We start from the raw sequence: 117,778 nt of genomic DNA, 5'->3' as shown, positions 1-117,778 counted from the left end.
TGTTGTTCATGGTTTTGTTTTTCTTTCATTGTGAAAGTTTAGAAAAGAAACACCTTTTTGTAAAGGGAATAATTCGGCCATGAGGGGTACTTTATGTACCTTGATTGTTTTCTCATTTTTCTCCATGATTTTGTTTCAAAAATGCATGAATGGTTGTAAGCATGTCTCGGTCATATGAATAAAAATCAATGTTATTAAATTTGTTCATTTGATCTTGATAATTTTGTGTCTTTGCTTGTATGAATTGTTCATGAGCATAGCATGAAATTTTTGTGACAAAATTTATCATATATGTGCATATATAGTTCGGCCATACAGGGAATGATGGTTGTATGTGTGGTTTAATTTTGTCTTATTTGAGAAAGAGTCAACAAAATTTAAATTATATTAATTGATGTATAATTCGGCCATTTAGAGAAAATTAAGAAAATTTGAATCATGATTCTTGTTATGATATTTTAATTATTAAAATGTTAAGACGTGTGTATGAACATGTTTTGTGATATTCGATATTTTGTGCTTGCAAGTTGTTTAACTTTTCAGGTGCAAAGTGGAAGGGGATGGTCATGGTGCCCGAATTTAAATTTCAAATTTTTTATTTAATTTTAAATTAGAGGTGTAAGTTTGCTCTACTTAAATTAAAGGTTTATTTTTGAATTTTAAATTTTGTACATTCTTTTGTTCCTCCAAAGATGTATTGGAGTTTCTTTAATTATTTTGTAATTAGAGAATTCGGCTAGTGGCCTTTAGACGAGAAGGAGCCGTGGCCTAAGGAGGAAGATGGAAGAATGCGCGAGCACCATAACCGTCTCAAATAAAACTGTTTTATTTATATATGCTTGTATGTTTTAAAACGACTAGTATGCATGAGATAGTGTATCGCGGATGTATGCTCTTATGGCTTAAAATGACTAGTATGCATGTATTGGACAAATCGTGTTTGTATGCTTTATTGTGCACGTCCAATTATGACTAGTGTAATCCGATAGATGTCTGACCACATAGGTTATGACTAGCATGATAATAATACATATGCATTTGATGAGACTTAGTAAACCCTAAATAAAAGGAACCCTTAAAGGAATCAATTATTAAGCGCATGATTACCTCCCACCACCAATATTACTCAAACCTCTTCTAAATAGTGGTGCTCCACAACTCAGTTGGGACCCACTGTTTTGTTGAATAAGAGAAGTATTAGAAGTGTAAGACACTTAGGTGCTGGTTAGTGCTTAACTGAGTGCATGAGTTGCAGGCTCACTTGGGCTTATGTGCTTAGGGTAATAGTGCTAGGTTGGTTGCATGAGATGCACCACTAAGTGACAAAGAGTTGTCAACCTAATCTTAAGAGAAGGTATGAGATACTGTTGATAAGGATCAACCCATTATTTAATTTAATCTTGCGGTCTCATACGAGGGTTAAAATAAATAATCGTACTCTTAAAATCCCACTAAGGTAAAATCTAAAAGTAGAATAACCCTAAGTCAGATTTTAAGGGTCATTGACTTAGATAAAATAGTGGGAGGGGCATATTATTTAAAGTCTTTAATAATTTGTTCTTATTACATGACAATATATATTAATTAATTTATCTTTACATTTTTTTTAGTTTTAGTATGACTAATACACTGTCACTGCGCTCTATACTCGATACGAACATACTGACCGGTTCAAACTTTATGGACTGGTATCGGAACCTAAGAATTGTTCTTACGGCCGAAAAGACAGCTTATGTTCTAGATGCTGATTTACCCGTAGCTCCTAAGGAAGGGGAAGCTGGTTATGAAGATTTCGATTTCGAAGCTCATAAACAACACATGGATGACAATGTGAAGGCAATTTGCATTATGTTGGCATCCATGTCGCCTGAACTGCAAAAGCAGCATGAGTATATGGATGCTCCCTCTATTATCTTGCATCTCAAGGAGTTGTATGATATTAAAGGCAGGCATGAGAGGTATGAGGCCTCTAGAGAATTGTTCTCATGCAGGATGTCTGAGAGCATGTCTGTGAGCAGTCATGTTCTTAAGATGATCGGGCTCATTGAGAGGCTAGGAAATCTAGGCTTCATGATGGATGCCGAGCTAAGTAATGACTTAGTCCTCACCTCACTTCCACCTTCCTTCAATCAATTCATTATGAATTACAACATGCATGGGATGCTTGTGAGCTTGCCTGAGTTGTTAAGTATGTTGACAACTGCTGAAGTGTCTATCAAGAAAGATAAGTCACAAGCTCTTCTGATTGGTGGGCCTTCTAAGGCCAAGGGTAAGGGCAAAGAGCCTGCAAAAGGCAACTCCCTTAAGCCCAAAGGAAAGCCCAAGAAGAAGAAAGGAAAAAAGAAGGGTAAGAGTGCATCCAAGGACAAAAGCGATGCTGAGTGCTTCCATTGTGGCAAGAAAGGCCATTGGAAGTGGAATTGTCCAGACTGCCTGAAGAGTGTGAAGGACAAGAAGCATGGTGATGCTTCTACCTCAGGTATTTACATGATTGAGATAAATTATTCTTGTGCTAATCTGACTTCATGGGTATTGGATACCGGTTGTGGTTCTCATGTCTGCGATGTGTTGCAGGTGCTTAGGAGCCCCAGGAGATTGGAGAAGAACGAGGTGGACCTCCGCGTTGGTAATGGAGCAAGAGTTGCTGCTCAAGCTGTTAGAAATACCAACCTCATTTTGCCTACAGGCCTTTTATTGCATTTGAATAATTGTCTTTATGTTCCTAGCATTTCTAGAAACATTATTTCTATTTCTTGTTTAGAACAAGATGGTTTTGCTTTCACTATTTGGGATGGTACATTTTCTATCATTTCAAATGATATTATTTTTGGTACTGCTTCTTTAATAAATGGCTTATATGTTTTGGAAATGAGAACTGAAGTGCTCAATGTAAATGTGAAACGACCTAAGACAGATAATCAATCTTATCTTTGGCACGGTAGACTAGGGCACATAAACGAAACAAGATTGTCTAGGATGCATGCAAATGGATACCTAGATTCCCTGGATTTGGAATCCTATGGACAATGTGAGTCTTGTCTAGCTGGGAAAATGACTCGTCGCAAGCACAAAGGGCTTGAGAGTCATAGGGCTAGTGAGTTATTAGAACTCATTCACTCTGATGTTGGTGGTCCAATGTCTATAGAGGCTAGAGGAGGATACTCCTATTTCATTACCTTTACTGATGATAAATCAAGATTTGGGTATGTGTACCTGATGAGATATAAATCTGAAGCCTTTGAAAAATTCAAAGAGTATAGGAATGAAGTAGAGAAAAAACATGGCAAGATGATTAAGACATTGCGATCAGATCGTGGTGGCGAATATCTAAGCCATGCGTTTCAGGATTATTTGAGAGAAAATGGAATTCTCTCGCATTTTACTGCACCTTACACACCACACCAAAATGGTGTCTCCGAAAGGAGAAACGGGACCTTGTTAGACATGGTCAGGTCTATGATGAGTGAAACTCAACTTCCAAAATTATTTTGGGGACATGCCTTAGACACGGCGGCATACCTTCTAAATAGGGTACCGTCTAAATCTGTTCAGACCACACCATATGAGATATGGAATGGTAAGAGACCCAACCTGAGTTACCTCGGGGTATGAGGATCGCCAGCATATGTCAAAACGTTGGCATCAGACAAACTTAGTGCTAAGAGTACTAAATGTCTATTTGTGGGGTATCCCAAAGGTACTAAGGGATACTACTTTTACTCCTTGGAAGAACACAAAGTGTTTGTGTCCAAGAATGCTGAGTTCCTTGAGAAAGATTTGATCTCTCAAGGAGCCAGTGGAAGCAAAATTGATCTTGAAGAAGTTCAAGGACCACATGAACAGATTGAGGAACCCGAGTCTGCTCCGCAGGCGACGTTCTCCAATGGAGAAGTGAACACATAACTCTGTAGGTCTAGTAGGGTCATCCATCCACTTGAGAGGTATGGGTTTGTGATTGAGAATCAACAAACCGTCGAGGATGATGAACCTAGTAACTATGAGGAGGCAGTCAAGGATGTTGACTCCTCTAAATGGCTTGAAGCCATGGAATCTGAAAATAGATTCGATGCATCAAAACAAAGTATGGACCTTAGTTCCAAAACCGCAAGGAATAGTTCCTATCGGTAATAAATGGGTCTTTAAAAGAAAGACTGGTGCAAATGGCAACGTTCAAACCTACAAAGCTAGGTTAGTTGCGAAAGGATATCGTCAAAGACAAGGAGTTGACTATGATGAGATTTTCTCACCAGTTGCCATGATCAAATCTATTAGGATCATGCTTGCCATAGCAGCATATCACGACTATGAAATTTGGCAAATGGATGTCAAGACCGCCTTCTTAAATGGATTCTTGAATGAGGAAGTGTACATGACACAACCTGAAGGTTTTGAAGCCGAAGGCCAACAGCATATGGTATGCAAACTGCAAAGGTCGATATATGGGCTAAAGCAGGCATCACGGAGTTGGAATATTCGTTTTGATGAAATCGTTAGAAGTAACGGTTTCATCAAGAACGAGGATGAACCTTGTGTTTACAAGAAGGTTAGTGGGAGTAATGTTGTTTTCCTGGTACTTTATGTAGATGACATATTACTAGTAGAAAATGACATCCCCATATTTCAAACAACAAAAGACTGGCACTATAATAGCTCAACAACATTTCCAAAACATCAAAAGCATGTAACACAGCATGTAACCATACCCCCATGGGACATGGTGGAACCACAATATGGCTAAACCGAGGACACGAAAGCTTACCTTGCAAGCTCACTATCCAATGCCAAGAGTCCACACAGCTCAAGTCCAACACACAGCAGATCACAATCTGATTAGGACCAGCAAGCATATCACCATTCATAGCTCATAAGCATAAACATAAAGACTACGTTTTCCTCTTACGATTTAAGTCTTAAGGCTTCACACAAAGCCATAAGCCCTTAACCACTTGATTCTGACTTAGTTCAATTAAAACAAAAGTTCAACTTCATCAATCTAGGGTCCATAAACCCTCAATAGCCTACTGTATGAACAGTGCAGCTACTGTTCTTCGAAATCCCAAAATATCCAGATATTCGTCGGGGGCATATCTGGATATCAATATCCGGATATCTCTCTTCCAATATCCGAATATTAAGATCCCCATATCCGGATATCAATATCCGGATCTTCACAACAAAATATCTGGATATTTCGCGACAGAACCCAGATTCTGCATTTCGCGAAAATCCAAACCAAAGGTCCAACTTTTACCGGTTACAAAAGCTTAAACATGCATTTCTAAGTGTGTTAAGCATTACCCAACATTAGGTTAACATCTTAGCTCATTACATGCATCAAGGTTTCATTTTTAAGCATAAAAACTCAAGTTCAAGTGTGATGATCATACCACAAGCTCAAAACAGAGGATGAAGGTGCTCTTGGAGCTCTCCCTACAGCTCCAAAGGTGCAGGCACCAAGGTGAATGAAAATGATGCACAAGGTAGCTCTTTTACTCAACAAGAAAGCTCCTTGGAGCTTCAAAACACCAAATAAAGGCTCCCTCCTCACCAAAACCAGAAAACAGCACACCCAACCTCACAAGACAATAGCCATACTCAGAAAAGAAGCCACTTTCTCACTCACAAGGATTGTTCACACACACCTAAGGTGTTTAAGTGAGAAAAATGGAAGAAAATGGCCTTTGGCTCTTGAAATGAGAAAGAAACAGTGCATGAAGGAGCTGGTCAGCCGCAAGCCTTACGTAGAGTTAAGGTTTCTAGGGTTTTGTGCCCAACACAAGAGTATTTGTAACACCCTCTCTTGTAGGCCTCCAAGAGAGTTGTTTGCTAAGCGGAATTAGAGTTCTTTAATAGTATTTTAGAGACTGAAAAAAATTTTGCTTTTACATTGCCAATTAAAACTAAAGAGGGGATCTGGTTAATTACAAAAATCAGAGTACGCAAAATTTCTTAAACTTACTAAAAATATAAATTTCTTGATAGACCTTGTTGTCTTTAAAAATTCGTATAAAATCCAGTTCAATGATTCAAAAAGTTATTCTTTGTAATCTGGAAACTAGACATCTGGGGCTTTACGTTCATATAAAATAATAGTGATTTGGAGTTCGATTGCCCCTCGAAACATAACTCGCAAACTAAGAGATAAAACAGTGAAAATATCACAAACGTCCTGGCTGGTAAAATTCATAATAAATCGATCTTTCAAAATTTCTTTGCAAGGTTTATATATAATGAAACTAGACACCTGGGGCTACGCTTGCATATAAATTATAAGAAAATCGGAGGTCCGTAGCCCCAGTACGACAACTTACAAAGTGCTCGCAAAGACTTTTCAAAACTCAGCATTTAGATAACATGTCAAAATCCTTTTCGCAAACGTTTCAACATCTGTTTCCAAAATACTTGCTGGTCATAAAATCGTAATGCAATAATAAAATCATAGTTCACAGAAAAAAAAAACTTCTCAATTTCATACAGTCATCCATAAAATATCACATCAATAGCAGCATGCCAAAAACAGTAGAAGCCAACAGCAAATATCCAAGTCCTCAAAAGCTTTTACGTCCTCCTGCCATTTTGTAAAAATAGCAGCCCCAAAGGGGTGAGAAAAATCCCAGTAGTGTGGCAACAAAACCAATAATGCAACAGTATTAAACTAGGCACAAAATTATAAACAGTCACTACAAACATGAAATCTTTTTCAACAGTATATAACGCCAAAGTACTAAACAGAGCGCGTATATAACGCCAAAGTACTAAACAGAGCGCGTATATAACGCCAGAACGCATGTCCATAGCACTAAGGTGCACATGCTAACAGAACTCCAAGTGATATACTTTTTGGCTCACAGAACTGAATATCCAAGGAACCTATGCGCACGGAGCCAGGGTGCTCTTGCCGGGTACCTTCGGCATGCCTAGATGATGCGTGCTCAGTCACATGAATTCGGAGTATGCATGCCATGCTATGCTGTCACACCCAAACAGAAAACAAATGTGGTATGATGCGCAGTGCATGCATATATCATCATTTCATAACATATACTTCATGTACATTGGATGCCATACTGCCAAGCCATTCTTTCTTTTCATAAGAGAATTTCCATAATCATAACATTTCCATAGGCAGAATAATTTCATCATTTATGGCAGAATAATCATAAGGCACATGTGAGCAACAATTCACAATTCATACACTAGTCAATAGTCACATCAGGTAATACCGCCTAACACATACCTTGTATGCCCAACTATAAATCAAACAGCAGCAAACTCAGCCCACACAATAAGGTTCACGTGCACCTAAGCAAGCAAGGTCAAACATAATTTCAAACTCTGATTCCTATAATTTACAATTAATATCAAAGCTCCTTAATTCATGTACATAATTGGTTTCATGTTTCTCATAACGGATCATTTTCTGACTTCATGCCAATTCTTCTAAATTGTAACAGTACAAAATTATAGGTTCTTCCTGTATACCAATTCGGTTTTTAACCAAGTTTTTTACCCTAAACTGTTTTCTGATTTCACACTAAATTACCAAAGAGTAACAGTGTATAATCACAACATATGCAGAATCGGGTTTTAACATTCAAGGGATGTTTGTAATATTTATTTACATGCCCACTCTCTTAGTCCAAGGGGTGCGCTAAAGGAACTCTCTAAGCATGCTGCACGCTTTAGATTTACTCATGTAAGCTACTAAGTTATTTCTAATGCGGTGGACAGCCTAACACTTTAGTGAAGGTCACTTTTCCAAGCTCACAATCCAACCTTTTTATGCTAGAATATGCTATGTTTAAGGCTGTTTAAAACGAGCAGAAACAGAAGAATGGGATAAAATGCAAACCGAATGCTTCAAGTACAATGCTGTTGACATAGGCAGAAATAAGAGGAGTGGATAATTTTATTACCAGCAGAATGTCTTAAGCACAAGGCTGTTCATATAGGCAGAGGCAAGAGAAAGTAACAGAATTTAAAAGGGAAAAGATAACAGCCCAAAAATATAAAACGTCCTCCTACATGCATATGGGAGACCGAATCAAGGAAGTAAGGGACAGGATTGGCAAGACATTAATTCCCATACTAACCGTGAAGAAATTCAAAGGGCCCCATCAAATTCAGTTTCGGTTTTTAGCCCAATTAATACATTTATTGTCTTCACCGATTTTAACACATGTTAAAGAAATAAATTGTGTTTTATCTAGAATTTATACAAAGCCGTAACAATGAAATAACAATGTAATTATCCTCCTAGGCATGCTCGAAAACCGAGACAGTAAAAGAATAGAAAGGGTTTGGAGCTCATTTTATTCACTTACAAACATTCATTATCATTGCTGTGTGGCCGACCAGAATTTGGGAAAGATGGCAAATAGAAATCACTTCCTAGGTACATATGTCAAACCGACACAGAAGGAATAAAAGAAATTCGATTCATGCCTTATTACCTCTTTGCACATAGCCTTGGTTCCACTATCGGCCAAGTAGTTGTCCCCAAAATTGGTGTTATAATCCTTACTCTTCTACTCTCCTAAGAGCGCGGTTTTGGTTGCAAGCAAAGGTGGGTATTTACTCATCAAAGACTAAGTTCACAGCTGCATGCAAAGAGAACTACTCCATCAAAACACTTCATGAGATGAAGAACAAGGAGATCACAAAGCATCTCACCTCCTTGATGATGGTGGTTTCGGCTGAACAAAAGAAAAGGATGGCTGTGAATTCATTTCTGACTCTGCATGTTGGAGATATCCTCATCAACCGAATATGGTAGAAAGGAACAAGGAACCAACAGAAACACTTCATCTCCACAATGATGTCTTCAGCCGAACGAGGAAGAAGAACGATGGGCTAATTGATGGTCCTTTTGATGGTACGGTCACGGTTGAACAAAAGTCTAGGAAGAGAGTTTGATCTTGCTACTTTCTACTGCACACAAAAGGAGCTAAGGAGGCCAGATTTCTTGGCTTTTTGACCCTTATACCCTTAATTAATAATTAATTACCAAATTGCCCTTCATTCAAAACTATTTCGAAAATTTACCCTCCCCAACAAACATAACACCAATCTGCCCATGTTTGACCGTTGACCACGAAACCTACCCGGGTACACCATTACCTACCCGGGTAATATTTGAAAATTTTTATCTACCCGAGTATGTAGGGGTGTACCCGGATAGAGTTCTTGAATCTGGGAAAATGGTTGAATTATTTACCCGGGTATGGAGCAGTGTACCCGGGTAAATCGCGTCCAGAAACCCCAATATGTATGGGTTTCGGCCATTGTTGCGAGGTATAGGGTTTTTGAAACCCCAAATCTCTCTCTCTTACCCTCTCTAATCCGAAACATCACACATATTTCATCTCATCATTTCAGAAAGCTGAATCTTGGTGGGACATTGAGATTACATCTCCACACTCCCATTTTGTGCTCAAAAATCCGAACCAACCTCCAAACCCAAAACCTAGATCTAATTTTTGTGTGAAAGATGAGTTCAAGTCCAAATATGGTTCCTATAGTTATTTACTACAATGGGAGGCATTTTGAAGGTCCGAACGGTGTCCGATTTGAAGGAAAAACAAAAACGATGAAAATCAAAGTGGGCACTACATGCAATGAACTGAAGGAGAGAATTCTTCAAAAAATGGGGTCAGAAGGCATACATTCCATCCACCGCATGATAGCCAGGTTAGAGACTGTAGTGGATATGGATACAATATACTACATTGGAAACGATATAAATGATGATGAAGATGTGGAGTTCGTAACAGATGCGTTTGTTGAATGGAAAGTATTAAAATATATTGAGATATATGTTGAAGTTGATGTTGGTCAATCTTCATCTTTACCGGTGCATACAACCACTACTGCACACTGTACCGGTCAAGAAGATACAGTTATACAATCTTCTGCACCTCCTCAGGTAGCATTGGATGAGGATGAAGAGGATGAAGACGAGGACTATATGGACAGCAAAGATGAGGGAGAACCTGAAAGTGCTATTCCAGAAGGTGATTCGTCAGACACTGACGTGGACGGTAATTTTGAGGCTGACATGAGCGCCGTAAGTCTGGGTACCCCAGCCTTGTCACCACTTCATGTCGACCCAGTCAGTAGTGGTAAGTTATTAAATTTGAACATTTGCTTTAGACAATTTATTATTTGTGGTGGTATTCATTCAGACAAATGAGAGTTGATCTTTAGATGCAGGGACTGAGGTGGAGCCATTCTGGAATGAAAGCCAACATTATTCATTCATTAACTGGGCGCACCCTAATGACGAGTTGGAGATCCTATATGGCGATGATGACTTGCACGGAGGTTGGAAGTTAGGAGATCCGTTATTTGTGCAACAAGAATTTGGGTCCAAACCAGAATTGCAACATGTTGTGAAGATACATTGTATGAAGGGGCGCAGGACAGCCATAGTTGAAAAAAGCGACGAGTCAAGATTTGTTATGAAGTGTAAAAACCATGCTGACGGTTGTCCCTGGTATATGAGGGCAATTAAGCCGAAGAAGGGAGCTAATTGGGTGGTCCATAAATGGGGTCAAGGTCACACATGCCTAAATCAAGGCCTATCACAGGATCATAGACAGTTGGATTCAAATGTCATTTGTGCGGCTATAATGAGTATGTATTCTACTGTGTATTTAATGATTCAGATTAATTGAGAATATGGTAAAGTTTTTTTTTTTTCCAGATATGCTAAAGATCACGGAGGGTGGCAGCCTCCATATGCTTATCATGTATTTTGTCTACGTCACATCGGAAGCAACTTCAATACCCGTTTTAGGAATGTGGAATTGAAGAAAACGTTGATGAAATTAGGTAATGTACGGTATAATTACTCACATTTTCAACCATTTGAAGAAAACGTTGATGAAATTCACTAACCAATTGCATATGTCATGGTTTTTTGCAGGGTACACATGTTCAAAGATAAATTTCGAAATTAGATACAAGGAATTTATCGAGAACAATCCTGAAGTTGCTTCATGGTTGGATGCGATTCCGAAAGAGCAATGGTGCAGGTCGTATGATGAGACAGGACGTAGGTTTGGTCATATGACAACTAACCTATCTGAGTGTGTGAATAAGGTGCTTCGTGGAGCACGAAATCTGCCTATAACTGCATTGGTCAAGATGACATTCAGTAGACTCGTTGAGTATTTCGTCAAGAGACGTGAAGGGATTGAAAAAGATATCTCACAAGGTTGGATAATTTCAAAGAAGGTTGAGGCAGCTTTGCAAAAAAATGATGAATTGGCCGGCACTTATCGTGTGAGGATATATGATAGTGAGCTGTTATTGTTTGAGGTTGAGGATGCCTACAATCAATCTACACACGAGGTCGGTGACACCATGAGAGTGGACTTAATCAATCGTACATGTCAGTGTGGTAGGTTTACAGCAAGGAGGTATCCCTGCAGTCATGTATTAGCAATTTGCAAGGTAGCCAAGTTAAACCATTATGATTATGTGGATCATGTTTTCAAAATTCCAACCATTGCTAAAGTATATGTTGCACACTGGTTTCCTATTGGCAATGAATTGTTGATTCCATCCGTTGTTGGGCCTACTGTAATTCCGGATGCTCAGTTGGTACGTGCAAAAGGAAGACCAAAGTCTTCAAGGATTCAGAATGAGATGGATTGGGTTGAGTCTCAACCCTCTAGCAGTCAGAGCAGATGTAAGCATTGCAAGCAAGTTGGACATAACATTCGTACATGTCCATTGAGACTAAGACAAGCATGATTACGTATTGTTTTTGTGTAGTACTTTGTTTTGTAATGACAATCACTTTACGTATTGTTTTGTTTCCTTGTACCCTAAACTTTATCTTGTATTAGTTATGTATTGTGTTGTTGAAATGTATTGTTGAACTGTATTCTTGTGTTGTTGAAATGTATTGTTGAAATGTATCCGTTAAGTTTAGCGAGTCACTCGTTCCGTATTGTGCAATCCGAATGTCTACCATACCCATTTACCCCTTCCCCGAGTCAGTTAAGGTTATTGTATTACACATCAATTACCAAGATGCAAAAAAAATGGATTGAACAGCACCTGCTGCTGCATCTGCAACTGGTCTACCCGGGTAACTCGTAATGATATACCCGAGTACATCCTACCCGGGTAGACCAGTTTGTGGTACCCGGGTAGACCAGTTGCAGATGCTGTTGCAGATGCTGTTTTGGCCATTTTTTTTGCATTTTGGTAATTGTTGTGTAATACCTACATACAGTATGACTTGGGGGTGGATTGATTTCGTAGAAATAGGATGCAGTAATCAAGATGTGCGCCAATCAATGTTGAACATGAATATTAAAGTACTTTGGGTTGAATTGTTTTCCAAATTAATTATGACAATATTAATGCAAGGTCCCATACTAATGCATAGAACCAACAAGTCTGAACGTGCGCAAAACGAAAATTTCATTCATTCAAATTTTGAACATCCAGTACAAAAAGATCCATGCAATGTAGGTAAAGTTCCTAAATTGACCAAAATGACTACATTACATCAAACTAAATCAATGATATGAAACCCTATGGACACACTAATCCGATGGCGTGTCCTCCCCATTCTCTTCATCCGATTGTGTGTCATCCCCATTGTCATCATCCTCCTCCTCCTCCTGAGTATGGGCACCCTCGCTAATTAAACCCTCCAAGCGTGAAACCCTTGTGTCCAACCGTGCAACCCTTGTGTCCATCTGGTTCCGCCACTTGCTCGTGCTCTGTCTATATCCTCTAAAGTCAGTAGTCAGATCATCTATGGATGCCATGACATGATCAAGTGTGCATCCACCCTCAGGAGGAGCTGGTGGTCGCCGACTGCGGGTGGGACGTGTCGGTCTGACATCAACCTCAGCAACGCCATCATCATCGTCATCATCATCAAGGCCTACATCATAAACCATGAAAAGCACATCTTATAAATACCACATTAAAAAATAAACAACACAAAATTGCATAAACTCATAAAGACCGACAAATCACCTGCAGGTGCATCCTCCATCTCAGCATCGTGGTGGAATGGGATCTCAGGTGGTTCTGGTGCCTTCTTCCACGTCCAGATACCCGCTCTGTTCGGTAGGATCCCACACTGCTTCAGGAGCCTCTCACCAAATATAGCATTCCAGCCTCTGGCGGTCTTCAAGGTCTCTGTTGCCATAGGCACTCCAAATCTATGCAGAATCTTCTGCACCAGAAATGCAAAAGGCAATTCAGCCTTCTTTGACTTGGTTGCCTTCCACATCAGTATGCATATGTAATGCCTCCAGTTCACCTACTGACTGTGAAGAAGGGCCCACAGGATGACAAAGTCCCCTTCCAGCACCTTTGAGTGATTATGCGGGTGCTGGAAAATAATATGTGTCACCACATAATGAAGAATGCGAGCAGAAACTGACAAGTTGCTCACAGGATAATGAGCAAAATGACCGGGCTCAACGTCTGCCCTCCTAGTCTCTGTAACAATGGTCTCCCGGTTATAATCACCAAATATATGATGGTTGTCTCCATCATATAGTGCTGCTCCTGTGACACCATCAAAATCAAACCCCAGTAGCTCCGTCCAGATAGGAGCAGTCATGATGATATCAATCCCGCAGACACGGGAAGTCAGCTCGCCTTGCGAGTAGCCAAGGTTCTGGTAGAAGGCTCTTACCATAACCTCCGAGTATGGGCACCGCATCTCCGCCAGGTGAAGTAAATGTGTCTGCTCAAGAAGCGGTACAATGTCAAAACGCTCTAGGTTGAAGAATGCCGAATCCAGTGATTTCGGTTCGCAGATCTTCCGGGTCATGAAAAACTTCACGAACTTCTCGTGTGAAAGTATGTCATCCTCAAACAAATATCCGAACATCAAGTCCGGAGCCTGACTCGAAGCAGCCTGGGCTGAGAGGATGACGACCCATCGTGACGACTCTTGGTTCTTCTCTCGGAATGGGTCACTGGCAGCTTTGAAACGCGTCGAGAGGTCATTGTGTCACACTATTAAACTGAAAAAATAACCAAAATCAGAAATTAGATACATGTTAGGGTTAAGGTTAGGGTAAGCGTATGACATACAAATTGATAAAATAATTCGGACAGAATCAAATGATATAAACGAAAATACAATGAATCAGAACAGAAATCAGAACATAATTGAAAAAACTGAAGAAAAAAAATGCACCTTTGATCGATTTCAATAGGTAGAAGGCAGAGAGGTTGCAAGGTCCGCGAATGATGATCAGAAACAAGACGAATTGGTGCAAGATTATGCCTGAAATCGCTCAAGAAGACACACCTCCAGCAGCTCTACTCGGGTACCCCTTTTGTGGGTTTTCGAAATGGGGCTGCTGGGGTATTTTAAAACCCTACCGTCGATGTTTACCCGGGTACACTGCTCCATACCCGGGTAAATAATTCAACCATTTTCCCAGATTCAAGAACTCTACCCGGGTACACCCCTACATACTCGGGTAGATAAAAATTTTCAAATATTACCTGGGTAGGTAATGGTGTACCCGGGTAGGCTTCGTGGTCAACGGTCAAACAGGGGCAGATTGGTGTTATGTTTGTTGGGGAGGGTAAATTTTCGAAATAGTTTTGAATGAAGGGCAATTTGGTAATTAGTTATTAATTAAGGGTCATAAGGGTCAAAAAGCCAGATTTTTTCTTTTTCTTTTGTGTTAACGGAAGGAAAATTCTTGGCGAACAAGGGAGCTTGGCCGAACATGAAGGGAATTTCAAGATATCTTCATGGCCTACGTGTCGCATATGCAAAGAGGGTTTCAGATTTTTGGTTGACACTTGGTTTAGGATAAGATAACAAATAAATCGAAATTCCCCTCTTATCCTAGGCGTACATGTGGAGAAGAATTGAGAAGGTAGATATTGCCATGTGGTTGATTCTAGACCAATAGTAGGCGGACCTATAGGTTTAGTTTGGGATGAGATAAGTAATCATGTGGAGAAAGTTCCTTGGGCCGATTTATGCCTTACATTTAAGGCTTGGGCCGTGGCCCTAAGTAGAAAATGGGTTCAAAATATATAAGTCCCATTGCTCTCCTATTTTGGGAATTACCCTTGACTTATTATTTTATGTACCTCCAATCATTAACTAAGGATTTATTCTTTGTAATAAAATTACTCACATACTTTTAATGAGTACTCATATAATTCTAAGTAGTATCATACTTTCTATGTGTTATAATTAATTTATTCCCATACTTATAACTATAATCTCACATGCATAAAATAGGTTCTCACTTTCCATTGTAATATCAATAATTCCCTAATTTAATTTAACTCTAGCCTAAAGTAAACATTCATATAATCCGAAGGCAAGTACTCTACCACATTCCTAATTGCAATTTAAATAGGTTCCTAATTAGACGGGATGTTACAGTATTTATAGCCAATTAACCATTGAACACACAGTATTAACTTTAATTGCTACGCTTAGCATTTTAATCCCAAACTCAGGATCCTTAACCTACTCGATTTTACAAGAATTATCATATTTTTATTATATTTTTCGGAGCACCTTTTCGGTACGCGCTTTTCATAGCCAGTCTTAGTTTCTGGTACCAGTTCTCATTATTTTAACTTGAAACTTGAAATCGCAGTCCTACATATTATTCTAGGAATATTCATGCACTTCTTATAATTTTCCGGGATACTTTATCGGTACGCATTTATACCGACTAGCAGAACCAGTATTTGCGCTTTTCGTCAAAAAACGACTTTCAACATTATTACTCACTTACTATAATTATTAAAGCCTCATAATAATTATTAGGGTCAATTATGAAATTATTTCCTAATTCTCATATTTAATCAATTAATTTTCTTAATTAACGGTGCGGGTTCTTACACCTTCCTTTTAAACCTAGAGTGAGGAAATGTATCAACCCTTGCGGTTTAGGGTAAGCTTTAATTCGAAATAGGAAATCTTCAATTTGCTAACTCTAAAGGCAAATTGTGACACCCTCCCCTGTATGCATCCAAGAGAGTTGTCTGCTAAGCGGATTAGAGTCGTAATGTTACGAATAAATTTTGCAATTTCGTTTTGAAGTCTCGTTAAAATTTTGTATTCAAATCTGGTCAAAAGAAATTAAAACAGTGTGAAAACTTGGTGAAATACATGGCTTGCTGAAATAATCGTTTTCCTGAAAAACCTGTCTTCGTGCAAAAATCATAATAAATCGTGCTTTCATAATTTCATTGTAAAATTTATATAATCAGAAACTAGACACGTGGGGCTTCGCGCGCATGTAAATTATAAGCAATTCGGAGTGCTGTAGCCCCACTAAATATAACTCGCTAAGTGCTCGCAAAACAGTTTATGAAACAACATTTAAAACGTTTAGAAATTATTTTTCGCAAAACGCATTCAGAATCTTCCAACGTTCAAACTGACCATAAAACCTTAAAAATGACAATTAAAATATGTTCTAACAGTAGTCCAAGTTCCCAAAATATTACATCAAAATATCATCAGCCAACATTCATGAATAACGCAAACAACAGCCAAAATCCCAAACAGCAGCAGTAAACAGCAAATAAAACGTCATCATATGCTTTTTCGTCCTCCTGCAATTTTATAAAAATTGAGCCCCAAAAGGGGTGAGAAAAATCCCAGTAGTATGATAGCAAAACCAATAATGCAACAGTATTAAACTAGGCACAGAATTCCAAAACAGTCGCATCAACATTTTAACCCCAAACAAAATGACTATTATTAACTCGTTATCAGTGAGCAGTCCATGGTTTCTCAACCCCAAACAAAATCGATTTTAAACAACAAAAGTTATAAGGGATTTTATTCAATTTTTCAATCAAGCTACCTATGGTGTGCTAAGAGGGAATATACAACATGCTGTCCTTTTAATTTACCAAAGAATAACAGTGAAATTTCAACATACAGAATCGGTTTTCTATCATTTACTAATGCCCAAAAAAATTCATTCATTTACATGACATTTTCCATATGACAAAAGGGAATGATAAAGCTTCAATATGCTGTCAAAAAAACTTAAGCACATACCAATTTTACTAACACTAAGGTGCGCTAAAGAGGGCCTAAAACATGCTGTAAATCCATTTTAATTCAAGTAGAGCTTGAAGCATAAAAGAGGTCCAACCCAAAACAGTCCCACACTTTTATTTAAAGGCCATTTCCAAGTTCACATTCAAATTTCTTTTATGTTTTCAATCAAGGGTCCAAGAGGTTCAATAGGCAGAAACGAGGAAGATGGATTATGTTCCCACTGATGATAACCTAGCCGATTCTCTAACGAAGGTTGTTTCTAAGAGAAAACATGATAGTCATTATGAGGCTTTGGGTATACGTCTTAGGTCTGATTGGCTCTAGGCCAAGTAGGAGCTTGTTAGTATATGGATGTCCTAGAGAGGTTACCTCAATATGTTCCTCCATTTAGCTCCATAGCAGCTTATTTTCCAAACTTGTTATTCAACAGAATGCCTACACAGAGGACATTCCCAATTACTCAAAAACTCATACAACACATGCCAATTTACAATTATACATGCATTGATCCAACCATTTACCTCAATCCACTTGGTCCTGGACCAAGGGCAATCCACCGACTCACAGTTCGGGCTTTAAATCGACGTACGGCAACCTACATATCCATGTGCAAATCGTCAGTACACGACAATTCTATCAAAACGCGAAAAACGTCAAATTCCTACACCCACACTAGGTAGGTTCGGCCAAACAAGGCTAAATTCCAAATTTATTTTTCTAAATTTTCTTTCTCATTTTATTATACCAAAAGGCTAAATCAAGTGCCGTTTTTCCATTTTACGTCTTTTAAGCATCGTTTTGCTTAATAATTCACTCTAGGATCCTTTATGACCCTAAACACCATTTATCATTTTTCATTGATTCTTCCACTTTCCAACCACCACACAACCCATTTAAACATCATTCAACACTTGAAACATCATCCAATCAATACAAACAACCTCAAATTCCTAAAACTCTCTAAATGGCCGAATTGTGACCTATGTAATACCAATTGAATTCCTTCAATTTTCAACCCTTCCACCCTTCACACAATACCATTATATCCACATATAATCATCCAACAACTCACCACTAAAATCCTAACACATTTTCCAAGTTCAAAGTCATGACACCTCAAAATATTCTAAGTTACAAAATCATATTATTCACCTAAAATTTTCATTGCATTTATGTCTAATATACATTATTCTAAGACACATTCATGTAAAACTTTTTCCAATTGAGCTCTCTAACATCACACATCAACAATTCAAGGTTTAGGGTTCATAAACATAATCTACAATTAAACCATGTAAATGGGGTGGAAACATACTCACAACCAAGGCTTGATACTCCTCCAAGACTTATCCAAGCAATGGAAGGCCAAATGACTCCATGAACATCAATTTTTCTCCAAATATTCGCAGCTGACTTTGGCCAATAACTCACCAAGGAGAGGGTTTCAAGGTTAATGGATACCACCAATGTGTTTGGAAGGTTGTTTCCAATAAATTTCAACACAAACTTTGCTAGATTTGGTAGAGAAATGAGTGATTTAAGTGAGAAGAAAGTTTGAAGAAAAATTTGGGGGAAAGAGGGGGAGGGCGCGGGTTTTGCAAGGGGAAAGGGAAAAAAGATGATGATGAATAGTGAGGGATGATGTGGTTTAAGTGAAATTTGAGTGGGATGGGTCCCACGCCACCTCACGCGATTTGAAACTCATCCGAATTTCCCTAAACGTCCGTGAATTCACAACTTAGTTAGAAACTCTAATTTTTAACATTAACTATTGTCCTTTAATTATATTTGATCAGATGAATCCGGAGTTTTTCGGTCATTTGGAGAAAACACTGTTTTAAGCTGTTACGCACGCTATTTTAAGAGTAAATACTCTTTTTGGTCCTCAGAAAATTTCACGAGGCTCGTTTTAGTCCCTAGAAAATAAAAAGGCTCATCGTGGTCCCTCAAAAATTCAAAAAGATCCATTTAGTTGAAATCGTGGTCTCGTAAATTCAAAAAAGACCCATATTAGCCCTCAAAAGGACTAAAATGGGTCCAATTTAAATTTTTTAGGGACCACGATGGGCCTTTTTATTTGCTAGGGACTAAAATGGGCCTCGTGAAATTTTCTGAATACCAAAAATGGTATTTGCTCTATTTTTAATTTAAAATACTAAATAAAACTGTATTTTCATAGAGTTAACAAGTAGGGATGTGTTTGCGGATAAAAAAGAGAGTAGGGATGTGAAAGCCATTTTATTGAACTCAAATAAAATAAGATTTAATATTTTATTTTTATTGCAGAAATTATTTATTTACTACATTCATGTAAAAATAAACGAGTCTCATCAATTTTTTTTCGAACGACTCATTTCTTTACGTAGCAGATAAATATTTTCTCTTCGGAAATAATTTTCCCAATAAATAAAGTGAGAATACAAGAGCAATAGCTGGCAACAAGTGGGGAAGCAAGGTATTTTCCTATTCCAAATTCGATTAGAGTTGGGGTAGACTCGTTCTCACTCCGCGCAACGCAATAGCTGTAGTGACCCATATTCAACACTCGCAGTTGCAGATGCTGAACCAACGACAACTAGAAGAGTACCTCGATGTTCTGACCAATTCCGGTCACAAAACCGGGATTTTCAAGCCCAGGTAAATTCATCACAACACATCTCAAAACAATAGCATTACCATTACTCGTCCTATATATAAATAAGAGTAACTGTGTGTGCTTGTGTGTTTAGAGGAGAAGTTCATCGAGAGGGGGATTACCATCGTGCTGTACACGTTTGGATTTTCGCTGAGAGCACGCAACAATTGCTCCTCCAACGGCGTGCTCGCTGTAAGGATTCTTGGCCTGACCTTTGGGATATCTCCAGCGCTGGTCACATATCTGCTGGTGATTCCTCCCTCGTCACTGCTCGGTATGCTAATTTATACAATACCATTTCTGTCCCCTCCAATAAACAAACTTCATTTCCTAATGCTATACACTTACCTCAAATTACACCTCCTCCTCCCTTAGTTTGCTGTTCGCAACAGAAAATAGTGTATGGTGTCAGGGGTAAAAAAGGAATGCTAGTGTGATTTTATAAACTCGAGGGAGGAGGAGAACTCCCTTTAGTTTTGTTAGAGATGGAATATAAAATCATATCCTATAGAGATTGCATTTCTGATCAAGTGTGTAGTGTTGTTGTGTGGTTGATTTTGCAGGAGGGAGCTCGAAGAAGAGTTAGGTGTAACCCTTCCCAAGGATGCATTCGAATTGATATTTATTTTCCTCCAAGAGTGGTAAGTAGTTTTTGGTGTATTTCTGTCTACAATATTGAGGGAGTGGTGAAAGTCAAAATTGGCTGCACAAAGGTCCCACCTTGATGCGCCTACATGAGGGTAAAAACAAAAAAATGGTCTTTGATGCGGAAGCATAGACAATCTATGCGCCTCATGTTTTAGGATCTGCCCGTTAAACATGTAGGGTTTAAAATTCATACCTTTTTCACTTGAAGGTGTCAAAGTGGATGACTCCCTCTAACAGTAATCCACACGACTACCTCTTGGTTGCTTCTGAGAAACGCTTTCTCCCTGAACCCTCCCTTTCCTTGGAAGCTCGCTAGGCTGCGGCAAGGTGGAGGCTTTCAAGTGTTTTTGTTTATTTTTCTCAAGAGTGTAATGTTGTCTTGAGGTTAGGTGAGAGGACCAATAATGGAGGAAGAGAGATGAAGAGAAAGAGGGGCGGCCAAAAATTAGGATTTTTAGTCCAGAGAGGCGGCCAAAAATTAGGATTTTTAGTCCAGCAAAAGACGTTACTTTAACGTGGTTCAGCAAATCCCTTAATCAGCATTAAGAGATGGACGTTACATTAACGTTTCCTCATCAAATCCCTTAATCAGCATTAAGAGATGGACGTTACATTAACGTTTCCTCATCAAATCCCTTAATCAGCATTAAGAGACAAACGTTACATTAATATAATTTTATTTAAATTCATAATTCAAATAAAATAGAAATAATAAATCTCTATCTAATCATATTAGATACAGATAAGGATAACTCAAAACTATCCTTAATTACCTAACCTCTTGAATTTAAATAAAATTAAATTCGATTTTATCCTAGCCCGCAATTTCAATTTGAATTCAAATTCGAAATTCGAAAATTCAAAATTCGAATTGCGCCAAAAACTTATTTTGGCCAAGTCAACTATTTGACTTGCTAGGATTCATGGCCCAATACCGTATTGGGCCTACTAACACATTTGGGCTTATTAATAGAAAAATTAATCTTTCACTAATAGTCCAAAGGCGCATGATGATATTGGACTTGGAGTTCAACTCCAACCCAATTACACCTATAGTCTTGAAAAACCCAATAACACCTATTGGTCCAAACTTGCTAAATGTAAGCAATCAAGAATAACCTTAGTGTGTGACCCATTAGGCTCAATTAGTCACTGACATAAATAAACTTGAACCAATTAAACTCTTTTAACAGGCCCAATTTATCTAATGACCACATAAGACACTAGCAATGCTCTACAGCCCCAGAACTAATTGAGTTGATCAAGTGATCTACCTTTTTAATTTGGATACCGTGCCGGTATCATCCCTCTCAACGTCATTCACATTTAGTCGAGAGCAAGGATAGAGTATCATCTCTCTTTATTGACTAAATATAATATTTCACAGGAACTAGGAATCTTCTTCCATTGACTCTAAGATAGATCATGACTCTTCATGATCTCTTACTATGCATAGATTCCCGAGTCAACTAGAAGTCATCCAAGCCCTACCGGTCTTGTGAACGACGAATCCCTTATAGGGGATTGTGAAGTCCTTTCGGCATGTTCATCTATACTCATTTATTCGAGTCATACCCAAGAGTACACTGTTCTCCCCATTTTTCAGGCGGATAAAGTTGTACAATCAAAGTATAACTCTAGGAAATAGTATTCGATGACATCCTTAAGTCTAGGACGATCTGCACTACCAAACGATGAGAGACTTTACAAATCCAATGATACTCTCTATAATGAATCCTTGTGGAGTCTCTCGGTGGGTCAGTTCAGTGCTATCTGTTCTCTAACAGATCCACCCACGACATCACCTAAAGCATCACCATGCCTGCATTCCATGAGGTTCCTACCTCGTATCTTTATACAAGTAAATGACGTCGTACTAGTCTTATTGAGATCACCAATACCCTTTCTTGGTGATTCAAGACCAGGAACAAATTTTAGATAATAGACATACAGTGTCCTCGAGTTCTCATGATCATGATCCCTATCATACCCGAGTGAACACCTGTTCTATTCATAGGGTCTTTATCTTTGTTCACATATTAACAATAAAATATTGGCGAGACATAAATATGATAAAGATAAAGTTTGCTCAAATTTATAAATCATGAAATACCACTTCGAAAAAGGTGTTCATCTGATAAAACAGATTGTCTCTTGGACACCTATATACTAACAAGTGGTTGGTTTGAGTTTTTATTTTCAATTTTACGTTTTCATTGTAATTAGAAAACTGCTTCCTTGCTTTCATTTTATTTTTTCAAAATTTCCTTGTTGTCACCATTTACTTCTGGAAAATTTGTAATAGAAAACCGAATGTAAACAAGATGGTGTTACGAGAAGGGTATTCATAAGAGAAGTACAGCTGTACAGAGCAGCATTAGTTTAGTGAAGGTTACATGCTAATTGTAAAGTAGTTATAGGTGTTATGTGAAATAAGGTGAGCTGTGAGGTTAGTTACAAATTAGTTACAGAGCCTCACTATTGTAGATAGCAGTATAAATAGAGATTGGTGTACAGATTTGGCTCATTCTGGAATAATAATCATTGTTTGTTTTTCTTTTTCTCTTTTCTAGCTCTCTCTGTTAGGTTGAACCCTAACAAATGGTGCTTTCATTCTTGAACACCAGACAAGATTCCAAGATGCGAGTTCAAGATCTCGCTGAGCAATTCACTGTTTTTCAGCACAGAGTGGTTGCTCGCCTTGATGATCATCAATCGCAGCTGGCTCGCATTGAAACACATTTTGATGATACTCAGAACCAAATGGCAATGATTGTGGCGCAACTACAACAACTCAATAGCACTGTTCTTGCTATTGCTGCTCGCACTCTCGAACCTCAACTTCGCACTCAATCGATTCATTCGCAAATTGGTGCAACTTCTTCGCTTGCTTTGACGAGAGGATACGCAGCGATCAGGAACTTGTCCAATGGCGGATTTGGCGGCACCAACACCACCACTGCCACCTGTCAAATGCAGTCCATCGGTGGCGTTTTCGAATCCTTATACTCTGCGCTGCTCAATGACAATCTGTCTCCGTCAACAACCATCGGCAACAATGGCGATGGCGTCTCACTTCACCAGTATGAAGTCTTGAAGTACACCATCGATTCATCAGAAAGAAGAGTAAAAGAGCCATCTTCTGCAAAAAAGAGCACATTGGAAATAGTGCACCACCACAACATGTGTCTCAGCCGCCTCGTTGCACCTTCGAACTTGCAACTTCGCGATCTGACCTCGGTGCGGCAGAGGCAGTTGAGCCTCTTGATGCTCACGAATCATTTCGGCAATACGTCGCCGTTTGATCTGACACATTGGTTTGGTGTTGACGTGGACAGACTCTCATTGCCAAGGAGCATATCTGTGAGGTCGACGGGCTACTTGAAGATGGCTCAGTGTGCGGTCGTTGCTAGCCATAATCCTTGTCGCATTAAGGGTATTCTTCTCACAGCACGGGATATTGTCCACCATGATTGTAGGTCCCTTCAGTGGGCAAAATGCCTTATGCATCCGTTGGCCTTCACAATTCTTCCAATGGGATCCAGGAGACGGGTATTTGTGACTGAACCTCCTAGACCTTGAGGACAAGGTCATTTTTGAAGAGGTAGGGAATGTTACGAGAAGGGTATTCATAAGAGAAGTACAGAGCAACATTAGTTTGTAGTGAAGGTTACATGCTAATTGTAAAGTAGTTATAGGTGTTATGTGAAATAAGGTGAGCTGAGATTAGTTACAAATTAGTTACAGAGCCTCACTATTGTAGATAGCAGTGTAAATAGAGATTGGTGTACAGATTTGGCTCATTCTGGAATAATACTCATTGTTTGTTTTTCTTTTTCTCTGTTCTAGCTCTCTCTGTTAGGTTGAACCCTAACAAATGTGCCTCTTTTGTAATTATAAAGCATATCAACTGAAAATGAAAATTCAAAAAATAACATATCAACTGAAAATGAAAATACAAAAAAATAAACTAAGCACCCTCTAAGTTTTCCTTCAAGCTAAGCTAAGGGTTTGTTTAGAGGGGTCTATTTCATATATGAAGAGATACTGCTAAGTTGATTTTTCATTCTTTTTCAATTTATTGCATGCTCATAGGATTTTTTATCTTTAACTAATGCAGTTTTATCCTTTTGTTATCCATGGACTAGCTGATGCTAACTTTAAATATGGAATGCAGTGTCATAAATGATGGAAAATACATCAATAACGAATATAATGATGTGTATCTGGTAACAACTCTTGATCCTATACCTCTGGAGGCCTTTACACTTCAGGTAGGCCTTTACAGTTCAGGTGGGGATGTGAAATGTGTTTTCAAATTGGACTTTCTGTCAATTTTCCTTTGCATTTTTGTGTTTTTCTCTAAATATGTCGACCAGCTGACATATTGCTATTATTATTGCGTTACGTCTATGCCTGATTTTTGGTCTCTTATTAGAAACATGATACACCATGATCTGTTCACTTGTGGAGCTTGTCTTCATGGTTTTTCATTATTTGACAAATATAGCTTGTTTTGGAAGTACTAGATTTGAGTATGCAGGTATGACATTTGTGGTTATTATATATTTGTTTGATTTAAAAATAATTTGGGGTTTATGCTTTGTAATTTTGGATTTGGGATTTTAATTATTAATAATTTGAGAATTTAAAATTAAGTTTGTGGGATATCTTACCCTTAAATCTTAACTTTAATTCTCTACTAGGATTTTAGATTCTTGAGTCTTAAGTTTGGGTTTCGTGTTCTAGTATAATAATAGAATCAGTGTTGTTTGCTTCTGTATTTAAGCCAAATGATATGTTTTGGGGATTTGAGCCTTATTGATGAATTTAAATATTGAGTATTCTTGTTTATTACTTGTTGGTCCCCATTCTTGTTGTACATCAATTTATGTTTTTCTCAGTAAGTGTATTTAGAGTGTAAGTCCTTGATCAAAGTTTTGTATTCAAAAAAAAAAAAAAAAAAAAAATCACTCTTCATTAAACCCCGACTATTGAGGGTAGGGGTGAGGACAATCTTTGTACGTAGTCTTACCCTTGCATATCTGCAAAAAGGCTGTTTTCGGGATTTAAACCCATGCTTTTCAGTCACAAAAGAACTCATATTTGCAAAATTTTGTTGAGTATTTCTTTGTAATTAATTCTTCCAGTACCTCGGAATTACTTTTAATTATGTGATGGTAGGAAGGAATGCTAGGAGAGACAAATTCCATAAAATTGTAGTCCATTTTTTTTTCTTTTGAAAATCAATAACATAAAGGTCTAATATCATTTGTTGAAGCCAGAATTATGCAACAGTTCACTCAGAGTCATGTTATTTCATTGAATATGTTACATGTCAATTCTATTTATGTTTTTTTTTCCCTACTGTAATCATTGAATTCCTCTAGATACAGTAGTATCATTATAATTCTCGGGGTAGTATTCTATAAGACAATAACCGGTTGACAGTTACATAATTTTTCCTCTCTCTCTCTCTCTCCCTGTTTCTATTCCCTTGAGTGATTGTAGACAAATGATTGTTTTTTGACATGCTAATCTAATTCCATACCTCTCCTTCATGTCTTTCGTATGCACATGCATGATTTGTGTAATTAAGTTTCTTGATCTTTGTGAGGAAATCTTTTTTCGTTGGCAGGAAACAGAAGTTTCTGCTGTTAAATACATCTCTTATAAAGAGTATAGAAGTTTACTGGCTAAACAAGATTCAGACTATGTCCCTTATGATGTTAATGGACAATATGGTCAGCTCTTTGATATAATTGAAAAGAGGTATGTTATTATTTGAGATATGCATGATGCAAAATTTCTTATTTGTAAAGCAAACCTCTTTCATTCTATGATTACGCTAGTAAGAAATTATCATTTTTCTGATTTGATTCCTTGTACTAGTATATAACTTCACTCAGCTCAGATGGTCATGCTGTTTTCTCTCTTTTTATAAACTTAATTTTATTGGATAGACAAGGAGTGAAATACAGCTGGGCATAGTTATCAATCCTGGATAGCACATGGAGCGCCTGGCTTTAGAATGCTTTAGCGGGTTAGCGGGGGTGACCGGTTGATGGCACCCAGATATTCAATAATGGAATATGCTAGAAATATATTGTAATTAGTATTTTTCTTATTTCATTAGGGATTTGTATTAGGTCTGATTGTATTAGATTTGGGCTTAGTCCATTAGTATGTCTATACATTGTACATTCCTATTCATATCAATGCACACAGTTTATTTCAATGTTCCTCTCTTTTCTTTTTATTTAACATGGTATCAAGAGCCTAAGGAACTTTGAATTTTTTTTTTTTCCCGGTGAACCCACTGTTCATCGTCTTTTAATTTTTTTTCCGGAACTGTCTCGCTGTCAGTTTCCGGTACGTTTTCTTCCGCTTTTAGGCTTCTGTCTACGTCAACCACCACCATCCGGTGGAGTTTTTCGGTGAACCGCATACCGGCGTGCTCGTCTTGGAAGCACCCTCGTCAACCACTAACCAACGGCGCCGGCCGCACCTCCAACGGACGTCTCACGCGCCCTCACGCGCGCGTGAAAGTTCCGGTTCTCTCCTCCACCAAGGCGGCGCGTGGAGGTTCCTTTCCGGCCGTGGCTGGTTGTGTTCTCCTCGTCTCCCTGTGACGGTTCTGGATCTGGTCCTGGTTTTGCGTTTGGACTTCGTTTTGTGTTGACGCACAGATCCCTCTTCTACCGGTTAGTTGTGTGATCTGTCTTTTTGATTATTTTTCTACTCTTGATTATGGACTCTCCTATCTCCACTGTTTCAGGGTCTCCAGCTGGACAAAAGTCGGAGTATACTATTTTTTCAAATTATATTCTTACTCCGTTGAGTGTGGATAAATTGGATGGATCCAACTATGATACTTGGTCATCCGATTTGCGCCTTTGGTTGGAAGGACAAAATTATACATCCCATCTCACCACTAAGGCTGAATCTGTGGCGGCCACTGAGCGCACACGATGGAAGATGATTGATGCTCAGTTGTGTAGTCTCATTAAGGCCACTCTTCATCCGTCAATTAAGCAGATTTTTCGACCTGCTAATACCTGTGAAGCTATTTGGAGTCAGGTAAAAACACTGTACACCAATGATACACAAAGACTCTATGGTGTGTCAGAAATTGATGACTACCTTTGCTCCTCGGGACTTCAATTGTCCTATGACTGAATATTTGGGGAAAGCTCAAAGTTTACTTCATGACCTTAACGAACTTTTGCCTCTCACTGGTGATGTTACTAAGGAACACGAACAATGTAATACACTGTTTATGTTGTTCATTTTATATGGTTTGTCTGACTATTTGTCTGCCAATCGGGATCAAACTTTGGGATCTGCTACAGTTCCTACACTGGATTCCGTGATGTCTACCTTGCTTAGGATTCCTTCTAAGCCCACTACGTCACCAGCACCTCCTATGATGCATATACCTCCAGTGGATTCTGTTGACTCTTCCGCTATTGCTGCTCAAGGGTATGGTCGTGGACGTAAATTCTCTAAAGGCAAGCTATTATGCACTCATTGTCATCAGACCAATCATACTGTTGACCGCTGTTGGAAGCTTCATGGAAGGCCACCTCTACCTCCTCGGAATGCTCATGTTGTTCAGTCTTTCTCTAGTACCTCTGCTCCAGGGTTACCTTCCGGTGCACAACCTCCAGCAGCACTTCTTAACGAATTTGTGACTTGGTGGTCTGAGAAGCAAACATCAGGTCCTACTGCATCTATTGCTCCCACTGGTAATTCTTTTGCTGGAATCTCTCAGTTGCACTCTATAGGCCCTTGGACTCTTGATTCTGGGGCTTCTGATCACATTTCTGGTAATAAGTCCTTATTCACTTCCCTTTTTACTATTGGTTCTTTTCCCACTATTACTATGGCCAATGGGTCTCTGGTCCAATCACGGGGGATTGACACGGTTTTTCTTTTACCTATTTATCTCTGGATCATGTTCTCTATGTTCTCGATTCTCTTTTTAACTTACTTTCTGTTAGTCATTTGACAAAATCCATTGACTGTGTTGTTTCTTTTACTAAAACCTCTGTCATCTTTCAGGATCGGAGTTCGGGGAAGGAGATTACCAAAGGATGTGAGTCTCAGGGCCTCTATCAACTATTTCCCTCTTCTTCAGCCTGCTCCACTGTGGATTCTCCTCTTACTATACATGCTCGTCTTGGCCATCCTAGTCTTGCAAAGCTTCAGAAGATGGTTCCACATTTATCTTCTCTTTCCAATTTAAATTGAGTCTTGTCAGTTTGGGAAACATACTCGTAGTACGTTCCCGAGTCGTCTTAGTCGTCAAGCTGTTTCTCCTTTTTCTGTGGTCCGCTCTGATATTTGGGGACCAAGTCATCATTCTTCTACTTTAGGATTTAAGTATTTTGTTACTTTTATTGATGATTATTCTAGATGTACTTGGTTATTTTTAATGAAAAATCGGTCTGAGTTGTTTTCTATTTTTCAGTTATTCTACAATGAAATAAAAACTCAATTTGGTATTCCTATTCGTACTTTTCGTAGTGATAATGCATGTGAGTACTTATCTCATCAATTTCAACAATTCTTTTCATCTCATGGAACTCTTCATCAAACATCTTGCCCTCATACACCCCAACAAAATGGTATAGCCGAGCGCAAGAATCGCCATGTGGTTGAAACCACTCGTGCTTTGTTAATTGATGGCAATGTTCCATACATATTCTGGGGTGATGCTATACTTACTGCATGCTATCTCATTAATCGCATGCCATCATCTGTTCTCAATCATAAGGTACCTCACTCTATTTTATTTCCCCATCAAGTTTTATATCCTTTGACTCCACATGTGTTTGGTTCTACGTGTTTTGTTCATTACCTTGGTCCAGGTTTGGATAAATTAGCTCCCAAGTCTCATAAATGTGTCTTTCTGGGTTATCCTCGGTCTCCAAAGGGTTACCGTTGCTACTCTCCAACTTTACGTCGATACTTTATCTCGGCAGATGTTTCCTTTTTTGAATCAGTTCCCTTTTTTGGATCCTCTACTACTCTTGTGGACACTGATTCTGTACAGTCATCTTTCCCAGTCGACTCTTTTGAATACCTTCCGTCTTTACCAGTCCATGTTTCTGACTCTCCTTCTATCACCTCCTCTCCTGATGAGATCGAACATAGTTCGTCAGATGTATCTGTGGACTCACATTCAACTGCATCTCCTCCCTCGGTTTCGGTCCCACCTTCGGATAGTGACCTCCCCATTGCTCTTCGTAAGGGTACTCGTGATACTCACCCTCCGGCCAGGTATACAGTCAATATTAGTTACCATCACCTTTCTCCATCATATTTTGCATGCCTTTCCTCTTTGTCCTCTGTATCTGTTCCTAAGACTACAAGTGATGCACTTTCACATTCGAGATGGAGACAAGCCATGATTGATGAAATGAGTGCTCTTCATCATAATGACACATGGGATCTGGTTCCTCTTCCTTCTGGAAAATCTGTGGTTGGTTGCAGATGGATTTATGCTGTTAAGGTTGGACCTGATGGTCAAGTGGATCGTCTTAAAGCTCGCTTGGTGGTAAAGGGTTTCACTCAAGTGTTTGGATTGGATTTTATTGATACTTTTTCTCCTGTGGCGAAAATGTCTACTGTTCACCTCTTTATTGCCATGGCTGCTATTCGCCATTGGCATCTCTACCAACTTGATATCAAGAATGCTTTTCTCCATGGTGATCTTGAGGAGGAAATTTATATGGAGCAACCTCCTGGATTTGTTGCTCAGGGGGAGTCAGGTCTTGTTTGTCGTCTTCGTAAGTCTCTCTATTGCCTCAAACAATCTCCAAGAGCTTGGTTTGGTAAATTGAGCAGTGTTGTTTAACAATTTGGCATGACTCAGAGTGAAGCTAATCATACTCTCTTTTATCGTCATTCCGCTTCTGGATCTATTTACCTGGTGGTATATGTGGATGATATTGTCATAACAGGTAGTGATCGACATGGGATCACTCAATTGAAACAACATTTATGTCATTATTTTCAGACTAAGGATCTTGGGAAAACTTGATGAGAGCAAGGAGGGCGTTAATAGAAAACTTGAATTGTGGAGAAGCACATTGGAATCCAGAGGATTCACATTAAGTCGAAGCAAGACTGAGTATCTGAAGTGTGAGTTTTCTCTGGTACGAGATGAGGACCAAGAACCTGTGCATCTAAATGGTCAAGAGGTACCCAAAAAAGATGCTTTTAAATACTTGGGCTCCATTTTACAAAACGGTGGAGAGATTGATGAGGATGTAAATCACAGAATCAGAGCAGGGTGGATGAAATGGCGCAGTGCATCTACATTTTTGTGTGACCGCAAAATCCCCCTGAAGTTAAAAGGAAAATTCTATAAAACGGCAGTAAGACCGGCAATGCTATATGGAGCGGAATGCTGGCCAGCACATAGGCAACATGAGCATAAGATGGGAGTAGCAGAGATGAGGATGTTAAGGTGGATGTGTGGTTACACAAGGATGGATAAGATAAGAAATGAAGATATTCGACGAAAGGTCGGAGTAGTACCGGTAGCCGAGAAGATGAGAGAACATAGATTGAGGTGGTTTGGGCACGTGATGAGAAGACCCATGGATGCTCCTGTATGAAGTTTGTTACCAAGAGCTCAACACAAAAAGAGGCAGAGGTAGGCCGAAGCTTACTTGGGGGAAAGTAGTAAAACAAGATTTAATGGAGTGGGATATAGATTGGCGGACAGTATGTCTTAGAACGGAATGGAGAAAAGCTATAAGTATGGTGGAGGGTTAGACCCGCTGTTATTCCTATGTTCCAGATGGTCCCTTTTTAGTCCTTTTCCCCTTCATTTCCCCCACTTCTTCTTGTCCCTTTCTTTTTTACTTTTATTTATTTATATATACATATATTGTTATTTTATTTTATCTTATTTTATATTTTTATTTTATTTGTTTATTTTTGTTTATTTATTTATTTATTTTTTGCTTTTTTACTTTTTTACTTTTTACTTTTTTTACTTTTTTTTTATTTTTTTTAACTTTTTTTTTCAACCGTTTTGTATCTTTCATGTGGGTTCATCTACCACCGACCCCAATTAATTTGGGATAAAGGTGTTGTTGATGTAAGGATCTTGGGAAACTTCGATACTTCTTGGGAATTGAGGTTGCCCAATCCAAAGCTGGTGTTGTGATATCTCAGAGGAAATATGCTCTGGATATTCTTGAAGAAACTGCTATGTTAAATTTGTTAAGAACCCTTGGATACACCACTCCAAAAGTTAGCTCAAAGGGTGGGAGTGCCCAAGGCCTTATAAACCTCACATTAGTTGCCTATACAACCAATGTGGGATTATATTTTTCAACACGCCCCCTCACACGAAAGCCCACTGGGCTTGAAGGGTGGACAACATACAAGCCCACCAACATGTGGAAATTCCACTACAAAGAAAGTGGGAGGCGGTGAGATTTCGAACGCTCTGATACTTTACATACTCAAAGGTCACTCTTTTCACATCAAACACAAGAGGGTTGTTTGATTTATATACCTTTGGGCTTTGAAAACAGAGGAAAGAGAGCACTTTCAAAGCTTAGACTCTACTCCTTACTACTACCAAGTGATGTGCACGAATTTGGACCATAAAAAGCTTGCTTCTTTCACTTCAAGACACCTCACTACTCAATGATGTCTCAAGCTCTCAACATGAAGAGGAACCCACTCCTTGCTCAAAGGCAACAAACAAAATGTCCCAAGATGAGGCCTTTCCCCTTCCCAATGCTTGCTCTCTAGTGTTTACAAAGGTTTAATGGTGGAAAGGTGAGTAAAGGTGGTTCCTTGGGCTTGGTTTCATGGAGGAAGGCAATGGAGGCTATGGGGAAAGCATAGGGCAGCCTTGAAGAAGTGAAGATGAGGGTGTCTACGTGAAAATAGAAAAAAAATGAGAGTGAGTGACTAATCTAGGTCATTTAGGTAGACTGACTTAACTCAACCGATATAGACTCACGTGTCACATTCACTTAACCCTCACTTAATTTTGGACTACAGTGTCTTATAAATTTTATGAAATATTACCAACTAATTTATTTTAAGTTCCGGGTATTTTTCTATACACACTGTTTCTACCATGAAACACGCAGTATTATGATTTTTCACTGAAAAGCGATTTAATTTTAAATGATTAGAATTTCCTACAATATTAACATAAATATTTTGTTGTCATTTTAACTCCATAACATTTATGGATTAATAATCACTAATTATCTTTTAGAGTTTCCGGGTAATTTTGCTTACCTCACTTTTACCGCGAAACACTCATTATTCACACTTTTACATTAACAATGATTTAATTTAGATTAATCAGATTTTTCATCTAATAATCCTCTTTTAATTATTATTTAATTTCTAAAATCTCCATTTAACAGTGCGGGTTCTTATACTGCTACTGTTAACATCTGTCATTGTGCACATATCCGGAGAGTCTCAACAACAAACGAAGGGTTAGATATGAGCAAAGGAGATCCAAAAGAGCCAAAAAGTTTGAACTTTTAGGCAAAAACACAACAACATACAACCAAACAATGTCCGATTTGCAAAACAAGTACATATCTGGAAAGAGCAAGAAGAAGCGAAGCGAACGGCGATGGTTTGAGATGGAGAAACCCAGCTCCAATGGAGACCGAAAACAAGGGTTCCACACTAAAGGCTGTTGTCGCGGAAGCAAGGCTATCAGAGTCGAGTGCTTGATACTAACTTGGGAAAAGGAATTGTATATTGAATTGTATTAAACATGTAAGGTTCTCTATTTAAAGAGATTAAGTGACCTAATAGGCTAAGTCCAAAGAAGCTTCTAGAATAACCAAAAAGAATAAAAATAATTATTTACAACAATGTCCAATCGATACGGAGGCTAATGTACATGGCAGCCATAGATAAAAAAAGTCGAACAAATGCCATTTTTACAACAAGGAAAAATGTTTCACCATAATCAAATTTGGTTAAAGGCTTTGGTAACAAGATGAGCATTTGAAATTCAACAAAGAAGGTTATAGAGCAGTTAAGAGTGTGAGTAAATTGAATGATAGAAATAAAATTAAAGGGACAATGGGAATAAAAAGAACAAAATTCAAGTTTAAAGATGGGGGAGGAGTAGCTTGTCCAATGCTAGTGGTCTGAGCCTTAGAGCCATTTGCAAGAGCGATGTGTTGAGGAGGTTTGATGGTTGATGATTTTTAAATAGCTCCACAACATTCGAAAGAGTCAATGATTCGTATATAAATATAAGCCCTTTTATTTAGAACTATTAAGAGATATAAAATCATTAATGTAGCTTTACCCAACAATTTAAGCTTTTAGGTTGAATTGGTTCTTTACATTAGAGCCTCGTGTCCCAGGTTCGATCCTCGCCCCCCCCCCTCCCATTTTTTTTGTGAAATTTCTTAGCATAGGTAGGCTGGGCATGATGCATCATCCACCTTTCAAGCTCAATGAGCTCTCTTGTGAGGAGGCGTGTTAAAGATATAAAACCATTAATGTAGCCTTATCCAAGAGCTTAAGCTTTTGGGTTGAATTGGTTCTTTACAGAACCCTTGTAATTTTTTTTTTAAGCCAATGATAACTAGATCCCCAGGCAGAAAATGTATGGGGTTTCCCATCTTGGCTTTGAACAATCTCACTAGGATCAATTGATATAATTTCTTTGTTATCTTGAGATTCATATCTATCAGCCTTTGAATTTGCATCTGACGACCCGTCAAATGGCGATTGAACTTTCTAGGTGGAGGCATCTAGGTTAGCCTTCTTCTTGCAGCGAAGAATATCATATCTCTTAGATGCTTTTGTTGTTAAAGTCATCACAAGCTTTTCTTCTTAGACACGTCATTTGAATTTCAATATCAGGATTGAAATTATTCTAAACCCCTTTATTCAACTGGGATTGTATTAACCGCCTACAATAATTTTGACTTACCGATAAGAGACACACTACCTTTGGGTTGATCTAGGAATGACTTGACATTAACTTGGGCCAGGTCTACAACTTGATCAAATTCCACCTCTGACCTAGCTCCCTTTTTCTCTTTTGTATAAGTTCCTTGCAATTGCCATCTGACATCAGCTGTGAAGTGCCTCTTCCTTGTGGTCATGGGTTTGAGAAATTGCCTCCCCTGCAAATCTGCAATGGCTTCGTTGTCACTCAGATCATCACGAGGTCCTATTCGATCACAGAAATAGTGTGTCCTGCTGTGGGGCCTTTCTCCCTTTCTTGGCACCGAAGTTGCCACCACTGGATCCTCTTCTTGGATGGCATAACTGCCATATGGAACTTTGTCCATATCGTCGATAACTTCATTCCGGTACTAGTGAGCTTGATGCAAACTCACATAGTTTTCGTTGTATCTGTGCTATCTTACTTGTAGGTTCTATTAGATACCAACTTGAAAAGATTGTATAACAGAGAAAGATTTCTATGAATTTGCTGGAGTGAAAATACACTCAACATGCTGCAAGGCACAAGCTTGGATGCTAGTGTCTTACAAGGTGGGGTGATACAGATGGGGATGTTTTACAGGTTTATGTCAGTACACAGCCCCTTAAGCTCTAAAGCTCAAATGAATGCAAGAGCTTTGAAATGTGGGTGATGCTCTGCTGAGTAGGATGGGTCTTGGAACCCTATCCCAAAGTATATCTAGGGGCAAACAGTGACCTTTACCAATGTGAGGATTTTGCTTCCACGAAACTTGCCAAAGAACAGCAAAAGTCATACATTTGCACAAAATTCTTCAATTTTTTCTTTGAAACCATTTTAAATGAAACCAGAAAACTGGCTCCAAAGTGAAGAGGGGCAAAGTTAAGATTCATCTAGCATTCCAACCTTCGTATTGCAAACAAAAGTTTCCGTCCAAATATGTAGGAATAAATGGGCCATTGTTTCCAAAGCAAACTCAAGCTGCATAGATTTCTTTTAAATGTAGATTCCCTACAATCATATGGCCATGTCTTAAAACTCAGCTTTCTTGAAATTTTGATATATTTTATGACTATGTACTCAATGAATGACAACTACATGATATTGAAAATCATTACAAACATTTATCGAATACTTATTTTGGTATTCCTTACATATTTTTTAAAGGTACAAAGAGAATACTGTAGCACGCAGTTTGACTCTTCAAAAGCAGCTAAGTCGTTATGCTCCTATTTCCCTTAATGCTGAGGTTGTTGTAATATTTGTTTTAGATTGTTTTTGGTTATTATATAATATTGATTTCTATCCATCAGCCGTTGAGCTTTTAATTTTTTTTTTTCTCCCCTTCCCTTTGCCAATTTGGACTGCCTTCAGTTAAACTAGGCATTTCTGTCATTTCACAACTCTCTTTGAATGCATCTAATTTTATGTGTAAACTGAATTGCTTTTGTTTCACTTAAACACTGTCTTTGGAATATTATTGAAAAAGTAGTAGCTGTAATGTTTTTATATGAATGGTATTTGAGTGTGTTGGCATGTCTGTGTGTATCTGATGGGATCCAACCAATACCAGAACAGATTAAAGGCCAGAAAATAGGAATAGATCTTTCCAAATCTTCTCTAACACAATTCAATTATCCATGTCAGCATGATGGGGAAACCAATACACTATGCCCCTTCCTAGGATAAACTTTTAACGGTTTATTCCCAATCAGTATCACAAAAATAATTTTGTTAAAGGGAAAAACTCGATGAAAAATGCTCCTAGACTTTCTGAGTGTAGATTGTACGCAGCTTTATCCTTATATTTTTACAAAGAGGTTGTTTCTTAGACTCGAATGCATGAGTTTTTGGTCACAAGGAAGCAACTTTACCGTTGTTTCAAAGCTCACCTTCATCACAAAGTAATCTTGGTGACCAGTGTTTATCTGTCGTTTCTGATTTTTCTCCATGGAATTCAATCCTGTCAGTAAAAGTAAGTATATATTGAATTTGATCTCACCAAGAAGAAGGTTGAAATCTTAGAATTAACCTAATGGATAATCAAATCGAACCTGGTACTTAATATTTGAGCTGAATAAATTTATAATGTCACTATATTGAAATTATTTGGTATATGTAGTTAGGTTTGGATTGTATACATATATTGTTGGGCATTGCACCATTCCATTGTTTCTCTAACTTTTTTTCTTACGATCGGGAAATAGCTTATTTGCAAATATATAAGGGTAAGACTGCGTATATGGATTGCTTTCACTTGTACCCTTGCTATTTGGGGTTTAATGGGGAGTGGTTTTTTGGTATAGAGAAGAGTGCAACTGTTTGAGACTTTATCTTTCTTAAACTATCAACAAAACATATAATTTGGGTGGATTCTCTATTTCCATGGCATCATGATCTTGATCCTGAACGACAAAGAGAATTCTGCATTATGTCTTCCACTGAAAACCCCATATCAAAGCATTAATGGGCAATGTGTATGGTATAAATATGTTACTGATTTATGGGCAAAAGGAATAATAGAATGTGTTAATGTTACACTTGAATGCAGGAGATGTGTTATAATAGCAATTAATTCTATGGATATAAGCTACATCAGTGTGATTAACTACAAAGATTTTGGATGAATTTTTGTTGGTCATAAATTAATTAAAAATACAACACAAGTTTCTTTAATGAATTTTGATGGTTATGATATTATTATTTGTCTCGAGTGAAGTAATCGTTGGTTTATTAATATCATATTTATCCTAAAATTTGTGGTCTCCCAATGTTTCATTTTGGCAGTTGACAGGGCTTACGGACTCAGACAAAGAGGCGCTTGTTTTCGTTGTCAAGGCTGCAAAAGTTATGGATGAAATTTTTTATCTGCAGGTTGTGTTTACAATACATTTATAGCAGTGTTTGCTTGATTTTTTTTTATATGTTTAACCTGCATCTTCATATTAAGTATATAAAATTTATTGGTAACTTTTACTTCTAAACTTTTTTCAATGCAACCAATTTCTCATATGCATGTATTGATGTGCCATGTGGCATATTTATTTCTTGATCCAAAAAATCATTCTAAATTTTTAACTGTGATTAGTAGAATATACCCAGGAAGAAGGATCTGTTCAAATGATAATGTGCACTACTAAAGTTTGTTTGTTTATTTCCCTATCAGTCATGGTACAGTAATCCAGCTCTTAGAGATTGGTTGAAGGAGCATGCTGATGCATCAGAGTTAAATAAGTTGAAATGGTTGTATTATCTGATTAACAAGAGCCCATGGTAAGTCCTTGACAGCTTACTCTACCATCTGAATGGTATATATTTATACACTCAAAGATAGATAGATGAATTTGGTGATTTTGTATGCCAGAAAATTATGCTATACTTAAGATCAAACCCCAGGGTTGTGCTGCCTGTGCTTGAGCACTCATTTGAGAGAGAATCCCAAACACCCTAGAATTTGATTCATATGCTGCTTTTGAATTAAGATTCCATCCAGAATCTTTTCACCTTAAACCAAGGGACCTTTTCACAATCCAATATCTGTATCGTGGTTCTGTGATTGCCAACAAGACAGTTTCAAAAGTGCATCACTTGGCTCATTCTGTTTAGCACTTCCTTTCTCATAACCTGATAGATGTATAAACCTGGGCTTGAACCCAAGCTGCACCTCGAGTGCCCAACAAGATAAGATTCAGAACTTAAAAGGATACTACCAACATCAAATAGGTTAATATGTTGTGGTAGCATTGTCATCTATATGCTCAACATGACCTCTGCCCAGTAAAGACCGCACAGTATAGATGTTCCACTGAACCAATGATGATCCTAGCATCATCAAGACACTAGCTGCTTCTTTTGTTCACGTGGCCCATGAATAGTAGCTTACGTGATCAAGTATTACTAGAGTTGGGGATTGGTGGAAAACACCTTGAAGTCCGGCTTCTTTCTAAAGATCTTGACACTATTCAGTTGTTAGGATGAAACACTATTTTAGCCCAGTTAAATTAACTGTCAAGACTCTCTGTTTTTGGACATGATCCCTGTTGGATCTCTCTCACACACACTTCAAGTATGTACCTTTTATGACTATCAACATCAATATTAAAATGTTCAGATTATATTTTGGTTGGGGACCTTGGGGTTGGTAAAAGGAAAAGGTAATTGGGAAAGAGTCAGAGATGATCTGAACTAAAATGGCTATTGACTTTTGAAATTGCCAAAACCAAATGGAACAAAAATATAAACATCCTTCTTCCTTGATTACTGCATATTCTTTGTTTTAATAATATACAGGGTATAACCTATTTTTTTAAAAATATCTCTTTTATGTCCGTATATGTTGTATAATTAGAATCTATTCACTGTTGGCAGGTCTTGCCTTGACGAAGATGAGGCATTTTTGACAACTGCAGATTCAGCAATAAGGTTGCTTTCCAAAGCAACTAGGACATTTAAAGAATGGAAGGGTCTAGAATACAGAGCAGCATTTCCCAAACTGAAACCTGCTGGTGCTAATTTCTACCCCCCAGACATGGACAAAATGGTACCATTAAACTAAGCGTATGCTGTCAAAAACATTTGCTTTGCAAATATAAAAACAATAAAGCTTCTGTCTTGCAGGAGTTTGAAATATGGAAGGAAAGTTTAGAAAAGGATCAACAGAATGAGGCAACAGGCTTTTTCAATGTTATTAAAAGGCACAGCGAATTTATTTTAGATTCTGATCTGTCCGATAACAAAGTAGGTTCTGCACATGATCTATATATAGTTCCTTACTCTCAAGAGTATAAATCTATTCTTGCAAAAGCTGCTGATTTATTGCATAAAGCTGGGGACATTAGCAACACACCAAGGTATATTGTTCTTCATTCATATTATTATTTTTAAGTAGTAATTGGTCAGCTTCATGCTAAATATTACTTACAAATGTTGGTCAACTAATTTTTTCCATGTCTAGTTTGAAGAGGTTGCTACATAGCAAGGCTGAGGCTTTCCTTTCAAATGATTATTATGACTCAGATATAGCTTGGATGGAATTGGTTAGTCATATTCTTTAGTCTGCATTTGCGCTACAATCATTACAAAATAGTTGGCAAGTGATGGAACCAGAAAAATAACACTGAAATTTATATAAAGAAGAATCCAGATACAGATTAGCAGACAATCACAGTAGAAAGAACAAGAGGAAAAACTCCACTCCAAAGCAACAATCTAGCCTTGAGAGCTTCCTTATTTCCTCTCCTAATTCCCCATCCCAATTCCCAAATTACAAATAACACTCAACATAAAGAAACCCCACCCTAAACATCTATATATAACTAATTCCTACTAATGGGCTTGGATACTTTATTAAAGGCCCATCAATACTCCCACTCCAAAATTCACCTTGTCCTCTAGGTGAAGAGAAAGTATAGATAACATGAAAGAACTTCCACCCGGGTCCCATTGTTTGAAACATACAGAACAAGTAATGCTTGAAGTCAGAAAATTGCAACTGTTTGATCCCATTTCCCATTGCTTTCATATTGCACTTGCGCCTAGTTCCTATAACCTCTCTGACCAAGTAACAAGGGGTATCTCCACTCCCTGTAAGCTCAGTTTTCTGCCCTTTTTGTGGGCCTCCTACAAAAAAAAGTTTTTGGGTCACTAGCATTTCTTTTGGAGACCAAAGATGTCTGGTCCAATAGCCCTATGGTTAGACCCATTGGGCTTAACCGTCTCTTCCCAGAATCAGCACATGCCCAGGAAAAAAAAAGTCACACTTGAAATATAGGTTTCTTCTCCTCTTATTATCGAGTTCTTCTTGCGGAAGTTCGATTGAGCAATTGGAAATATGACCAACCATGCTTGCAAACCAAGTTTAAAGGACTTCTCTTCAGCCGCCGTACCACCATTCTTCAAAGCGACTACGTCCTCTGCCATTTCCTTTGGAGAAAGTCGCCGGATCTGTGAGCTCTCGTTGCCGCCGCTTGTTCTACTGGTGCTCCTTCCATTCGCGTGCATCTCCATTTCGTCTTCGTCAATCTTGCCTTTACTTCCAACAACTAGTAACTTCTTGTGGAGTGTGGGTTGCCATACACATGATCCGCTGAAAACGGAGCACCACATCGAAAATAGAGATGGCGTCGCCGGCGATCAACCATTTCTTCCGCAGTTAATCGCCGGTACCTCGCGCCGCGTCTGTCCCTATTGCCATTGTTGGTCATCGAAATTCCTTGTGTGGATGTTGAACCTTGCCCTTCTTCGTTTTCGATGATGGTATGCCGTAGATCAGAATTAGAATTATTAGACTCTATTTGAAACCACTTGAGATTGAATAATAGAATAATGGTATATTGAATAATTGTATGTTACAATGTACAAGAGCTCTTTATTTAAAGAGACTCAAAGACCTAATGGGCTAAGCCCACAAGATGTGAGACTATTCTATTATATACACTGAACTATTCTAATAACTACTCTAACACTTCCCCTCAAATGTATGCTACCCGAGGACCTCTAAGAGCTTTAGTGAAGACATCCACGAGTTGATCATTGGAGTTGACAAATACCGTTTTGATTTCTCCTGACTGAATCTTTTCTCGAATAAAATGACAATCGATTTTTATATGTTTGGTTCTCTCATGAAATATAGGATTAGATGATACATGTAACGCAACTTGATTATCACAAATGAGTGTCATTGGTTGTTTCTGTTCACAAAGATGGAGCTCTTGAGTCAACTGCTTTAACCAGACTAGCTCGCAGGTAGCAACTCCCATTGCACGATACTCGGCCTCTGCACTAGAGCGGACAACAACAGTTTGTTTCTTACTTTTCCCAGAAATCAGGTTTCCTCCAAAGAAGACACAATAGCCTGAAGTAGAGCGCCTATCCGAGGGTGATCCTGCCCAATCGGCATCTAAATAACCACAAATTTATGTATTTCCCTGATTTGAATATAATAAGCTTTTTCCTGGTGCTCCTTTGATGTACTGGAGGATCCTCACAGCAACATCTCAATGAGAATCACAAGGAGAGTCAAGGAACTGACTAGCCACACTAACAACAAAAGAAATGTCCGACATAGTCATAGTGAGATAATTAAGCTTCCCAATCAACTTCTGATAACGTCCAGGATCAGATAATGGCTCTCCTTGTCCAGGTAGTAATTTGATAGTAGGATCTATGGGTGTATCTACCGGCTTATACCCCAACATATCAGTCTTCTCTAGGATATCCAAGGCATATTTCCTTTGACTGATAGAAATTTCCTATTTAGACTGTGCCACTTCAATCCCTAAGAAGTAACGAAGCTTACCAAGATTCTCCGTTTGAAATTGACTGAACAAATATTGTTTTAACTGGTGAATCCCAGCTTGATCACTTTCAGTGAGAATAATGTCATCAACGTAGACTAACAAATATATGCACTTGTCAGGAGATGTAAACCTATAAAACACAGAATCATCAACCTTACTGCGGATTAAGCCAAAAGCTTGAACGGCAGAACTGAAACGGCTGAACCATGCCCGAGGAGACTGCTTGAGGCCATATAAGGACTTACGAAGTCTGCATACCTTCCCAGACTCCCCCTGAGCAACAAACCCATGTGGTTATTCCATGTAAACCTCTTGTAAATCTCCATGAAGAAAAGCATTTTTAATGTCTAGTTGAAAGAGTGGCCAGTGACGAACAGCAGCGAGGGCAGGAAACATGCAGACAGACGCTATCTTAGCAACAGAGGAGAACGTGTCACTATAGTCAAGATCAAAAATCTGAGTAAAACCCTTGGCAACTAAGCGCGCATTGAGATGATCAACATGGTTATCAGGCCCAACCTTGACATTAAAGACCCACCGACAACCAACAATAGAATTCCCTAGAGGAGCAGGAACAAGATTCCAAGTGCCATTGGAATGAAGAGCAATCATCTCATCAAGCATCGCTTGGCGCCACCCTGGATGGAAAAGTGCTTCACCTGTGGTCTTAGGAATAGAAACAGAAGAAAGACTAGAAAAAAAAGTGAAATGAGGAATAGCAAGACGGCCATAGCTTACAAAGGTATAAAGAGGATAAGGGTTACGAGTAGTATGTTTACCTTTTCTTTGGGCAATGGGAAGAGCCTCTGATGCAGGAGCCGGAGGGGAAGAGGTGGCAGGAGAAGGCGATGAGTCATCCAGGGTCAAGTTCACAGGAGGCACTTTCTAACGACGCTGGTAGGTGAGAAAAGGACGATCCTCAGGGATGGAGGCACCTTTCTCTAGAAGAGAGTCACCTGTAGCTGGTAAAGACAAGTTAAAAAAGGGAACATGAAGAACCTGATCAACCTGTGACAACTGAGATGGGTTAGAATGAAAGGGTTGTTGACAAAGAAAATTGATATCAGCGGAAACAATATAACGCTTAAGATCAGGAGAATAACAACGATAACCTTTTTGAAGACGAGCATAACCAAGAAAAATACACTTAAAGGCTTTAGATATTAATTTGTCCTTATCAGGAGTGAGATCATGAACAAAACAGATTAAACCAAAGACATGTGTAGATAGAGGATAAAGAGGAGTATTTGGAAACAATAGGTTATAGGGAATGCCATTGTTAAGCACAAAAAAATTCTAAGAGAACATAGGGATTAAGATTCCCTGGTCTCCGTTTTCGCTAACCTCTAGAAGAAAAAAATAATTTGGGGCAGAGAACCGGTCGGTAACCAGAAAAATATAAAAATAAAATAAAATAAGATTTTTTTTGAAGTAAGAAGAGATAGAGTAGCACCACTAGGGTTAGCCTAGTGGTGTGGGGTGTGTGTGTTAGGAGTGTGTGTAGTGTAGGGTATTGTGTTCAATTCCTTGTAACCTCCAAAAAAAAAAAAAAAGAAGAGATAGAGTAGTAGAGGAGAAGAAGAGTAGGGGAGAAATGTTGAAAAGTGAATTGGTTTGGTTAGGCTAGGCCTCTATTAATAGTTGAAGTTTCAGACTCGTATATGAGTTTCGTGCAATTATTTCCTTATTCTTCATTGATGTATCTGGCTCAGATATTGGCTTCATACACTATTTTTTTTTATTCTAAATTTCTTATGGCTCAGAATATCGCTAACTCATTATTGACTCATTATATCTAATCAAATAAAGTTTGCTGACTCATCCTAATCCAATCAAACATTACCAATTAATGCATAAATGAACAATCAATTAACAATTACAATATATATATATATATATATATATATATATATATATATATATATATATATATATATATTATTTTATTATTAATAATCTGGAGTATTACAAAGTATCAAAATCAATTTCCAATAGCACTCGTATCGGACATATATCGCACAAAATCATTTTATCAAAGGTAAAATTTATATTATAATTTGTTATCTATCACCATCAAATATATATATATATATATATATATATATATATATATATATATATACTACTAATTTATAATTTATTATTATTGTAAGTTACTATTATTTTTCTGAGATGTTACAAATGACTTAGCAATGAGTCATCAGCCTTATCCTATAAAAGCAAATTCAAAATTCAAATTCCTATTAGAGGAAAAAATCAATCACTTATAAAAGTGGAAAGATCCCAATCCTGATTTTCTACAGTAAATAACTATACAAGAGCTCTCTATTTAAAGATACTAAGGGAGGTGTATTGGATTGGGATTTCAAAGGATTTTAATGGTTTGTTTTCGGACAAAAAAATCCGTTGGTATTCGATTAGGATTTTAATGGATTATTTTAAAGGATTATTTTAAAATCCGTCCAAATCCGTTGGTATTCAATCAGGATTTTAAACAATGGAATCACAATCTCGTGGTATTCAAAAATCCGACGATTTTAATGGATTTTCTATTGGTGTGGATTTCGTGAGACTTTTTAGAGAAAAATATAAATAGGATGTCTCTCTCACAATCTCACCCTAACACCCCTAGGATTTCTTGAGATTCTTCTATTGCAGTGTTTTCTTCTTCCTTTGACAGGTTGACTGCTCGAAATTGGGTTCTGCCATGAGAGCTTCTTCAAAACTAAAAAAAAAGCATATTTTTGAGCGATTTTCATCACAAAACAGCAAAGAAACAACAAACCAACGAGATTTTAATATAATCTATCTCAAAAATAACATATTTTTGAGCCATTTTTGAGAAATTTTGGAAGTTTAAAAAGTTATTTTTCAAGCTACGGGTCGCGGTTTTTCTTGGAACAAAAACGTTTGATTTTTGTATTAAAAACAACATAAACCATGAAAAAATAACAGGAGAACTAAAACCCTCAAACCAATTTTTCGTCAATGAAACAATATCAATTTAAAGAAAGATTGAAACTTTCATAATATGAAGAACCCTATATTTCGTAACAATACATTCAAGAACGAAATTCCTTCACTATAGGAAATATTTTCAAACAATTTTTGTGTTAATACATAACTAAAAACTTGTTTCTTATCGATTGAAAAAAATTTGAGAAATTTTCTAAACTTTCATGTAATTAAACCTAAAATTTCAGTTTCAGAATTTTCTTAGAATATTCAATGAAATTATGCATATGTTATATGGTTAGAAAACTCTCATCACGTAAAACCAAAACCCCAAGGTTTTCAAGATTAATTGCAAAAAATTTCAAATGAAATTTTATCATGAACTTTAGGTTCTATATGCAAATTTAGAATTATTTTTATAATTAATAAAAAATTGGGTCTTATAATCATATATGCATAACTTTGATAACAAATGAAGAAGATAATTTTCAACCCATTAGATATGTGAAAAGCTGTTGTTTAGTAATTTTGAATATTTGTTAAAGATTATATTATGTTTTACTGATTGAGAAAATTATATTAGGTTTTACTTTTTTTTATTAATTTCATTGCATTTTTTTGTTAATTTTTTATGGGGATTATACTTACAATCTATTTTTGTTTACAACCTTTTACAACCATATCTTAACCGTTGATTTCCGTCAATCAATGGTTATTATTTTCACTAATCAAACTCATTAATTAATATTTAATTTGGAAGTTAACCGTTGATATATGGTTATTATTTTCGCAAATTAAACTCAAACTCATTGAGTTAATTATATTAGATTTTATTGATATGTGGAGAGTTGTTGCTTAGTAATTTTTGAGATAATTTTCAACCCGTTGTTAAGTTTACTTTTTTTATTATTAATATCATTGCATTTCTTTGTTATTTGTTTTTATTGACTCTTGTAATTTTGAATATTCGTTAAAAATTCATATAGTTTTTTAAAATCTTATAAAATCCATACACTCTTTTCAAATCTTATGAATCTATTAAAATCCAATCCTATGAAATCTTGATTGTAAAAAAAGTCTTTTAAAAAAGTCTATAAAGTCTCTCAAATTCTAAAATGTCTTTTAAAATCTGTAGGATTTTTTATCTCAAAAAAGTCTTTTAAAATCCTAATCCAATACACCCCCCTAAATGACCTGATTGGCTAAGCCCAAAGAAGCTTCCAGAGTAATCTAAATAATAAAATACTAATCTAAATAATAATACAATATTATTTACAACACTTCCCCTACAAAATTCACCTTGTCCTCAAGGTGAAAAAAGAGGACGGGTAATGATAGAGATATTCCAGTTAGGTCCCATTCCTTGAAGCAAACTCCACCTTGTTATATTGTCGTTATGCTCTGATACCAAATTGATGGAACTAGAAAAATAACACTGAAATTGATATAAAGAAGAAACCAGATACAGATTAACAGACAATTACAGTAGAAAGAACATGAGGAAAAACTCCACACCAAGACAACAACCTAGCCTTGAGAGCTTCCCTATTTCCTCTCCTAATTCCCCAAATTACAAATAACAATCAACATAAAGAAACCCCACCCTAAACATCTATTATATATAACTAATTCCTACTAGTGGGCTTTGATAGTTTATTAAAGGCCCATCAGCAAGCTAGTAAGATGTATTGTGAATAGTGTGTAAGTACTCTATTGTATTAAAAGACCTTTATTATGTAAATATTATATATCAAAATGTTGATGTAATTGTATTGTTACTTTCTTTAATGTAAATGAGAAAGTTTGTTCAAAGAATGCTAGTTTTTAAATGTTCCAGTTCATGTGTCCCTATTCTCCGAGTCATACAGATGGACACATTGCACTATTTACATTTTCTTACATATTTGGTTCCTTCATCTCCTTTATGAAGATTAGTTTATATCTGTTTCTTAGTAAAATAAAATAGAACAAATCATGATTGTTGCTCTTGCTCCTAACTGCTGCTAACTCACAATGCAAAGATTTATACAAGGTCGAGGTTATAATTTTCATTTTTAATGTGATCGAGTATTACCATTGTTATATTTTGTAATTTATTGCCGAATTATTTTTGTCTTGAATCAACTATCCTAAAAGCTTAAATTGTCATGAGAAGACACATGAATGATTTTATGTTATATCTCTTAACAATTTTCAATAAATGTAAGGACATGGTTCTTTATATTCTTTTTCTTTTTTCTCTTACAAATCAGCAAGTAATAGAAATTAAATCCTTGTGAATTTTCTGCGCAGAGAGAAAATGTGACTTTTGGGATCATTTTGAATGTAATTATGATGAACAAATGAAGTAATCTTGTTTAATCGGGTAAAAATGCATGAATAAAACTGTGTATAAGGATTTCCTCATCCCAACTCTCTCAAGTCAGGGTTTCATGTGGATTTTTTTATTTTATTTTATTTTGTTTTATTTATTTATTTATTTATTTATTTTGAGAAGAAAGAGCAGTAGTGAGAATGATCTAGGAACGTAGGCATGTACTTATTAAATGTTATTTGCCCAGACTCAGGATGAATTCCTTGCTTTATAGATATGTTTGCATTTTCACCCATCCACCCTCACACCAAAATAAGTGCTTTTATACAATCTTCTTGCTTGCCATCGGTGCTTGATGGAACTAAGAATCTGGTCATACAAAGCAAAATATGCAATTCCTGCAAAATAGACTTTCTCCAAATTTTGTACATTAGTATCCATACCGTAATACAGATACTTTTAATGGCTAATTGCCGATCATATAATTATTTTTACGTTAATATTTTCTATGCAGGACTCTAAGTTGGATGTCACAATTGGGCCATATGAAACTTATGAGGATAAATTTTTTGGATATAAGGTAATTTTCTCAACGATGAGGCTTTGTGCAGCATAAACAATGAAAGTCCCCAAAGCATGATTATATTTAACTTAAATGATATTTTCATTTGGAGAATATGCTTCACAAAGTTATGGGATATTGCTATTGAATGAAGCTTTGTGTCATTACTAGCCGACTGCCAGCTAATATTTTAAAATTTTGGCAATGGACATTAAAAATACAAGTTTCATTTATTCATTTATGTAATGTCAAATATAGATCTGGAGATCAATGTCATGGCATGGTTTGTTGTAGGAAAAAATTAATGCATTGCCAAGAATGTAAGTATTTACAGTCAGATTTTATCTGTATACACTTTGATAATTCTTATGGCTTTCTCCCCTGTATTCTCAGAGGTTCTTGATATTTCAAAGTATCCTAAACATAATTTGGGATTGACTGGATGTACAAAATCAGGATTAGAATCTTTCAAAGTATCCTAAACATAATTTCGGATTGCCAGATAATGGAGATCCTCCTTGTAAATGGGAAAAGTTTTATAGCGGCGAGAATCATCTTAGGGAGATGGAATTTGGCGCTCCCGGCACACAAGATATTGGGTGGGGCGGAGGACAGAGAATGAAAAAGAGATTGAGGAGAGAGGGGAGAGGAGAGAGGAGAGAGAAGGGAGAAAAAAAAATTCATGTGTCACTCCCTTAATGGGAGGACCACCATGGCCCAGGAGCATGTTAAAAATTTCCCACCTCAGGAGCCTCTAGACTGCCAGGATTCTGACTCGAGCCTTAGTTCCAACAACACTAATACAACTGACCTAGATGTGCCTATTGCTCTCCGAAAAGGTACTAGATCTTGTACTGCTCATCCTATTTCTCATCATATCACGTATAAAAAGTCGTCACCAGGTTTTCGTGCTTTCAACATTATGTTAAACAGTACAAAAATGCCAAAAGTCATCCAAGAAGCACTTGATGATCCAAAACGGAGGAATGCAATCTTTGAAGAAATTGTTGCACTCAACAAAAATAGAACTTGGGAGTCCGTAGCATTACCCAAAGGAAAGAAAACAGTAGGTTGCAAGTGAGTGTTCACAATAAAGTTAAATGCAGATAACAACTTCAACAAGTATAAGGCCAGATTGGTTGCTAAGGGATTCACTCAGACTCATGGGATAGACTATCAGGAGACATTTTTCCCTGATGCCAAGCTTAACACTATCCGAGTTCTTCTATCATTTACTGCCAATCTTGATTGGCCCTTGCAAAAATGTAAAAAATGCTTTCTTGAACGGTGATCTACATGAAGAAGTTTATATGAATCCCCCACCTAATTTTGAAAAGGGAGACGGTTAAGTATGCAAGTTGAAGAAGTCTCTCTATGGTCTTAAACAATCCTCTAGTGAGTGGTTTGAGAAGTTTACTCAAGCTGTTAAGGGAAGAGGATTCCTCCAAGCTCAGACTGATCACTTTATTTTTAAAACACTCTAATGGTGGAAAAAATTGCTATTCTCATTGTTTATGCTGATGACATAATTGTCATAGATAATGATTTTGAGGAGATAAGCTCTTTGAAGAAGTGTTTAGCTGATCAGTTTGAACTGAAGGATCTTAGATCTCTCAAATATTTTCTGGGCATAGAGGTTGCTTGAAGTAAGGCAGGGATTTCTTTAAGTCAGAAGAAATATATTTTAGACCTATTACAAGAAACAAGAATGCATGGGTGCAGGCCAACAGAGACTCCAGTTGAACCCAATATTAATTTGGGAATTGAAGATGGGAAAGAAGTTGGCAAAGAGAAGTACCTCACATAAGAGAGCCCATTGGACTTGGAAGGTGTATGATGCATCAGGCCCAACCTACTTGTGCTAAGAAATTCCACAAAGAAAACGGGAGGCGGCGAGGATCGAATCCGGGACACCGAGGCTCTGATACCATGTAAAGAACCATTTCAATCCAAAAGCTTAAGCTATTAGGTGTGAGCCTTTTCAATGGTTTATATTATACTCTAATACGCCCTCTCATAAGAGAGCCCATGGGCTTGAAAGGATGATGCATCAAGCCTAGCTTACATGTGCTAAGAAGCTCTACAAAAAAAAGGGGACAGTGAGGATCGAACCCAGGACACCGAGGCCCTATGTTGTAAATAATTGTATTTGTTTCTTTCTTTATTTATTTATTTTTCCATTCTAGAATCTTCTTTGGGCTTAACCCATTAGGTTATTTAGTCTCGATCCTGAGCGCTCTGCTTCTGCAACTGCCGCCTTTAGAGCAGAATCCTATTTGTTTGCCTCTCGCAACCACTAGCCACTACTGAAATTTTTTCCGGGACCTTTTGGACCAAGAGGATTACTGTTTGAGTCTGTTTTTCCAGATCTATCAATTCACAGGAAATTTCAAAAAAAAAAAAAAGTACTGTGCACGCGTACTGTTCATCGGCACTGTTCACCGGGTACTATTTACGGGCACTGTTCACGAGGTATTGTTCACGCCAAAAAAAAAAGTTCCAGGTCACTGTCTCCTCTGTCTAGGTCTGTGTTTTTTTTTTCTTCAGTCAGACATCATTTGGATTTGCGTTTATGTGATTTTCACCTCAATATTATGGTGGGTTCAAGTGGTACATCTTCGGAATTTATTTCTATTCGCAGAGATGAGTTGGAGCGGATTCGGACTATGCTTGATTCTCTGAGTAAGCCATATAGTATTAGTACTTTGGCTATGACTGGTATGAGCTCCACTACTCATTCTTTTCTTACTTCTTGTACTGATATTAAACATTCTTGGATTATTGATTCTGGTGTTACTGATCATATGGCTTGTTGTGCTGACTCCTTTCTTTCTTATAACCCTACTATTGGCACCCATACAATAGCCGTAGCTGATGGCTCACATACATCAGTTGTGGTTTCTGGCAACATATATTTACAGCCTTCCTTACATTTCCAAAATGTTCTTTATGTTCCCAAACTCTCCACTAATCTTCTTTCTATCCATAAAATTACCAAAGATTCGAATTGCATTGTAACTTTCTTCTCTACTTACTGTGTTTTTTCAGGATTTCGCCACGGGGAAGACAATTGGGGGTGCTAAGGAGCAAGGTGGGCTGTACTATCTGTTGCTAGAATCTTCTGCAAAGTATGCTAAGGATCACACCTTATTGACTCAGTCTCAATCTACTACCGACTCTTTGATTTGGCTCCATCATAAACGCTTGGGGCATCCTCCATTTCGTTTGTTTAAGTCTTTATTTCAATCACTATTTTTGTCTAAGTTTGTTGAGTGTTTTCATTGTGATGTTTGTGAGTTTGCTAAACACCATCATGTCTTTTTTTCTTCTAGTACCATTAAATGTGTTGAGCCTTTTGATCTTATTCATTCTAATGTTTGGGGTCCTTCTAAAGTTCCTCATGCTTCTGGTAATAAATGGTTTGTTTCTTTCATTGATGATTGCACTCGTGTAACCTGAGCTTATTTAATGCATGAAAAATCTTAGGTACCACAGTTATTCTTTCGATTTTATAAAATGATTCAGACCCAATTTGATAAAAGAATTAAAAGATTAAGGTCCGACAATGGTACCGAATATGTCAATCAGCGTCTTTCCAAATTCATCCAAGATCAGGGCATGATTCATGAACTTACTTGTGTGAACACCCCTCAACAAAATGGAGTTGCTGAGAGGAAGGATCGTCATGTGCTTGAAGTTGCTCGTGCATTACTTTTTCAGAATCATGTACCCAAGTGCTATTGGGGAGATGCCATTCTTACTACAGCTTTCTTAATCAACCACTTGCCTTATCGGGTCCTTGACAATGTAAGTCCTATTCACTCAATGACTTCATTCTTTCCCTCTGTTCCCTCTATGCACAGTCTTCAGCCACGAGTTTTTGGGTGTGTTGTCTTTGTTCATGTTCATAAACATCTTCGCAGTAAGTTGGATCCTAGGGCTCTCAAATGTATCTTCCTTGGTTATGCCCCTAATGAAAAAGGCTACAAGTGTTATCATCCTGCTAGTCGGAAATTCTGTCTCAATGGATGTCACATTTCATGAATCTGAGTCTTTTTTCCTAAGTTCTCATTTTCAGGGGGAGAGCAGTTCTTCAGTAGATTCATCACCTTCTATCTTTGAGTCTGAACTTTCCATGTCTTCTCCTACACCTCTTCCTCTTGTTTCTGATTCTTCTGTGTCTGACCCATCTGATACTCCGGAAATACAGAGGATTGTGACACCTGAGTTGGTATATCACAGGAGAAAGCAGCCCACACTTCTTCACCAGCAACCTCAATCGTCTGAACCACTGGTAAGTCCTGAATCTCTTGTTTCTGATCCTAATATTATTACTTCTTCTGTTTCTGAACCTAATATTGTTGCCTTTAATGATTTTCCTGTTGCTTCTGATAGCTTACCCAGTACCTCTGATGACTTACCTATTCCCTTAAGAAAAGGAAAAAGATCTTGTACCCAACATCCTATCTCTCATTTTGTCTCTTCTACTATCCTTTCTGTGCAGCGAAAAAGATTTATTTCAGCATTAGATTCTATCTTAATCCCAAAATCAATACATGAAGCATTAAAAGATGAGAATTGGGCTCGAGCCATGCAAGATGAGATAAATGCCTTGGAGAAAAATAAAAAATGGGATGTTGTTGATAGACCTGATGGAAAGAAAGCAGTAGGGTGCAGATGAGTTTATGCCTTGAAATATAATTCTGATGGTACTCTTGAAAGATATAAGGCTCGGTTAGTTGCCAAGGGTTACACTCAGACCTATGGCATTGAGTATGAAGAAACTTTTGCCCCAGTTGCAAAGATGAATAATGTGAGAGCTTTATTGTCCCTTTCTGCCCATTACAACTGGGATATGAATCAATTTGATATGAATAATGCTTTCCTTAATGGTGAGTTAGAAGAAGTCTATATGGAAATCCCACCTGGCTTTAGCTCTATGGGTTGAGGAAATAAAGTTTGCAGGTTAAAAAAAGCTTTATATGGATTGAAACAATCTCCTCGTGCCTGGTTTGAGAGATTTACTAAGGTTATGCTGGCCTTAAGATATAAACAGAGTCAAGGAGATCACACACTATTCTTCAAGCACTCCCAATTGGGAAGCTAATTGTGCTCCTTGTATATGTTGATGATATTATTATAACAGGTGATGATATTACGGAGAAACATTTTCTACAAGCACGACTAGCCTCTGAGTTTGAAATTAAAGATCTTGGGAGATTGAAATATTTCCTAGGGATAGAGGTAGCTCATTCAAAGGAAGGAATTTTTATCAGCTAGAGAAAATATGTCCTTGATCTTCTTAAAGAAGCGGAAAAACTTGGGTGTAAACTCTCTAGTACTCCTATTGAGCAGAATCACAAGATGGGTTATGAAGAGGAGAGTCCTCCAGTTGATAAAGGACAATATCAACGGTTAGTTGGGATATTGATATATTTGGTTCATACTAGACCAAATCTTGCTTATGTTGTCAGTATTGTAAGTCAGTTCATGCATAATCCAAAAGAAAAACACATGCAGGCAGTGGAGAGAATTCTTCAGTATCTTAAAGCCACTCCTGGTAAAAGATTGTTGTTCCAGCATAATGGCAATCTCTCTTTAGAAGTTTATACCGATGCTGATTATGCTGGATCCGTAACTGATCGTCGATCTACCACTGGTTATTGTATGTTTCTTTGTGGTAACCTAGTGACATGGAGGAGTAAGAAGCAGGACCTGGTTGCCAGATTGAGTGCTGAGGCTGAATTTCGAGCTATGACTCAAGGCATTTGTGAATTATTGTGGTTGAGAATATACTTGGGGATCTTAAAATAAGATGTGAAGGACCTACGAAGTTGTTTTGTGATAATAAGTCCGCCATTTGTATAGCTCATAATCCAGTTCAACATGATCGGACTAAGCACATTGAGGTCGACCGCTATTTTAACAAAGAGAAGCTTGATAGCAGGTTGATCACCACTCCATATATCCCTTCTGGAAGTCAATTAGCTGATATTCTGACAAATGAACTTCCCTCATAAAGGTTTGAAGAGTTTACTAACAAGCTGAGAATGATAAATATCTTTTCCTCAGCTTGAGGGGGAGTGTTGTAAATAATTGTATTTGTTTATTTATTTATTTTTTCATTCTAGAATCTTCTTTGGGCTTAGCCCATTAGGTTATTTAGTCTTTTTAAATAGAGAACAATTGTACAGATGTAATATACAATTTTATCAATAAAATGATCTCTTTATCAACTCCCTAGGACAATTATCCAATATATTATTTAAAACAATAGTAACATTTGCCTGGATTATGTAAGCATAATAAAATTGGGTACGTAAAGTTGCTTAGTTGGAAGAATAAAGTAACTTTGTCTTGCCATAGAGCTTAATGGACCGAGTTCTGGTGCATTTAAGCTTGAGGTAGGTATATCTGCGAAATCACCTATGTTTATGGATGCCATGTTCTGGGATGAATCTCTAAATTCTTTGACACACTTGAATATAAAATAATATCTTGTGTATTGATCTAATTCAGAGAGTTACAATATATAGAGACCCTAATGGGCTTAAGTGAAAGACCCAGACCTAATCCAAACAGAATATTTACACATAGGAAGTAATCCAATCATATCTAATCATATCTAATATATTCTAACACTCCCCCTCAAGTTGGTGCGTATATATTGTGAGCACCAAGCTTGCTACAAATGTATTCAACCCGAGGACCTCTTAGAGCTTTAGTGAAGACATCTGCTAGTTGATCAGAAGAGTTGACAAAAGATGTCATGATTTCTTCTGACTGAATCTTTTCTCGAATGAAGTGACAATCAATCTCTATATGTTTGGTTCTCTCATGAAATACAGGATTAAAGGATATATGTAGCGCAACTTGATTATCACAAATGAGTGTCATGGATTGTTTCTGTTCACAAAGATGAAGCTCTTGAATCAACTGCTTCAACCAGATTAACTCACAGGTAGTATTTGCTATTGCACGATACTCAACTTCTGCACTGGATCGAGCAACAACAGGTTGTTTCTTGCTTTTCCAAGAAATTAAGTTTCTTCCAAAGAAGACACAATAGCCGGAAGTAGAGCGCCTGTCCGAGGGTGATCCTGCCTAATCAGCATCTGAATAACCACAAATTTCTGTATTTCCCTGATCCGAATACAACAAACCTTTTCCTGGTGCTCCTTTGATGTATCGAAGGATCCTTACAGCAGCATCCCAGTGAGAGCCACAAGGGGAATCAAGGAACTGACTAGCCGTACTAACAACGAAAGAAATGTCTGGCCTAGTCACAGTAAGATAATTAAGCTTCCCAATTAGCCTCCGATAACGTCTAGGATCAGATAATGGCTGCTCTTGTCCGGGCAATAACTTGACATTGGGAATGACTCGTTCGGGAATGACTCAGAAGGGGTTTACAGCCCTTGATGGCTTGCCGGAAGCACGCACGGCAAAGAAAAGAGGACTCCTAAGCAGTGGGCTTAGGTTTTAAAGCGAAAACAAGGTTTTAAGCGGAAGCGAGGGTCCCCAGAACAAAAGAGCTCTGGTACCAACTTGAATATAAAATAATATGTTGTGTATTGATCTTATTCAGAGAGTTACAATATATAGAGACTCTAATGGGCCTAAGTGAAAAACCCAGACCTAATCCAAATAGAATATTTACAGATAGGAAGTAATCCGATCATATCTAATCATATTTAATTATATCTAATATCTTCTAACAGACACTATAATGAATAATCAAATATAAATTATGATCACCAAACTCCTTTGGCACAGGTGGTAAGGAGCCTGGGTCCCTTAACCAGAGGTCTCAAGTTCGAGCCCTGGGAATGGAAAAAAAAGATTTGGAAGAGCTGCCCCCGAAAGGGTCCGACAGTGCTCAATTGGGGATTAGTCTTCGGTTACGGCCAGAGGATACCATTCAGATTACCGAAAAAAAATAAATATAAATTATGATCTGATAGACTGATTAAGTGATTATTCTCTGAAAAACTTCTCTCACTTGAAAAGTCTTAGTAATTGCATTGCAATTCTTTTAGGCTACCTTTGAAGCATATATTGGAGTCAAGGACGATGAAGCAACGGCTCAATTAAAACTTTTTGGTGATAATCTGCAGGTACTACGTTCCAAGCATTTCAATGTGAATGAGTTTTGTAGTTTTATTTTATTTTTCTTTTTTCTATGACTGCCATCTTAAATACTTCTGCTACTGAAGCTGCTGGAGGAAAATCTCCCAATGGACAGTGCGTACAAATCAAAAGATGTAAATGCAGCACCTATCCGTGTTATCCAGCTTTTATATAATGCAGGGGTGAGTGTTAGGAATGTTTGAATATTGAGTGTCTTTCTCTCTCAATATATATATATATATATATATATATATATATATATATATATATATATATATGCGTGTGTGCTTGAACTAATCTACAGTCCAAAATACTAGTATAAGACATGATTTACTTGGAATGCTTTTGAAAAGTAAATAAAAACCAAATTCCTTAAGAATGATAATGGTACATCATGACAACAGAGCGGATAAACATTACAATCCATGTCATCTGCCTTAAGCAGTTATTGTGGTAGACAAAAATATCCCTGTATCCTTTCCAATGAAATTCACGAGGGGTTCTCAGTTGTAATGCAGTACTTTATGCTTAAAGTTACCAAACTGGAAAATTTACATTAATGAATTATTTCAGGATGTCAAGGGACCACAGACGCTTGCTTTCAACCTACCAAATGATGAGCGTATTGTGAAAGACCGAGGCACATCAATGGTTATGCTTAAGAATGTATCTGAGGCAAAGTAAAATTTGTGGCCCTGAAAATTTTAGTTTGTTGGAGTTAAAACTTATTATTGTGAATGGGTCTCTTCTGTTGTATTATTATTATTATTATTTTATTTTATTTTATTATTATTATTTTTTCTAAATCAATAGTTTATGTTGAGGAAACCTGGCAATTCTTAACAGGTTCAAGCATATTCTTCTCCCTATAGCTGATGCCTGTGTAGCAAAGGAACAAAAAGAACTTGTAGATTTTGAATCTTTTTTTACTCATACAATTTGCCATGAATGCTGCCATGGAATTGGACCTCATACCATAACACTTCCGAATGGTCAGAAGTCTACTGTGAGATTGGTCAGTTAGATAATATGCCTCATTTCAGCAATTTCTTTCAATGCTGAAACTTCTGCAGTAAACCTACCTTGTGATGGTGTTAGTATGGGCCACTAAATTCATTGTCGTATTATTATTAAAATGTTGCTTAACAATGAGGTCCTGCCATGGACATGATGCAACGTTACATTTTAAGCAGGTTTTCGTTTCTGGTATTAACTTAAATTTTTTTCAAGGATTAAACTTAGTGATTTAGGACCATTAGGCAAGCTAGAGAAAACACAAGATAACAGATGGAGAAGAGAAAGTGGGTGAGTGAGAGAGAGAATAGTACAGACTACAGATTGTCACTAAATATATTAATTCTGCAAAAGCTGGAAACAGGGGTGCATAATCATAGGGATGAATCATCTGATTTTAGGTTTTGATAGGATTTCACCTATTTACTATCTATAAAGAGAGAGATAGACACAATTTTCACATGAGCTTATCTAGTGAAAATCTCATGAGATAATTTACTTCCAATAATCATTCTGAAATAGGCAAATCTAGATAATGCTTATTGAACATGGATTGGGAAAAAGAAAAAAGAAAAAGCAATATCCTTAATACAGTAGAGAACAAAGGTGGTGGTAAATGGTGATTCAATTAATATGTCCCGAGTAACTCTGCTACTTTGTTTCTATATTGTCTGGCTTAAAAGATATTTTCCATCCTCAGTTGACAGAACTATCAGTCCTGTCTGCCATTTATGTCATGCTAAATCTTGTGTATTCAGTAACACCTTGGACTCCATCGACCAAGAAATGAGAAGCATCTTAAGTTCAGAAAATTACAACTGTGTGTATCACATCATTTTATTTCTATATAACATTAATATCAATAACTTACCTTTTGATATAGGAATTACAAGAGTTTCACTCAGCTATGGAAGAAGCAAAAGCTGATATAGTTGGCCTCTGGGCATTGAGGTTCTTAGTCTCCCAGGTTATTTACTTTTTTTTCTTCGAGATGAAATGAGAATTACAAAAGTTTCAATTGAAAGTAAAGGTTGTATACTATTGAATCGTAGTAATGCTGTACAAGATTTCTCTATTTAAAGTATTCTATCTAATACAAATAATAAACAAATAATTCTAATATTTATGTTAGAATAGATATGATTAGATATGATTAAGATATGATTAGATATGATTAGATATGATTAGATTACTTCCTATCTGTAAATATTCTTTTAGATTAGTTCTGGGCTTCTTACTTAAGCCCATTAGGGTCTCTATATATTGTAACTCTTTTTATCAGATTAATACACAATATATTATTTTCATATTCAAGTTGGTATCAGAGCTTTTTTGTTCTGGGGACCCTCGCTTCCGCTTAAAACCTTGTTTTCGCTTTAAAACCTAAGCCTACTGCTTAGGAGTCATCTTTTCTTTGTCATGCGTCCTTCCGGCAAGCCATCAAGGGCTGTAAGCCCCTTTTGAGTAATTTATGAACGCGTCAGCACCTCCGACGGCACCAGAACCACCGTCCGTCACTGTTCAGGCCGCCTGAGAAGTTTTCCGGCGAGTTTTCAGTCCAGACCACACGCGATCAGAACCGTCTCCTCCCGGCGACCAAGTCTGTGGAAGTCCGACCACCATCGCAGCCGTCACGCGCCGCCCATCTCCTCTGCGCGTGGGCCTCACGCGCCATTTTCTGCCGGCGCATGTGCTCTGTTCCGGCAGCTTTTTCCGGTCGGTCTTGGACAGAAAGGCTCGCCTTCTTCTCCTTTTTCCAGATCTGTGGTTGGTTCTCTGTGGGTCTGACTTTTTATGTGCACCTCTTCTTGATCGGTGTTCAGGTTCGTTCTTTTTTACTCGGTTTATACCTTTGTGATTTAGTATAATGGCAACAACTTCTCCTGTTCATTCGGAGGTCAGTTCTCCCTCTCCTCCTGTCAAACGTTCTCCTAATATCATCTCCACCAATGTTGGGCCCATTACCTCTTCAAAGTTGAAGGATTTTGTTAATTACAAGAACTGGGCCACCTCTCTTCGAGTTTGGTTCTTTGGACAGGGACATGGGAACCATCTCACGACTAAATCTACTGATGTTCCTAAGGAGGAAAAATCTGATTGGGAAAAGATTGACAACCAGCGTCTGAGTATCCTTTGGCAGTCTATTGATCCAGTAGTCTTGGACATCTTCTACTCTTTTAAACTTGCACTGAAGTGTGGGAGGAAGCAAAACACCTCTACACTAATGATGTTCAGCAGCTCTATTTTATCATGTCTCAGTTTATGGATCTGTGCAAATCATCTGACATTCAGATGGAGACATATGTTGGCAAAAGTCGATCTTTGATGCAGGCATATTTGGATATGTTGCCCTACCCTACTGATGCTTCTGCATATCGGAATCAGGTAGAACGTCTCTTTATGGTTGCCACACTTTCTGGTCTCCCTGCGGAATATGATAATGTCCGCGTCCTCCCTGGCCTCTACCACGACCACGTCCACCTCCAATGTTCCCGCGAAAGTTAGTGCGGGAAACTAGAGCAGTAGGATCAACAACAGCAGGCGATGCAGGAGCAGAATTCTTATTAAGATTCAGAAGACGCTGATACGTCATCGATAGATCAGGAGAACGTGGTCAGCGACCTCGTTGTCACTATTGTGAGCAACTTGGTCATTATGAGGAACATTGCGACATAAAGTATCCTCACCTGCGACCTTCTCATGCTGCTAATATAGATCAATCGGGTACTGCTTCAAATGGTACAATCTCTCTCTCCTTTGAAGACTATGCAGCTCTCTAGACCTTTCTCAGGAAGGTCTCTCCTCAGTCTCAGGCCTTTGCTTCAGAAACTGGTAATCCCGTTTTTTGTGTTTTCTTATTCTGCATCACTTGGTCCTTGGATATTTGACTCAGGTGCTACTGATCATCCATGTGGTAATAAGGAACTCTTTTCATCCCTTACATATTCTGATAATTTACCCTCTTTTACTCTTGCGATGGCACTAAGGCCCCTGTTCATGGGATTGGACAAATCTGTCCAACCTCCTCATTGACCTTGACATCTGTCTATTACATTCCTAACATCCCTTATAATTTAATATCTGTTAGTAAATTGATCAAGGAAAGCACATACGCTCCTCCTTTGCTATTCGAGTCAATAAACGAGCTGATGCTCCTTTTTCAATTATTCATTCAGATATTTGGGGTCCTAGTCGTAGTGTGTCTGTTTTAGGTTTTTGGTATTTTGTTACCTTTATTGATGATTTTTCACGTTGTACTTGGATTTATTTAATGAAAAACCGTTCTGAGTTATTTTCTATTTATCAAAAATTTTCTGCTGAAATTCATACTCAATTTGGTGTTTCTATTCGTATTTTACGTAGTGACAATGCTAAGGAATATGTTTCTGTTGACTTTTCTAATTTCTTAGCCACTAAGAGTACTTTACACCAAACTACTTATCCTTACACTCCACAACAAAATGGAGTAGCTGAACATAAGAATAGACATCTCATTGAGACTGCACGGACTCTTCTTATTCACATGCATGTTCCTCTTCTCTTCTGGGCCGATGCAGTCCTTGCCTCTTGTTTTCTCATCAACTGTATGCCTTCATCTGTGATTAATAATGACATTCCTTATAACTTATTGCTTCCAGATGTTCCTCTCTATCCTCTATCCCCACATGTCTTTGGTTGTACCTGTTTTGTTCATGATCTCACTCCTGGTAAGGATAAGTTAACATCCAAAGCCTTTAAATGTATTTTTCTTGGTTATTCTTGTCTTCAAAAGGGTTATCGTTGTTATTCTCCCGATCTTAAGCGTTACTTTGTTTCCGCTGATGTTAGTTTTCTTGATCAACAACCCTTTAATTCTATCACATCTCAATTGTCACAGGTTGATCATGTTCTTCCTGTTTCTTTTCTTGACATGTCTTTGCCAGCTGCAGGTGCTTCTATTCCAGATGAGCTACCTATTGCTTCTATACCTGAGGACCGTCCACTTCTCACCTATCAGCGTCGCAAAACTATGCCTCCTGTCGACTCGACTCTTGCTGACTCATCACCCACTGCTATTGATTCTTCCCCTCCGACTCCTTCACCAGAGGCTCTTCCCATTGCTCAAAGAAAAGGACACGTACTACTCGTAACCCTTATCCTCTTTATACCTTTTTGAGCTATGACCGTTTTTCTTCACCTCATTTCACCTTTGTTTCTAGTCTTTCTTCTGTTTCTATTCCTAAGACCACAGGTGAAGCACTTTCTCATCCAGGGTGGCGCCAAGCGATGCTTGATGAGATGACTGCACTTCATTCCAATGGCACTTGGGACCTTGTTTCTGCTCCTCCAGAGAAGTCTATAGTTGGTTGTCGCTTGGTTTTTAATGTGAAAGTTGGACCTGATGGTCATGTTGATCGACTCAAGGCACGCCTAGTTGCAAAGGGTTTTACTCAAATCTTCGGCCTTGATTATAGCGATACATTCTCTCCGGTCGCTAAGATGGCGTCAGTTCGCCTATTTCTTGCTCTTGCTGCTGTTCGTCACTGGCCACTCCTTCAACTTGACATCAAAAATGTCTTTCTTCATGGTGATTTACAAGAAGTATAAATGGAGCAACCACCTGGTTTTGTTGCTCAGGGGTAGTCTGGAAAGGTGTGTCGTCTTCGCAAATCCTTATATGGTCTCAAGCAGTCTCCTCGGGCATGGTTTAGTCGCTTCAGTTCTGCTGTTCAGGCGTTTGGTTTAATTCGCAGTAAAGTTGACCATTCTGTATTTTATAGGATCACATCTCCTGATAAGTGCATCTATTTGTTAGTCTATGTTGATGACATCATTCTCACCGGGAGTGATCAAGCTGGAATTCGTCAGTTAAAACAGTATTTATTCAGTCAATTTCAAACAAAGGACCTCGGGAAGCTGCGTTACTTCTTGGGTATTGAGAAACACAATCTAGCCAGGGCATTTCTATCTGTCAAAGGAAGTATGCCTTGGATATCCTAGAAGAGAATGTTGGGGTGTAAACCAACTTGATACACCCATGGATCCCAATGTCAAGTTATTGCTCGGACAGGGGGAGCCGTTATCTGATCTAGGTCGTTGTCGGAGGCTAATTGGGAAGCTCAATTATCTTACTGTGACTAGGCCAGACATTTCATTCGCTGTTAGTACGGCTAGTCAGTTCCTTGATTCCCCTTGTGATTCTCATTGGGATGCTGCTGTGAGGATCCTCCGATACATCAAAGAAGCACCAGGAAAAGGTTTGTTGTATTCGTATCAGGGAAATACAGAAATTTGTGGTTATTCAGATGCTGATTGGGCAGGATCACCCTCAGACAGCGCTCTACTTCTGGCTATTGTGTCTTCTTTAGAGGAAACTTAATTTCTTGGAAGAGCAAGAATGAACTTCTTGTTGCTCGATCTAGTGCAGAAGCTGAGTATCGTTCAATGGCAATTACTACATTTGAATTAATCTGGTTAAAGCAGTTGATTCAGGAGCTTCATCTTTGTGAACAGAAACAACCCATGACACTCATTTGTGATAATCAAGCTGAGCTACATATATTCTCTAATCCTGTATTTCATGAGAGAACCAAACATATAGAGATTGATTGTCACTTCATTCGAGAAAGGATTCAGTCAGGAGAAATGAAGACAACTTTTGTCAACTCTAATGATCAACTAGCAGATGTCTTCACTAAAGCTCTTAGAGGTCCTCGGGTTGAATATATTTGTAGCAAGCTTGATGCTCACAATATATACGCACCAGCTTGAGGGGGAGTGTTAGAATATATTAAATATGATTAGATATGATTAGTCTGTAATTATGCTGATTAGTCTGTAATTATGCTGATTGTATTAGGTCTGAGCCTTTCACTTAAGCCCATTAGAGTCTCTACATATTGTAACTCTCTGAATTAATGTGGGGGAGTGTTGATATATATATAGGCTCTTGTGTGTAGGGGCGTGTTGAGATATATAGTCCCACATTGGTTGTATGTGCAACTAATGTGGAGTTTATAAGGCTTTGGGCTCTCCCACCCTTAGAGCTAGCTTTTGGGGTGGTGTATCCCAAGGTTCTTTACAACCTATATCATCCTCTGTAATAATAATGTCATCAACATAAAATAGAAGGATAGTGAGCTTGTCTTCTTAAGAATGTTTAAAGAAAAGTGTGTGATCTCCTTGACCTTGCTTATATCCCAATGAAACCATAACCTTGGTAAATCTTCCAAACCAAGCACGTGGGGATTGCTTCGAGCCATACAACGCCTTCTTTAATTTGTAAATTTTATTATCTCTATTTGTAGAGTCAAATCCTTGTGAGATCTCCATGTAAACCTCCTCTTCTAATTTTCCGTTGAGGAAGACATTTTTCACATTAAATTGTTTCAAATCCCAATTTAAGTGAGCAGCAAGCGATAATAGAATTCTTACAAAGCTCGTTTTGGCCACTGAAGCAAATGTTTCTTTGTAATATTGGCTACTATTCAAACCTTATACCTCTCAAGAGTCCCGTCAGAATTATACTTCAGAGTATACACCCATCTGCACTCTACTGCCTTTTTTTTTCGTTTGGCCTGTCAATGACTTTCCATGTATTATTCTTCTCCAAAGCATTCATCTTGTCGCATATGGCTTGAACCCATTTATTATCCTTTAATGCTTCATGCACTAATGTCAGAGTTGAAATGGAGTCAAGTGCTATAATAAAACTTCTATGCTGCATAAAAAGATTCTTAAAGGAGACAAAATGAGAGATATGGTGTTGGGTACAAGACCTTTTCCTTTCCTTATCGCAATGGGTAAGTCATCAGAATTAATATCAGGCTCAGGAACAGAATAGGTAGTGCATTTAGTACATACCAGTGGTTCAGGAGATTGCAGTTGCTGGTGGAGCAGTGTGAGTTGTTTCTTCCTTTGGTACCGTAGTTTCAGTGTCCCAGCTTTGCGTACTTTCTGTCGATTAATAGGAAGCATGTCACATGAAGTATCAGAAGAACTCTCAACCTCATCAACCAAGTCTTCTTTCTTGTTATCAACTTTTGGAGCATGTGGGGAAGTAAAGACTGACTGAAGAGGTATGAGTAATGGTAAAGAAGGCTCATACTCAAAGGAGAAAATGCACGAAGCTTCTAACTTATTCTCCCCGTGAGGATGAGGGAAATATGACTCAGATTCATGAAATGTGACATCCATCGAGACAAAAAACTTATGGCTTGGAGGATGATAGCATTTGTACCCCTTCTTGTCTGGAGCATAACCAAGGAAGATACTTTTAAGAGCTCGAGGGTCCAATTTGCTCCGATGTTATTTATGAATATGGATGAAGGCAATACGCCCAAAGCTCAAGATTGAAGGCTCTGCATAATTGGAACCGAAAGAAAGAAGGATATCATGGAATGAACAAGACTGACATGACCAAGCACTCGGGAGGGTAAACGGTAGATCAAATAAGCTGTTGTTAACATAGCTTCTCCCCAATAAGAGCCGGGAACAGATGTCTCAAAAGTAATGCTCTGGTTACTTCAAGCAAGTAACGATTTTTTCTTTCAGCAACCCCGTTTTGTTGAGGGGTGTCTACACATGTGAGCTCATGAATACCCGTATCTGAAATGAATTGTGACAGTTGTTGGTTGACATATTATGTACCATTGTCAGATCTTAATCGCTTAATGCTTTTACCAAACTGTGTCTCGATCATGTGATAAATGTGATAAAACCGAATAAATAATTATAGTACTTCTGACCTGTCTTTCGTCAAGAATATCCACATCACCCAAGGGCAATCAACAATAAAAGAGACAAACCACTTAGCACCTAAAATGCTATGCACTTTAGAAAGGCCCTAAACATCGGAATGGATAAGAGTAAAGGGCTCAATGCTTTTTATTGAACTTGAAGGAAAAGGCACAATGTGGTGTTTTGCAAGTTCATAAACATCACAATGGAAGGAGTCAATTGACTGATTCAGAAACAAAGAAGGAAACATTGACTTCAACAGGCTAAATGACAGGTGCCCCAGGCACTTGTGATGAAGCCAAATTTGTGAGAATGAAGTAGACAAGTGATGAGTCATCAATAATTGATTCATGGTATCACTTGTAACATGCTCTGGAATGAGAAAGTACAACCCACCCTGCTCTTTAGCAACTCCAACCATCCTCCCTGTGGTGAGATCCTGAATAACACAATGGGTAGAAAAAAAGGTGACAACACAATTCATGTCAGTTGTAAGCTTATGACTCGAGATAAGATTAGTGGAAAGCTGAGGAACATGAAGAATATAGATTAGTGGAGAGCTGAGGAACATGAAGAATATTTGTTTTTTTGATATTACCTCAGCTCTCCACTAATCTTATCTCCACTTATAAGCTAGAACATGAAGAACATTCTTTAAAAGCAAGGAAGGTTGAATTTGAATGTTACCATAACCCATAATTGATTTGTGGGATCCATCAGCTACAGGTATAGTATGAATACCACTAGTAGGATGATATGAAAGAAACGGATCAGTTAGACAAGTCATGATCAGGTGAACCAGAATCCATAATCTCCATAACTTTTGAAATCAGTGCAAGAAGCAAGAAGAGGCGTAGGGTGTGTGATCTTATCAAACATAGCAAAGGAACAAATCTCCATGGATGAAAAGAGAATAAGGCAGCACAAAAAAGAATGAAAATAATTACCAATAAGCCTTTGAACGTCCCAAGTAGTAACAAATAAGCCAGATCTGATCAAAGGAGTCTTGAGAGACCGAAAAAATCCGATTTTTATGGCGAGACCAAAGACCCACTTATGGAAAGGTGTCTGATCAAGCAGGAAAGGACAGATCTGGAACCGAGAAGGCGAGGAGAACCATGGTGGTCTAAGGCAAAACGGCTGCGGCACGCGATGTCACACGCCGAGAAAGTGGTGGTGCGCGAGTCCCACACGCAGAGAATGCAGGTGGCGTGTGAGGGCGCGTCTGGTTTCCGGCGGGGGTGGGCTTTTCACGGCAGGGTCGCCCGAACGTTGCGATGCTGTCTGTGACTGATCAGAGCTCCAAAGGTCACCGGAACAGTTATTTCCGATGAGATCAGGTGCGGTTTGGGTATTTTGGGGTTGTTTGGTTCGTTTTGTGACTGGAAAATGTCCGTAAATGGATAGATCTGGGAAAAAAGAGTCCAGCGGTCCTCTCGGTCCAAAAGGTTCGCTGAAAAAAATTTCAGTGGCGGCGAGAAGTAAATAAATAGGGTTCCGCTCTAAAGATAGCAGTCGCAGAAGCAGAGTCCTCGGAATCGAGACCTCTGATACCAAATTGAAAGTAAAGGATTGTATATTATTGAATTGTAGTAATAGTTGTACAAGAGTTCTCTATTTAAAGAGACTAAAAGATCTAATGGGCTAAGCCGAAAGACACTTCTAGAGTATTCTAACTAATACAAATAATACACAAATAATTCTAATATTTACAACAGTTTCTGTACTTTATTTTGTATAAGGAAATAAATAGCTAGAGGATCAGGAATCTTCCTTAAATGGAAAAAAGTCAGTTAAAGGAACATGAATAGGAAAAGAAAAACATAAGCTCAAGAAGGTTCTCATTTCCTTTGAATATTTGGAAAAGAAATCCCCTGAAAAATTGATGAGCACACATGAATTTTTACTCAAAATTCTTTTGTATTCAAGCCAAATGAACCATAAACCAGCTTAGAGATCACAAGTCCATAACATTTTACCATAGTTGTTAGAAATTTAATTTAAAACCATTCGTTTGTCTCCATCTAACAGCACAAGCTTTTGGATTAGTTGGTTCATGACATAGTATCAGATTCTATGGCCAAATGGTCTAGAATTCGATCCTTGTCATCCACATTATTCAAATAAAAAGTGAAATTTCAGCAAAAGGTAGGTCAATTTGTGTATTGTTTACGCTTCAAATCCAAAGAGCTTTTATGTAAGGGGGCGTGTTAGATATACTTGAAAAGAAAAAACTTGAAAAGTAGGATTGTATTATGAAAAAATTGTTAATTACAAATGTACAAGAGCTCTCTATTTATAGAGGCTGAATGAACTAATGGGCTAAGTTCAAAGAAGATTCTAGAATGAAAAATAAATAAAAATAAATAATTACAATACAATTATTTACAACACTCCCCCTTAAGCTGAGGAATAGATATTTATCATTCACAACTTGCTAGTAAGCTCTTGAAATCTATCTAAGGGAAGTCTCTTCGTCAGAATATCAGCTAATTGACGCCCGGAAGGGATGTATGGAGTGGCGATCAACCCGCTATCCAATTTCTCTGTGATCAAATGACAGTCGACCTTAATATGCTTAGTTCGATCATGTTGAACTGGATTATGAGCTATAAAATGGTTGATTTATTATCACAAAATAGCTTCATAGGTCCTTCATATCTTATTTTAAGACCATCAAGTATAATCTTCAACCACAATAATTCACAAATGTTTTGAGCCATAGCTCGAAATTCAGCCTCTGCACTTGACCTGGCAACCACATCCTGTTTCTTACTCCTCCATGTCACTAAGTTACCACAGAGGAACATACAATAACCAGTAGTAGATCGACGGTCAATCACGGATCCAGCATAATCGTCATTAGTATAAACTTTTAAAGAGAGATTTCCATCGTGCCGGAATAACAATCCTTTACCAAGAGTGGCTTTAAGGTACTGAAGAATTTTCTCTACTGCTTGCATGTGTTTTTCTTTTGGATTATACATGAACTGACTCACAATACTAACAGCATTAGTTAGATCCGATCTATTATGAGCCAAATATGTCAGTCTCCCAACTTGCCGCTGATATTTTCCTTTATCAACTGGAAGACTCTCCCCTTCATAACCAATATTGTGATTCTGCTCAATAGGAGTACTAGATGGTTTACACCTAAGTTTTTCTGTTTCTTTAAGAAGATCCAAGACATATTTCCTCTAATTGATAAAAATTCCTTCCTTTGAATGAGCTACTTCTATCTCTAGGAAATATTTCAATCTCCCAAGGTCTTTAATCTCAAATTCAGATGCTAGTCGTGCTTGTAGAACATGTCTCTCCACAATATCATCCCCTGTTATAATAATGTCATCAACATACACAAGGAGCACAGTAAGCTTCCTATCTTGGGAGTGCTTAAAGAAAAGTCTGTGGTCTCTTTGACTCTGTTTGAATCCTAAGGTCATCATAACCTTAGTAAACCTCCCAAACCAAGCACGAGGAGACTGATTCAGACGATTGAGGTTGTTGGTGAAGCAGTATGAGTTGTTTCCTCCTCTGATATACCAATTCAGGTGCCAAAATTTTTCGTATCTCAGGTGTACTTGAAGGTTCTGACACATCAGGAGTGAACACAACGGGGAGAGGTGTAGGAGTAGACAAGGATAATGCAGACTCAAAGAAGGAAGGGAACGAGTCTTTTGAAGAACTGCTCTTCCCCTGAAGATGAGGACCATGGAAAAAGGACATAGATTCATGAAAGGTGACATCCATAGAAACAACAATTTTTGACTCGGAGGATGATAACACTTGTAACCTTTTTTATCAGAGGCATAACCAAGGAAGACACACTTAAGAGCCCTATGATCTAACTTACTGCGATGTTCTTTATGAACATGGACACAGGCAATACAACCAAACACTCTTGGTGGAAGACTCTGCAAAATGGGAACAGAAGGAAAGAAGGAAGTCGTGGAATGAATAGGACGGTTATTGTTAAGGACCCGTGAAGGAAGTTTGGAACAGTAGCGCTCTAGCGACTTCAAAGAGGTGACTTTTTTTCTTTCAGCAACCCCATTTTGTTGAGAGGTATCAACACATGTGAGCTTATGAATCATACCTCTGTCCGAAATGAATTGCGACAGACGTTGGTTAACGTACTCATTACCATTATCAAATCTTAGTCTTTTAATATTCTTACCAAACTGAGTCTCGACCATGTGATAAAATCGAACAAATATCTCTGGTACTTCAGACTTGTCTTTCATCAAGAATATTCATGTCACCCGAGTACAATCGTCAATAAAAGAAACACTTTGCACCTGAAATACTATGCACTTTAGAAGGGCCCCAAATATCAAAATGAATTAGAGAAAACGGTTCAATGCTTTTGATAACACTAGAAGGAAAGGACACTCGTTGGTGTTTTGCAAATTCACAAACATCGTAATGAAAGGTCTCAACTGACTGATTTAGAAACAGAGAAGGAAACATTGACTTCAATAGACTAAATGGTGGGTGCCCTAGACGCTTGTGATGAAGCCAAATTGTTGTAAATTATAATTATTTAGTTATTATTTAGTCATTTATTTGTTATATTGGGCCAAGCCCATTAGGTTAAAATTAGGTCAAGTATTCTCTATAAATAGAGAACCCTTTGTACAGATTATTTACAATTCTATAATATATTAGAATACCCTTTTTCAAGTTGGTATCAGAGCTCTCGATCTGAGGGCTTTGCTTCCGCACATATTATCTTTTTTTTTAACAAAACCCTAATTTCTTTGCCTCTTGCCGCCATCAGCCGCCACTGAAAATTTTTTTCGGGGACCTTTTGGACCAAGGGGACCATTGTTGACCTTATTTTTCCTCCGATCTATCATTCTACACACTGTTCCTCCGCCACAAACGACCGAAACACCTCCGACCGCCTCCAATCAGATCTGTCTTCACCGTTTGGACCACTTTCCGGCGACTTTTCAACCGCGACCACCCACAGACAGGTGCGCGCTCACCGGACGATCACACCAGAAAAATCTCAGCCGGCGAAGCCCCTCCACGCGCTCTCACGCGCCGCCCCTTTCCCGGCGAGTGAATCCCACGCGCAGCTCCTTTCTCCGGCTCGTGGAGGCGCGTGCGGCCGTGTTTTTGGACCGGACCACCATTATTCTTCTCGTCTTCTTGTCTTCTGTCTGGATCTGTAATTATTTTTCTGATCAGAGGTCATTTGATATTCTGTTTGGTTGATTTTATCGCTGGTTGTTAACTTTTTTTGTTAAAGAATGGCCGAGCATGATAGTTCTTCGATCTTATCTGGTAAGAGCACACGTTCTATATCTCTTCTTGCTTCTTGCACTGATTTTAAATCTCGTGGATTTTGGATTCTGGTGCAACTGATCATATGGCTTGTCGTACTGAGTTGTTTTGTTCTTATCATCCTACTGTTGGTAGTCATACTATATCCGTAGCTGATGGATCCCATAAATCAGTTATTGGTTCTGGTAACATTCAAATTCAACCTTCCTTGTTTCTTAAAAATGTTCTTTATGTTCCTCAGCTTTCTACTAATCTTATCTCCTCTCAAAAACTTACAACTGATTTGAATTGTTCTATCACATTTTTTCCTTCTCATTGTCTTATTCAGGATCTTACCACGAAGAACACAATTGGAGTTGCTAATGAACAGGATGGGTTGTATCATCTCCTTCCAGACCATGCTAGCAAAAATCAGTTATTAATGACACGTCATCCTTCTACTGCAGAGTCTATGATTTGGCTCCATCACAAGCGTCTGGGGCATCCACCATTTAGTCTTTTGAAGTCTATGTTCCCCTCTCTGTTTCTCAATAAGTCGGTTGAGACCTTTCATTGTGATGTTTGTGAATTTGCAAAACACCATCGAGTGTCATTTCCTTCTAGCACTATTAAAAGCAGGGAACCTTTTTCTCTTATCCATTCTGATGTTTGGGGCCCTTCTAAAGTGCACAGTGTTTCAGGTGCAAGGTGGTTTGTGTCTTTTATTGACGACTGTACTCGGATAACATGGATATACTTGATGAAAGACAAGTCTGAAGTACCAGAGATATTTATTCGGTTTCATCACATGGTTGAGACTCAGTTTGATAAGGGTATTAAAAGACTCAGATCTGATAATGGTACTGAGTACGTCGATCAACGACTGTCACAATTCATTTCAGACAGAGGTATGATTCATGAGCTCACATGTGTTGATACCCCTCAACAAAACGGGGTTGCTGAAAGGAAAAATCGTCACCTTCTTGAAGTTGCTAGAGCACTACTTTTCCAGACATCTGTTCCTCGTTCTTATTGGGGAGAAGCAGTATTAGCTGCAACTTTTTTGATCAACCGTTTACCTTCACAGGTCCTTAACAATATCAGTCCTATTCATTCCATGACTTCCTTCTTTCCTTCTGTTCCCATATTGCAGAGCCTTCCACCAAGAGTGTTTGGATGTGTTGCCTTTGTCCATGTTCATAAACAACATCGGAGTAAGTTGGATCCTAGGGCTCTTAAGTATGTCTTCCTTGGTTATAACCCTTATAAAAAAGGGTACAAGTGTTATCATCCACCAAGTCGAAATTTTTTTGTTTCTATGGATGTCACCTTTCAAGAATCTGAATCTTATTTCCTGGGTCCTCATCGTCAGGGGGAGAATAGTTCTTCAGAAGACTCGTCCCCTTCCTTCTTTGAGTCTGGATCAATCTTCTCTCTTCCTAGTGTGTCTGCTCCTGGTGTGTCAGAACCTTCAAATACACCTGAGATACAACCCATACTGTCTCACCAGCAACCTCAATCGTCTGAACCACTGGTAAGTCTTGAATCTCCTATTTCTTCTGAGTCTCCTGAATCTCCTGTTTCTGATTCTAATATTATTTCCTCTCATGATTTGTCTATTTCTTCTGATATCTCTAATGACTTACCCATTGCTTCTACTTCTGATGACTTACCTATTGCTCTTAGAAAAAGAAAAAGATCTTGTCACAAGAAAACTTGTTCCTCCTGTCCCTCTTGTACTCAATACCCTATCTCCCACTTTGTTTCCTCTGCTAATCTTTCTGTGCAGCACAAAAGCTTTGTTTCAGCACTAGATTCTATTGCAATCCCAAAATCAGTACATGAAGCCTTGAAAGATAGGAATTGGGCTCAAGCCATGCAAGAGGAGATGAATGCTTTGGAGAAAAATAAAACATGGGAGGTTATTGATAGACCCAACGGAAAGAAAGCATTAGGGTGCAGATGGGTTTATGCCCTGAAATATAATTCTGATGGCACTCTTGAGAGATATAAGGCTCGATTAGTGGCCAAAGGTTACACTCAAACCTATGGCATTGATTATGAAGAAACCTTTGCTCCAGTTGCAAAGATGAATACAGTGAGAATCTTGTTATCCCTTGCTGCCCATTACAATTGGGATATAAATCAATTTGATGTGAAAAATGCTTTCCTCAATGGTGAGTTAGAAGAAGAAGTCTACATGGAAATCCCGCCTGGTTTTGATTCTGTGAAGGGGAAAATAAAGTTTGTAGATTAAAAAAGGCCTTGTATGGATTGAAGCAGTCACCTCGTGCTTGGTTTGGAAGATTTACTAAGGTTATGATGACCTTAGGATACAAACAGAGCCAAGGAGATCACACTCTTTTCTTCAAGCACTCCCAAAATGGGAAGCTTACTGTGCTCTTTGTATATGTTGATGATATTATTATCACAGGTGATTATTTTGTGGAGAGACAGATTCTGCAAACACGGCTTGCCTCTGAGTTTGAAATAAAGACCTTGCGAAACTGAGATATTTCCTAGGGATAGAAGTAGCTCATTCAAGCAAAGGAATTTTTATCAGCCAGAGGAAATATGTTCTTGATCTTCTCAAAGAAGCAGGAAAGCTCGGGTGTAAACCCTCTAATACTCTTATTGAGCAGAATCACAAGATGGGCTATGAAGAAGAGAATCTTCCAGTTGATAAAGGACAATATCAACGGCTAGTTGGGAAATTAATATATCTGGCCCATACTAGACCAGACCTAGCTTATGCTGTTAGTGTTGTCAGTCAGTTTATGCACGATCCAAAAGAAAAACACATGCAGGCAGTAGAGAGAATTCTTCAGTATCTTAAAGGTACTCCTGGTAAAGGATTGTTATTCCGACGTGATGACAATCTATCTTTAGAAGTCTACACAGATGCTGATTATGCTGGATCCGTGACTGACCGTCGTTCTACCACTGGTTATTGCATGTTTCTTTACGGTAACTTGGTGACATGGAGAAGTAAGAAACAAGATGTGGTTGCCAGATCAAGTGCAGAAGCTGAATTTCGAGCTATGGCTCAAGGCATTTGTGAGTTACTGTGGCTGAAAATTGTACTTGATGATCTCAAAATAAAATGTGAAGGACCTATGAAGCTGCTATGTGATAATAATTCCGCTATTTGTATAGCTCATAATCCAGTTCAACATGATCGGACTAAACATATTGAGGTTGACCGCCATTTCATCAAAGAGAAACTTGATAGCGGGTTGATTATCACTCCATACATTCCCACTGGGCGTCAATTAGCTGATCTATTAACAAAGGGGCTTCCTTCAGACAGATTTCAAGAACTTACTAGCAAGCTGGGAATGATAAATATCTATTCCTCAGCTTGAGGGGGAGTGTTGTAAATAATAATTATTTAGTTATTATTTAGTCATTTATTTGTTGTATTGGGCCAAGCCCATTAGGTTAAAATTAGGTCAAGTATTCTCTATAAATAGAGAACCCTTTGTACAGATTATTTACAATTCTATAATATATTAGAATACCCTTTTTCAAGTCAAATCATTGACTCTGTCGTAGAAGGATGACGTGTCATCAATAGATGAATTTGGTATCATTTGTAGCATGTTCTGGAAGAAGATAATACAACCCACTTTGCTCCTCAGCAACTCCAATTGTCTTCCTCGTGGTAAGATCTTGAATAACACAATGAGAAGGGAAAAAGGTGATAGAACAATTCAAATCAGTTGTAAGCTTTTGAGTTGAGATAAGATTAATGGAAAGCTGAGGAACATAAAGAATATTTTTAAGAAACAAGGAAGGTTAAATTTGAATGTTACCAGAAACAATAACTGATTTATGGGATCCATTGGCTACGGCTATAGTATGATTACCAACAGCATGATGATAAGAAAGAATAGACTCAGCAAGACAAATCATATGATTATCATATGGAGTAATCAATAGTAGCTGCAAAGTATCAATAGCGGCCTTAAGCTGCTCCAACTCCCTTTGCTGAATATTTACATATGGAGTAACATTATCACACTTCCCATAAAAGCGAAAACACATGTCTCTTGTGTGTCCAACACTCTTACAATAGGTGCACCAACGTCCTATGGACAAATAAAACAGATCAAAGAGAACAACCCAAAAGAAGTGGGTAATTATCGATGAAGTCAAAAAAAAAATCTCCAGAGAGCCCAAACAGCAAAACAACTTCAAGTTTAGTCCAAACAGAAGCAAAATTACTAGATTTGCAAAAAGAGGAACCAGAAAAGGCCAAAAAATCTGCAATTTGAGGCAAAAAAACACACAAACTCACAACCAGACGATGTTGTAGAAGCCTCTGAACGTCCCGAACAGCAACAAAAAAATTAGATCTGATCAAAGGAGGCGCGAGTGGCGAAAAAGATCCGATTTTTATGACGAGATCAAAGACCCATTGCTGGAAACGTCCGTAGATTGATAGATCTGGAAAAAGGAGTCAAACAGTGGTCCTCTTGGTCCAAAAGGTCTTGGGAAAATTTTTCCAATGGCGGCTAGTGGCAGCGAGAGGCTAACAAATAGGATTTCGATCTAAAGGCGGAAGCTGCGGAAGCATAGCCCTCAGGACTTGAAAAGTAGGATTGTATTATGTGAAAAATTATAAATGTACAAGAGTTCTCTATTTATAGAGGCTGAATGACCTAATGGGCTAAGCCCAAAGCAGATTCTAGAATGAAAAATAAATAATTACAATATAATTATTTTCAACAGATATATTATAGAAAACTATTAATGTGTCTTGACATAACAATTTAAACTTTTGGGTTACTTGATTCATGACAATAATAAACTTCTAAGTTTGGACTTGCGAGGACAAACTCTATATTTTTCACAACACCAACTTACACAACTCTTGAGCAACTTGATAAAAAATTACTACATTTTGTTAACATTGCATATAGCTATGTTTCACACATGATATATTCTGGTCTGTGCTTTTGAAGTGTCTTCAACAATTAATAACTGTGTAGTTTCTATGTTATCTTTTATGTTTGACTTCTCCATACATTTTATAGACAATTCATTGTTTTGTGGCTTACAAATGATGCCAATGTCATTGTTTGTCTCTATGATTTTACCAGGACTTGCTTTCCGAAGGTTTATTAAAGTCCATGTATGTTTCTTTCCTAGCTGGATGCTTCCGCTCAGTACGTTTTGGTTTAGAGGAAGCCCATGGGTGCGCTGCTAGCTATACATTTTTCTTTCGTCTGGTTTTTATTATTTTCATTTCGCTTCTAATTCCACTGCAAATTGACAGAAAAGGACAAGCATTGCAGTTCAACTGGTTATATGAGAAAGGAGCCTTTGTGTTGCATTCTGAAGACACAGTTTCTGTTGATTTTTCCAAGGTATTATTCCTTCAAAACCTCTGTCTCTACCTCCGTCCCTCTGTCTTGAGTTTAAGATGGGTGATATTAATTATATTTTTCTTCCTCAAGATTGAAGGTGCAGTTGAAAGCATGAGCAGGGAGATACTCACCATACAAGCCAAAGGTGATAAAGAGGCTGCTGGTTTGCTTCTCCAAAAATACAGTGTGATGACAGAACCACTGAAAGTTGCTTTGAAAAAGTTGGAGAATATTCAGGTATAAATCTTAGGCCATAGTATTCTGTTAAATTCTGTTCTGATAAGGTGATGCGTACATTCTAGTACCTAGTAAGACTTGGTTTGAATTTTGAACATAATGAACGAGTTCAGTTTTTCACAATACAAAATCCCAATTAGTTGTCTAAACTAACATTTACTTATCACCCACCTTTTCAGAAATCACGACGCCTGTACCTTTTTAATACTTTTTCGATTTTCAATGGAAGATCGTTTTGAATTATTAAAATATTTTTAGTATCTCGCTAGCTTATGACACGTTTTCAATACTCTTGAAGCCTATAGCTTATCTTTACACTTTTTGGAATTTAAATTGAAAAACATTTTGAATTATTAAATATATGGGAAAACTTCAAAAAACCCCTATAAGTTTCTTCATAATCACTTACCTCCTCCCCAAAAAAATTAATCATTTACACCCCTACTTAAAACTTTTTTATCACATACCCCCTAATTTGATTTTCCATCCAAGTTAAAGTTAACGGAGTTAATTTAAAAAAAAATACCAAAACTATCCTTAAAACAAAAAAAAGAAAAAGAATTCCCTTAATACTAACTAAACACCTTATTGCTAGCAAGAGATAACACACACTGCAACAAGGAATTTTTTGCCAGTGCTTACTACAAGAATTTTGTTAACAAAAAGGGTCTTTTTCACTCTGACCAACAACTCTTCAATGATGGTTCCACGAATCAAAAAGTTTTAGAGTATGCCACAAACCCATTACTCTTCAGACTAGATTTTGGTAATGCGATGATCAAGATGGGCAACCTTAGCCCACTAACTGGCACACAGGGTCAGATCACAAAATGTTGAGATATATAGTCCCACATTGGTTGTATGTGCAACTAATGTGGAGTTTATAAGATCTTAGACACTCCCACCCTTTGAGCTAGCTTTTGGGGTGGTGTATCCCAAGGTTCTTTACATGGTATCAGAGCTTGAGTGACTACAAGGTCACAAGTTCGATCCTCACCGCCCCCCACTTTAAAGTGGAATTAAAATAGAAGCACAAAAGGTAAACCAAAAATTGGGCATGTGCAATATCCACGCTTCTAGCCCAAAGGGCTCTTGCGTGAGGGGTGTGTTAGAGACCCTCACCCAACACCTTAAGGTATTGGGTTGAAGTGGTTCTTTACATTGTCCACTCTTCAAGCCCAATGGGCTCTCGTGTGAGGGGGCGTGTTGAGATATATAGTCCCACATTGGTTGTATGTGCAACTAATGTGGAGTTTATAAGATCTTAGACACTCCCACCCTTTGAGCTAGCTTTTGGGGTGGTGTATCCCAAGGTTCTTTACACAAAAATATGCAACAGATTGAATTGAGTTAAAATGGCTATTCCAAATATTGAAATCATGCATTATGTCTAGGAAAATAAAAGCCATTGTTGTGTTTTTGTTGTGAAGTTTCTACGTTTAACTGCTGCATGTAGTTTGAAGAAATATTACAATAATTGTATGATGTCCCTTGTATGCAGTGGTGTTTTTTTTTTTTTTTTAATTTGTGTATTTGATTTGAAAATTGTGACATACTTTCAGTGTTCACTATTTGGTCATTGAGATTTACTGTAAATTCAAATTAATATATATATATATATATATATATATATATTTCTTCAGACTTTTACGATAGTCTAGACTGTTTAGATATGAGATTAATTTTAATGCCACAAATGAGCTGGCTCTGATTAATTATGACTTCAATTTCCTCTTTCCCTTTCAAATAGATTCAAGTTATTGCAATTGCAAATGCGTCGGTCTAATTTCTATTATTGTGATCGGATTATTCGTCTGCATAGTATTTTGGGGTAGTTTTGGCATTAAGGGTTAATTCCTTCTTTTTGTTTTAAGGGTAGTTTTGATATTTTTTTAAAAATTAACTCCGTTAACTTTAACTTGAATGGAAAATCAAGTTAGGGAGGTAAGAGATAAAAAAAATTTAAGTAAGAGTGTACATGATTAAATTTTTTGGAAAAAGGGGTAAGTGATTATGAAAAAACTTACAGGAGGATTTTTGAAGTTTTCCCTAAATATATTTGTGCATCTCACTTAGCGTCTAATATCCAGCTGTAAGGTACCTAAAGCTGAAGTCGTCCATATATGTTTTCATCCAGCTTATGATCGTTTGTTTATATGCTACACTTAGATACGGAAACAATGTCAATTTGCCATTTAACAGTTCAAATATAATTGACCATTGTTGTATAATAAGCATATCATAGCCATGCCTATCTTGACTACGAGAAGTATATGGGAGAAACTGAAAAACAATCCGAAAATGAAATTACAAAATACGTATAAGACATGGTCTTGTTTCTACCATTACTGTTGTAAATAATAATATTATTTTATTTTAAATAGAGAGTTATATTCTAGAATCTTCTTTGGGTTTAATCGATTAGGTCATTTAGTTTCTTTAAATAGAGAGCTCTTGTACAGTTGTAATACACAATTTTCACATAATACAATCCTACTTTTTAAGTTTTTTTTTTTTTTTTTTTTTAAGTTGGTGTCAGAACTCCCGATCCTGAGTGCTCTGCTTCCGCAACTGTCGCCTTTAGAAAGGAACCCTTTTGTTTGCCTCTCGCCGCCACCAGAAAATTTCTTTCGGGGACCTTTTGGACCGAGAAGACCACGGTTTGACTCCGTTTTTCCAAATCTATCAATCCACAGACATTTCCTAGTTACAAAACAACCCAAACAACCCCAGAAAGCCCAAATCGCTACTGTTTTTTACCGGAACAATACTATTCATGTGCCTTTTCAACTCCGATCGGCCTCAGACCACCTCGGTTGGACTCGCCTTGGCTCCCCGGTTCCAGATCTGCTCTTACCTCCTTGATCAGACACTTTTCCGATAGTGGGTCTTCGATCTCGTAATAAAAATAGGATCTTTTTGGCCACTCGCGCCTCATTTGATCAAATCTGATTTTGTTGTTATTTGGGATGTTGAGAGACCTCTACTTGTCATAAAAATTGGATCTTTTTCAGTCTCTCAAGCCTCCTTTGATCAGATCTGACTTATTTGTTACTATTTGGGACGTTGAAAGGCTTATGTGGTAATTATTCACACTCTTTTTGTGTTGCCTTCTTATCTTTTTTTCGTCCAAAGGAAGTTCGTGCATTCATTGTAAGGGGTTTGGACACACAAAAGACACTTGTTCTTTGGCTATGTTTGGTATCACACACCCTACATCTCTTCTTGCTTCTTGCACTGATTTAAAAAATTCGTGGATAATGGATTTTGGTGCAACTGATCATATGACTTCTCTAGCTGATCTGTTTCTTTCATATCATCGTACTAGTCGTAACGATACTATAGTTGTAGCTGATGGATCTCATAAATCAGTTGTGGGTTTTGGTAACATTGAAGTTCAACCTTCCTTGCTTTTAAAAAATGTTCTTTATGTTCTTCAGCTCTCCACCAATCTTATCTCCACTTATAAGCATACCATTGACATGAATTGTGTTGTCACCTTTTTTCCTACCTATGTGTTATTCAGGATTTCACCACGAAGAGGACGGTTGGAGTTGCTAAGGAGTAGGGTGGGTTGTACTATCTCATTCCAGAGCATGCTACAAGTGATACCACGAATCAATTATTGATGAGTCATCACCCGTCTACTTCATTCTCACAGATTTGGCTTCATCACAAGTGCCTGGGGCACCCGTCATTTGTCCTATTGAAGTCAATTTTTCCTTCTTTGTTTCTGGATCAGTCAATTGACTCCTTCCATTGTGATGTTTGTGAGCTTGCGAAACACCATTGTGTGCCCTTTCCTTAAAGTTCAATAAAAAGTATGGAGCCCTTTACTCTTGTCCATTTTGATGTTTGGGGCCCTTCTAAAATACACATTATTTCAGGTGCTAGGTGGTTTGTTTCTTTAATTGATGATTGCACTCGGGTGACATGGATATTCTTGAAGAAAGACAAGTCAGAAATACTAGAATTGTTTATTCGATTTTATCACATGATCAAGACACATTTTGGTAAAAGTATTAAGTGATTAAGATCTGATAATGGTATGGAGTACGTCAACCAGCCTCTATCACAATTCATTTCAGATAAGGGTATGATTCCTGAGCTCACATATGTAGATACCCCTCAACAAAACGGGGTTGTTGAAAGAAAAAATCATCACTTGTTTGAAGTAACCAGAGCATTACTGTTTCAGACATCTGTTCCTAGCTCTTATTTGGGAGAAGCCATATTAAACTATAGCCTATTTGATCAATTGCTTACCTTCTCGAGTCCTTGGCCATGTAAGAGGTTGTTTGGATGGGCTTTTTGCCTTCCAAAATCTCCTTTTTTTTTGCCCTTCTAGAATTTGTTTTGATGTTTGGATGCTGACTTTTTAAAAAAGCAGAAGTTAAGAAAAAAGCAAAAGTTCTGCTTTTTTTAAAGCTACAATTTCTGACTTTTCGGAAAAGGAGAAGCCAAAAGCAATTTCCTTGCGTTCGTTTCCATCTTCCTCTGTTCGTTTCCATCTTCCTCACAAGTTCACAGAAACTAATATAATAGTGATCAATTGTTCCCACCATCTACTTCCAGTGATTAAGAGAGGAAAGAGAGAAAGTGAAGGCCTTTTCAAGAATAAATATTGTTCTAAGGCTTAGTAGAGATTTTCCTTGTCTGATGACATTATTATAACGGGACGATATAGGTGAGAAATGTGCTCTACTAGAAAGACTGACTGCTGAATTTGAAGTTAAAGATCTTGGACGACTGAGATATTTTCTTAGGACAAAGGTTGCTCATTCAAAGTAGGGGATCTTTATTTGTCAACGAAAGTATGTTCTTGATATGCTTAAAGAAGCATGAAAACTTAGGTGTAAACCTTCCAGTACTCCAATTGAACATAATCACAAACTAAGAAGTGAAAATGAGAGTCCCCCAGTTGACAAAGGACAGTATCAACGAATGGTGGGAAGATTGATAATCTAGCTCATACTAGACCTGATCTAGCTTATGCAGTTAGTATTGTTAGTCAATTCGTGCATGATCCGAGGGAAAAACACCTGCAAGCAGTGGACAGGATTCTCCAATATCTAAAAGGCACACCAGGCAGAGGACTATTATTCCAGAGAAGAGGAAACCTATCCTTAGAAGTTTATACGGACGCTGATTATGTTGGATCTGTGATTGACCGACGGTCTACTTCGGGCTATTGTATGTTTCTCTGTGGAAATCTAGTAACACGGAAAAGTAAAAAAGCAAAATGTGGTTGCTAGGTCAAGTGCAGAGGAAGAATTTCAGGCCATGGCTCAAGATATTTGTGAATTATTATGGCTAAAAATTATTCTTGATGATCTCAAGGTGAGATATGAAGGACCTATGAAGTTACTTTGTGATAATAAGTTAGCTATCTGTATAGTCTACAATCCAGTTCAACATGATCGGATTCAACATATTAAGATTGACCGCCACTTCATCAAAGAGAAAGTAGAGAGTGGACTGATCACTACTCCATATATTCCTTTTGGTCGTCAATTGACTGATGTCTTGACTAATGGTCTTCCTAATGATAGATTTCAAGAACTTACTAGTAAGATGGAAATGATAATGTTAGAGAATAATATAAATCATTAAAAAAGTCATCACCCAACACCTTAAGGTTTTGGGTTGAGTTGGTTCTTTACATGGTATCAGAGCTTTGTGTCCCGGGTTCGATCCTCACCGCTCTCCACTTTCTCTTGTGGAATTTTCTTAGCATAGGTAGGTGGGCCTGTGCATTGTCCACCCTTTAAGCCCAGTGGGCTCTAGTGTGAGGGGACATATTGGAGAATAATATAATTAAAAAGGGCATCACCCAACATCTTAAGATTTTGGGTTGAATTGGTTCTTTACAGATAAATATCTATTTTTCAGCTTGAGGGGGAGTATTGTAAATAATAATATTTTATTTTAAATAGAGAGTTGTATTCTAGAATCTTCTTTGGGTTTAACCCATTAGATTATTTATTCTCTTTAAATAGAAAACTCTCGTACAATTGTATACAATTTTCACATAATACAATCCTACTTTTCAAATTCTTTTTACAATCTCGTAAATTTGTTTTATCAAAGATTCCAATTAAAAAATGTTCTTAGTGTGTGCATGTTACCCGTCTCTCTAAGAACACCAATCAATGTTAAAGTTTAAAAGAAAAAGATGTTTCCTTGAGTAATGATAGCTGAACATTCTTACACTCATTCTTCACATACTCTTTTGCAAGTCACTGAATAATAATGTGTTTAAATTGTAACTCTTTTGAGCGAATCTTAATTCTACTTATATGCTTACATATATGTCAAAACTCGTGTTCCGTAGGATAAATGTTTCATATCTCAAGTCTCCCAAGACAATGCTCTTGCATACAGACTGTGATTTAAATTATTTCAAAAACTAATTGTCTGGGCATGTTGTGTTGTGTGTACCCTAGGTGCCGGTTGATGTAGCTCCTTCCTTTCCCATTGCCAACAAAATTTTGCTATGAAGGCAAGAGAACCAAGGTGCAAAATATTCCATACTTGCCCATCATCTATGCGTCGGCCAGGAAAAATTTATTCAATCGATATGTCATTTCTTTGTGCTAGCTGGTACTTGGAATACTTGTTTCTCTACGATGTTTCTGTTCTCCTTCGATTGATTCAAAAGGAAAACAGTCATTGTCTTAGGGAGGAGTTTTATTCCTTGTCTTAGTTCTTAAATTATAAGGTTATGTGCTTAATAATGATTGGCTCAAATGCTAAGCTCGAATTGTATCGATGCAACGGCCTTTTGTTGTTTCTCAAAAAAATTTGATAATGGTTTGACTGGTATAAGTGTCCATATGATACAAATGCGTGATGCATACGTTGATAAAATGGTTATATACGTATATTAATGCATCGACATCATAAAAGTGGATTGTATATTTTATTGCATCGAGAATGAATAAATGATTAGCGGTGAAAGACATTTTTAGAAAAGATATATGTATGTGTGTGAGATAAGTTATTCTACCTATCAGTTTTTCTACCTATCTTTGCCTATCACTTTAAAATATCATTAGATCATAATCTTAACTAAATGTTATCTTTTTCTCTCTTCTTGAGATTCTAATCTAACAGTGTTGGAGGATGGTAGACAAAAAAAGTGATAAGTAGAATAACTTATTTATATATATTATATATATATATATATATATATATATATATATACACATTCATACATACATACATACATACATACATACATACATACATACATATATATATATATATATAGGGAAAAATGTTTCCGCAGTTAATGCAGAGAAGTTATCTGCATTTATTCCCAAAATGACCTCGTTTTGGTATTGAAATCTTAAAGAATTATAAATATAAAGATTATTATAACTCTAAAATAAATTAAAATTCCAAAAACACCATGATTTCCGTCCAAGACGACGTCGTATTGGCTTACTGCAGATAATTCATCTGCAGTAACTGCAGAAAAAGCGAACCCATATATATATCGGGAAAACATTTCTGCAGCCACTTTAGATAAGGTTGTCTGTAGCTACCCTTTTTCACTAAGTATGACCGGTCGTACATTAAAATTGCATTTTCTCTCTTCGCCACGTCAGCCGACAATGTCCGAGGAAAGAGAAAAAAAAGTACAGCTTTATTGTTATAACTAAGTACGACCGGTCGTACTTAGTGAAAAAGGGGTAGCTGGAGACAACATTATCTAAAGTGGTTGTAGAAATATTTTTCCCTATATATATGAGGTAGGATCCTTTGACACCGGTGTCAAATTTTAATTTTGACACCTCATCTGAGAGTCGTTCCAAAAAAGATCAATGGTGTCACATGCTTGCAAATTAGAGTTGTTGATTTTTTTTTTATCTAACGGCTCTCAGATGAGGTGTCAAAATCAAAATTTGACACCGGTGTCAAAGGATCCTACCTCTCTCTCTCTCTCTCTCTCTCTCTCTCTCTGTATGTATATATATATATATATATATATATATATATATATATATATATATATATATATGGGGCAGGATATTCTTATACCGGTGTAAAAGTTATAAGTCTTACACTCAATCTTGAGCATTGATCAACTTGTATCCAATGACTCACATTACTAAAAAATTACAACCCTTAGATATAAGTGGGATCCACGATCAAGATTGAGAGTGTAACTTACACTGGTGTACAATGATCCTAACCATATATATATATATATATATATATATATATATATATATATATATATGGATTCGTCTATCCTACAATCAATGTAGATAACTTATCTACATTGAGCCCAAAATAATGTCGTTTTATAGAGGAAATCAAGATATTTTTGTAATTAAAATTTATTTTCGGGTTATAATAGTCTTTTTTATTATAATTTTTTTTATTTTTCAACTCAAAATGATGTCGTTTTGGGAGTGAATGTAGATAACTTATCTACATTGAGCCCAAAATAATGTCGTTTTGGGTAGGGGTGTTCAAAATGTCCAAAAGAACCAAACCAATCCATAACCAAACTACTCTACATTTTAAAAATCGGTTATTTTTAAAAATCGGTTTCATATGAAACTGCATTTTATTTTATAAACTAGTTATTTACCAAACCATAAAAATAATTGGTTATCCATGGTTATCCATAATCAAACTGCTTTACAATTAAAGAACAAATAAGTATTATCTTTTATCATGCCTATTGTATTAGTCAATTGACTCAAACTTCCAAACAATAAACTAGCAGAAAAAGTTAAGCAGCTCAAATAGAAAAATATTTATTTAAAAAAAAATTACACATAAATTGAAATGTCGCATCCTAAGAAAGCACTTCTTATGTAGTGTAACAACTTTTTTTTTCCAAAAAAAAATAAATAACCATTTACAGGCCTCCAAGTAAACTCGCAGCTTGACAAGGCGAAGGCTTTGAAATGACAAAGATGAAGTTAAAAAATCATAATGAAAAAGGCAACAAAATTAATCAATTGGCTTAACGTCTCTGAGATGTTTAAGATGATGAATCAGAAACCTCCACAAAAAAAAAAGATGATGAATCAGCGCCGTTAAAAGGACAACTCACAACGGTTTTACTTATTTATTCTTTAATTGTAGAGAAGTTTGATTGTGGATAACTAATTATTTTTATGGTTTGGTAAATAACCAGTTTAAAAATAAAATACAGTTTCATACGAAATCAATTTTTAAAAATAACCGATTTTTAAAATGTGGAGCAGTTTGGTTATGGATTGGTTTAATTCTTTTGGACATTTTGAACACCCCTACCTATATCCTCATCCATCAATTCAAATGAAACTCTTAGTAACATAAATCTTGAGAGAACGAAGAGCAATTTTTTTTTATAATTTTAAAATAATTAAATTGTTCTTCTACCAATCACTCTCAAAACAACGCGAACCAATTTCTATAAGAATCATTTCGTCCGGAGAGTTCCAAAACAATGAAGATTTTTGCAAGAAATAGTTGGTCAACTACCTATAACTGAAATAAACAAACGACTACTTATAAAAATAGCAAAATTCATCAAAAACCAATTTTGAATTTGTTAAAAAATCAGTTTTGAACTTCATAACCGGTTTATGGTTCATAACCGGTTTTGATTTAAAATTGGTTTAAAAAATTAAAAATCGGTTTTAAAAGAAAAAAATCGGTTCCATTTGAAAACCCAACTATTTAAAACCGGTTCAGTTCGGTTTTTGTTAAAACCGGTTATGAACCGCTCCATGCACACCCCTAGTTTTGGGAGGAAATCAAGATATTTTTGTAATTATAATTTATTTCAGGCTTATAATAGTCTTTTTTTTTTTAACTCAAAATAATGTCATTTTGGGAGTAAATGTACATTCAGTGTAGAAATATTAAAGCCTATATATATATAAATATATATATATATATATATATATATATATATATATATATATATATAAACTTTTTGGAAGCTTTCGTGAAAGACATCTTATTAATTGTCCATGGTATGGCCTTTGTTTTGTGGGAAAACATATATTAAATTGGGGCTTATTATTTTGAAAAAGAATGATAACTGATGACAATATTTTGAATCGTAATGATTATGGTGATTGATTTATACTATTATACAATGCCTATTCATTTGAATTTTGAATTCACATTTTTCAATGAAAAATGAATTTGAATATTGATGGTACCAAAGGTTAATTAGTAAGTGCACTTTCTAAAAATAAATTGTGTGTTCTGCATATAAGATAACTTGACTAGTGAGGATGAAATGATCAATCGGAGTAAACTCTCAGCCGTGAAAGTATGTTTCGGATGAGTAGTGGTGATATCGGATGATATGGAGATACGAGAGAATTTGAAAACTATAACACCTCGTATTTCTAAATCATATATTAATATATTAAATGAGGATTAAAGGGAAGAATTAGTGAAAATCCTGAAAAATCAGGTCAAAATACAAAGGAAGGGTAAAACGGTAATTAGCCAAACACGCAACCCTAGGAAGGTAAAATTGAGTAGGAGATCTCAAATGATAAAAATAACCCTGGAAATGGATTCAGAACGAAAAATTGAATGGATAGGCAAGTTTCAGAAAAATTGATGAATAATGTTTTTACCGGGTAAAAATATCGCGATATGATTGCACCGTAAAACGTGCTAATTGAGTTTTGAGCTCTAGGTTTGAATACAAGTTATAAATGGTGTATATGACTAGGAAATATGATTTCTGATGAAAATTGACAGAAATTAGTAAGTTTGAGGAAACGTGCCTACGCGCGCGTAACAGCTTAAAACTGCAGTTTCTCCGAACGATCGGAAAACTCTGGATTCATCTGATCAAGGATAATTAAAGGACAATGGTTAATGTTAAAAATTAGAGTTTCTAAATAGGTTATGAATTTACGGACGTGTAGTGGATTAAGCGGGAGTTTTAAATTAGTTTGAAATCGCGTGAGGTGGCGGTGAGACCCACCCAACTTAAATCACTTAAGCCACATGGTCAATTGCTATTCATGTTCATCTTCCCTCTCCCTTTCTCTCTCCAAACCCGCGCCTAGCCCCTTCCATGGCCAAAAATCTTCCCAGCTTTCTTTCTCTCCTAACTTAATCATCCAAGTACCAAATCAAGTAAAGTTTGACTTAAAATTTGTTGGAAATCACCTCCCAAACACATTGGTGGTAGTCTTGACTCTTGAAACCTACTAGATTTTGAGAAAATCCCCCCCAAACCCGCGGCCCTTTGGTGTAGATTTGTGTTCATGGAATTGTTTGGAGCTCCAATGGTTTAGTATGATGTGGAGGAGTCTTAGGCCTTGATATTGGGTAAGTTTCTTCCCATTTTATTGGTTGGATTTGTTGATTTAATTCATGAGCCCTAGAGGCATTTTGTGTGATTGATGTAGTTAGAGAGCTCAAGTGGAAAATGTGTATTAGATAAATATGTCTTAGAATGAAGTGTTAGAGCTATAAATGCAATAAAAATTATTGATGAAAAGTTATGATAACTTGATGGAAATTTTTGATGATGCCATGAATTTGTGAAATTTGATTGGTTTTAGTATTGTGAAATTGTGTAATGGATGTTGTGTAGTGTTAAATGGTGATGTATAATTTTGTAACTTAGTGAAAATTTGGTGGAAAATGATGAAACTGTTGGTTGTAATCATGAATGTGATGGTTGGGAATTAATGGTTGGTTGTTGGTATGAATTAATTGTAGGATGATATGATGTGTAGAAGTGTTGAAATGAATTGAAAACCTTGGTATGTGATTCATTGAAGAATTCGAACCATCGGTGTTTAGAAGGAAAAGTGATGTGAAATTATGGTTTAGGCAATGGTTGATGATTTAGCGTATAATTGGTGGGTTAGTGAATTACTTTGATGATTCAAGTAGTAAAGGTAGTTGAATTAAAAAGGGAAACGACCATTGGGCCTAAGTGGCTTTAAATTGGTTAAAATTCTTGTGAAATTGATTGATTGTTGTAATTGATTGATTGTTGCAATTGTTTGATGGTCATTGGGTTTGATCATATAGGTTGCCCCTCACGGAACCAATAGAGGAGGATTAAACTTAGAGCATACGTTGGAGAGCGTTGCTTTGGACTTGAGGTAAACCTTTGGAACTTGGGTTTCAATCCCTTGTGTGCTCCACCTCACCTAGTGGAAGGTTGTGGTTGGATTTTGTGCCTTTTGACATTGTGTGAATATGTATGTTCATGCATTATTGCTTGATTGTGTGACATGCTTGGAGCATGTGGTGTGTTAAATTTTGTGATCTCTGGCCAGTAGATGTGTGTTGGTTTGGACTTCTGTTGGAGATATCCTTTGGGGATTTCGGTCGGGTTTTGCTGTGAGGTCAACTCTGGGAGTGATGTGATAAACCCTTAGTTTACCATATTTTTAGGCTTAATTATGTTTAATATATATCATGAATTGCATGGAAATTAGGGTTTTACACTGTAAAGTCACATTAATTGAATATCTTGCTAACATGTTGTCATAATTCTTATTTTCAAGGGTTTTTGACACTTATTATGGTCTTGGAACCAAAGGAATACAACAAGATGAGTTGAAGTCACAAGAAAGAAAGATTCCAAGTGTGTACCAGCTGAAGGAGGACATTTTGGCGTCCATGAATCATGTTTAAATGCACAAAAGGAAGAAAACAACCATTACTCCCTGGAGGAGAGCGTTTTGGCGTCCACATAGCACGCCAAAACGCTCCTGAAGCAACTAAAACACTTCGAAGAGCACGTTTTGGCGTGCTACTGGACGCCAAAACGCTTGGAGGCAGACAAGAATACACTATAAGCACGTTTTAGCGCACAAACAGCACGCTAAAACGTCCATGCACGACCAAAGCTAAACTCCAGGAAAGATTTGATCAAGATATGCAGCGGATTCTATAAGATACAAAGAGGAAACACAACAACCTTGATTGAGATAAGATATAACTCCAATAAGAAGATGTGATGGAAGATCACAACGAGGATTCAAAGCTCAAAATCGTCAATCAATCTCCAAGATATCAATTGCAAAAAGGAAACAAAGATGAAATCAATCAGAAATCCGATATGGATACATTGGATATTTAATGAAGAATACAACTCCAAAAAGCTATAAATACAGAGCTTGGGGTCAATACCAAGACACCAATTCACAGACACACCAAGGAATTACACAGAGACCCAAGGGAGGAATCCTGTTGCGGAGCGCTGGAACACTGAGGAACCAAGTCAACATCACACCAATGGAGGCTTGGGGTTCTCTTTTCTTTATTATTTCTTTTCAATTCAGCATGCTAGAGTAGTCTTTTATGTAATTGAATCTTTATGTTTATGAATTAAATTGTCTCCAAATTCTGGTCTTTTTATAATTGAATAAATTATCTGTTTTTAATGCTTTTTATGAGTTTGTTCCTTATAGAATGATTTTGGGGAATTGTATGACAATAGGGATGTTGGTGCATGAACCCTGACTTGATAATTTATCATAATCCTTGTGATCTAGGAATAAGCATAGGGTAATTATGTAATCTTATAATTCTTGATCTTAATGCATGTTTTCTTAGGGAATAATCGGGGAACTGGAGTTCTTTCAAGATTACATAGATTTATGGTAACAAGGAATTAAGCCGTAATTAACTTAGTTAGAATTGATTGGCAATATATTAAGAAACGGATTCATGACTGTTTAATTCATAACATATTGAGGAAATTGGGGAAAGTCGAAACCTTAACTACGCTTGTTGTAAATTCTTAATCAAACATCATCTTCATTCATTCTTTAAATTCTGAATTTTCTTGATTGCATGCTTTTACTTGTTTTAATTTTAAGTTCTTTGAACAACCATTCTCTCAAACCCAACTTTTGATTGTCCAACTAAAACGCGATTAGCGAACTAGTGCTTGAAGATTCTGATCCTCGTGGGAACGATCTCGTACTCTGGTACACTTTATTACTTTCACGATCGGTGCACTTGCCGAGTCACAACACGGTACCAGGATGATCCAAATGTGGGACTTCCGCTGGATAGGACCCATGAGGAGTTCCAGTTGAGTTTTGTCATGGGGTCGTCTCATCCATGAGAGAGGCACCAGGAAGCTTCTCAGGAGTTACATGATGGGGTCCTTGGACGGAATCCTTATGTGGATGTTCTTGAATTTGTGCCCAGTTGTTTGTGATTTTGTATGTTATGCATTTTTACATTATTTTATTTGTTACACATTGAGTGAGCCATGGGGTGGAGTGATCCTCTAGTACCCTTGGTTTACTGAGATATATTTGTATATCTCACATCGCGTTTGGGGACATTATTTCAGGCTATAGTGAGCAAGGAGGAGCTTCGGGCAAGAGGCCTGCTTAGTGGATGAGTTGGAGATGATGTGCATATGGAGAGCATGGCATTTTGAAGGAGTTTATTTGATGCACATAGTGTGACATTTAGCATTTTGGACTTAGATCATGAACATATTGCATGTTGAGATTTCCATGCTTTTTGTGGTGTTCATGATTAAATTCTAAGTCTTTGTATTGATGCACATTTATGCCTCTCGCTTATATTTGTATTTTGGTGAGCATGAGACTTGTCCATGGCCACATATGTTGTATTTTGAGGCATTTGGAGTCTTATGTTGTAAATAGATCATTTGATGTTTAAAATGGCTATGATATTGAGAATCACGGTAATTGGCACTTGGGTTATGCTTAAATGTTAGTTGTTGTAAAGAATATTCTATGGAGGTTGTAAAGAACCAATTTAACCCAAAAGCTTAAGCTGTTGGGTGAGGCTACATTAATGGCTTTATATATCTCAACACGCCCCCTCACACGAGAGCCCACTGGGCTTGAAGGGTGGACAATGCACAGGCCCACCTACCTGTGCGAACAAAGAAATTTCACTTCAAAGAAAGTGGGGGGCAGTGAGGATCGAACCCGGGACTCGAGGCTCTGATACCATGTAAAGAACCAATTCAACCCAAAAGCTTAAGCTGTTGGGTGAGGCTACATTAATGGCTTTATATATCTCAACAGAGGTTTATAATTGATGGAAGGATTAATGACATAATGAATGTGTTGAGTTGTGAAATAGTCAAGTGAATATTGGGATAATAACTAATTAGGTGACACCTAAAATGGCATTTTGGTAACCTTGGGATGCTTAAGAAAAATGAAAAGAAAATAAAGAAAAATATTTTGTGTTTTAACACTGTTTTGGCTGAACCTCACAAGTGGGGGTAGGAAAAATTGTCAATTTGTGACTTTGGTGGATTCACCGTATATTAATGATCCGTATATGATCAATGTAGGTTGCCTTACGCGGATTTGAACACTGAACCGTGAGCTCGGTGGGTTACCCTTGGTCCCGGACCAAAGGGGATTGTGGTGAGTATTTGAAACCATGCTTGTAGAATTAATAACTTGCATGTGTTTGGATGAATGGAAATTAATTGGGAATGTCCTATGTGTAGGCATTTCTGTTGTGTACCTAGCTCGGGAAATATACTGCATTGGAGCTGTGGGAGAGGATTATACAGGTAACCTCTTGGTACTGGGGTTTGATCCCCCTGTGTGTTCCACCATGCCCGTTGAGGGTAATGATAGGAAGTGTATGTAAATTGTAACAGCCCGTTGTACACCGGTATTGTTAACATTAATTATGATATTAAGCGCAGTTACAATCACAACAATTTATTTATAAAAATGAGAGTAAACTTTTTCCGTTTATTACGCGAGCATGTAAAACAATAAAAAGCGTAATAATTAAAAGTTGTGACCGTAACTGTAAACTCTTCGCGGAATACTTATTTAGAATACTTTTATAACTTATTTTACTTACTACAAGTCACTAAGGGGTTCCCAAAAACTCCCTTAGCCAATTTCTCACTTTTACGTTTTCTACTTATCCGAACGTGGTTCGGTCTCTGAATTTCTGCGGAGAATCCGCATGTCGCGAACCTCTTATCTTTTGATATCTTATTCTACACTTAATTGCCTTTCTAGGAAGCTATCACACGAGTTATTTCGATCTCGTTTGCTCCGGATATCGCCATTTGAAGTTGGACAAGCAAAGCTGCCAGCCAACCCCAAAACAGAACATCCCTCACTCCACGAATTACTCCAGAAAATCACCTCAACCAATTGCTCTTAAATTTTTATACCATAAACTATACACCTCAATCTTCAATTTTATATATCATACACCTAATTTCACCAAGAAACGAAGTGGGAATAAGTTTCCCAAAACCGGTCCAGAATTGTCACATGTGCAGTGAGCAAATGGGCAGTCTGCATTCTGTGCTACCTACAGGACGTCGCTCAACCCAAAATTTTACCAATTTTTACCACAAGATAGAGGACATCTAAACCTTCAAAATGGTGTATGGTACGTCCCTATCGGACCTCTGTACAGGGAGATATGCTCTCCCGAAGTTCACCTAAATTTTGGCAATTTACAGAAAATTCGCCAGAGTTTCATTTGTTTTTACAAAAATCCCCAAATTTGCCAATGTGTTCTAAGACCTCAAGTGTACCTAATAATCATAGGGTGGCACACGCAAGGACCAACAATGCCTTGGGGCTCTTACAACCCATCACAGTTTATTTTACTTATACAATACGTATCACTTTGCTTCCTTTATTAATCCTTAATACGTTTCAATCATCAAAGTCCAATTGCATGCAATTGCTAATCATACACAATATCATAATCCTAAAATAGGCCTATTTTCCTTTCATCATATTACATATGCTTCACATTACACAAGATCCAACTACAATATTTACAATTATCCAAATTACAACATAATTCATAAGTCTCTAAATGTCATAACTACATGTATCTAGACTTAGGCAAAATAGCATGAACAAATATGACATAGATCTCATCCTAACAACATATACAATGTTCATGCCCTAAGTCTAGCTAGGCCCAATGGCCATCAAAATGCAAAATGTATAAAGTCCTCCAATGACTCATTCTACGGGCTTCTTACCCGCTGCTCCTGCACCACTGCTACCTCCTGAAATAAAGCCCCTAAGACAGGGTGAGATATACGAATATATCTCAGTAACCCAGAGGTTCCGGAGAAAACTCCGCCCAATGGCTCACTTCGATGCATATAAATAATATAAAATAACATCTTGAAAAACGGGATATAGCAAGGGATTTAGAGAAACTGGGGAACATAGGGATACAAAATACGACGAAGCTGGAATGGTCGCTACCAATACCATGCAACGTCCTGCCTAATGGCTCGGCATATAAGCCTATGGGTCTAAACCAAGGCGTGTTCCTATAACATCCAACCAAGGCACCCCTCTCATCCATATACACCCGAGACTTCCTAGTGTGCTCCTATCCGGATCACACACTATAACACCTCTCATTTTTAAGTGTAAATATTAATATGTTGAATGTGAATTAAAGGGAAGAATTAGTGGAAATCCTGAAAAGAAGGTCGAAATACGTAAAATGGTAAATTGAAAAATTGTTGTTAACCTTGTTACCAATTAATTTTACTTAGTATAAACTAAAGTATGTAGAGGAAATATAAAGTAAATGGTATATTTTTAGTCTTCCAAGTAGGTGATTCATTACTTTGTCCTTAGTGAGATAACAAATCAACAAATGGTGTATGTTGCTACCCAAGTATGTGATGAATCCCACGCTAGTCTTTGATTGCATTAGTTGATAAGGGAAGTAACAAACAAGTGAAGCAAGTGCTTAGCGGTGGAGATCAAATGGCAAACGATGGAACAAAAAAAAAAAAAAAAGGAGTGAGGTGCTTGTCGTGCTTAATCCTTGTCGTGCTTAGACAAATCCTTGTCGTGCTTAAGAATCATTGTCATGCTTAAACATATGACCTCCTATAGCTTTCCTTCTTTCTTCCTACGGCCAAGGAAACATAAAACAATCAAAGGAATTAAATAAGCATGGAAAACAAGTCCTTGGCGGTGGGGAACAAAGTGCCAAGCGGTGGAACAAAGTAAATGAGAAAAGAATTTAATATGCCAAGTTAAGGTCCTTGGTGTCCCAAAACATCCAAGTCGGTTTCATTGCCTTTCCACACGGTGGAACAAAAAGGAAAAAAAAAAGTCCTTAGTGTGCAACAAGGTCGGCAACTTCCAAGCGCTGGATCAAAAGGAAAGAAAAAATAATAATAAGGTCCTTAGTGGTTTGAAACATAGTCGGCAACCTCATCCATTGTGTCCCTGTACTCATTTTTTGTCCTTCTTTTACAAGAGCCAAACCTATACACAAAGCTTTGGGCAAGTGTACAACTTGGATTTTAGGCACCTTCTTGCTTCGACTTCTCAAAGAATTTAAAGGCAACGACCCTAAGAACTTAGCCTATCTTTTATTCCTTGTGAGAGGCTTTTATTAGTGAGCTACATGCCTCCTTCTCCTTCGACCTTGGACTGTCTTACAAGGATGTGAAGTTGTTTCCAAAGATTAAAGCTGCAAGTGATTCCTAGTGTGGTGGAGGTTAAACAAGGTAGCGTATAGATGTTTGAATGGTTGGAAATTTATAGTGGATTGGATTTTATATGTCAAGGGCTAATTGTAAATAATTAAGATGGTGATTATTTAAGGAGTGTTATGTGTGGTTTGGGTTGTTGTTGATTATATGTTAAACTATGCATTTATAGGCTTGGAATGAACAAAAGAAATAGTAAGAAAAATCTATGGAACCCTAGTATAGGCCAATACGGCCCAGAGGAGAAAATTGTGTAAACAGTATGTTAATAAAATTCTAGGTGGAAGTGGATGTTGGTTTCTATAAGTTAAGATAATGTTTTGACGTTTTTTCGTATTCTGAAAGAATTGCCGTGTATTGACAATTCGTACATGGTTGTTGTAGGTTGTTGTACGTTGATTTGAAAATCGTGAGCTTGGTGGATTGCCCTTGGTCCTGGATTAAGTGGGATTGAGGTGAGTAATTGGAACCATGCTTGTAGAATTAGTAGCTTGCATGTGTTCATATGAACAGTAATTAATTGAGAATGTCCTCTGTGTAGGCATTTCTGCTTTATAACGAGCTCGAGAAATATATTACGTTGGAGCTACGTGGAGAGGATTATTCAGGTAACCTCTTGGTACTGGGGCTTATTCCCCTTGTGTGTTCCACCATGCCGTTGAGGGTGATGGTAGAAAAATGTATATGAGTAATGTAGAATAACATGATCATGCATTTAGTATGTATGCTGGTACGTAGGTACCGAGTCTCTGTACAGTAGACAGTTTTGCCTTCGGGTGTTTCGGACTTGCACTGGATAGGTCTCTGAGAGGGAGTTCCAGTTGACCTAGGGTCGTGGTGTGTGATCCAGATAGGAGCACACTAGGAAGTATCGGGTGTATGCGGATGGGAGGGGTACCTTGGTTGATGTTCTAGGAACACGCCTTGGATGAGACCCATAGGCTTATATGCCGAGGACGTTGTGTGGTGTTGGTAGCTTCCACTCCAGCTTCGTCGTATTTTGTATCCTATGATCCCCATTTTCACTAAATCCCTTGCTGTATCCTGTTTTTAAGAAGTTATTTTATATTATTTATATGCATCGAAGTGAGCCATTGGGCGAGAGTATTCTCCAGAACCTTTGGGTTACTGAGATATATTCGTATATCTCACCCCGTCTTGGGGGCTTTATTTCAGGAGGTAGCAGTGGCGCAGGAGCGGCGGGCAAGAAGCCCGCATGATGATTAGCTGGAGTATTTGCTGTGTTTTGCATTTTGGTGGCCACTGGGCCTAGGCTAGACTTAGGGCATGAACATTCCATATGTATTATATATGTAAAATAAACTGTGATGGGTTGTAAATGCCCAAAGGCATTGTTGGTCCTTGTGTGTGCCACCCACTGAATATTAGGTACCATTTGAGGTCATAGATCATTGGCATAAATTTGGGAAATGTTGGAAAAACAAAGGAAACTCTGGCGAAATTTCTAAGAATTGACAGTTTTTAGGTGAACTTTGGGAGATCATATCTCCTTCCACAGAGGTCCGATAGGGACGTACCATACGTAATTTTAAAGCTTGAGATGTCCCCCACATTGTGTTAAAATCTTAGAATATTCTGGGTTGCACGCAGCCCTGTAGAAGACTGTGAACACGGACTGTCCAGAACGCTCCTCTGCAGGGGTTGTTTCTGGCAGTTTTGGGGAATTTTATTCCCGCTTCGTTTCTTAGTAAAATTAAGTGTATGATATATCAAATTGAATCTTGAGGTGTCTAGTTTATGGTATAAAAATGTGAGAGTATTTGAGTGAGTGGTTTCTCTGCAGTAATTCATTTAGTGAGGGATGTTTGGAGCTGTTTTGGGGTTGGCTGGCAGCTTTGCTCGTCCAACTTCAAACGGCGATATCCGGAGCAAACGAGATCAAAATACCTCGTGTGATGGTTCATTAGAAAGGTAATTAAGTCCTGTAAAAGATACTAAAAGATAAGATGAACTCAAAGAAAACTGTGACGATATAAATAAATATACCGAACCATGTTCGGATAGGCAGAAAACGTAAAATTGATAAATTAACTAAGTGGGTTCATGGGAACCCCTTAGTGGCTGTTAACAAGTAAAATAAGTTAGAAGAGTAGTTTAAATAAGTATTCCGCAAAGAGTTTACAGTTACAGTCACAACTTTTATTTATTATGCTTTTTACGATTTTAAATGCTCGCGTATTAATCGGAAAAAAAGTTTATTCGCATTTTTATCAATGAGTTGCTGTGATTGTAGCTGCGCTTAATATCATAATTAATGTTAACAATACCGGTGTACAACGGGACGTTACATTTTATGGTATCAGAGCAGTTTTGTTAAGGAACTCTGATAGTGTGTAGCTGTGTTATGTGTTGCATAGTTGTATGTAGATTCTTATCGATTACTGCATATGTGATTCCTTAGTATGGGTATGATTAACCCATTCCTTTGTGTTACATGTGTGGTCATTGTAAGAAGCCTGCGTGGCAACCCTGGAACACTGAATGTAGGTCCTTAGCCTTATGTTGTGGCTGCAGTGTTGACTGCTCCATGGACAAGGGATGGCACTAAGTAAAATATGAATATTAAAGGACTTAAGGAAAACAGACTCAAATATTTTGTCTGACCTTTTGGTGAAATTTTTAAAGTTGTATCGTAGGTAAAAATTGTAAACGAACCGATGGTGGGAACAGTATTAGCATAGTAGAAATTTGTAGTATTGTGAATAATAAATAAATAACTGAGATGGGCTTATAGTATGAAGATAGTATTAGTAAAATTTCTATGTATATGTGCCGTGTAGTAGAACAATTACGTACAGGTGGACTTGGTGGATGGACTTCATTAAGGTGAGTGACTTAGAACCTGATGGATTATTGAAAAGTATGAACATGTATGCTTAGGTACGAGTTTGATTTTTTTTTGTTTGAGTAGAAGTTATAAGTCCCTGATAGATGGTGTACGCTTGAATGGATTGGGGTGATTAATATAGAGAAACCAATGGAATATTTGATGTCTAATCCTATGGGATTTGAAAACTTGAAATTATTATGTTAGGGAAGTGTTGATTTGAGAGATATTGAATTATGGGTTTTAAATCCATGAGGAGGTAGGGTTGATTAAACATAGGTGGGATGAATTAATTATGTATTATTGTATAGGGAAGAAGTTGAAAGAATCGCCATGAATGGCATAAGATAAATGTACAATGAAGGCACTATTGTGGTTAATGAACGTAGATTCAAATTGAAAGATTTGGCAGTGAGGAAAGGGATAGAATGGTTGAATTGTATAATCATATGTAAGATGGTAATGTGGACTGTAAAGAAAGTATTATCTAATGATCTGTATATATATATACTACTAATAGTAGTGTGCTTGTGAAATCCTTTGGTATATGATATGGATTGACAGACGGAGTGAAGGTATTTTCAATGTAAGGAGTAGTCTACAACCACCAAGGGTGGAAGTGAGCAGGAAAATTGATGAGTTGCTCTACAATATTGAGTATAGGCTTATGTGAGCCGTAGCAGGAAATGTATTAGAACGGTGACAGAATTACGTGGGTTATTGTTGTACAACAATAAGGTGAGATGGTATGATTAGCGAATGAGCTAATGTACAATCTAATGTGAAATCATGTGATTAGTGTATGAACTAAGTTACAATAAAGTGCGAAGTTAAGTAGTTAGCAAAAGAACTAATGTGTAAAATGTGAATAGAGTGTGAAATTATGTGTTTAGCAAAAGAGCTAATGTGAAATGTCAAAATGAAAATGATAAGATTAGTTAATGAGCTGAGGTATAATTGTCAGTGCAAGGACTGACGTGTAAGTGTCAGTGCAAAGACTGACGTGTATTTTTCAGTGCAAGGATTGATGTAAAATTTCCAGTGCAAGGACTGAGGTGAAATTAGTTCTCTGTGATAGGACAGATATGTTTAGAAGATCCCTGTGTGATGGGAATTATATGTGAGAAGTATGATACATTATATTAAGAGATGTGAGAGGTGTACAGAACCTTGAGAAAAATTGTGGATTAATGGAATAGAGATTATGTTATGAACCATGTTAGGTGACTAGTCAAAGTACAAGAGTAAACAATCTTTGAGAAGAATAATCAAGGAAGAAATAGTTCTTGAAGGACCTTGAATGGCTAATCATAAATTTAAACCATTATAAGGGTTGTTAGTTTCGGATCACAAAGAGAAAGATATGGCGGTGATTACCTAAGAACAAGTGAAGACACGTGACAAAGTAAAATAAAGTATATAAGTATGGAATTTAATATGAGTCGGAAGAAAAGGATACGACAAAGTGCCATGGGAACTAGAAAGTATGTGCTTGTGTGAAAGCTAAGGAAGCAGCACAATGGTAAGATCAGTAACAGTAATGAAAAGGACTGGTATATTGGGGTAATGATCAAACAGTAGGGACAACGAAAAGATTGAAGAACTAAAGAAAGTGTGAGTTGGAAATATTCCAGGAATAATCAGTAAATATACATGAAAATAGTTGTAGGCTTTTGGGGAATGATATTGGGTCAAAAAGATAGATAAAGACGAGAATGAGATGAAATGAGACAGACAAATTGTAATGTGTTTATGTATTACCTATAAATTAGTGAAAGTGCAACCATGAACCATGGAAAGCTTAAGTACTGTGAATTAAAAGTCATAGCACCACAATAAAAAAGTATTGTGAAGGATTGAGAAACGAAAGATACTGCAAAAAAGAGGTTATGTGTGTGACGAAAGTAAAAGTGTAAAGATGCACACCTAAGGAGGCTAGTGGAGAGTGGAAATATGAGATTCTTCGGTTACATCCCGAGTTACGGGATCGTTAGGATGTTAATTTTGCGGACAAAATTCTAAAAGGTGGGGTGAATATAACACCTCACATTTTTAAGTGTAAATCTTAATATGTTGAATGAGAATTAAAGGGAAGAATTAGTGGAAATCCTAAAAAGAAGGTCGAAATAAGTAAAACGGTAAATTGACAAATTGTTGTTAACCTTGTTACCAATTAATTTTACTTAGTATAAACTAAAGTATGTAGAGGAAATATAAACTAAATGGTATATTTTTAGTCTCCTAAGTAGGTGATTCATTACTTTGTCCTTAGTGAGATAACAAATCAACAAATGGTGTATGTTGCTACCCAAGTAGGTGATGAATCCCACGCTAGTCTTTGATTGCATTAGTTGATAAGTGAAGTAACAAAAAAGTGAAGCAAGTGCTTAGCGGTGGAGATCAAGTGGCAATCGATGGAACAAAAATAAAAATAAAAGGAGTGAGGTGTTTGTCGTGCTTAATCCTTGTCGTGCTTAGGAATCATTGTCATGCTTAAACATATGACTGCCTATAGCTCTCCTTCTTTCTTCCTACGGCCAAGGAAACATAAAACAATCAAAGGAATTAAATAAGCATAGAAAACAAGTCCTTGGCGGTGGGGAACAAAGTGCCAAGCGGTGGAACAAAGTAAATGAGAAAAGAATTTAATATGCCAAGTTAAGGTCCTTGGTGTCCCAAAATATCCAAGTCGGTTTCATTGCCTTTCCACACGGTGGAACAAAAAGGAAAAAAAAAAGTCCTTAGTGTGCAACAAGGTCGGCAACTTCCAAGCGGTAGATCAAAAGGAAAGAAAAAAAAATAATAAGGTCCTTAATGGTTTGAAACATAGTCGGCAACCTCATCCATTGTGTCCCTGTACTCATTTTTTTGTCCTTCTTTTACAAGAGCCGAACCTATACACAAAGCTTTGGGCAAGTGTACAACTTGGATTTTAGGCACCTTTTTGCTTCGACTTCTCAAAGAATTTAAAGGCAACAACCCTAAGAACTTAGCCTATCTTTTATTCCTTGTGAAAGGCTTTCATTAGTGAGCTACATGCCTCCTTCTCCTTCGACCTTGGACTGTCTTACAAGGATGTGAAGTTGTTTCCAAAGATTAAAGCTGCAAGTGATTCCTAGTGTGGTGGAGGTTAAACAAGGTAACGTATAGATGTTTGAATGGTTGGAAATTTATAGTGGATTGGATTTTATATGTCAAGGGATAATTGTAAATAATTAAGATGGTGATTATTTAAGGAGTGTTATGTGTGGTTTGGGTTGTTGTTGATTATATGTTAAACTATGCATTTATAGGCTTGGAATGAACAAAAGAAATAGTAAGAAAAATCTATGGAATCCTAGTATAGGCCAATACGGCCAAGAAGAGAAAATTGTGTAAACAGTATGTTAATAAAATTCTAAGTGGAAGTGGATGTTGGTTTCTATAAGTTAAGATGATGTTTTGACATTTTTTCGTATTCTGACAGAATTGCCGTGTATTGACAACTAGTACATGGTTGTTGTAGGTTGTCGTACGTTGATTTGAACCCCGAACCGTGAGTTTGGTGGATTGCCCTTGGTCCTGGATTAAGTGGGATTGAGGTGAGTAATTGGAACCATGCTTGTAGAATTAGTAGCTTGCATGTGTTCATATGAACAGTAATTAATTGAGAATGTCCTCTGTGTAGGCATTTCTGTTGTATAACGAGCTCGAGAAATATATTACGTTGGAGCTACGTGGAGAGGATTATTCAGGTAACCTCTTGGTACTGGGGCTTATTCCCCTTGTGTGTTCCACCATGCCGTTGAGGGTGATGGTAGAAAAATGTATACGAGTAATGTAGAATAACATGATCATGCATTTAGTATGTATGCTGGTACGTAGGTACCGAGTCTCTGTACAGTAGACAGTTTTGCCTTCGGGTGTTTCGGACTTCCACTGGATAGGTCTCTGAGAGGGAGTTCCAATTGACCTAGGGTCGTGGTGTGTGATCCGGATAGGAGCACACTAGGAAGTCTCGGGTGTATGCGGATTGGAGGGGTACCTTGGTTGACGTTCTAGGAACACGCCTTGGATGAGACCCATAGGCTTATATGCTGAGGACGTTGCGTGGTGTTGATAGCTACCACTCCATCTTCGTCGTATTTTGTATCCTATGATCCCCGTTTTGACTAAATCCCATGTTGTTTCCTGTTTTTAAGAAGTTATTTTATATTATTTATATGCATCGAAGTGAGCTATTGGGCGGAGTATTCTGCAGAACCTATGGGTTACTGAGATATATTCGTATATCTCACCCCATCTTGGGGGCTTTATTTCATGAGGTAGCAGTGGCGTAGGAGCGGCGGGCAAGAAGCCCGCATGATGATTAGCTGGAGTATTTGCTGTGTTTTGCATTTTGGTGGCCACTGGACCTAGGCTAGACTTAGGGCATGAACATTCCATATGTATGTAGGATGAGATTCATTGTTATATTTGTTCATGTCATTTTGCCTAAGTCTAGTACGTATATCATTTTGAGGTTTTTACATTATGTTGTATTTGAAGACTTTTGAGTTGTAAAGTGTAATATGCATGTGGAGACAGTAAACCGTACCTGAATAGTTGATGTAATATGTAAGCATGTAATATGATGGAAGGGAAATAGGCCTATTTTAGGAATATGATTATGTGTATGTTAGAAGATGCATGCAATTGGACTTTGTTGATTGAAACGTATTAAGTATTAATCGAGGAAGAAATGTGATATGTATTATATATGTAAAATAAATTGTGATGGGTTGTAAGTGCCCCAAGGCATTGTTGGTCCTTGTGTGTGCCACCCACTGATTATTAGGTACCATTTGAGGTCATAGATCATTGGTATAAATTTGGGAAACGTTGGAAAAACAAAGGAAACTCTGGCGAAATTTCTAAGAATTGACAGTTTTTAGGTGAACTTTGGGAGATCATATCTCCTTCCACAGAGGTCCGATAGGAACGTTCCACAGAGGTCAGGGAGTTTTAGCGGCCAAGACCAGCAACTTTCGTCCTTAGTTTGCAGCAGCGCGCTTAAATGTTATGTGTTGGACGTTTTAGCGCTCGGCACCAGCAATTTTGCCTTCAAATTGTAGCAGCGTGCTAAAACTGTCTGTGTTATACTCCGCCCAATGGCTCACTTCGTCGTATTTTGTATCCTATGATCCTCATTTTCACTAAATCCCTTGATGTTTCCTGTTTTAAGAAGTTATTTTATATTATTTATATGCATCGAAGTGAGCTATTGGGCGGAGTATTCTGCAGAACCTCTGGGTTACTGAGATATATTCGTATATCTCACCCCATCTTGGGGGCTTTATTTCAGGAGGTAGCACTGGCGTAGGAGCGGCGGGCAAGAAGCCCGCATGATGATTAGCTGGAGTATTTGCTGTGTTTTGCATTTTGGTGGCCACTGGACCTAGGCTAGACTTAGGGCATGAACATTCCATATGTATGTAGGATGAGATTCATTGTTATATTTGTTCATGTCATTTTGCCTAAGTCTAGTACGTATATCATTTTGAGGTTTTTATATTATGTTGTATTTGAAGACTTTTGAGTTGTAAAGTGTAATATGCATGTGGAGACAGTGAACTGTACCTGAATACTTGATGTAATATGTAAGCATATAATATGATGGAAGGGCAATACGCCTATTTTAGGAATATGATTATGTGTATGTTTAGAAGATGCATGCAATTAGACTTTGATGATTGAAACGTATTAAGTATTAATCTAGGAAGAAATGTGATATGTATTATATATGTAAAATAAACTGTGATGGGTTGTAAGTGCCCCAAGGCATTGTTGGTCCTTGTGTGTGCCACCCACTGATTATTAGGTACCATTTGAGGTTATAGATCATTGGTATAAATTTGGGAAACGTTGGAAAAACAAAGGAAACTCTGGCGAAATTTCTAAGAATTGACAGTTTTTAGGTGAACTTTGGGAGATCATATCTCCTTCCACAGAGGTCCGATAGGAACTTTCCACAGAGGTCAGGGAGTTTTAGCGCCCAAGACCAACAACTTTCGTCCTTAGTTTGCAGCAGCGCGCTAAAATGTTATGTGTTGGACGTTTTAGCGCTCGGCACCAGCAATTTTGCCTTCAAATTGTAGCAGCGCGCTAAAACGGTCTGTGTTATACTCCGCCCAATGGCTCACTTCGTCGTATTTTGTATCCTATGATCCCCGTTTTCACTAAATCCCTTGCTGTATCCTGTTTTTAAGAAGTTATTTTATATTATTTATATGCATCGAAGTGAGCCATTGGGCGGAGTATTCTCCAAAACCTCTGGGTTACTGAGATATATTCGTATATCTCACCCTATCTTGAGTAGTCTTTGACCCCTGAATGTAATCTTGAGTAGTCTTTGATAACTGGGCAAAAGCTTTCTCCCATGCAAAAGCATCACCTTGCTGTGATGAATGTGGTGGTGGAGGATGTAGTGGAGGATTCAACTGATGGTTGGAACTGTAACTGAACCCTAGGTGTTGATTCTTATTCTTCCATGGTGGCACATAGACATTTCGCCCTTGGATGTTAAGGTTCCTCTGGTTGTTGTGGTCATACCATACTCTATTTACTTCTGCTTGTTCAGCGGAACCTCCATAGTCACAATCATCAGTAACATGGGTTTTCCCACAAATGGCACACACAGAATTAGTGTCCACAGAAGCAACCTTCTGAGAAGAAAGCTGCTTGGTGAGAGTATCTAGTTGTTGTTGTTGTTGTTTCTGAACTTGCTTCAACTGGTCATTCCTGGCTAATAAAGCATCATAGCCATCAAGTTTAATAATTCCTGTCCTTCTGTCACTCACCGGAGCATTGTCAAACACTTGAGATGCTAGAGACTCAAAGATGTCAAGGGCTTCCTGATGGGTCTTGGTTGTCAATGAACCACCTGCTATGGCATTCACCAATGTCCTGGTGTTGGTTGTCAACCCTTGGAGGAATATTGCTGCTTGATTCCACACTTCTATTCAATGTTGTGGACATTTCCTCAAGAGTGTCCTAAACCTCTCCCAAGCCTCATAGATAGACTCTGACTCCTTTTGCTTGAATCCTGTGATCTCATCCTTCAACTTTGCCCTCTTGGATGCTGAAAAGAATCTGGCCACGAACTTGGTTTGCAGATCATCCCAAGTTGTAATGCTCCCTTATGGTAATGACTGTAGCCATCTCCTGGCATCATCCTTCAGTGAATGAGTAAAGAGCCTCAACAGAATGGCAACTCTGGTCACTTCATTGATTTTCACAGTGTCACTTAACAACAAAAAGTTCTCAATATGCAGGTATGGATCCTCTGCACTTGTTCCAGCAAACTGTTCTTTCTGCACCAACTGTACTAATGCATGCTTCAATTCAAAATTATTGGGCTCTACTGTAGGTCGAACCACACTTCTAATGGGTGGAATGAAAGCAGGAGTCATGTAATCTCCCAGTGTCCTTTGTGGTGGTTGCACATGATTTTCTGCCATGATCTCTTCCTGTATTGTAATACTTGGTTCACCACTTGGTTCACCCTTTTCCTGTAATTGCCTTCTTCTGGCTGCCCTCCTGTTCCTTCTGATTGTTCTTTCTAATTCTAGGTCAAACAACAAAGAGTTTTGATCAATAGTACCTCGCATACACCAGAATTACAAGAGAACAAAAATTCATTCAAAATATATAAAGTGCTGAAAAAAATAAAAGATTCAATCTCAACAACCAATGGTATCTGTCAATGTTGAAACACAAATCCCCGGCAACGGCGCCAAAAACTTGTTGTAGATTTAGCAAGTGCACTAGTCAAACAAGTAATAAAATGATGAGTAAAGATCGTTCCCACGAGGATTTGTTGTTAGTATATGGATGTCCTAGAGACAATCTTTTGATTAGATTAGGACATATGTGGACCTTTTATATTGTCGCAAATAAATAAAAGTACTCTTTATCCTGTTTCATATTTTGTCTCAATATTATTGTTAATATTTTATATGAGTAACTGGATAAACCCCTTGGAATAGAACAGGTATCTCTTGAGTATCTGTGATGAGATCACGATCATGAGGATTCAAGGATACCACACGTTTATTCCTAATTTTATGTTCCTAGTCTAGAGACACTGAGAATGAGGATCAGTGATCTCGGGTAAGACTAGCACGAGTTATCTACTTGTATTTGGATACAAGGTAAAGACCTCATGTGCTACAGATATGAAGATGTCTTAGCTAAAGTCGTGGGTGGACCTATAAGGGTATAGCTCGCACTGAACAGACCCACAAAGAGACTCTATGAGGAAATCTCACAGATAGTATCATTAGAGTAGTCTCTTTATATTTGGGTATGTCTTTTCTTAGACCAGAAGTTATTACCTAGACTGTGTTCTAGAAGGCATGCTTTGATTGTATGCCTTGTCTGCTTGAAACATGGAGACTCATAGGTACACTGTTGGGCTTGTCCTGAAAGAGCACAAGGCTAGGGTGATAAGCTGAAGGAATTCGTCAAATCTCTGTGAGAGATTAGGTTATCTGTAAACCAGAGAAATCGGGATGACATTTACAGGGACTCGGGAATCTATGCATAGTAAAAGAGATCATGAGATGATCTGCCTTTAGAGTCAGTAAATTGAAGATTCCCTATTTTGAATAAAGCTTACCCTAAACCGCAAGGGTTGATACGTTTCCTTACCCTAGGTTTAATGGGAAGGTAACCAAGACGAAAGGAAATATATACGACAACCAAATATGTGTAATAGGATTATCAAGTCATTAATCTAACTAGCTCTGGGGAAACAAAGCATTGCTAGTGCTCTGTGTTGTCATTAAATGGGTTGTGGGCTTATTGGGCACAAGCCCATTTATGTCAGTGGCTATGTTGGACCTAATGGGTCACACACTAACACCTTATTGTCATGATTATCTAGCATTAAAGGTATTGGGCCTAATAATGGTTGTTAGCCCAATATGAAGTTTGGAAGCCCACCTAAGAGGGAGAAGGCGCATGGCATGGTTAAATGGGCTTGGATGGTCCAAGACATTACTAATTAATTTAATTAGTTAAATTAATTATCAAATATTTAAATTTTGAATTTTAAATTTGAAATTGGAATTTTGAAAATTGAATTTTGAATTTGAATTTTGAAATTCGAATTTTGAATTTGAATTTTGAAATTCGAATTTTGAATTTGAAATTTGAAATTTGTATTTTGAATTTTGAATTTGAATTTTTAAATTTGAATTTTGAAATTTGAATTTTGACTTTGAAATTTGAATTTGAATTTAAAATTTTAATTTGAATTTAGAATTTAAATGTTTGAACATTTGAATTTAAATGTTTGAATTCGTATTTGAATTGGCTATGAAAAGTTGTTTTATAACAAAAGGATAAGATGAGATCTTGTTGGAACAAATTCCTTGTATCAAGAGAAGATCTATGGAGATCTCCAAAGGCTAATTTTGGGCGCCACTTTGGTTGGAGATGAGTGTCATCTTTTTCAAACAAACAAGCTCCAATCAGATTTGGTTGTTGAGAGAATCAGTGAGCTAGTTGGTTCAAACTTGAATGCAACAGCTCAAAGTATCTGGACCCCTTTTGGGGATGAATGGGGCGCATGAATAGGATGGTCATATGATGAGCATTAGTTCAGAATCTTGACTAGATAGAGACCTAGTCTCATGAGGATTCAAAGGTAGGTTGTTGGGAATTTTGAATTGCAACAACTCCACCTTTTTCTCCTCTCATGTGCGCCACTTTCATTGGTTTTTTAAATGAAAATTCTGATTGGATTTCTCTCACTCTCTCACTCTCTTGTGCACATACTAGGGGTAAGTTCTCCTTAAGGTTTTCAGAAAAAGACCTAGCCAATTCTACTCCAATCCATTCTCCACTCTTGTGAAGTTTTCATGCTGAAGACTTCACTCTTCTAAACACATTTACCTAGCCTCCTTCTTCACCTATTGAGCGCATAGCAAGCCTCTTTGTGGTGGTCAATTGGTGGCTTGACAAGAAGAGTTCTTGCATCTTGACGTGGGTGGTGTGGATCAACGTTAGAGGGTTTGAACCCTTCAAACCTAACACTGATCGTCTTGGAGTTTTGAACTCACAGACAAAGGTAACATCATACTGTCATAAAGCATGATTCTTGATTGCATGTGTGATTCCGCATAAGAAAAATTTTGTTTTTCCATCTCACATGCTACAGCCTTCAAGGCCAGTTCTTTCAAGTGGTATCAGAGCCCGGTCGCTTTACCATCGGCGGGTGATGGTACTTTGTTTGTGAAATTTATTTTCTCACAGTCAAAAATTCTTTAAAGAGGTTAAAGATAGATTCTTTGCATGTGGATATAAATTTCAATACTTTAAAATGTTAAAGATTGTCATTTTATGAACTTTACTAATATGATTATAATGTTCATATATCTACGTGTATTCATGGTTCTGTTTCTTCATAATTCTTTGTGAAAGTTTTTAAAAGAAACATCTTTTTATAAAGGAATATGATTCTGCCATGAAGTGAATATTCAAATGCCTGGTTTTCTCCATGAATTGTTCATGATCATAGCATGAATTTTTGTGATAAAATTTCTTGTACATGTGATGTATGATTCGGCCATGTTGTGATATGGTAGTGTGTATGGTTTAATTTTTGTATTCTTTGAGAAAGAATTTAAAAGGGTTTGAATCATGTATAATGATACAAGATTCGACCATTCTTGGAAAACTAGGAGTTTTTGAAATTTGATTATTGTTTTGATATTTTAATTGTTAAATTATCAAAATATAAGTGAGAAAATATTTGTTATGTATTTGATATCTTGTGCTTGCAAAGTTGTTTATCCTTTCAGGTGCAAAGAGGAAGGGGATGGTCATGGTGCCCGAAATTTGAATTTCAAAATTTTAAATTAATGTGTAATTTTGCTCTATTAGAGGTGTAATTTGAATTTCGAATTTTGTAATTTTCATTTGTCCCTCCAAAGATATTTTTGGAGTTTCTTTAATTATTTGTAATTAGAAACATTAGGCTAGTGGCGTTTAGACGACAAGCGGCCGTGGCTTGAGAAGAAAGATGGACGAATGCGCGAGCACCATGACTATCTCAAATAAAAATGTTTTATATGCTTGTATGTTTTGTACGACTAGTATGCATAAGATAGTGTATCACGAATGTATGCTTCTATGACTTAAGACGTCTAGTATGCATGAATTGGACAAACCGCGTTTGTATGCCTTATTATGCACGTCCAATTGCGACTAGTGTAAACCGTTAGATGTTTGACATAGGTTACGACTAGCATGATAACATACATATGCGTTTGATGAGACTTAGTAAACCCTAAATAAAAGGAACCCTTAAAAGGAATAAATTATTAAGCGCGTGATTACCTCCCACCACCAATATTACTCAAACTTCCTCTAAATAGTGGTGCTCCACAACTCGGTTGGGACCCACTGTTTAGTTGAGCAAAAGAAGTGTTAGAAGTGTGAGACACTTAGGGTGCTGGTTAATGCTTAACTGAGGCATATGTTGCAGGCTCAGTCGGGCTTATGTGCTTAGGGTAATAATGCTATGTTGGTTGCATGAGATGCACCACTAAGTGACAAGGAGTTGTCAACCTAATGTTAAGAGAGGGTATGAGATACTGTTGATAAGGATCAACCCATTATTTAAACTAATCTTGCGATAACAGACGGGGGTTAAAAATAAATAATCACACTCTTAATCTCACTAAGGTAAAATCTAAAAGTAGATTAACCCTAAGTCAAATGGTAAGGGTCATTGACTTAGATAAAATAGTGGGAGGGGAAAATTATTTAAAGTCTTTAATAATTTGTAACACGACAATATATATTAAATAATCTACCTTTACATTTTCGGTTTTTAGTATGACTAATCCACTGTCACTGTAACACCCCAAATGTAAATACATATAGGGTGCACCTTCATCATGCATTCAACGCGCGGAAGTCTAAATTTAAACTTTACGAATGCAAATATCAGAGTGCGGAATGGAAACACATAACCATACTTATTCCATATAAAATTAAAAGCGTTAAAACGTCAATACAAAATAAATAACACTAAACATTATTTAATGTAATCCCAAAAAGATTAACTAATCATAAATAAAAACATAATTTATGCCGCATCATAAGCCCAGTCATAATGTGGTTGTGGTTCCTCTAGCCATTGTGTACTTAGTGCTTCATCGAAATCATAATGTGGAAAAGCTTCTATTAATCATTTCATAGCCTTAGTCCATAGGCCTCTATCTGTTAGATCCTTTAGTTTCTCTTCCCAGGTAGGTGGAGTTTCTTCTTCTTTACGTACCAGTCTCTTACCCTTTCTTTCCCACATAACTTTCTTATTACTTTCTTTCATCTTTTCCTGAAATGGGTGGTCAAGGGGGGTGAGATTTTGGGGAAAATCTCAGTAAGGTTCACAGCTGGAGCATTCTCCAACTATGACGCTTACTCCTGCAACAGTTTATAATAACAATACAAAATGGAACATTTAACATCATCATATAAAAATATCATGCCATCATCATCATCATTATATTCCTGCCGGCTTTTACGGACTTACGGAGATACCCAGAGTCCTCGTCAGGTTGCAACTGGAGTATCAGTGCACAGGCCAACATTTAATAGCATGGTTTTAAGTTACAAAAATATCATAATCACATAATGTAAAACACTATAAACATATTGCAGTCAGACCATAACTTATCATAGTTTCATAATGGTGGCATACATAGAGAGATTACTTCAACAACTGTAAACACTTACAGTACTTGTCGTTCTTTACTTGTATACTTTCAACTTTTGATCTCTTTACTTGCCTGTTTGCTCCCTTGACTCCCTAACATCATCATATCATCTTTTAGTAACTTATATAACATTCAACATTTGTGTTTTATCCATGTATAGGTCTCGGCTTTGCAGGTTTAATTACCTAGAGGAGTTGTTTTGCTTACTTACCCACTTGTGTAGGTTTTAGGACATTATTAGGTCATCATAACACTTAATAGAATTATTAAAGATTTCATTCTAGGCATGTATAGGTTCGGCCACCATAGATAAACATCTAGGAATATAATTTTTAAAACATGCTTTCAATTATATTATTAACTTAACATGGTTAGATCCTTTCAACATTAATCAAATAAAACCTCTTTTAGCTACATACCATTCGGCCTTATTTCCTTAAAATACCTAAGGGATTACTTCTAAAACATGCTTCTAACATTATTGATAATTTATCATATTTAAATCCTAGAGCATCATTCAAAACATCATCTTATATATTCGGCCAACTAAGGTTATGATCATGCAAAATTGATTTAGAACCTAGGCTACTAAACATGCTAATCTAACATCATCATTTCATCATCTTTCATATCATTTAAACATCTCTTCATGCTTATAATTATCATACATGGTTCGGCCTTCTAGGGATCATATACTTAGGATATCACTTTCATGCTTTTACATGTCATTCCTAACCAAGAAGGTTCATAGGCTTACCTTTGATGATGATCAACGACTTAAGGAAACACTTCTTGACCTTTGACTACTTTGAATCTTCTTGAATGAACTTCCTTCCTCCTTGAACATACAAGGCCGCAAGCTTAAAGAGAGGAGAAAAGGGATTTTCTTGCTTAGAGATGAAGGGTTCTTTGGTGGAATTGTTAGGAAGAAGGACTAAGATCCAGGCTTGTATTTGATCTTGGAACAATTAGGTATTTCTCACTAACACACTCACCATTTCGAAGCATTCATGGACTTCACAAAATGAACTAAACTCTTTGTTCTTCCTTTGGTAGTGCCGCGGCTATAGAGGGAAAAAGGAGAGACTAAAGCTTGTTCAAATAGGCAACCTAGAAGCCTTGCCATTACTTGATTGCTGGTAGGTTTCGATCACATTAAATGAGAGTAAGGTGGTGATTTGTTGTCATAGGTTAGATTGCTTAATTTAGGGACAAGAACATGATGTCAATTTCCTTGATTAAGGAAATTTAGTGATTTCTTGATTTAAGGAATTGATGATGTGTGACTAATCGTCATTAAAAGTTGCTCCCTTGATTTAAGGGATTGATGAGGTGTGACTAATCGTCATAAAGGTTGCTTCCTTGATTTAAGAAACAGAATTATTTGATTGATTGACATATTGTCATCAATTTGCTTGATTTAGGGAAAGTGATTGACTACTAATCATCATAATCCTAACTTCCTTGTTTAAAGGAATTTGACTGGCTTGACTTAAGGAAATTCGATTTGCATTTAATGGCTTGAAAATCAAATAAAATCAAATTCATTTCCTACACCTAGGCCGCGGATTTTAAATGCTTGGAAGGAAAAGATTTCCTTTAATTTTGGACCATGATTTATTCCTTAAGATTATGGACCTTTAACCTATTAACCTGACCTAATTTGTGCCTATTTTTCCATGATTTTATGACACTTTAAATTGACTTCTTAGAGCTTGTTTTCTCTAGTAAAACCGTGGGCTTCTTGCTTGTAGGGAAAGAATTCTAATTTAATTCCTAGTCATATAGTACTTCTTTAGGTTTATTATGTCATGGCCTTACTTTGGGCTTTAACTTGATTTGGGTTTCATTTACCTTATTGGACTTTACTTTATCATATAGAGCTTTCTTTGTATCACTTGGACTTGTCCACATTAAATGGAATTAAAACTTCCTTTGTTGGGTTATACTTTGATCCATGAATTCATTGGATCCCTAATGCTTATGTCTTTGGTCCATTGGACCCATACTTCTAATTTACTTAATCATAAACTATTTCATCTGAAATGTCTCGTTTATTAATTATCATAATTCTTCATTAATCATGATACAATATTTAGGGTTGTTATATCCTCCCCCACTAATAAAATTTTCGTCCCGAAAATTACTATAACTCGGGGTACTTCGGTCTAATCTCATCTTCTCGCTCCCAAGTTGCTTCTTCGGGAGTCCTTCCTTGCCATTGCACTTTTACCATGGGTATCACCTTGTTGCGAAGCTGCTTCTCTTCTCTATCCAGAATCTTGATTGGTACCACCGGGATCTTCAAATTAGGTCGTACTTCCACTTCATCCGGTAATACAACATGTGAGGGATCGGCTACATATTTCTTCAATTGGCTAACATGAAATACATCGTGAAGATTTGCCAAATTTTGAGGTAATGCCAACTGATAAGCTACCGGCCCCACCCTTTTCAGAATCTGATAAGGACCGATATAACGCGGACTTAACTTTCTTACACCGAGTGCTCTTCCAATACCTGTAATAGGAGAGAGCTTAACAAATACATGTTCCCCTACTTCAAAGTCTAGGGGTCGGTGCTTCAAATCATAATAACTCTTTTGTCTGTCCTGAGCCTTCTGCATCCTGTCACGAATCATCTTTATCTGCTTAGTTGTTTCGTTCACCATATCTGGCCCAAACATTTCTTTATCGCCCACTTCTTCCCAGCATACAGGTGTTCGACACCTTCCATACAGAGCTTCATACGGGGCCATTCCTATACTTGCATGATGACTGTTGTTGTAAGAAAATTCTGCCAAAGGCAGATACTGATCCCAACAACCTTCTCTTTCTAAAGCGCAAGCTCTTAACATGTCTTCCAGTGTCTGTATTGTTCTTTCAGTCTGTCCGTCTGTCTGCGGATGGTACGCCGTACTCAATCGTAATTGAGTTCCGAACGCCTGCTGTAATGAATACCAGAATCGAGATGTAAACTTAGGATCCCGATCACTGATTATACTTTCTGGTACTCCGTGCAGTCTTACAATCTCCTTCACATAAATTTGAGCCAGCTTCTCTGTCGTGTACGTTCCTTTCACCGATATAAAGTGTGCTGACTTGGTCAATCTGTCGACCACTACCCAGATGGCATCGTAGCCTGCTTGAGTTCTGGGTAGGCTGGTTACAAAGTCCATAGAAATACTTTGCCATTTCCATTCGGGAATATGCAAGGGCTGTAGGGTTCCCGCTGGTCGTTGATGCTCTATCTTTACTTTCTGGCACACCATACATTTGCTTACGAATCTTCCAACATCTCTCTTCATTCCTTTCCACCAGAAATTATTCTTCATGTCTGCGTACATTTTGGTGGCTCTTGGGTGAATCGAGTACTGACTCTTGTGGGCTATTTCCATCACTTCATCTCTCAAGAGTCGTGTAGGGACGACAATTTTCCCTTGAAAGGTAATTATACCTTGTTGATTTCTTAACCGTTTCAAACAATCTACGGCTTGTTGGGCTTCCTTGATCCTTTCTAAGAGTTCATCTTGGATTTGTACTGCGTAATATTCCTGTCCGCATTCACTGTTTACCACTGCGAGATTTAAATCTCGGAAATCTTCAATCAATTGTTGTTCGGCTATCATCATACTTGCAATTCCTCTGACTTTTCTACTCAAGGCATCAGCAACTACATTCGCCTTGCCGGGATGATACTTTAGTTCAAAGTCATAATCTTTCAGGAATTCCATCCATCGGCGCTGTCTCATGTTCAACTCCTTCTGATCAAATAAGTACTTGAGGCTTTTGTGGTCACTATATACTGTCGTAGTAGCACCGTATAAGTGATGACGCCATATCTTCAAAGCAAATACGATTGCTGCCAACTCAAGATCATGAGTGGGATAATTCTCTTCATCTGACTTCAACTGTCGAGATGCGTACGCGACTGGTCTGCCATTTTGCATAAGCACACATCCCAAACCCATCTTTGAGGCATCACAATAAACTTCAAATGGTTCTTCAGGGTTTGGTAATGTCAGCACTGGGGCTGTCGTCAGCATCTTCTTTAACTCCTGAAAGCAAACTTCGCATTCATCAGTCCACACAAAAGGGACTTCCTTCCTTGTCAATCGGGTGAGTGGTAACACCCGCTTCGAGAATCCTTCAATAAATCTTCTATAATACCCTGCCAATCCAAGAAAGCTTCTTATCTCTGTGACCGTCTTGGGTCGCTCCCAGTCAACTACTGCTTTGATTTTACTGGGGTCCACCGCTACTCCTTTATCTGATATCACATGCCCAAGGAATTGAATCTCGGGCAGCCAAAATTCACATTTGGATGGTTTGGCGTATAGCTGTTTCTCCCGTAATATTTGCAGCACGATTCTCAGATGCTCCTCATGCTCCTCCTTGCTCTTTGAGTATATCAATATGTCATCGATAAACACGACAACAAATTGATCCAGATAAGGTTTGAATATTTGATTCATATACCCCATGAACACTGCTGGGGCATTTGTCAGTCCGAAAGGAATGACCAGGTACTCGTAGTGCCCATATCTTGATCTGAATGCTGTCTTCGGAACGTCTTCCGGCTTGATCCGGATCTGATGATATCCTGATCGGAGATCGATCTTTGATAGGGCGCAATTGAAATTGGCCCAGTTCCCGGTACTAGCTCAATTGAAAATTGTACCTCTCGTTCTTGAGGGAAATTGGTGATATCATCGGGAAAAACATCCTCAAACTCCTTAACCACTAGAATGTTGGACAGTGGTATCTCTTCTTCTCCTACAAGAGTTCCCATCATCATCATTGAGCATTCTCCTGTTTCAGGCGCTGAGTTTTCTTCCGCTCCTTCTTTGCCGATAATCAAACTGCGATTGCTGCAGTCAATCACCACTCGCTGCTTGGCGAGCCAGTCCATCCCTAGAATCACATTGATCTTCTCTAGTGGGAGGACTATGAAGTCCTGTTTGTACTTCTTTCCTTCATAGATAAATGCGACGTCTCTACATAGTAGGTACGCCTTAGCAACTTTTCCCGTCGCGGTCATGATCCGCATAGGTACTTGCAGTCTATCAGTAAATAAATCGTACGCTTACGCCACATAATCGGCGACAAAAGAATTCGTAGCACCAGAATCAAATAGTACATCTAAATTTTCATGGCAAATATAGATCGTACCTTTGACCAGTTCAGCTGCCTGGTCTGCCGTGTGTTGATCGAGGGTGTAAACTCTGCCCATCCTTGGTGCTTCTTCTGTTGCTTGTTGGTTTCCCCATAGTGGACAGTTCTTGACATAGTGTCCTTCTTTTCCACACTTGTAGCAGTTTGGGGTTCCACTTAGACAGTTACCGTAATGGGGCTTCTTGCATTTTGGACAGTTCGGAGGTTTGTTGTTGTGGCTGTTGTTTCCCCGGTAGTTTCCGGGTCTCTTGAACTTGTTGTCATCTCGCCTGGGCTGCCAGGGCTTTCCTCCGTTGTTTCCTCGCCATGGTCCAGTCTTTCCTTTATAACCATTCCCGCTAGCTTCCACGGGTTTCTTCTGTTGGCCAATAGCTTCCACTCTTCTGCATCGATTGATTAGGGTTGCAAAGTCACATGGGTCGTTGCCGGCTACTAGCTCAGCAATTCTGGGATTCAGACCCCTTTGAAACTTCGCCATCAGAAAGTCTGGTAAAGGCATTGCTCCTCTGTACGTTGCCAATCTTAGTAACTCATTAAACTTAGCATGATACTGGTCCACCGTCATCGTTCCTTGAACCAGTTTGTCAAATTCTCCTTGTTTACTATCCCGGATTGACATCGGAAAGTATTTCTCCAAGAACATTTCCTCGAACACGGCCCAAGTTATAACCGCATTCTGCATTTCCAACGGTTGGGACGCATTCGCCCACCAGCGGTGAGCATCTCCTTCCAGCATGTACGTCGAGAATAGCACCTTCTGATCGTCGGTGCATTGGATAACTCGAAAGATCTTGTCCATTGCTTGCAGCCATTGTACAGCTGCCATTGAGTCAGGACTTCCTTGAAAGGAGGGTGGTTTGTGCTTTCTAAACGTCAACAGTAGTCCTTGGTTATCTTAACCTGCCGCACCGTTTCCTAGAGGAGGTCGGGGTCCTTCACCATGACCCCCGGCTCCTGTTCCCGAGCTGCTTGCTCCGTTATTATTTGCATTAGCATTTGGGTTCCTTCTGATCTCATTCATTATATTCTGAAACATATCTCCCGTGTTGGTTTGTAATTGGGTGATGGTGTCCCGCAACGTGTTAATTTGTCCTTGTATATCTTGCGTAGGGGTTCTTCGTGGAGGCATCTTGCTGTACATAGATACAGCAAATGGTTAGTGTTCCATCCTAATCCGAAATTTTGCTCTGATACCATAAATGTAACACCCCAAATGTAAATACATATAGGGTGCACCTTCATCATGCATTCAACGCGCGGAAGTCTAAATTTAAACTTTACGAATGCAAATATCAGAGTGCGGAATGGAAACACATAACCATACTTATTCCATATAAATTAAAAGCGTTAAAACGTCAATACAAAATAATTAACACTAAACATTACTTAATGTAATCCCAAAAAGATTAACTAATCATAAATAAAAACATAATTTATGCCGCATCATAAGCCCAGTCATAATGTGGTTGTGGTTCCTCTAGCCATTGTGTACTTAGTGCTTCATCGAAATCATAATGTGGAAAAGCTTCTATTAATCATTTCATAGCCTCAGTCCATAGGCCTCTATCTGTTAGATCCTTTAGTTTCTCTTCCCAGGTAGGTGGAGTTTCTTCTTCTTTACGTACCAGTCTCTTACCCTTTCTTTCCTACATAACTTTCTTATTACTTTCTTTCATCTTTTCCTGAAATGGGTGGTCAAGGGGGGTGAGATTTTGGGGAAAATCTCAGTAAGGTTCACAGCTGGAGCATTCTCCAACTATGACGCTTACTCCTGCAACAGTTTATAATAACAATACAAAATGGAACATTTAACATCATCATATAAAAATATCATGCCATCATCATCATCATCATATTCCTGCCGGCTTTTACGGACTTACGGAGATACCCAGAGTCCTCGTCAGGTTGCAACTGGAGTATCAGTGCACAGGCCAACATTTAATAGCATGGTTTTAAGTTTCAAAAATATCATAATCACATAATGTAAAGCACTATAAACATATTGCAGTCAGACCATAACTTATCATAGTTTCATAATGGTGGCATACATAGAGAGATTACTTCAACAACTGTAAACACTTACAGTACTTGTCGTTCTTTACTTGTATACTTTCAACTTTTGATCTCTTTACTTGCCTGTTTGCTCCCTTGACTCCCTAACATCATCATATCATCTTTTAGTAACTTATATAACATTCAACATTTGTGTTTTATCCATGTATAGGTCTCGGCTTTGCAGGTTTAATTACCTAGAGGAGTTGTTTTGCTTACTTACCCACTTGTGTAGGTTTTAGGACATTATTAGGTCATCATAACACTTAATAGAATTATTAAAGATTTCATTCTAGGCATGTATAGGTTCGGCCACCATAGATAAACATCTAGGAATATAATTTTTAAAACATGCTTTCAATTATATTATTAACTTAACATGGTTAGATCCTTTCAACATTAATCAAATAAAACCTCTTTTAGCTACATACCATTCGGCCTTATTGCCCTAAAATACCTAAGGGATTACTTCTAAAACATGCTTCTAACATTATTGATAATTTATCATATTTAAATCCTAGAGCATCATTCAAAACATCATCTTATATATTCGGCCAACTAAGGTTATGATCATGCAAAATTGATTTAGAACCTAGGCTACTAAACATGCTAATCTAACATCATCATTTCATCATCTTTCATATCATTTAAACATCTCTTCATGCTTATAATTATCATACATGGTTCGGCCTTCTAGGGATCATATACTTAGGATATCACTTTCATGCTTTTACATGTCATTCCTAACCAAGAAGGTTCATAGGCTTACCTTTGATGATGATCAACGACTTAAGGAAACACTTCTTGACCTTTGACTACTTTGAATCTTCTTGAATGAACTTCCTTCCTCCTTGAACATACAAGGCCGCAAGCTTAAAGAGAGGAGAAGAGGGATTTTCTTGAACTAAACTCTTTGTTCTTTCCTTTGGTAGTGCCGCGGATATAGAGGAAAAAGGAGAGACTAAAGCTTGTTCAAATAGGCAACCTAGAAGCCTTGCCATTACTTGATTGCTGGTAGGTTTCGATCACATTAAATGAGAGTAAGGTGGTGATTTGTTGTCATAGGTTAGATTGCTTAATTTAGGGACAAGAACATAATGTCAATTTCCTTGATTAAGGAAATTTAGTGATTGCTTGATTTAAGGAATTGATGATGTGTGACTAATCGTCATTAAAAGTCACTCCCTTGATTTAAGGGATTGATGAGGTGTGACTAATCGTCATAAGGGTTGCTTACCTGATTTAAGAAACAGAATTATTTGATTGATTGACATATTGTCATCAATTTGCTTGATTTTAGGGAAAGTGATTGACTACTAATCATCAT

General features: G+C 37.6%; 1 protein-coding gene and 1 non-coding gene across 5 annotated transcripts; both read left to right on the top strand.

Annotated features, from left to right (window-relative positions):
• The first annotated feature begins 19,504 nt into the window (after window positions 1–19,504).
• Window positions 19,505–81,993, top strand: LOC133290359 (nudix hydrolase 3). 4 transcript variants are annotated; one of them, XM_061488428.1, is made up of 21 exons: window positions 19,505–19,684; window positions 19,777–19,956; window positions 20,246–20,323; window positions 24,508–24,604; window positions 25,969–26,102; window positions 35,452–35,533; window positions 37,072–37,158; window positions 37,451–37,557; window positions 38,653–38,824; window positions 38,902–39,134; window positions 39,239–39,320; window positions 47,366–47,431; window positions 55,453–55,530; window positions 55,630–55,725; window positions 56,117–56,223; window positions 56,390–56,558; window positions 57,441–57,524; window positions 74,653–74,747; window positions 74,829–74,919; window positions 75,010–75,156; window positions 81,603–81,993. In XM_061488428.1, the coding sequence occupies exons 1-21, from the start codon at window positions 19,605–19,607 to the stop codon at window positions 81,654–81,656; spliced, it is 2,319 nt and encodes a 772-aa protein (XP_061344412.1). In that variant the 5' UTR covers window positions 19,505–19,604; the 3' UTR covers window positions 81,657–81,993. The 4 variants fall into 4 exon arrangements, with proteins under 4 accessions (XP_061344412.1, XP_061344413.1, XP_061344414.1 ...); XM_061488429.1 differs by lacking the exon at window positions 81,603–81,993 and adding an exon at window positions 78,683–78,981; XM_061488430.1 differs by lacking the exon at window positions 20,246–20,323.
• Window positions 81,994–103,454: 21,461 nt separating this feature from the next.
• LOC133290361 (small nucleolar RNA R71) lies at window positions 103,455–103,561 on the top strand. The gene has a single exon (XR_009748655.1). It is a non-coding gene; the product is annotated as a small nucleolar RNA R71 (small nucleolar RNA).
• The last annotated feature ends 14,217 nt before the right edge of the window (window positions 103,562–117,778 follow it).

The sequence above is a fragment of the Gastrolobium bilobum genome, unplaced genomic scaffold (assembly GCF_033153095.1).
Source record: "Gastrolobium bilobum isolate Gb01-03AN ecotype WA unplaced genomic scaffold, APGP_CSIRO_Gbil_v1 utg8818, whole genome shotgun sequence".
In the NCBI taxonomy this organism is placed as follows: Eukaryota; Viridiplantae; Streptophyta; class Magnoliopsida; order Fabales; family Fabaceae; genus Gastrolobium; species Gastrolobium bilobum.
Note: the sequence above shows the minus strand (reverse complement) of the source record. Positions and strands in the feature narration are given on the sequence as shown.

Bases quoted from the DNA above. Each gene is read 5' to 3' on its own strand.
- LOC133290359 (XM_061488428.1), top strand. From the start codon at position 19,605: ATGCTGAACCAACGACAACTAGAAGAGTACCTCGATGTTCTGACCAAT. The intron at 37,558-38,652 runs GTAAGTCCTTGA...CACTGTTGGCAG, and splicing joins CTGATTAACAAGAGCCCATG to GTCTTGCCTTGACGAAGATG. The intron at 75,157-81,602 runs GTATAAATCTTA...TGTGTACCCTAG, and splicing joins AAAAGTTGGAGAATATTCAG to GTGCCGGTTGATGTAGCTCC.